The sequence below is a fragment of the Agelaius phoeniceus genome, chromosome 2 (assembly GCF_051311805.1).
Source record: "Agelaius phoeniceus isolate bAgePho1 chromosome 2, bAgePho1.hap1, whole genome shotgun sequence".
In the NCBI taxonomy this organism is placed as follows: Eukaryota; Metazoa; Chordata; class Aves; order Passeriformes; family Icteridae; genus Agelaius; species Agelaius phoeniceus.
The window spans coordinates 64775593-64919771 of NC_135266.1; the positions used below are offsets into that span (position 1 = coordinate 64775593).

At 40.5% G+C, this 144179-nt stretch overlaps 3 protein-coding genes across 4 annotated transcripts in view; 2 read left to right on the forward strand and 1 right to left on the reverse strand.

The window, feature by feature from the left end:
* The first annotated feature begins 22840 nt into the window (after positions 1-22840).
* SERPINE3 (serpin family E member 3) lies at positions 22841-38890 on the forward strand. Its single transcript, XM_054628297.2, has 8 exons — positions 22841-23099; positions 25786-26013; positions 26659-26856; positions 31247-31445; positions 32499-32599; positions 34625-34711; positions 36689-36772; positions 38788-38890. The coding sequence occupies exons 1-8, from the start codon at positions 22841-22843 to the stop codon at positions 38829-38831; spliced, it is 1200 nt and encodes a 399-aa protein (XP_054484272.2). The 3' UTR covers positions 38832-38890.
* Positions 38891-40338: 1448 nt separating this feature from the next.
* Positions 40339-79547, reverse strand: INTS6 (integrator complex subunit 6). 2 transcript variants are annotated; one of them, XM_054651591.2, is made up of 19 exons: positions 79442-79547; positions 78967-79126; positions 78645-78722; positions 77773-77922; positions 62627-62716; positions 55288-55471; positions 54209-54334; positions 53210-53364; positions 50289-50441; positions 50021-50153; positions 49435-49529; positions 48934-49044; positions 47148-47363; positions 46913-47039; positions 45546-45688; positions 44742-44976; positions 43622-43993; positions 43081-43174; positions 40339-40920 (listed from the first exon to the last, which is right to left on the reverse strand). In XM_054651591.2, exons 2-19 carry the CDS (start codon positions 79075-79077, stop codon positions 40827-40829), a joined length of 2667 nt encoding a protein of 888 aa, XP_054507566.2. In that variant the 5' UTR covers positions 79078-79126; positions 79442-79547; the 3' UTR covers positions 40339-40826. The 2 variants fall into 2 exon arrangements, with proteins under 2 accessions (XP_054507566.2, XP_077029830.1); XM_077173715.1 differs by lacking the exon at positions 47148-47363.
* An 18302-nt stretch (positions 79548-97849) lies between these two features.
* Positions 97850-144179, forward strand: part of WDFY2 (WD repeat and FYVE domain containing 2) — a 59498-nt gene continuing 13168 nt past the window's right edge. Inside the window, exons 1-4 of the mRNA XM_054655149.2 lie at positions 97850-98143; positions 128429-128496; positions 133542-133615; positions 140442-140496. Coding sequence (XP_054511124.1) covers positions 98007-98143; positions 128429-128496; positions 133542-133615; positions 140442-140496 — 334 coding nt within the window. The 5' untranslated portion in view covers positions 97850-98006. The remainder of the gene's footprint in view (positions 98144-128428; positions 128497-133541; positions 133616-140441; positions 140497-144179) is intronic.

The window sequence follows — 144179 nt, forward strand, 5'->3', positions numbered from 1 at the left end:
GCCCTCCAGCAGATCAACACTCCCACCCAACTTGGTGTCATCTGTGAACTTACTGAGGATGCACTCAATCCACTCATCCAAATCATCAGTGAAGATGTGAAACAGAGCTGGCACCGGCAACCAACTGGATTTAATTCCATTCCCCACACTCTCTGGGCCTGGCCATCCAGCCAGTTTTATTCAGTTAAGAATCCACCCATCCAAGCCATGAGCAACCAGTTTCTCCAGGACAGTGCTGTGGGAGACATTTCAAATGCTTTCCTAAAGTCTGGATAGACAACATCCACAGACTTTCCCTCACCTTCTGAGTGGATCCCATTGTCATAGAAGGAGATCAGGTTGGTCAAGCAGGACCTGCTTTTCATAAACCCGTGCTGGCTGGGCCTAAGCCCTTGGTTGTCCTGTACATGCCACATGATGGCACTCAGGATGGTCTGCTCCACAACTTTTCCCAGTGCCAAGGTCAGGCTGATAGGCCTGTAGTTCCCCAGATCATCCTTCCAACCCTTCTTTTAGATGGGCATCACATTTGCTAATTTCCTGTCAACTGGGACTTCTCCAGGAAACCAAAACTCCTGGAAAAGGGTTGAAAGGGGTTTGGCAAGATCTTTTGCCAGTTCCCTCAATACTCTCAGGTGCATCACATCAGGGCACATGGATGTGTGTCTAACTGGGACAGAAGGTCGTTAACCTTTTCGTCACAGATTATGGGGACTTCACTCAGCTCCTTGTCCCTAACTTCCAGCTGTCATTGCTGGGTATGCTGGGGGCAGCTGGCTTTGGTATTAAATACTGAGACAAAAAAGGCACTAGGTACCTCAACATTTTCCTCATCCCTTACACTGTGCTACCCTGTGCTTCCAGCAAAGAATGGAGACTCCTTAGCCCTCCTTTTGCTGCCAATGTTTTTATAGAAACTTCTTCAGAAGAAGTGTCACTCCTTCCCCAGGGAAGAGGAAATTCCACTGTATCTTTTAATTTGACAGACCAGGATGCAGAAAGTGCCAAAAGAGAAACCTTAGAGAACATTTTCAGTCCCCTCACCCAGAAAGCCCATCCTGTTCAGCTAGAAGGGAGCCCTCTGGGCTGTGGTCTGAACCACTTGTACAGATAGTGATAACCTGAGTAAACCATGTTTGCTATTCCTGACTCAGGCAATACAGCTTACCTTTTTGGAATACAAACCAAGAGAGATAACCCAGCATTTTTATATATTGCTACACCATTAGACCCAAATAAAAGACAGCTCCGTGTTTTTTAAGGAGTTGATATTTTTCTGTTAGAAATAATCAAGGCAGAAACTTTTTCTTCATATTTCCAGTGCAAGCATACTTCTTTCTGGATGAAACTCGTTTCTTCTTGAATACCTCTCCCCTAAGGGAAAACATGTAAAACTTTCTGTCTTTTAGAAGATGTTTTTAAAATACGCATTTTTTGATAACCAGTTTTGCTCTAATTAAACTGGTGTTAAAAAAAAAAAAAAAAAAAACCACAAGTGAAAAGCTGCTAATATGACAACTAAGTACCTTCACCAGGATTTGAGTCATATAAACAAATTTTATTATGCGTGTTCTGAAAAGTTACATTTTTGGCTGACAAGTGTCACTGATCACAGCTCTGGTCAAGCCACTGGGGAAATGACCATGTTAAAAGGTGTGTGCATAATGCTGGATGTAGCCTATATACAGGTGTAAATGCTGAAGACCTACCATGATGGCATTGTGGTGTGTGAAATAAAAACTCATTTTCAGAGAAAGATATTTGCTGTATTACCAGGTAATTTTAATCAAAAGAATTTCTGCTTTGACCTGGGAAAAAAATGTGGAGAAGCACACACATACTGTAAATAATAGTCACAAAAAGTGGAACAGCTCCCCTGGCCCATTTAGGTAAGTGCATGGTTTTTACAAGCTATTCTGGAAGAATGTCTAGAGGAAAATGAGTGCAGGTTTTTAGGGGAGGAACCTGCAGCCCAAGTCCAGAAGAGGCCGGAGGGATAGTCAAGGCTTTTTCCTTTCGCTGTTGTTTTCTTCACACAGGAAGAAAAGCAACAGACTGAAGTCCAAGTCTCCTCTCTGTGAGATGCTGTCATAGCATTTACCAGGAGTAGACTTTGTCTTTTGTGCTAAACACAGTAAATAAACAGGGAAATCTATTCAAAGTAAAGGGCACAGAAGATTATCAGCCTTCTCCTGCCCTCTAAAACTGTTTAGGCTTACTGCAGTTTTGGGTAAACTATTCTCTTCCTGGGACCAAAAATAACACTAATGAAGAATTTGTCATGGTGTGCAGTGTGTTTACCTGCTCTGTGCTCCTTCAGACCCCACACAGTCTTTCCTCTGACTGTCGTGACCTTTAGATCAAATCCCTCCCCGGAACACGTGAACCTGATTTATCTAAAGTTGTATTCCCATGTTACTGTTTGTACCCTGACAAAATATATATAAAAAATCACTATGAAGTCAGACTAGCCACTTTTTCCATCAGCTTGCATTTCACCATACAAACAGTGATGCCTAGGACAGTCAGCATCCACAGGTTTAAATTTATGCTTCATCATTTTCTGTCCATAATCATGGTATTTTTACAGTATTTTAATAATACAGAAAACATTTGATCTGGACATGAAATAAAAAACTCGTTTGAGCTGATGTAGCTGTCTGATCATGGCATCACACCAACACTCCTGACAAAAAGCTGATTGGGGTTTTTAATGAAGAGGAGGCTCTGAACCATTTTTCTGCTAAGGCATGCCACTAGAAGGAGTCCATCACATCTGGGGCTGTCGTCTGCTGCAGCAGGAAGCAGTGGTACTGGAGATCCACAGGGAAGCACAGGATAGCTCAAGTGTCAGTCATGAAGTTCGTGTGTGTTATTAACCAGCAGCTCCTCAAGCATCTCAGCTCCAGACTTTGCCACATTAATCCTGATGGGAAGAGGGCCAAATGAGTGTCCACCAACTCTGCATTTGTACTGTCCCCACTGGTTCTGTCTCTGTTCTGTTTACTGATACCTAACTAGAGATTAAACTTTTAATTGTTTACATTGATGGTGCTTGTAACCAAACCTTGTAAAAAAATTAGTGTCCTACTGTCAGGAAGAACAGAGGTGATAGTTTACAGAAAATTTTCTTTCTATAAAAAGAAAACCAGATTATGAAGTGTGTTTCAATGAAGGTAGGCTTCATTAATTCTCTTCCCATTATTTAAGAAGGGGCTCATCTCTTCAGAGACTTGAATATGCACAAGTTTCATGGCATTTACTTATTGATTTGGTTAAATTATCAACAGTGTCTTTTGAGAACTGCAGGTTTTTCCTGAACTTTTTCTCCTTCTCACCCCAGAATGCACTGCTTCTGTGAAATAAAATAGAGATGAAAAGTCTGTTGTACATAACCTTCTGCGTGTTCATTTATAAAGTATTGCAGACTTATCGAGTATTTTAACTAGGCTTCCAAAATGACTGCAGTGCCACAAGCTCTACAGCTTGTGGTTGTGTGTGTTGTTGGGATAATTACAAAATAAACACAGCAAAAATATTTTTTGTTGGACTCAGTTTTGCCTCTGCAGACTGGGTTTTTTGATTCTCGCTGTGGTGTTGTGAATCATTTTCTCTAGTAAAGGTGAATGATAAAATAGAAGTTGGGACACATATTGGTAATCTTGCATGCTCAAATCCCTTCTGGGTTTGTTTGATGTACATTGGTCTTCATAATCATCCTTGCCTCTTACTTTCATCAGTGTGTGGTGTTATCTATTATGTATTTCTTTATTCTCCCCATGGGACACAGCTCCATGTCAGCATTACATTGCATATGCAAAGCTGTGTAGATTTGGCTTTGTTTGGTTTTTATGGTTTAACATTGTGGGGTTTATATATGTTTTTGTGGCACTTATAGAGCTGTAGAAACATCTACAGCTAAAGGTGCTGGGCTTGCATTTGCTTTTATTGAACTTGTGAGGTTCTCACTGTCACCTTTCTCCAGCCAGTGAAGGTCTCTGTCAGTGGTAGCCCTGCCCTTCAGTGTATCAGTCATGGCCATCACATTGGCCAGTTTCTGTTGCACTGTCAGTGGGTAGCCCATCCAGCCCCATGGAGTTGTGCATGTGCAGCTTTCTGCATCCGTGACTCAGTCTTCAAGTGTGATTCGTAATTTTCTCCTCAGAACTTTGCTAGATACAGACACATGGCAGGCCTAATAGAACATCTTGTGAGTGATGACCTTGTGACTGAAGGCAGAGGGTTTTCCAGTTGGCAGATTTCTCCAGTTACAGAAGGCAGGAGATTTTCTAGTCTGTCCTGAATAACTCCTGAGTTGTTTAAGGAAGGTTCTATCTGTCTTTCCTTCTTGATTGATTGGGTTGTGGGAGATGTCCACAGCAATATCCCTTTTGTTAGCTTCTCCTCACCCATGAGCTCTTGAGTGTCTCACCTTCTGCTCCCCCACAAACATACATGAATTTGTGCCACTCAATTGCTTAGAGCACAAACCTCATCGCCATCTTCCATCCTTCCATAAAGAACCTGTATCCAGCCATGAAAGTTCTGGACCCAACTGCCTCATCATATCTCTAAATCATCTGGTTTTACATCCTGAGAGTGCTGAGGTCTTCCAGGAGTGATTTTCAGGTTCAGCAGCCTGAGCTTTGGCACTGGCCATCCCATCTGCCCAACAGAATGGAGCTGCCCAGGTGTTGGAAAGAGAGTTCCACTTCACCAAGGGCTTAGGAAGCAGTTTCAAACAGTGCATGTGTTAACTTCTGCAGAAATCAGATTATTGTTTTTCCTATCAAGCTGAGAAGTCTTAAGCCAGTAACTCATGTTTAACAGGAGAAACATTCCTTGCTTTTGTTCTTTCTTGTTACCCCTCTGTTACCTTTCTGTGCTGTGTGCTTTTTGAACTAGAGGGTCCATAAACACCTATAGTTTTTGGAGATTTAGATGCACTGTACAAATGTACAGCTTGAAGGTATTTTCCATTATATTCTCTGATCCTATCCTAGTAATGGAACTTGCTACTTTGCTCCTTTGGCTGCAGCTGAGCACTGAGCTACCCTTTTCATAGATATTTACATAGCCCTAAAGTCTAATTCCCAAGCAGAAAAAGTCAGTTGAGACCCTACTATCATGTATGTAAAATTAGATATTTTTGAAATGTAATTAATTTTAGAATAAGCTACATTGAATTTCATTTGCCTTTTTATTGCCCAATTGCTGTCTATTGTGAGGTTTTTCTGTAGCTTCCCCAGTTGTTCATCATCTTTACTGTCTTGGATGCTTAATAACCTCAACAAACTCCCATCTCACAGAGCCCCCCCTTTTCCAGGTTTAAGTCATGCTGAGCAATGCAAGCTTGAGTACAAATCCCTGCATGACTCCACTGCCAACCTCCTTCCACTGTCAGAGCTGGCTATTTATTTCTACCTTCTGTTTCCTGCCTTTTAATCAGCCCTGTATTCACATAACCTTACCTTTTAAACCATCACAGCAGGATTTCTTGTGAAGGCTTTGATGAAGGGCTTTGGAAAACTGCTGTTAGCTCTACACCTCTTTTTTGATGCCTTCTGAAGCTCCAAATGGATTTAAGAGGTGTGATTTCCTTGTATAAAACCATGTTGACTCCTCCCCAAAAAAAAATCCTCAAACTTATCTCTGTTTGAATAGTGACTTGTCTCTGATCTGAGCCCAGGTGTCATTTGAGTACAGAGCAGTCCTCCCTGTGGCATTCCATCCCAGCTTCCAGGATTCGGCATAGTGCAAATTGCTAAATTTACACAGAGTCCAGACCTCCTGAGCCAAAAACTGCTCAGATCACTGTGTGACCAACTGCTACATTGTGCTACCAATGGATTTATCCTCCCTCAATTTGTCAGATTTCTTGTTGAATCTCTCTTAATTCCTCGGGTTTCCACAGCAGCTTAGGGCAACGAGCAGCACTGAATTCATTCCCTGCATGAGAAGAGAGACACATTTATTTGCAGCCTTCACCCAGACAGTTTCACTGAGCACTTTCTGTTCCAGAAGTCAGTGCAGGCTCCTGGGCCATGTTGCCTCAGTAGCTGGGAAGGATTGTGTCTCCATGAGCTCAGGAACCAGTGGGTTGGGAGATAGCTGTGGAGGAATCTGACTGCTTGCTTTGGAAAGCCTTGCAGCCTTCCAAGGCATAAATCCTGTAGAGGAATATGTCTTCAGTGGTAAAGGGAAGTGGGACAGGGAGCAGGTTCAGACACTGGATTGTTTGATTGCTTATTGTCTCTGTTTTGGACCACTTCAAGCAGCTTTCCCCAAGACACTTCCTGGTGGTGCCCTTCAGTCCTAGGACTGTTCCCACTATGGAAGAGGCTACATCAAGCTTTGGCCTCTCTGTCTCCAACACTCTCCCACCAGGCTTTTTGCATCTTCCTGTCATCCCATGTTCCCTTGGACATCCCACAGCATGAAACTCAGCCTCTCGGGGTCATGCTGTAAAAAACACCTCTCAGTGGGCTGCAGTGCAGTCCTCACTTGAGTTCAGATAGCAGCCCCCGTGCACAGTGGGCTGGCTGTGTCTGAGAGCTGAACAGATCCTGGGGCAGTCCAGGAGGGAAGCCAGGCCAGCTGCAGCGTGGTGTGTCTAGTGACCTGTGGAGCATCTCTGGAGCCTGTGGACCCAACTCAGTGCTGGGCTGGCCTTGGAGCTCAAGAACAGTATTCAAATTGCTGCTAGGTTTTTTGTTTGTTTTTTTTTTTAGCAGTTTACAGATAGGCAGTATTGATTCAATTTGTCCACAGAAAGGGAGTCTTAGAGGGCCTTCACAGCTGTGCAGGTGCATCCTGCCCCTGCTGCGGCTCAGCCTCCTGCATCAAGGCATGGCTGCCGTTTTAATCAGGTGCCCTTTTCAATCCCTTTCCTCCTGAATATATGGTGCATAAAATGGAAAAACAGCTTGGTAGGTGGAGGCCATTCATCCAATCTGCCCGTCATAAATGAAAACTGCCGAGTTAACGGCGCACAATGGAACGGCGATGGAAATGGATATCGCCGAAGCTGATGGCTCGGTAGGAGAATGCCGGCGTTCCCAGCTGCGGGACCGGGAGTGCCGGTGCCGTGTGACGGGATGGCAGCGATGCCGGGAAGCCACCGGCCCGCACAGGTGCCTGGTGCCATCTCGTGGTCCTGGCACGGAGCTGCCATGCCAGGGGCACCGGGGACCCTCCGGCTCTGGCTCGGTGCCTGCTGCCCCCCATCTCCGTGCCCCAGGGCTCGGTGCCTGCTGCCCCCCATCTCCGTGCCCCAGGGCTCGGTGCCTGCTGCCCCCCATCTCCGTGCCCCGTAGCTCAGCCCGAGCTGCTCGCAGTGCCCGTGCTGCGCTCCCAGCCCGCTGCTCTGCCTCTCTGCCCTCCCTCCCTCCCTTCCTCTCTGCCCTCCTTCCCTCCCTTCCAGCGCCAAGCTGGGCAGCAGAACCACCCAGTGACCCGAAGGGCTCTGCCGTGTGCCAAAGGCGAGGAAGCGGCCGCAGCGCACGGGGCTGCTCTTGGGATGGAGCCGAGCATCCGCTAGGAAGGAGCCCCTGAGCACGGCACGGTAAGCCGGCTGCCTGTCACGAATTCCTCTGTTTACTTTGATGAAAATTTCAGCCCTCCTGGTACGGAGATAATCTGCTAAGTATGACTCAAGTCCTGCCAAGACAATGCTTCTTGTGAGGTTAGCAGTGCTACTGGAGAGCTCCTGCTCCTTAGGTGTAATGAACCTGGGGACAGGGCTGCCCGGGACAGATACTCCTTAAGAATGCAACACATAATACCAACTTTATAATTCCTCTTTCTTCCATGAATTAACAGCCATTTTTTGCAGCTCACATGTACTGCAGCATGGACATGTTTGTTGTTTTTTTTTTTTTTAATTGGGCTGTGATTAGGAGGAAGAGAGTTTTTTCACATGGTTTACCATTACATGGTTATGACTCCTATTTTTTCCTACTTTTGAGGGGTATTTTTGTCACAAGAAAGCAAAGCTATAACTAATTACTCTGTTCCCCTGCGTTTGGAATTTGACCAGATGCCCTGTTATGCCATATAAAGCCACAGAAATGCAGCCTCTGCCCTTCAAGTCCCTCTCCCTGCCACTTTGCTGCCTTGCTCTCTTTCAAGAGCTGATTGCCCCGGGGTTCTCCCAGGATGGGTGAGGATGCCGCTTGCCACCCTGCCACGTGTGTAAAGACTCTGCAGAAGTTTTGAAGCAAGGACTTCTGGGGCTGCCTGAGGCAGCAGCAGATGCAACCACTGCCAGGAATGCTGCTGCCAGACAGCTGGCCAGGAGGGCAGGGTAGTGCTGGGACAAGCCACAGGAGAGGAGAGGAGAGGAGAGGAGAGGAGAGGAGAGGAGAGGAGAGGAGAGGAGAGGAGAGGAGAGGAGAGGAGAGGAGAGGAGAGGAGAGGAGAGGAGAGGAGAGGAGAGGAGAGGAGAGGAGAGGAGAGGAGAGGAGAGGAGAGGAGAGGAGAGGAGAGGAGAGGAGAGGAGAGGAGAGGAGAGGAGAGGAGAGGAGAGGAGAGGAGAGGAGAGGAGAGGAGAGGAGAGGAGAGGAGAGGAGAGGAGAGGAGAGGAGAGGAGAGGAGAGGAGAGGAGAGGAGAGGAGAGGAGAGGAGAGGAGAGGAGAGGAGAGGAGAGGAGAGGAGAGGAGAGGAGAGGAGAGGAGAGGAGAGGAGAGGAGAGGAGAGGAGAGGAGAGGAGAGGAGAGGAGAGGAGAGGAGAGGAGAGGAGAGGAGAGGAGAGGAGAGGAGAGGAGAGGAGAGGAGAGGAGAGGAGAGGAGAGGAGAGGAGAGGAGAGGAGAGGAGAGGAGAGGAGAGGAGAGGAGAGGAGAGGAGAGGAGCAGAAAGATGGGAACCATCTGTGACCCTCTTCCCACTTTCTAGCCCCAGATGGTGAACTAGCTTCAGGCATGTGGGGCTGGGCAATATCCTCTTTGAGGATGGGATAGGGAATGTGGAGGGAAGCCATCAGCCCTGGGGGCTAAGGATGCTGAAGCTGTCAGGTTGCCAGGACGGCCCAAGGACACAGTGTTTTCCAGGTTTCCAGGATAATCTTTGCTCCAGGTTGGTTTGCTTTTCCAACCACTTTCTTTGCAGATGGGTTCTTTTGGATTCATGCTGCCAGTCCCCACAGATGACCGACCTTCCTTCCTTCCTTCCTTCCTTCCTTCCTTCCTTCCTTCCTTCCTTCCTTCCTTCCTTCCTTCCTTCCTTCCTTCCTTCCTTCCTTCCTTCCTTCCTTCCTTCCTTCCTTCCTTCCTTCCTTCCTTCCTTCCTTCCTTCCTTCCTTCCTTCCTTCCTTCCTTCCTTCCTTCCTTCCTTCCTTCCTTCCTTCCTTCCTTCCTTCCTTCCTTCCTTCCTTCCTTCCTTCCTTCCTTCCTTCTCACCAGAACATTTTCTGATGATGCCATTTTTGGTAGATGGCCCAAAGAAAAATTGGCTGCTCTCTGGAGTGACAGCTAGATTGCAGCCTGACATGAATGAAGAGCATAGCAAGATGGAACAGATTTTTGCTCCAAGCCTTCTCTGCTGATGTGTTAACTTTGGCAGCATCATTTGGAGAAAAAAAAAAAGTGAATTAATCTCATTGGAGTTGTGTACAAAAGAGACTGGGAGAAGTAACAGGGGGAAAAAAGGATGTGTGAATCTATGTTGACTATTTTGAAGCCATAAACAAGTGGCATCAGAAAAGATTTTGACAACCATATGGACTTTCAGAAGTGTGAAATCTTCTGAAAATTATGTGCAATCATGTAAGGGCTGGCATAAAAAAAAAGTAAAGAAGACAAGATATGGATTGATGAGACATACAGACAGCAGACTGCAATCTGTGATACAGGAGTTAAGATTCTGGGTACATGAAAAAATGTTACCTAGAAAAAAAATTATATAAATTAAATCAAATCAAATTAAATTAAATTACATAAGAGAATGCTCCCAAAGGTAATAGAAATAACAGTCAATCCTATTTCTTATTTCTTATTGCTGGTTTTCAGAACTAGACTCTGGGGAACAGCAGTCTCAGGGACTGAGCAACAGCTTTCCACTGAAATAATAATTGTTTTTCTGGGAAGCTTCACTGGAGATGCCACATGCAATCTGGATTTTCCATGGAGCAGAACCACAGGTAGGAGAGTGCAGGTCCTGCTGAAGGGCATCAGCTGCACTGGCTGAGGTCAGGAGCTGCCGTGGTACTGCAAGGTGTCTCCCCTGATGTTCTCCAAGGGGACACTTTTATCCCAGAGCTTCAGAAGTGCTGCCTGAGAGGCAAGTAGGACGACAAGAAAGCAGATTTGCAAATTGTGTAGTTTTGGTGTAGCACATTTCCACAGAAGCTGTATGTGTGTGTGCGGCAGGGACATGCCCGGGGGCCACACGAGGGTGTGTGGTGTGACACAACCCGAGGAGTGAAGTGCTGCTCTGCTGCCCTGGGGAAGCAGGGCTATTGGCAGGGGCAGCCCATCACATCTGGGCAAGGCCACCACGCTGCCTGAGGTCTTACCTGCTAGGAGAAGAGAAATTTGAGAGATCTGGGCTCTCTCTGAGGACTAAGTTTAAATGCAGACACTGAGTCTTTTCACAACCTGACTGTTTGATGCCTTTCCTCTTTAAGTTATCACAGTGCACAATAATGTGAGACATAAATTGCAGCAAAATACTTTTCAGGTTTGATTTATAAATGGCTCTGATTTGCTTCTGATTTCAGCTTCCCCTGTGACAGCATTCCAGGTCCTGATTCTGGTTTGCATTTCTTTTCCTGTCGCATCACGAGAGAATGGGAAAAGGAGATGAAAGGTGAAAAACTGAAAATGGAAAACAAACCAGGTATGCCATCTTAAAGAAGCAGGAAGAAAAGTAGGCTGAACTCTCAGATGATAAATGATTTTTCATGGGAAAACACAGATCAGGGAAAGAGTTGGCTTTTATGTATCAATAGGGGTGTATGATGGGATGAAATAGATGATGCATATGAAATGAACCTGTTTGCATAATTTGAACATTGAAAAAGTCCAGCATCTGTGCACTGTATATAATATACACTATCCCATAGTCCGATGCTTTGAGTCCTCTTCCCATTCTGCAATATTTCCATTAGACCTCAATCCTTAAGAAGTCAGTACACACCCAAAAATGTTCACACACATCTTAAATTTTTCTATATATGTCTTCTAAGTATACCCTTCCTTTCCTTCCTTTCCTTCCCTTTGCCTTTCACCCTACAGCCCTTTGTTGCTTGGTGACATTAGCACAGTCACCAGTAAATTTAATGTCTCAGAGTCTCTTTCCACCACTGAAGGTGGTACTTGGCGTTAGTCCTAAGAGGTCCCAGCAAGAAAGTGCCACTGAAGAAAATGTGATGAACTGTATAGAGAAACTTTTTTTTGCTATTTGAAAAGAAAACTGAGAATACTTTAAGATTCCATGATCTGTATTTTCAGACTCTGGAGTGACAGGCCAGAAGAAAAGCATATCAAGACCCCCTCCTTATTTCTTTATTTAATGAGGTATGGGGTTTAACTGAGGAATTTAAATGATTGACTGGGAAGTATTTGAAATTCTTGAGGGTCATAAAGATCAAGGCAAATGGATCAATCAAAAATAATTACTTTTGACACTGTGACAACGGCTAGCGCTTTCTTTTTTCCCTCAAACAATCTAAGAATATTTTTTCTCTTCTTGAAATGCTGAGGTAAAGAGTCTTATTTTCCAAGGAACTGCAACATTAAATGTCCCCATATTTGACAAAAGGACTTACAGAAGGCTGTAGCTATTCTACTTCTAAAAGAAAGGAAACATTGAAAAAGAAAAATTTCTTAATTCAGGATCCATCCATTTATTCATTCATTCATCAGCTGGTCCTTTGACACTTTTTCCTAATTAATAGAGTTGTTATGAGACCAAGCAGCAACAAATAGACATTAAGCTTGAGGGGAGAAGCATTGAGAAGTGAATGTTTTACATTTAATTACAACAGCCATGCAGAAATCACATGTGCTGTGCCACATCTCAAGCAGAGTCAGTGCATTGTCGTGCCCTTGAAGAAGCAACCTTCACCAGACCAGTTAGGTTTCTAACACTTTTTCTTCTCTGTTACTAGTAGTGTGTCAGATAAAACAAGATATTTTAACAGTTTAATTTTGTTTTATTCCAGAAAACAGATTTACTGTTTCCAAACATACAACCTCAGGGGCTGGGAATACAACAGTGCTGAGGGTCCCAGCATGAAAGGCATCTCTGGACAAAAGTGCACAGGGAACAGCTCTAGATGAAAGAACAGCAGCCATCCTGTAGTGAATGGCACATGCCTCCTGAGTGGCTTCACACAAGACCCTCAACCATGCAGTGTTCCAGTCTTCCCAAGGAAAAATTGAGAATAACCTTGTGTCACCAAGCAGAGCTCTAATATAATCCCACTTACTACAAACATAAACAAAATAATCTTATTTTATTAGATACCTATTCCAGCAGACTTCTGTTTAAAGGAGGAGAAGGCTTTGCTTTTTTTCTGTAGGAATTGGCTCTGCATTACAACCGTGAGAGCTCAGCTTGGAGTCAGCTCTCTTTTCCTGCCTGTGTGCAGCTGTGTCAGAACGAGCTAATGGCTGGACACCAGGCAGACTGCACACTGATACAAGACAGGTCAGCTTCCCAAAATTACTGCCTCTCTGGGGATTATTTTAACTCTCTTGATCTCCAAGAACTATCATGCCTCAGAGAGGAATGCTTCAGAATTGAGGTGAAAAAGAGAAGAATGAGCTTGGAAAGCAAACAAACCGCCCTGGAAACCAACACTTGTTCACGAGAGTACGTGCTTGCCTACTCCCATGGCCCGAGTTGGCCTTTGGCTCTACTCTTTGGAGCAGTCTGAAAAAATGTAAACCCTAAGCAGTGAATCCCACTATGCTCAGAGGACTGCAGGTGCCTTGATCACTACTTTAACTGAAGAAATTCTATGTAGCTTCTTTGTGAATTTGCCTTGTGTTAGCTAAGTCAGGATCAGCAAGTTAACTTTTCAGGATCCCATTCCTGGGACATTCTTCTCCCCTGACTTTTGATCTCCTATTTCCTTGTCCTTGACATCTGTATGAGCATTTGCAACAATACGGAATAAAAAATTCAATTTTAGAAGTTGTTTCCCTGAGCTATAAGAGTGATCATGTCAGCCTGCCTTGATCTAATGCATAAGGCCTGGGTGACCACACAGAGCTGAGCGTCTGTGCAGAGCCTGTAGACAGCAAGTTCTATTCTGTCCTGCCCAAAAAAATTTATTCTAGTATCTTGGATCCCTATTCAAGTGCTGGGCTGGCCATACCACTCTTAGGGAGATCAAGAGACAGAGCTGTTAGCACCCAGCATTAACACTGGGTAGGAATTATTTTGGCTCTGCAGCAAGGTTTCCCTGCCACCTCATGTCCCCAGTTTTTTCTGGTTCCTTAGCAGAGGATGGATCGACCCCAGCAGAGTGGAGCACCATCACCTCTCAACACCAGCCACTCAGAGGGGGCAACTGTTCCCATGGGACTGAAATCCCACTTTTTAATGGCAGACACATCTAATATATCCCTTCTAGGAGTGTGTGTGGAGACTCCTCCCTTGGCTGGGGACTCCCCCAAGGCTGAGCAGAATAGATTTGCCCAAAGTAGTTGGTATGGGTGAGTAACATCAATCTCTACTTAATTGTTTTGCTAGCTTCAATATTGCTGTTTCAATATTGCTTCAATAAATAGTGCACTGCACTAGTAGCTATGACGATCTGTACTGTGTAATAAATCATTCTGATTAAGGTCTTTTAGTCTAATCATTCTGATTATCACCACCAATAAAATAAATAATTTATTTTATTCATATAAATATATTTGGTTTTCCTTTCTTAATCTCGCGGTTCAAATTCGCACAAGGATTCAATTACACCTCTATAATCCTGTAAACATAAAGTCTGGGGCAAAGACTGGATCCATCTGCACCTCAATTCCTCACTGAGGAGGAGTTTAGAAAGCAAGGAATTCTTTATGCACCTCGTGACTCAATGAGAGCACTTCTCTAACAAACTTTGTCTGGAGCTTCTGTTCTGCTTACGATACCTGCATCAGGGGAGGGTGGAGGCAGGGATCTGGTCTGGGAGGGTGCCACACCCACAAATGCCATCTCTGAGAACAGAATCTTGCTAGAAAGCCATTAGGAAGGGCCTTCTCATGAGTGCTTTCCCCTTTGCTTGCAGCTGCAGCGTTGCACAGCAGCCTGCCCGCTGCATTGGAGCTGTGTCTGCCCGTGGCTCCCCCAGGACACGGAGCACAGACCTCCCTCCGTGGAGCACATACACCGGCAGATAATCCAGATCAGTTTACCTCTGTGTACCTGGCAGCACGCTACTGTGCACTGACCAAATATCAGAAGAGTTTGTGGCTAATTAGGATCAGATTAATCCCTGCTGACTGCCTGTCTCTGTGTAAAAAGGGCACTAGAGGTTAGAAAGTATTAAGTACCTTAAATGTCTACTTGCATAATGTAAAAACTTACTGAAGATCCAGACTTTGCGTTTGAAAGTGTTGATGTGAAATAATTTACCCCTAGAGGCATTTAAATGGGCTTCTTATTCTATCAAAGCAAAAGAATCCATTAAAAATTTTCCAGGATAAAATGTAATAAATACTTGACCATGGAAAATAATAAACCTGCAGAACAGCAGAGACAAGACATCTACAAAAAAGTGCCTTAGAGATTCTGAACATTATTTCCAACTTCAAAGAATTTATCTTAGCGTATCAAGTATCATTTTTATAGCTGCAATAAAGCTTTTCTATGATACAATTGTACATAGCTTTCAATTTTATTAGTTCCTATTTATCATAAGAAAACAGCAGGTAATAATTAGATAGGTTCAGATATACCCCCATTCTCTGCTCCCCAAGGGCTTCACAGGAAAGACATATTTCCATGTTTTTATATGCTCAAATTACTTAACAAATTAGTTCGTGACACTAAAATGTAGATTATATTTGGTTGTGCCTCTATATTTTTAGAGACAAGACACACTAATTTAGTTGGGATGCTTTGCTATGCCTAAGCATGTATGTGATTATAGAACATGTCAAAATATGGAGAACTTTTGTTGCTTTTCTCTTTAAACAAGGAAAGATCCGGCAGTTGATTTAAAAACTGAGCTGATGGAAAGAAGATTTTTATAGGCAAGACACACTAATAAAGGATCTGTGGGTCTGTGAGAAGTGTCAACTTTACACACATCTTCACATATCCTGACAGGTCATTGGGCCTTTTTCCTTTCTTATTTTTTGTTACTGGCACCTTTATATAAGTATTGGGAACACTTATATAATAACAGGATATTAGCTTAATTTGAGGTCATCTGTTCTTGTGACTTACTTCCCATTTACAGTCATAAGCTTCTCATTGTGACATCACCCTGGCGGCCTCAGCAGTACCTGTGATGTCACCAAAAGAGATTATAACCTGAAGCTGTGAGAGCAGATCAGCTTCCCAAGAATAAAGGTTTTTCCAAAGAATAAAGGTTTTTTGTTTTGCCCTGCTAGCAGAGGGACATGGGAACACCCCCACCCTTTCTCCCCTGCCTGTCATGGTGGAGCAGGACCATTTCACCACACAGGGAATGCAAGACTGGGGCTGCCTGGGTAGGAGGGTTTACTTAGTTTGGGTGAACTTGTGTGCAGGGAAGTGCATGCAGGAGGAAATATGTGCAACATGTGCAAACACACACAACTCTGCTTCTCTGCCCAGCTTGGAGACACATCACAAGCTGGGGTGGCCTATGCAAAGCCATGTTCTTCCACGTTATTCACTCCATAAATTCTCATTTCAACTCAACTATCTTGCCTACTCAAACACACTGCTCTTTCTGAAAACCAGACTTCTTATAAGTCAGCACTGCAACTTCATAAACATCTTTATGTTTTCATCTTCTGTTTGGTTCCCTGTAATTTCAGTCAGATCAGCAGCAGAAACTTCAGCTAGCAATGTACTCATATGAAGACCTCTTCCTGTGTCATTTATTTGGCATCTTTCATTTGGCACTGTAAGAGCCTGTGATAGACAGTTAGACAAGCATTTGGGGGTATCAGTTTTTAACTTACTTTGTATTCTGTGTCAACAGCAAATGCATTTAATTTGCTGGTTCATGGAGTTGTCTGGGAGGAAAATATGCTGCTGCAGTGCTGCTCCCCACTCCTGCTTTGGCTCACTGTCATCTCTTGTCTGAGTGTCAATCTCCACCAGGCCCCATGCAGGGTACTGACTCTATCTCAGGAGAATTTTAAGTCTGCAGATACCAAAAGGGTGATGTCTGGGGGCAGAGGTGGCATCTCACAGACTGGCAAGTCAGCTCTGAACATGCTGATGCAGCACCTGTGAGCCACTGCAGTCAGCTAAGCAGCTGATGTGTGACAGCAGCCCCCACAGGTCAGCTGTGCACAGAGACAGGCTCTTATCATACACTCAGAGTCCACAGGGAGAAACTTTACTGCTAAGATCTTCATATAACACTGCAGAAAATATGTACACAGTGAGATTATCTCTTTGGACCTCACGCATCATTTTCCTGCTGTTCCTTAAGCTGTCTTCCCTATGACACATGCATAGGACAACTATTGCATTACAACAAGGATGTACAAAATCTGTAGTCTTCCCTCAACCAGATTTTCTTCCTTTTTTCTTTTTATTTTATTTTTCTTTTAATTCAAAAAAATTTCATCAACCTGAAAAAAGAAGAAGTGGTATTATTCTTGTAGTTTCTAAGGCCTCTTGAATTTTTTCTATTAAAAAATACATAATGGGAACAGTCACTGTCAGTTAGAAAACTGCTTGACTCGGGCTCTTATTCAGCCTAAACTTCTGTGTATGGAAACAGCTGTCGTTTCATCAGTGTTATGGCATTAACCTCATCCAATGGAAGTGGAACTCCTGTTTGCTTTGCTTTGCTTCACACCAGAGAAAGGCACTGTTCTTCCCACGGCAGAAGACATCACACAACAGGTTAGAAACACCTACCCTGCAAACTTGAACTTAACCTCAGCAGCAATTTCTCACACCCCTTATTAACTTACTGCCTGGCACAGTTTTTGGCTGCTGTCACTAGCTGTCTTCAGAACTGCCCCCAGGAAAAGTCCAGGTCTTGTTTATTCCCATACTCAACCCAAAAGCTCCCGTGGCATAGCCTGGCCCAAGCCTGGATCCCACACAGTCCTCTGTCACCAAACTGTCCTCCAGGTGTGCCCTTGGGGCATCTCTCAGGGCAGGAAACTCTGATTCCCAGGGTGATGCTGTGAAACCACTACTCTGTTATTCCACTTGGGGTACTAGAGATAGAGGAAAATGAACCCACCAAAATGTCACATTTATGTTTTAGATCCACAGGGGTTGAAGAGGACAGGGAACCAAGTGCTGCACAATTTGGTCATAGCCAGCCTGTGCCACTGCTCCTCTGCTACCCAGCCTGCAGCCAAGGGCAGGGAGATCACCTCCTCCTGTGGAGCTGCCAAAAAACTTCATTGCTGATAACAGCACTTCTTTTCACCTGGAGCAGGCCAGGAGGGAAGTGATCTGGGGGCTCCAGCAGAATGGAGTTCCACTGTGGGATTCTATACTGCATGACCTCCCCAGAAGGTCCAGACTGGCACCAGTTCATCTGCTCAGACCAAGACACATTGCTGAGCAGATGGATTTCTCCTTTGGAAGCAACCCTCTGAAGTGGTCACCCTTTGAAGAACCAGATTTTGTCCTCACACCCCAGTGGGAGGCAGAGGCAGTGTTGGTTTTTACACGGCATGAGGACAGCAGTAAACAAATTCACTTGCATTTGCTCATCTGGGTGTTTTGTGGCTCCACAGCCATCTGCCTCCCCACAGAATAAGCTCTGTATGAAATGATGATGCCAGTTTTTCTTATCCTGAGATTCAGCAGAACCACCTTCCTGACTGAGCAAATGTGCTGGCATCTTGCAGTGCAGGCTCACTCCTGGAGGAGAGATGTAAGCAGGAAGGAAGCTGGTTTGGATCCAGTTTAATTTCCCTAGGGTTATTCTATGTGTTAAGGAGAGCTAGCACACAAAAATCAGATGCATTTGTGAAGAGGTAATGCACAGTAGTCCTGCTGATAACGGGGTTGTGCTAGAGTGGAAGGAAGACTGCAGGAGACTGACCTGACACAGAAAAACTAACAGGAGAGTTCTGAAGAGGAAAACCTGCTTCTTACTGGTTCTCTCATATTTTTCTCTTCCAGCCTTTCCCTTGGCCAAATTCTGCTCCAGATCACTGTGTAAAGTGCATGCAACAGAAGCACAAACTGGCCAGAACCCAAAGCAGAACAGCTCTCTCTTTTCTCTCAGCAGCCACACCAAACTAGGGCTCAGTTTTCTCAGAACACTGATAAATCAGAGAAAACTCCAGTCTGCTGTGAGAAAAAACTGGTTGTGGGGAAAGGTTTCCAAAGAAATCTTTCTTTGCCCATAGTGCCCGTGCAGGCTGTGCCTTTCCCTCTGGTTTCTCATTTCAGTCCTGTTTCTTCTGGCTGCTTCCAGGGCTAATAAGTTCCTGATCTTCCTCCCTGTTGCTGCCACCACCAGTACAGAGGCTCCACCCTGAGCTGTTTTCCAGAGTCATGGAGCACCCTATCTCCCAGAGGAGTCTCCCAGCCCACAGTTCCCCAGCAACTCTTCATTTGCTCAAGGACCCCAAGTTTGTGTCAATGGTTTGCATTTACACTCCTGTACCTGAGAGCAGAATCTGGCCCATGAAGACTTTGAAGATGTAATTTTGGAGGACAGCTCTCTCAGTTTCTTTTCCCCTCATCTTTCTTTTCCACTTCTGGACATTTTTCACACCAGACATTGCAGAGCTGCCTGAGATGGCCCTGTCAGTGCTGAGCAGCAGGGGATGGTCAGCAGTCTGTCCCCTTGCCCACCACCATGGTCACACAGGGGGACACCGAGGGGCTGTGCAGGAACAGCAGTGGCACACTGCAGGCACAGACATGATCTAATCCATCGTGGAATGCAGCCACCACCTGTGGCTTCTTTCCTGTGCTTTCCACCAGTCTGGCTACCTGTGTGGGGAGGTGTTCACATGCCAGGAAGCTCTTTGCTGTCTTCCCTCTCAAAGAGTGCTGGTTTTCTCTGCTTAGTGGGGGAACAGAGAGGTTGGGCTCCCTGTGAAGCTCTCACAGCTGCTCCTGTGGAAGCTCAGAGGAGCTGCACAGAGACACAGTGCTCCAGAATGCTACCCACACACTCCTGTGCTGTGTTTTTTCCAGTCATCCTCAGTTTGTGTCTTTCCTCACTTCCCTCACAGTCAGTCGAAGTTATTGCAATGTGAAGAAGCACTTCTCAAAATACAGATGCTACCTCTGCCCTTCCTGACTTTGAAGTCTTATCTTTGGGACCAGTCAATTGCACACCTTTTAAAATGCATTTTCAGCATCTTAAAAACAAAAATATTGCCAGAAAGTTTATCAGTACTTTCTCAGTACCTTGTGATGCAAAACCAGATTAAGACTCAAAGAAGGCTGTGATGCCCAAACTAGGACAAAGGCAGGTGTGAAGGCTCTAAACAAATGTCCTTAAAGGAGAGAGAAACTCCCTTTCTCCACAGCAGCCCAACTCTAACACCTCTGTAGGTCCAAGGCTCCTCTACTTCTGATAGGGAATTTCTGTAATTGGCCTATTTAATTTGCAGCCCCCCCCCAAACTACCCTAACTTGAAGAACTCAGTTTCTGGCTGCCTGGGCTCACTTGGCAACCTCAGTTTTCAGACTCACCCTGATGTGGCACTGGCTTCTCCTTGGACATCCAGTTCTCTATTGTGGATCCCAGTCTGGCACAGAGAAACTTTGAACTTAGGCTGCTAAACTGAACAGGCATGAGAATTTTGGTTCTGACCTTGACTATGATAAATATTCATAACCTTCTACACTTATTTTTTAGCCACAGCTAATTTCACTGACTCTTACTTCTTTCTTACTCCACTGCCTCCAAACTTTCTCATCATTCACCAGCGGATTTCTTTTCTATTTGTTATATTTAAAGCACATTTCTTATTCCCCATGGTTGCTTTGAACAATGTTGATCCAGTTTTAGTTTTCTGAAGTCCTCTCTGCTTGTCTGTAAACACTGTTCTTGCTGCAAAGATCCTCCACAGCTTTCCTTTCCCAAAACAGTTGCAGGGAGGGAAGATTTGAAACAAACACTCACATTTCTAAGTCTCCTTTGTGATGAGACAAGACCCAGAATATTTTTTCCCTTTCCAACTGAAACTATGCTGTCTTACACAACATTTTTACCAGGTCTAATTTTCAATTATGCCTTCCATAGATACATACCCCAAATTGGAATAGCAACATTTTTGCAAAGTGGGATTTGAATGTTATTTTTGGGCAGTAATGCCTAAAACCTTCAGGGGTTCCCCAGCTTTCATTTAAATCTTAATAAATCCACAGAGGAGTATCGAGAAGGGCAAAGAAATGTCTTTTCAGGTCCAGAGCCTCTGGGAACACCACATCAAATCCAGTGTACAGTCCTCACCAGTGACCAGAACTAATTTATCTATTGACAGCTCTGAGCCCTTTGAGAAATCACTTGGTGGCCTCTGTTTCATTCCCTCTGAATACATCTCCACTCCAGTGGAAATTGTTAATGATAGCTTCAGCAGAGAGGTCCTCATTCAGCCAAACCCCTAAGTCCAAATGTAATTTTCAGCCTGAAGATACTGCCATTGAAATCTGTGGCAAAATTACATTTCTGCCTGTTGTATTAAACTGTGACTGATCAAGCTGTTGCAACTCACCAGTCCTTGCAGGAATGTGCTCTAAATCCCAGGATCCTGAAACAGACCCCAGTGTCTGCATCAATTCTGGCATATTCTCCAAACAGCAGAGAGAGAGAGGAACAGCACAAGAACAGAATAAGAGAGGCCCACTGCTTCATTCTCACTTGGGCTCTAATTCCATTGTGTGGCTGCTCCTTCCCTGCTAAGAGTGAAGCAGTAGCACCTGAATTATTGCTTGATTGCAATGCCCTTTTCCCCAGTGTCTTCTCTCCCACTTGCAACAAGAATGTATATTGTGAACTGGCCAAGTGTACAACACCAAACTCTAAAGATCAATAAGCTGCAGTTGCTCATTAATTTTTAAGCCAAATCTTGCTTGTCTTAGGTGGCATTGTGAAGCTGTGAGGCTGAACCTGTGAATATGAGGAGCAGGATTTGATCTCATCACACAAAGGAAGCCATGAACAACTGCAACTGCTTTTAAAGCAGTCACAACCACAGCTCTTCTGCTTCTGGTCCATTCAAAGTGGTCCCTTCCTCATTTGCTCTCCTTCAAGTGCAGCACTTTGTTGTTTCTTTCCTTCTGGAAACTAAAGAGTGAAAGAAAATCTTGCTATTTCGGATAGCATTAATTTAAAAAAAAAGGGAAATAAACACATTTTAATTGCACGGGATTTCTGAATAAGGTTTCAAAGTGGGGGTAAAAAAATTAGCTGTGTGCCTGGTACACAGAGAGCCCTTTCTCTTCCCCTTTGTGGCAGAGGAATCAATGGAATTCATATAAAAGGAGGAGGGGGGTGGGAAGAGAGATAGGAGATGCCTTGCTCGGTACCAGCAGGTCACAAGCCTCATGAGGCTCGAGCAGGGCTTGCAAGGAAGTTGCTGACTCTATGTCCATGTGTACCTTTTTGTTCCTTGCCTTGGATTTGCTGGTCAGTGGCATGCTGCTTTGCCTGGCTCTCCATAGAGCTTGTAGCCTACAGGAATTTGGACAGAGTGGTACAGACATCGCCGACAGAGACTCTGATCACTGACTATCCCTTTAAATGCAGTCTCATGACTTAGTCTTTGCTCCACTACCTATTAAAGAAGGAGACAAGACCTTCATAGGCAGCTTCCATTCAGGCACCCAGAAGGACACAGAAAGGCAAGACAATTTAACAGAGCTAACTGTGAGTAAATACAAAGCATTAGAGGTGCTCTCTGGAGCAAAGGGCATGGAGAAAGATTTGTAGGAAATCCTGAGGTGAAAGAAGGTGCAGTAATTTTTAAAATATACTTGCATACAATCTTCAAATGTGGAATTCTGTAAGGAAAGCTATTCTCTCATTTTAAGATTATTCCTTTAAATATGAATCTAAGTGTCTCTTAGTAGAACGTTGACCAGTGCTTGATTTCCCATAAAAATCTGATGTGGTGATTTTGTGCTGTAAGCACTGGAGCCTTTTGCAAATACCACCTTTTCTTTCACTGGCATAAATTTCACAGAAGGAATATCTGGGGGGGAAATTTGAAGCCAGCCTTTTGCAAACTTGGATCCAAAGCCCAGCCTGGAGTCTCCAATTAGATTTCTGCACTTCACAAGGGGTGGCCTTCCTTCTGGGAGTGCTGGGTGTGACCCCCTTTCTGCTGGGGACAGGAAGGAGCTGTGGGTGCTCAGCAGCATGGAGATTGCACTGAGGTGTCCCATCATGCGTGCATGTAGCTAATTTTTAACCAAGAGACTGTGTGTCTCCATGCTCTGTAATGGAATACCATCTTACATGCTACAGCATTCTGGAAAATTCAGTTCTCGTTAGTCAACAGAGTCATCAGCATGTCCATACATACCTATTTTCTTTTCTTTTTCTTTTTTTTTTTTAATGTCAGTAGCTACTGAGTAGACCTGGACAAGTATTTTAACAGTTATCATTACTATTGCAAGTGACATCTCAACACTGATGGAAAGTTCCTCTGCCAACTCAGCCTATTGCTTTTCTAAATATATCCATGTCATTAATTGCAGGTATTAGCTGGTGGAGACTGTTCCCAGCTCATCTTCATGTTGCCCATTTTATTCTCTGCATTCATCCTGTCTGCTTGCTGCACAGCCAAAGGAAACTGCATCTCCTATGATGAGTTGAGAGAGCTGAAGACTGAATTTGCCATCAGTCTCTACCGGCAGGTGTCTGAAGCAGAGAACAGGACCAATCTGGTAGTCTCACCAGCAAGTGTGGCTGTTTCTTTGGAGCTGTTGCAGTTTGGAGCTCAAGGAAATACCTTTACAGAGCTGCAAGATGTCCTAGGATACAGCATTCATGGTAATGTACTTTAAAAAATCCTTATTGTCTTACTTTTTCTAATAAAGTTACAGCTTTACAAAGGTGACGGAATTGCACACATCATACTAAACCTCTGCTTTCTCTCTCACTGCAAGATGGTTATCTCTGTCTTTACAGAGATACCTGTCTATACAGCCAGGTATCAGATGGACAAAGGAAAACTCAAGGGAGTAGTTGACAAACAGGTTATTATTATTCCTCTTTTTTCTGAATCAGTACTTACTCTCTTATGACACAAAATACAGCTACATCTAGAAAAGCTAGCTCCCTGAGCAGCAGAATTACTCCAGGCTTGCCAGAGGTCCATTGTGTCCACTCTGTCCTGGTCTCCTTTGTGTGCTCTGCAAAGAACTGCCAGGCAGAGAACAGTGGTTTTCTCTCCTATCCCACTAAAAAAATTTTATGAAACCTGTAGAAGCTGAATTATATTTAAGTCTTTTCTAATGCTATTACAACTGGCCAAAAAGATGAAAAGTTATCAGAAGAAGACTGGCAGACAGAGATAAATGTTGACAGATGGATGGTGCAATTGCATCTTTCCCTGAAAGCAGGCTAAAATATAAAACTCACTGGGAATTTGGAAGGGATATGGGAAAGACAGATGTCTTTAAATCCAGCATTAAGTCAGCTGAATTTAAGGATGCTGTTTTCATTTTAGCTCTGGATTATCCTACCATCTCAAATCACATGTCAAAAACTATTTTACATTATGGGCAGAATGTTTATGAAAAGCAGATGACTGCCTCATCTTCAAAATTTGCAGCTTACATACAATACTTATGTATAGAGATAACACTGCTATTTCTCAGCATAAAATTTACCTTCAGGGTATGAAGACTAAAACGCACAGCAATTTCATTGTCCTGTGCTGTAACCAGCTCAGTCACCACCACCATTCTGTGCAGCATTGATATTCAACCCCAGCACAGCAGTAAGAGCTAACTCTGGCTGATCCATACAGATACAGCTGCATGCACTGACACAGGAACAGTGCATCTAAATTATGAGCAGCTGATTTAACAAAGTCTTGCCTACAGGACTGCTATTTCTGTAAATTCAATTCCTAAACAACATAAATGCATACAAGGATTATACCTTGCTTGACACTTCTGGTCATTAGGGGCTCACTTATTATGAAAGGACCTTACAGAATAACATTTAGAAGTTAAATTCAAGCACAGATCTTCACAGAAAATTTAACAGAGAAGTGCAGGGGTTGTTAATGACCTGCTAGCTCTTTTATGCTCTCTTCTTCTCATGTGGCACATCATGGCAAGCAGACATTTTATCTCCATTTGAGCTGTCTGTGGCATAAACCACATGAGCTTTGGCTTTCAGCAATATTAATGCATGAATGTGAAAACAAAGTAGGATGGGATCTATTGTTATTGGTATACAGCGTATTTCCAATAACGGGGAAGGAAACCACTTCCTCAAATGGTCTAAATCAAACAAATAAATTAAATGCTTAGATGAAATTTCCTATAAGATGAATGAACCCAAATTGTGTATGTAGGCATATATGAAAAAATTCTTGTCTTCCAGTAGATGTTTGCATTAATGTTTATGTTGGTCTGCCCTAACCAATTATGGTTAGACCCTTAGCAGGCTGAAAACATCGAAAACATCGATGTTTTATTCACTGCTCACAGAGAATCTGCTCCTAGATGCACTTGTAAACATCTTTCAATGTTTGGGAAATTTGTTCACCTTTATTCCAGTACTAACAAAAACAATGTATAATGGGATGTATCTCTAGGTAACACAGACAAAATGACATGCTTTAAAATGATTTCTCCTTGCTGTTTAATTAAAGCAATTTTGAGCTGTTGTCAAAGTAAGAATTTGGACTTTGGTTAGCTAAGTACTTTGGTGAAGTCATAAGTTTGGGATACCACTCCTCACATTCATCTCTGCTTCTAATTTACCATCCTTGACTTCTCACATCTTCCAGAGAGCTCACCAAGTGCTCCCATACCAATGCAAGACACACAAGAACAATACTTTACACTTCAGACCATGTTTTCTTTAAAAAAGTTTTCTTAAGAAAAAAGCCCACTGTTGTAGACTGTATAAATAAAGGATTCACTTGTCACACATGAAGGAATTTATCAGCTCAGTTTAGCCAGGCCTCATCAGCAATACTGGGCAGTTTGGGACACAATCCTCCAAGAAATTAAACAACACCTAAGGGCCAAGGGTGGCAGAAGGGCCATCAGAGAAATGCCTTTCCTCAGATAGGTGAATAACGTCAGGAGAAGGAGATAGCAGAGTTGTGGCATTGGAAGCTCAGCCAGTCATGGCCAGAGGCACTAGATCTCACTGGTGGGAACTCAGAGAGTGACCAAGAAAGAATAACTACCTTAAGAACTGTGTCTGCATAGAACTGTGAGCCTGGCATGAGACTGGCCACTTGACACATCTGCACTGGAGGGATTTCTACAGACACATGAAGGGAGCTTTCCAACCCCCAGTGCATCACTGCCCGTGGTAGCAGTGCTTGACAGGAATAATCCACAAAGTCAAGGGTGCTCCAGTTGTTATGGGGCTTTAACAGTCAGAGGACACCGGTGTCAGCACTGGAGCTGAAAGCTGCAGAGACCTGGGGCAATCCTTGCTGTCCTTAGCCTCAGCACAATTGCAGTTTCTCTCTCTTGCCTGGCAGATCAAAGCGTGCAGGATTTCATGCACACGGTGGATGAAGCAGTGACTGACTCCAGCCAAGGCACAGTGGTCCAGCTGGGATGTTCCCTCCTTGTGGATGCAGGCGTGCAGCTCTCGCCCGACTTTGCCAAGCGTGCCGCGCGCTGGGCCAACAGCAGCCTGCTCCAAACCAACCTCACCGACCCCAACACCACCCACACACAGGAGTGGATCACCACTGACCTTGCAGGTACCATAGGGACCCACAGGAATGGTTGCATATGAATGAAATGTAAAAAAAGAGTAATGGGAGGAATTGCATTTAACCAAGCATAAAGATTTTTGCCACGCTCTGTGTTGCCCAAATCAAGGCAGGAAACCTAATTCTTGTGCTAACACTCATCTGTAATGTGAAGAAAGAGCTGGAATAGGTCTGAATCTGTAAGCAGTGTCAAGCTGCTAACCACTTTTTCTTGTTCCCTTAATTTTTAAGAAGGCAATCATTTGCAGTGTTCTCAGTTTTTATTAGGAACTGCCAAATTCCCCTTGGACCATATTCATGGCACTGAATGCTTTCATGGTGCTACAGGGGACACACAGAGGTGTAAGCTCAGCAGCCAGACTCTGAGTTTAACAAGTCACAATGGGGAATAAAAGCACTGCCAGCTCAATCTCAACCATGGAGAGAGCATGGACCAACAGGCAGCCCCAGTGAGGTGTAGGTGTAACTGGGGAGGGGAAGGTAGAGGGTGAGCAGTGCCTTGTGAGCTGTGCCTCTTGGCCTTAGGGAAGGACAGTGGTCTCAGCTTGCTTTATTTAGTCACATGGACCTGGCCTTTAGGCCTGGGCATGTAGGACTGCATGTGTCCCCCTGCCTTGTCTCTTTTCCTTGCAGATGGGGATATGCACGGGATGACACCAGAGAGCGCTGGGTCATCGCTCAGCCAGCTCACCCTGGTGAGCACCCTGTACTTCAGAAGCACGTGGCAAAAGAAGTTTTCCTTCATGGATTCTCAGATGTTGCCTTTTACCACGCCAGAGGGCTTGACCCTGAAAGTGCCAACCATGCACCACACAGCTGAAGTTAACTATGGTAACTGTTCTTGATCCATATTTGATCTACTGTGCAATATGGAACAGATTTATTTCATGTCCCCAGATACCACACTAAGATGAGTTGTTTTCCCAGCTTGGAGAGTCTCAGAAGAAGTCCCATCAAGTGAAAAGACCACCCAGGTGACCAAATTGACTCCTCATAATTCCAGGCAATCATAAAACAGATCCTGGGTTGAAAATGGTTTCTAAAATATCTACAGTCCCTGTCCCATCCCTCATAGACCAACACCTCCCACTACTCCATTACAAACTTGTCAGCTGTAGGAAACAGTCAAAAGGCACCAATACATTGTCCCAGGAGAAAGAAAGATGAGAGACTGAGGGATGACTGACGGATACACTGCAATATACAAAGTCCTTTACAATTGCATGGAGCTGGTTAAATAAAGCTGGCTAGAAAGGGGCTACAGTAGGAATCACATCTGACCCCATGACAGAGGGGCAATTAAGGCTAAAATTATATCAAGCCCCTACCAATTTGATTTGCTGGATAAGAAATTTCCTGGCCCCTCAGCCAAATCACTGGCCCTTGAATGTGTGAGCATCAGAGGGAGCAGAGCATAACCAGGAGCACCAGCACTGCAGACCTGCAGATGTGGTCACAGCCGGCCTCCAAGTCTTTAGGGAAAAACTGCAGATCTTGAGGGACAAATTCTAGAAAAAGAAAATAAATTCTTATGTCATGTATACCAAATCAGCGGATGATCTCAGCATGAGCTTAAAACAGTATAAATATAGGTCAGACTTTTATTTGTATAATATATGAATACAGTGTAGGCTACTTTCAAAGATTTGATGTATGTAGGTTGCTGACAGAAGGACTCATGCTGCAGGCATAATTTTCTGCCACCAGGAATTGTGCCAGTTAGCTACACAATCTCTTTCAAAATATAAAAAGCTCTTTTCTCTCCTACTCTAAATTTCAGAACTGCACTTGGGTAAAAACTGTCCAAATTCCAAATCTAATTTTTTTCAAGACAGATTTGTATCTCTTAACGTCCTGACTGATTTATCCTTTAAGTTAAATAGCTTCTCCTCAGCTTTGATATTTACTCCCAAATGCAATTGCAAGTCACCAAATTTTCTCTCAATTTCCTAATAGCTAAGATGAAGATGCCAGGCTCTTCTAAACTATTCAAAAACCAAATGCTCCAAATTCTCTACTGGTTCTATTTTTGAACTTTTCCAATTTAAATTAATTTTTCTTGAAAATGACCAGAAATGTACACAAAACTGTCAATGAGGGCATACACACGCTTGATAAAATGCTTTCACAGTTTCTATGTCTTGATAAAAATATCTCTTGTAGTGTATTGCAGAACTAGCTCAGGGTGGTTACACAAGGTTGGCCCCACTAGGGCCTTTTTCCTTTTGGCATTTTTTCCCTAGGTAAATCAGGAGGAGGGAAATCTCCAGAGGTATATAAATTCTTTGTGTGTTTTTGACCCACCATTTTGTTTTCATCACTCCAGTTGTCATGGCAAACATGACAAACATCTCACTATTTGATAAAAGTCTTGAGCATTGGCAATACTTTAGAAAACTACTAGTGACCCTTTTCAGCCTCTTGTACCTTTGCTCATTATAGTTTCCCCTTCAAGAGGCTGCTTGCTGCCTTGCCTTTCTGGTTCTAAGTGCCACCATTTCTACCTGTAAATAGTGGCACAGTGAAACCATATTTAATGTTTTACCTAAAATTAGATGGCTGAATCTATGCTTTTTTATCAAATTAGTTAACAAGTCAAAAAAGTTTATAACTTTGTTTGCCAGTCTACATGATATTGCAATTTATTTCACTTTCTATTTCTCTCTGTGACCTGATTATTCTTTTCTCCAGAGTGTCCTAAAACTTCTCAAAGACAGACCTAAAGTTTCTGAGATTGCCTTCTTTTTCTTACAAATGTACTCCTGCTCCCTAGTAATGGGAAAAAACTGAATCATCAGGCTATTAAAAAACTTTGCTGACTCATTTGCAATTCCACATCCAAGTTCTTCTCATATTCTGGGGTGGTCATTAAGGCCCCAGATTATTAAATGACAGAAGGCAGGATGCTGCTGTTGCTTGTACAAGTAGAGATCTCAGGTAAAGCCAATTACCAGGAGTTCCACAGCTGAGCTGCATTCTCTGACAATATATTTGCTCCAAAGTCCTTGCAAAGTTGATGTGAAATAATTTGTTGTGCACTTTTGACCGCTTGCCAAAACACAAGGTACTCCATCCTATCATCCTTAAGTAGGTAGCTAGAGCACTACATTTTTGCACAGAAAAGGATAGACAAAATATTTGGATTACCTTTCATCCAGGCTGAAATGTGTGAGCTCTTTGCAGCTGGAGAGATTTTTGAGCAAAGCCAAAATAGAAGGGATCATTTGAAATTTGCTGGTTGTCAGATTTGATTGGGCCAATTCAATCTTTGTCACTAAAAAATCCAGAAACATTTCTAACAAATCAGTTTAAAATTAATGCAAAAGACTGGCTCAGTACAACTGTAGAGAGGATTGAGATGACTGTCCTTCATTATCAAATGATAGCAGCTGTGTCCCACAAGGATCTGAAACACAGAGTGAGAAAGATAAGCTGTGGCCTGATATCAGTTGCAGCATTTACGACATTGTTTATCCTTTTAACATTGCCACACAGAACAAACCAGCCTGGGGACAAGTAAGACTGCTCTAAGAAAATGTCAACATTACTGTTCACACACACTTCTTAAACACCACAACCATTTTACATATTCATTTTTGCAAGCAATTTGTTAACAACGTTTGAATTCTAATTTAGCATATGTGTAATCCTTATGGGATGCTCAAAATTACTTCAAGCAACAAACACTAAATGTTCTAACTCAATAATCTAAAGTCTTGAATTTCTTTCTAATTAATAAATAAGGATTGTATAACCTTTGTGCAGAATGTGCTGACTTCAAAATACCAGCATGCCAACAAATTATACCACTCATGTCCAGTGCAGTGCAAATATAAATCTTCCGTGCCTGCCCATTAGAAAGCAGAACATATTTTCCCAGCAAATTATCCACATGCTGGGAGTTGGTTTTAACAGAGCAATTCTCTCTCCAGATTGCAAGGCAGGAGGGCTAAGAGCCTAAAATTTAATCTAGCAGAACAATCAACACTTAATGAATCCTATCTAATCCATATCTGCAAAACTAACAAACACCGTACACAAAATATTTGAGACATCCTATAGCTATGTATTTATTGACAAATATTTAGGTATTATGACCATGAGCTATCCATACACAGTTATTTACAGCCACTGACTCAAGTAGTGTGAGCATCTACTCTTGAAGATACAACAGCTACAACTGGGTGAAGGAGGTGTACATTCAATATTTTGGATGGCCTGCAGTAAAGGCAGTAAGGCTTTCACTTGTGCCCTGTACTTAAGTTGTACTTAACTCCTGGCCCACTAACGATTGCTGAGTGTTCCTGAAATGCTACTTACTGGATTCTCAGATGAAAAAATAAGGAAGCCAAATTGTGACAGCCAAATCTGTTCTATTGTATAACAGAATCCATTAGGAATGTCTGGATTAATTGGTTTTTTGGAATATGGGATGAAAATAGTACTTTTAAATGGCTGTTACAAATTGCTGTAAAACAAATTGCAAGTTTGGAAGCTTTCCAGCTTTTCTCTCTCTTTTACTTTTGAGACTACTTATTATGACCTTCATCTGACTGTGATAAGTCTCTGTACCTAGATTTTAAAAAACTATAAATTTGGTACTTAAATAAAAATAGTCAATGCTTAAATAAGCATATATTAGCTCTTGTTTAATATAACTATTTTTTATTGAAATAAGATTAAAATTGATTTTTAAAAGTAGTAAAGATGAAAACATGAGTCAAAGTAGGTTTCAATTAATCAGCTAGGACACTCTACATTTTCTTTTTGTAATTCCTATCTGTTGTAGTAAAATTTTAGTGAAAAATACGATAAAATTGTAAGTTCATTCAAAGAACATACATTGTGGGAAGAGTCATCATAGTTGCTGTCATTGCCTTGGTAGTTCTGGGGTTTTTGTCCCCAAACCGAGCAAGCAGGACAGCTGTTATATGGAACAGTAGTAAAATACCCATGCTCTGTTGAAGTGTTTCTTCAGGTGCTGACACTGCTTGGCACTGACACTGCTCTGCCAAGGTGTCTGTGTCTCTGGCACACTCAGCTCTGTTCAGGTGAGTTCACAGCAGCCTGAGCTGGCTTCAGGAGCCCAGGAGCTGGAGACCACTCCTTACATCCCACCACAGCTGCTCGGAACTGCCTGCTGATCCCAGCATGGGTTGTGGGTTCGGGGTTTTCTTCCCACTTGAATGATGAAATAAGATCTCTCTTTGCCCACCCACAGGCCAGTTCCAGACTGCAGCTCTGGAGGCTTTCAGCGTGGTCGAGTTACCCTACCTGGGAGAGAAACTCAGTATGTTCCTTGTGCTTCCCAGCCACAAAAGAACACCTCTGTCCCAGATTGAGTCTCACCTTTCTGCCAAAACCATAACCCTCTGGGCCAACAGCTTGAAGAGAACAAAGATGGACATTTTTCTGCCTAGGTAAGCAATGTTAGCACAATGGATTCACTACTTTAGCTGTCAGAATTCCATGTGACCAGCGTTGACACAAGCAGAGTGTGAGCAAAATCAAATTACATGCTTTTGGTTTCATTATTCATCACATGATCAGAGATGCTCTAACCCTTTCTTAAACCACAAAGAGGTGAGCCAGGAATGACAAGACTTTATGGTTACACTCTGTACTGTTTAAAAAAAAACCACAGTATTTCAGTTGATGCTACAGCTTTTACTTACAATTTGTTTGGGGTATAAATCCTTTAAGGATCTAAACCAGAGATATGTTGCTAGACCTTTCCCACACTCACTTTTCTCTTTGTTTAAGGAAGAACAACCATATAACCTCCTAAAGACGCACTATTTTGTTTTTCTTAAACTTGCCAGAGTACTAAAAATGCATGGGACAAAGAGCTTGGCCCCCCTCCAGCAGCCATAACCATCTTTCCATGCACAAAGCAGGTTTCACTCATCCATTTTCCACTTTAGTCAGCTGTTGTTTTAGCAAACACCTATGCTGGAGGTATTTTCTATCATCTACTCCAGTGAAATTGCATAGCAGGAGGAATTAGGCACAGAAGGCTTTATGTGGCTGTATCCATTGTATGGACTAGTATGGAAGGGCTTCATTATACACGTCCCCTACAACATATTCATCACATTAACAGAGCACTGAAAACCAGTGTGGAGGTTAATATTTGTTTTCTTCAAGCTAATTTTTGGGAAATATTTCCAAGGGCCATTTGCTGTAGTCAAAAATAACATTAGAAAGAGAACACTTCATGCAAATGCAGAATTCACATGTCAAGAAGACTTAGTAGTAATCTGATTGCAACAGAGGGATTCCTTCTTTTAATGGCTTCAGGTGAAAGTGAGCTACTTTTCTGCAAATACACCATCAGACAATGCACCAGGCTCATACAGGAAGAGATGGATGAAATGCAAAGGCTTGAAATAAATTGTATCTGTTAATGGCGTTTAATTCTACAAAACTCTACAAATCCTGCATTTAAATAAATTCTATCATATTCATTTCAGGTTCAGTATTCAAAGCCTTTTTGACCTAAAGACAGTTCTTTCTGCCTTGGGAATTAGAGATGCATTTGATCTCATCACTGCTAATTTTAAAGGCATTTCAGGTAAGAGGCTTGACTGAATACAAAATGATCCTTGACCCAATAGTTGCAGATTCTTACATTTGAATGATTTGTTAGACCTGCCTGACTCTTCTGAATTGATTGTACTTCTTTAGCTGTGAAACTCTAAAGCACAATTCACACTCAACTGCAACTGTATTTTGAGCTGTTTTCTAGGAAAGAGGAACCTGAAAAGGACAGGTTTGGTTTTGGTCTTGAACTTACTTTTTTCTTGTCTATAAGATTAAAACTGTCACGACAGTGTAGGCCTGGGAAAACGGTTATTTATTCAGAAATTTAGGATGCTTTAGTAAAACTTACATTCCTGTTTGTGTTTTCAAATAGTTATTTAACAGTGAGAGGGATGCTGGACCAACAAGTGTATATTCCAACTCCTGACACTGCAAACAATACTGGTTTATGCCCAGGCTATATTATCTTGCTAATCCAGTAATCAGTATACAAAGTTATACTTTCCCTTTGCTAAAATACTGTTGTTATGGTTAAATTCCTCTGCTCCTTGGAAAATTTGTCCCCATTTAATATTGAATGAAAAATAAAGAATCCACATTATTTATTCTTTTTGACTCCTTCCAGCAACAATGCTCACAGTAAAGACTTGGGAGTGGTAGCTGCCCAGCAAGCAGCTCACATTCTTGTGCATGTGAGTGAATAAATGAAATTGCTCCAATTTAGACAAACCTGCTTTTACAGAAAAGTTGCTTTCTGGGGATGAACCTCAGAAGGCACATTACTCATGGAGTTTTTATGCTGCTCTTAAAATTGAACATAGCAATGTTCCATTGCAATATAGATCTCAGACTGCACAGCGATGAACATTAAAATAATTTGTTACTGCTCACTGCTGTTTTGCTTATTGCAAACAAATGTTAATATACTGATAAATTACACAAGGATGTATTTTATAAAGGTAATATCTATTTAAATAAGATAAACACTTTGGGGAAATTAATTCCATAAACAATATAATTTAGCAGCTTCCCTTTGGCTTTTGGCATACAGGATAAGGCTTGTAGAAGTATTTGATCCTGCCCTGGCAGGGTTATGGAACAAAGGATATGTTGAGACCCTATTTAGTTCTAGCCTTACAGCACCATGTCATAGCAGTAGGGCTCTATGTGGTCTAAGAGTTATGTAAGGCAGAGTTCACAAGGAAAATGTATCTTTTACTTAACCAATAGTTAAGTAAAAGATGGGGGGGAAAAATAGGTAAATTTTCATAGGTAAGTTTTCATTTCCTCTTGTGTATGAAGCAGAAGGATAAGCTTCGAAATATTTACTCTCAGATCACATTTAGCAAACAAATGTGTTACTTCATTTCAGACCTGAAATAGCTTTTTTAGACTTGAAAGCTTGTTTTTTTCCCCCTCAACAATGTGTAAGATTTATCTACTTTTTAAAATTCTTCCTCTCTTTAGTTTTGTCCTGCTTGATTCCCTCCCAGTTTTTCTGATGAGACAAAATTAATACAGAAATAGATAAAATTCTCTTTTAGCATTTCTTTGATTTTACCTACATGTTGGACTTGATCCTTGAATTCAGACAAGAAAAAAAACTTCTCTACCTTTCCTGCTTTCTGCCTTGTACAGGCAGCTGGAGAAAAAGAGACTTGTAACACTCTCTTCAGTGTCTTTCAGAAATTAATTCTTTTCCAAGATTCGTTTTCTGTCACTTCCATTATTTCTTCCTGAAGAACATTTTTTCTATATTTTCCTTTCCAAGGGTTCTTCAGTTCTTTCATTGCCCTCACTCTGTTAAAGTTTCTATTTTCACTCTGTAACCTTGCCTTCCGCCACAAAGCTGAGACCTCTCAAACTAGTAACTCCCATTCAGCATTCAATCCATTCTAACCATATAGTGGGAGAACAGTCAAAGGCTGAAATATATAACAGTTATGTGATCCTTAGATTCTGCACAAAAAAAAGGTAGAAGCATTCTGATTATTTTTTAAAAATATGTTTGTGATGAAATGGAGAAAATAACTTATTAATTTTGGGGGTTTTGCAGAGCAAGATAGTCTTTATATTTCAGAAGCTATCCACAAAGCAGAGATTGAAGTAACAGAAGATGGTACAAAGGCATCAGGAGCTACAGGTAAATCAAATACTCAGACAAACTTCTCACTTCTGGAGCTTACCACTATAAAACCAACTACTAGTCTTTTATTTAAAACAAAACAGACAAGCATGGTAGAATTCACATGTATGCCTAACAAACTTTTGTATTTAACACATTTCTATTTTATCTTTGCAATTGCTCATAAGAAACTAATTTTTGATGTCCGACTAAGGTGTAATGGCTGAAATGAAAAAAACAACATTGCCAGTTCAGGGAAAATTCAGTTGGAGAAAATATACCACTTATTTTTCTGCTGGTTAAATATCTATTTGTTCAGATCATAAGAACAAAAAATGAAAAAAGGTTAGTAATATTTTGTCTATAGCCCCTGAACTATTATAGGATTTGAGGATGATTTCTTTGATAGCATTAATGGTAATGATGGACAAGTCTTATGCAGACAAGCTTGATTCTTATATACTTTGAAGTGTGACCTTCATGTGCAGTAGCTCCTGCTAACAGAGACCACTTCCACATGAGCAGATGGGTCTGGGTGAGTGGGAGACTCAGAGCAAAATCTCAGCCACAGACTACCCAGTCAGTACATGACTCATTCACCATTAACCACATCTCACCTTCCTGCTTCCCTGGGCTGTACCCAGGATAAATGTGCTCCACATCACATGTGCTGGTGGGTCCTTGGCTGGGGACCAGGGCACTCTATCACTTCTCCTCCTTGCTCCCAGGGAGGAATTCAAGAGGCATGTAGAGAGCATGGCAGTGCATCTCACTGTGGTGCCCAAACTGTTGCACATCCCCTCGCTCCAACATCCCACAGCTGCAATGCCAAAAAGGAACCTGGGCACACCTGAATTGATGTATTCAGTATTCCTCTAGAAACAACCCTGAATAAGACACACGTGTACATACCGGGGTACGCAGAGCACATCTGGCATAACTAAGTTAAAACTGTACAGCTCTGCAGAAAGGTTAAGTTTTGTAACAGTTTTAACCTCTATCAGAGCAGTAATATTTTTAATAACTTTGTGGTAAGGCCCATACAAAAGAAACACTTTAAGGTGACTTCAGTTACACTTGAAAAACTAAGAGAAAAATACCTTTATCCCCTTGAAACCAATACAAAAACATCCCTTAACTCCAGTCAGACCAAGCTGACAAGCAGATTTTAAAAATTGCAATTACAGTTATTGTTTACTTTAAAAGCTTTGGATCTAGTCACATGATGACTTGAAGCTAGGCACTTTCTTTTTTCAAGCACCAAAATAGTGCCTTCTTAAACTAGTTTTCTTGTGTCTTACTATTACTTGAATTTTCAAACTAATTCAATAGTTTTAACTGTTCAAAAATAATCCAGATCTGGTGGGTTTAGTGGTGGTTTTTTTTACAATATATTCTTAATACTATATAGCTAAAAGGAAGAATTTATTTAAACAAGATGTATTTTAATAATAGCTGAGCCATCATAATTCTTAAAAACTCTTTATTTAATTGAGTAATTAACCCACAACAGAGAGGAAAGACAGTCATGAACTGAGTTGAAGATACTTTGTTGAGAGTTCTGACAAGAGAAATTCTAGGATGATGTAGGTATTTCTCTGCTGCTTGTGTCCCAACTGGATAAGGAACTATATTTGCCCCTTGCTTATCTTTTTCACCAGAACAGCATAGCTAGGAACTGGCTAACAGGTGAGACAATAGGTAGGACTTCAGCAGAGTTAGGAATGTGATGACAACACCAATTACCTTTGAGATACAATGCCAGGCAGACATCCTTCAGCACTGAAATACGCATGAATCACCTGCATGTAGTCTCACAACTCCTGACATGTTAATTTTGCCAGACTGATCTCACTTGGATAAAATTGTTGTTTTAGTCTTAAAGTAAAGAAGCAATTCAAAAGTCAAGGTAATAGCCAGAGCTTGAGGGTACTGTATGGAAGATGGAAAGAAAAGAAGATGCATTTTACTGATGTTTTCTTTGTTGCATTACAGCAATGGTCTTACTGAAAAGATCTCGAACACCTATTTTCAAAGCAGACCGACCTTTCACATTTTTCCTGAGACAAGCTAATACAGGTATGCATGCTCTGCCTTCCAGGAGCAGAATCCCACACAGGTAGCACTGAAATCAATACAAATAGCATGCCACTCCTCAGTCCAGGAAACTTCAAACAACCACAGAAACAGTGAGGACTGGGGTTTTAAAGCACAGATTTTCATTTCCTAAAAAAGAATGTATAATAGTCATAGAAGTCTAAGAAGCCAGATTAGCCTCTTCTTTGGACATGCAATATGTGCTCAAAAAATTTCTATCAAAATTATAAGCACTAGAGAGATCTTACAGATGCTGAACATTCCAGCATCAGAAACTGATCTCTACAGAGCAATTCAACTTACAAACAGGCTGGACCAGCTGGATTAACATCTGAAGTAGTTAAAATAGAACCCTTTCCCTATAAAGGAAACTTATACTGATAGCAAACAGACTTCTGCCAAAAATGTCTTTGCAACTGTTAACTCTTTTCTTGCAAATGACGTCCCCTAGCCACCAAACAAAAACCACCCAAAAAATCCAAACAGAACTGCGGAGCACATCTTAGAGTGAAGCATCACAGTGCTCCTTTAGCTTCAGTAGTGGATTATAAGTCTCATTTCAGACATCCAATCACATTAAGTTACTCCAGAATGTCTGCCAAAATAAAACACCCTTTAGCTTGTTGGCAATAATAAAGAACTGCATTATTCACCATTTAGCAGTTATTTGCTACTCTGAAGCATCAGGCCAATATCCAACAACTCTTATCATTCCTAACAATGCAGTAATTTTGCACCTGAAGTATTTTCCTACAAATCGTTCAAACCACCACATTTCTCTCATAACTGGGGCCACAGCCATTTAGACCTTCAAGGAACATACAGATATTTATAGGGTTCAGTAAAACACTGGGGCCTTGCACAAAGACAGAAATAATTCCCCTTATCTGCTTCCAAGCAACAGACACTGTTCTCTTAGTCAGTGAATACCTGTGTATATAACATTTTGTTTTAAAAACCCCTATCATGAATTTTGACCACAGTGCAAGCATACAAAGAGAAAATTACTGCCTTGGTTGGAATTTTGTTTTAAATATGCTTTGGCAATCATTACCAGTCAATGAATAAAAGTATTTTACTTGGCAAATACAGAATTTTAAAATGAAAAGGCATTAATAAGCTCACCTGTGAAACATGAGCCACAGACTCTTCAGGATTAAGAACAAACTTACTTTGGTGAATAAAATTGTCAGTTTACAATATATATAAATTATATAAAGAGGAAGGAAATCAGACTGTAAAACAGGATTTTTATGTGAAGCATAAACTACATACCTTCCAATCAACTCAAAATCAAAAATAATTTCTGTAATTCAAGCTTTTTAATGCAAAAAGTGAAAACATTCAGACATTTCATTTGCTCAGACTTAGTGATTCAAGTTTTTGAGGTATGGAAAACTTGAACAGGTAAACAAGATCTATTTTTCATCCACCTGTCTAAAAGTGCTTAAAACTTCTATGCCCATAAAGTTCTTAATGAATCTTTATGTAGACCAAAAGTATTCATTGCATCAATTTTCTAGTAATAGCAGAAATATGTTTTCCAATACTTAAAATAGCATAGTTCTGCTCAAAATAATTGAAAAATTTTGGAGTTTTTTAATCTGAATTTCAGGTTTAAGCATATTCTCTTTGAAGGACAAGCAAGGTAACATTACAAATAACCAAAAAAATCCAGTCAACCTGAGGCAGTAATTTCATTCTCTTCTGTAACAAAAATATGAACACAAAGAACTTAGGTTCTGTTGTGCTCAGTTTAGGTTTCAGATTTTAGCAGGTTCCTGGTTTGGGTTACCAATTATTTAGAAAGGTGATTTTAATACAGAAATGTTTAGATTATTTTAAGACAAACATACAATTGCAGTCAGTTTTTCCATACAGTGAACAATTCTATGATCTGCTAGCTCCATGCCTAACTTATGTATTTAAACTGTACTGCACCTAGAAAATGCAGCCCCAAACTGAAATAATGTTAAAACTGTTTTTTTCATTTACAGGTTCAGTACTTTTTATAGGAAGAGTTACAAATCCTTCATCATAAGCACTAAATGCATATACTGACTTCTGCTCCTCCTGTGATGAACTTTCCTCCAATGAAATTAAAGGCTACATTGTATGTATTTATTAAAACACAGTTTTAAGCATATCACTGTTCCAAGAATCACCACTACCTTATTGCATTGTAGACACTGTTGAAACTTAGAGCTGTCTAGGAATCATCAGTACCACAACTACAGCAAAGACAGTGTCCAAATAAACATTTGCAAAAAAATGGAACAGGTTTAGCCTCCTAAATGTTTAACAATGAGCCCACAGCTTCTCTTTAACTTTATCATGGCTAAAGTCAGCTTGACTGTTGCTGATTATGTACGTGATTTGAGTGAAAACAACCCACAAGAAAGCTTTGTCATGTTATTTTTCAAGCACAATTTCATTTCCTTGTCCTGAAGTCCAAAGCTTAGGAATAAAACTGAAATTCAGCCTGACCTCAGACAGTTATAACCCAGCTGATATAGAAGGTAACAAGCAAGCAGTGAAATGCTGTGAAAAGAAAATGAAATTGAAAGGCATTTTCAAAACTGACACAGAATCATAGAATCATTAAGGTTGGAAAACACCTCTTAGATCATAGTCTGTTCATTAACTCAGCACTGCCATGTCCCCCACTAAACCAAGTCCCTAAACACCACACCCGCACACTTTGAACGCTTCCAGGGATGGTGATTCTACCATGTGCCAGGGGCAGCCTGATCTTGACAAAGCAGGTAAGAAGCAGAAATACCCACTCAGTGACCAAACAAATAGTGCTAAAAGAGGCAGCAGCACTACCTCTACTGTCTTTGAGGCATACACAACATAGAACAGACATGCCAGAAAAACACTGAATGTGACTCCTGGCATCATGAAAAATGGGGGCTGGTTTTCAGCATCCTGACAAAAGTTGGGATATGGCAAGTGTTCAGCAACTCATGGCACAAGCATCAGAAACCCAGGCCCATAAAGATTTTGGGTGGAGACAGCAAACCACTACTCCCAAGAAAAGCACCGGAGGACTGTTTTAATCAGCTCCCATTGAATCAAACAAAGCCTTGCAGATAACCCAGAGCATCCAGGACAGCTGAAAGATGTGGCCAGTAAAGCAATCAATGATATTTTGTGTCCAGGCAGCAGCACTCTGTGGCTGTTCCCACACTTGTAAACCCGTAAAATCTTCTGACACAGAAAACCTCTGTGCAGCCTTCCTCAAAGGCTACTTTTCCCCTGCTTTACTGCACTGTATCCCTGAATAAAACCACAGGGTTTGTCATGGCTACAGATGTGCTTATAAAACATCACTTTGTTATGCTGGCCATCAAAAGTGCAAAGTACACAAGATATACTGCAGCTGCAATTCAGCATTATCTCTCTTTCACTCATTCTGATTAAGAGCAGAACATCCAGTGATACAAACCCACTGTTCAGTCTTTAACACTGACAACAGAACACAAGCTCTGGAAAGGGAAGGCAAAACAAATAATTTCGATAAAAACTATACTCAAACCTACACAAAGATTAAAATAGAGATTTTATTGATGGAATAACAAAAGTGCTTTTCTTAAATATTTTTCAAAATACATTTATACAACTTACAATAATATATCCAAAATAACTGTATATACAAAATATTACCTTGTTTAATGTATGTGCTTTTTACTTTTTGAAAATTACAAAGCAACTTTTTGGCAAAGTTCAACCTTAAGAGGTGATAGTTTTGAAGGTTAGATTAAGAAAAATAGAACCCGAGGGCAAGTGACACTTATGTCCATGACAAGCAAGAAGTTCTCAATTTAGTTAAATAAAAATGTTTTTGTGGTATTTTTCACATTACAAAAATAACAGAAGTGAAGAAAAAAAAAGGATGATTGATACTTCTCATCATTTTATTGAGCAGCTTCTCATTCTTTCAGGTACAGGAACTTGAGATAAGAGTGCATGTCAAAAATGAATGCAAGTAAGAACAGCAGTGCCCTGCTGTGGTTCTCCCATGTGCAGTTTCTTAGCTGCTCTTGATATGGTTGACCTGATTGGATCTGCGATGGATTTCTTCCAGAAAACTCTCAAGCTGTTCTATCAGCATTCGTTTTTTAAACCTGGATTTAAAAGAAAGCATTACAACGGATACACAGAGTAATACATGAAACATCACTGACAAAACTTTAACTGAACTCTGGAAACTTCAGTTATTACTTCAGGAGCAGGGCATGATGAGGTATACACATACCTTATTTGTATACATACACCGTCTCCTAACATTCTCCTAAACCACTAACTTGCTTTTCCATTTGCTGAATACAAAACTACATTTACAAGAGTTTATTGTAGCTGAACATCACTCAGCTACCTCAGAAATCCAGGAAAAAGACAGTTAAAGAGTTTGTTGCTTCCAGAAGTGAAGTTCTGAAGTACAGAAATAAAATATACATCAAAAGAACTATAATCCTAAAGTTGGCAAACAGCTTTTAGGGATTATTTGCATGCCTTCATGATGCATTCACCCAAGTTAACAAAGCTGGTACTGGTGGAGGAACAGCCATTACACAGTGCAAAGCAGATTTCCTGACAAACAACACAAGTTAAAACTTTGAGAAAGAAATTAAAGGAAAATACAGGCATCCAAACTCCATACCTCTGGAGTCTCTGCAGCTCTATTCCAATCAGTTGTATAAATTTGATCAGTAGGCCATTCTGTCACCTCTGTTTACACCCCTATCTCAGGAAGTACAACTCCTAGCTGTTTCCAGCCAAACCCTCCCCCTTGCAACATTTCTGCACTTCTGAGAAGCCACTTCTGACCAATGCTTTGGTAGCCATATGTGTGTTCAAAGACAAGCAGCAATGAAAATATTTTGAACTATATCCCAAGTTCAGTCCTGTGACTTCACTACACCCCAGCAGAAGCCTCTAGTTCCAGTCAGGCATCCTGGTCCATGCCCTTGGCTCACAGAGACATGATACCTCTCCTGATTTCCAGATCACAAGCCTCTCACAATCCCTGATGCATCCAAGAGCAACACTCAACCACTGCCAAATTTTGTAGAATTGTCAACTAAAGATAGCTGGAATAAAGAGACTGTGTAAGAGAAATTAGAGTTACAGGTCATCTTAAAAGCCTAATTTTACAGCACAAAAATTCCAACCCCACTAAGGGCTGCCACAAACTCCAAGAGTAACAGTATTGTTATGGTGAGTATTGTTATGGTGTGCTGTGACAGTGAGGAAGAACATTTGGACCATACAGAACAACTCTGACAGGCAATGTAAAAATCAAGCAAAAGCACAATACAGCAATGGTTGCTATAGGAAAAGTACATTCTACATAAATTTACATGCCCCACTGAGCTGGCAATAGAAGGCTGGAGGATCTGTATCAATGTCCAACAAGCAGCATACCTTGAGAGGCATGGTTTTCTTCTAAAATTATTTTGGTTTTAATAATGAAATTTGCTTACTGCCACAGGAAAAGAGCTGACCACTACAAAACATATTAGAGAATAAGAAGCAGCTACTCTTTGAGGTTTCCAAAGTAAGCCTCAAAGTTCTGGTTATATTTACAATCCCTGCAAGATCCTGGAATTGCTCATTCCCTGCAACTCAAACACTATTGGTTCTAATACATTTTTCCTTTTTTCCCTCTCAGTAAGCATGTAGAAAGCTAAGTATGGACAGTCTAAAGATACTGTAAGGAACAGTTTCTACCTGGATGAAAAACACAGGGTTTAAATCCTTATCAAGTCACTCTTCTTCAGAGAAAAGCCACCTCCATTTCCAAAGTCTCAGACAGGACTACGCTATCTCTGAATGAAGTATGCTGAAGAGTAGAGACATATCTTTATGAGCATACCTGAACTTAAAAACTATTTTTAGGACAAGATTTTGAGCTGATGCTGTTTCTGAAAACCTAATTCCAAGTAACTGGCAGCTCCATTACATTTTCAAATTAGCAGCACACTCACCTGAACTTTAACTGGAATTATTTTTTTAAAGTTACCTTCTCTTTCTATACCATTGTCCATCTACATTTACAGGGATTTGGCAGTTACAGTTGCCAACATCTTTAAGCCAAAATCCAAGGGAAAAAGGTAAGCTTTTACAAACAACACCTCAAAAAGCTTATGCTTTTCTGCTCTTTCATGGGGAATTATTTACTTGCAGTGCAAAGCATTGTTTCAAACAATTGCATGATTGTCCAGCAATTATACATGGCACAACATGATGCAGTTTTGTAAGAATAATACAATCCTGTTACCTACCTTGAAGCTTCTTTTATAACATTCTGTAAAAATATCAGTCGGGTTTGTAAGCTTCCTTGCACATGCTTCAGCAAAAAGAAGATTCTTTCATATTCTTAAATGTCAAGAGAACAGAAACACCAGTTATTTAAAAGATGCCTACACAGATATCTGTTTTAATAGATCTGAGTGAAATGCAACATTCAATGTTTGTAAACTTTTAAGCTGTACCTCCTATCAAGTGGAGCAAGAACATCTTATTTAATGAGAAAAAATATTAAAAAGTACATGATATTGTACCTTAGGATATTACTAACACCTATCAAGTTAATTCCAGTATTGATATAAAAAACATTACTTTCATGAACACTGATAAGTATAGCAATGTTTTAATAGACTCCTACAGTAAGTTTTTAGCAGAGGTTTTAAAACAAATCTTTTCAGCTTTAAATTTAATTTTGCTTCAGTCTCATGGTCCAGTACACTTCTAAAATAGTGATCTAACATGAATTCTTTGTTTAACTTTCATGCCAATTATCTGAAAGAAATTCAGTATACTTACTCCTTCCTGGTTTTCGGATCTCTTTCATAATTTGTGCTCTTAGCTCTATATTAATCTCTCTGGAACTCCTGCAGTGCACTGTTTTTTTCCCTTTGCTAGGTGAAGACATTGTCAAGTTCTCTTCTGGACTTTGCTCTTTACTACCTGATTCCTCGTGATTCTCCAAAAACCCATCAACATTCAAATTATTCCCTAAATGTTCATGGCCTACATCCTCTGTAGGAGCTGTTGGTCGATCCAAGGAATTGAATGGTGAAGAGGACAGTGAAAACTCTGAATCCACAGCATTTGGGAAAACATCTGATGAAAGGGGATCTGTACTGTGATTCTCAATGACATCATCAACTCCAACTTCATTATTTGTTTCCAATGCTGAAAAAAACAAAAATTACACTTGCTAGGTTTAAATTCCTTATCATTTCATACAAGTGAATGAGCCAGATCAGCATTAGACTCTTAAAACTATGCTCCAGCTCACAGAGTGCACCGTACATGCCAGTCATAAGAAAGCTTGTTTGTGGATTATAACATTGAGCCTGTCACTATCTCCTGGCAATTAATGACTTTCAAAAAAAAAAAATCACAGGTATATTATTTGTATAAAAAAGGAAATTACTATGTGGACTACCAACAAAAGAAAAACTACCTGTAAAGAATGATTTTATGACATGGTGTCTTTCTCCCTTTAAATCAAACTAACCAAATTTACCTAACCAGTGAATAAGAGTTATACAGCCCCTCAGCTTCACACTCAGGAAGTGATTTCACTGCTCAAGAGCAAAATTCAAACTAACTTCATGCTGTGATAACTTCATGCTGTGATACTTCTAGAGTATCTAAATTTCCAGGCAAAGGAAGAAAACTCTTCTCATTGTCTACACTGTCTCCTCAGGAGAGAGGAAATGCATTGTTTACACTTAGAAGTTAATATGGAAGACTTCCATCCAAAGGACTATATGAACTCTGTAATTAGCCCCAGACACACATTTAAGTACTTTATTTTCAAGAGGGGGGGATAAAATTGCCATATTTCACAAATTAACCAGCAGGTTTTTTTACACAAATAAGCTTTTTCAGATAAATTAAAAACAAACTTTAAAGACTTCGAAGATTCACTTACTTTTGTGAATAGCAATGGGTTTAATAAGGTCAGGCTGTGCTTGTGCAATTGGTGTTGGGGGCCCTTTTCCTCCAATGTGGTTATTGACAACTGGAAGAGTTGGTGGTCGCCCTCTGAGCAGGGGGGACATACAACGTCGTCTTTTTGGAATCCCTTGCATATTTGGTTCTCCAGGTCTTTTATGTTTATTCTGAGGTCCTGATACAAATTCATCTGCTTCATCTATCATCATTCCCTGAAATTAATTTAACAGGAAGAATTCTTAAGCTTCACACCAAAACCACGTAACATAAGGTACAATAAATGCTCTGACATTACACTAATGTTTAGCATGTGTAAGAGTTACATACAACATGCCATTATGTTTGGAATTCCAAATTGTCAACCAAGACCAGATAAATGTGCTTAAGGCCCTTATCCAGCAGTCTGCCAGGTAAGGTAGGGGAGTGGGCCACCAAACTGCCTTTTCAGTAGTTGCAAAAGACTCACATATTTAATACAAGGCCTCTAAATGTTACTGGCAGTTTGGTCAATTCTAAGAGATTTGGATAAAAGAGACAGCCAAGACACTCAACTTTGAGACAAATATTTCAGTTATAATACAATTTAGAGACATAATACTGATTTCCCAATAAAGGATGCCCTCCATAAGATACTACTGATCAAAGAACAACTGAGGCAGTTTGCAGCCATTTCTTTTACAAGTATTTGAAAGGGTGTCTCCCACAGACCACTCAAAGAACAACATAGGCAGTAACAGACACACAAAAGCACATGTTTTAAAAAGCTTTACAGAAAAGTCACCTTTTTGTCCAATTTGAATGGATTGCCAAATGTATGAAGCCTTCGTGGTTGATCAGGATCAAGTTCTCGGAGTGGAGAAGGAATTTGTTTTAGATACTCCTGGTAGTTTCCCATTTGTGCTATAGGTACACTGTGAACTTGATCTGTTATAACAGAGGAGTTAATTAATACACAGTACTGCTCACATTATGAGAATTTAGTCTATACCCATTTCATATCTCCAGTGTTCAGACTTATGATATGCATTAACAAAACAGGTGTACAAAGCTCACCATTTTTCTTGCCTAACTGGTATTTATAACACTTCAGGGGACTTGCTCAAAAGAATCAGTACATGTCTTGAGGATTTATCATTTTGACAACAAATAAGCCAAAGGTGTCATGCACAGACGTTAGTTTTCCAATGTGTCCCAACTTTACAACAGAGCAATGGATGGAAAAACAGACTAGGAATAAATTAGAACTAAAACGTTACTACAAACAAAAGATATTTTAAAGCAAAGGAGGAATACCATGCTGCACACAGCTTTTACATAATTTTGTCCAATTTTAGCAATCCAAAACTTAATTGTCAAGGCCAGCATTTCCCCAGAGCAAGGGTGACTTTTGATCACTGTAAATCAACAAACTCTTAAAAAACCATAGGAGCTGACTTTAAACTTGTTCTAGTTTTAGAATTGCCAAGCCTTGATCTGGAAAAAAATACAAAAAAAAATCCTAAGATGAGTTAATCCTCCTCCCTGAAGAACAACTACTCTGACAAAGTGATAATGTAATGTGGAATGTACAGATGTTAATCTGACCTAAGTAGTGGCACCACTAACGCAGCACAAGCTTTCACTTGCATTGCCCTTCTCAATCTGTTTATTTCAACATCTTTGGTTAAATGCCACAAAGCAGTTCCAGAAGACACAGGAAAAAAGGTAAAGGAATAAATTAGTGACTACTGAACCATTTGCTGTTGGCTCAACAGGCAAAAACAATCACAGTGGCAGCATCCAGTGAGCTAGCTTACTTTCCCACTGCTCATAATCCACTTCTACCGAGAGAGATCATAATGTTCAGAACTGGCCTTTGATTTTATCAGATACATCCATGAAAGTCAGGAAAAACAGTGAACAAAGAACCTTCTGTAAACGCCCAAGTCCCCTCACATGGTCCTAAGGATAAAGCAGTGAATCAGCAATCTTCTGTTCTCACCGTTTTTTCTTCCAATAAGGTAAGGATAAAGCATATTAAAAAAAAATCCATGCAGTTTAATGCCAAGAGCAGACATCCACCAAGTTTTAAAGAACTACATTATTTGTTACATTGTTTTTTAGCAATGATCACACCACAGGCAGACAAAATATAAATTGTTATCTAACCTTCATCTTGTCCTTTGAGGAACTTGCAAGTACTCTTCAATAAATTAGATCTCATTCGTGTTAACTGATCCAAAAGATTTCTTCTGGGTATGTCATAAGCATTTCTAAATGTCTGAGGTTTCAAATCCTATGGTTCCAGTAAATGAAATTCCAATTAATGCCACGTAAGAAACAATATCTAGCATTTCAATGGAAGTATATTGAAAATAACAACATTACACACAGTGGTGCTTACCTTATTCAGCAAAGCTATTTGGAACCCAGCATACTCCTTCATATTGAGGTCTAGAGGTCTATGAGGAATTTCCCCAGTAATCCCCTGTAGCAGATGTTGAAAATCGTTCCTATGTGCCATAGACAGGTTGTGTGATCTGCTTCTGACCTTAATTCCAGTCTCTTGCGCTACCTTTTTGCCTACAGAGCCAATGACTCTATCGGACTCTATTTTGGCCTTAATTTGAAATAAATAAATAAATAAAATTGACAATATGCTCTTAAAAGGATTAGTCAGACTTATTCATTTTAAATTCCTACCTACAAGATTCAACAAAGTGCTAACACACTATGATGACCATAACCAGGCTGAGTGCTTAAGGAGTGCTTAATACATAACCACTTAATGCCTACTACAGTTTTAAATATAGTGAACAGTTTTCTGCATATTTCTCCTCTGCTGCCCATTAGAGTATCTAAGCACCAATATGCATGCAATGCTTTTATTTTCATAAAATGCCATCATTTGACCAGTAATTCTCTGCAGATCTATCTGTACTCGTATGCTGTTCAGCTGTTCCTGTAGAGAACAGTCACAACTCACAAGACTGATTTTCCCACAACAGTAGTTGCAATCAGTCACTCAATCGTATCAACTTTTTTAAAGCTCAATTCAAATGGTCACAACATTTAAAAATCTGAAATATATGAAAATAACCAACTGGTTGACCAGACAGACCTAGCCCCCAATATTATGTTAGATTTGTACCAAAATTAAACGTGTTCATAAATGCCAGCGTTTTGACAGAATACAGTGAAAAGAGCCAAAAAGAATTTAGTAATACAACTGCCAATTTTGGTTTTGCAATTCCACATAAATTTATAGACTACTCAAAAATTTGAGTATGTATTGAGAATACTGAGTCTTTACTGGCAGGGCCTGTCAGAAGTTACAAAAGCTTTAACTACAATTTGCAGTGCATGTCATTTAATCTTAGAGGAGTCCAAGATGTCTAGGCTGAGACATCAGTTCACAGATTAGTGAGCAATATGACTACAATTTAACAGGATATGCTCTAGACTTTAAGACATTTGCTTCTTCAAATAATCATTTATGTTTTAAGAAAAAGCAGGTCCATAAAACTCATTACCTAAGTTACAAGTACTTGGCACTACTGTTCCTTGAAGTTTCAAGTTTACTTTTTTTTATCTTGAACGCAAAGCTAAACATGCACAGTTCAAAAGTGGAGGTAGCAGGGCAGAAATGCTTTAGCTGGTGCAGGAGCCTAGTCAAAGATTCAGGCACTATTCTGAACAGTCAGCAATTTCAAGCAGTCACTTGACATTTCTACATCTGTATCATTATTAGATATTCTGTTATGCCAGTTATCTTATTTACTGAACACTTTCCACTTCATACCACAAGTCAAAGAAAGAACACTTTGATTCTGATGCATCAAGCACAAATCCCTATTTCCTGAAAAACACTAACACATCTTCAAAGACAACATTGTTTTTTTGGACAAAAGTATGTTAACACTCTGCTAAGTGAAAATGCTCCTTAAATAGGAAAAAACCTCAACTTGTACTTCCTATCTGTCTCTATGTAGTTCAGTTTATAAAGGCTGTATTTAAATGTTGCATTTTCCTTCAGTTGAAAAACCAAAATTATTTTTTGGTAATTGCTTATGGCAAAGTATTAACTTGATATTTCTGCTCTTTTTTCCTACAAAGCCACTGAACTTGAGTATTTTAAGATTATCCTGCTATTAGAGAAAGTTTTTACTGGTCTTTTGCTTCAACATTACCTGCTGACTCAACTTTTTGAGATATGAAATGACACTGTAACTAAGTCCATATTCCACATTGTCAGCTATAAGGTTTGGTGCTCCCATCATTCTCACAGCTTTCTTCAAAGGCTGAAACATGGAATATATTGCATGGTCATATTTAACTTTATACATACTTCAATTAACTGTACCCATTTCAAATAGAACCTGAGGTTCTGAAAGTTCAAAAAGAACAACAACAAAAAAAGACACTCAGGGCATCATTTTTTGTTGTTTTAAAATAGTTCAATTAATACACAATCAGTTAACAAAAATATCATTTATATGCCCAGTCCCAGTGTATTATTAAATTAAGAAAATTCATGTCTCAAGCCTCCCACAGGACTCCAGTGAAAACACTCACTATGTATGAAGTTTAACTATTCTCTCTTAAATTAATACTGATTCTACTTAAAATAGAGACTACATCCATAGTGGAAAGACAACTATAATCCAGAAATTTTAACACAGTCATCTTACCCCAAGATAATAAGGAGGCATTGTCTTCAAATAGCTTTCAAATGACTGACGCCATTTCAGCGTAGGCTTTGCCTTGTGTACTTTAAACAAGTCATCTAATGGTTATAAAAAAAGCAAAGCAAAACAAAATGAAAGGCATGTCTAGATAGCATTGCATCTTTTTTTTCCCTAAAAAATAAAATTCTAGTTAAAGAAACTCTTGAAGAAATGCAAATTCCTCCATGATTAAATTACTATCTACAAATCAACATATATACAACTAAGCCAAGCACATACAAGATTAACGCTGCAGCCAAAAATAGAACCTGATAAATTATCAAATTTAATTGGTATTGAGACAACAGATTAAGAAAAATATCTCTTAATGAAAGTGAGATCAAAACATATATGCAAATGATGATTGAGAAATCATCTTACACACTGAGTCTGAGTCATGAAGACCAGACAATTGGAGACAAGTGAAGCTACTGATTGTACCTTTCTCCAGGTATTATTAATACTGGCATTAACTGCAGTAATCTATTTAGATTATATCAATGTTTCAATTACCTACCACATAAGCAAATTTGTATGAAGTGGTATTTACCTAGCAGTGGAAGCAGGACTGGGTAATTGTAAGGCATCACAAATAAATTCACACAATTCAGCGCTGTACTAGCTTTCAAGTAACCAAAAGGATGACCAAGTTCACTGTATTTTGCACTATTGCTCACATACACCTGCAATAAAACACATTACATTGGATTTACGTTCCAAGTATTGTGTTCTGAGACTTTACATTCTATTTGATTATAGAATAAGATATATGAAAAACAGCGTTCCATAGACTTCAATTCAGCATGCATTCCACTTGCCTGCCAGCAGGTCTGAGGGGATTTTCTTTCCAGGATAAACTGGGTCAGTGGTGAAGGTTCTAATTCATATTTATCAAAAGGCAGTTTGTCAATGACCATCGGTTCACAGTCAGTACAGGAAAATTTCACCACAGGATGAGACGTGCGAGGTGGCTAAACAAAGTATTCCACTGTTAATAAGGCTGCACAACAATTAAAATACATTTGTGCTATGACAACTGAAGCAATACAGATTCTTTGAAAACACATGTATTTAGGGAACCTACTCAATACAGGATTCATTTACTGTTAATGAGTCCTAAGCAATTTATGATGTTAGCACTGTCTTATTCTGAAGGAATCTTGTTTTCTAAATAAACAACAATTACTTCACATAGTAAGTCTAGAGCAATACGCAACTAAGACTTCTTGCATTTACCCAAAAGCTGAACAAATGGGAGTAAGTCCTAGTGGGGACAAAAAACATCCTCAGTGCTACTCGAGGACATGTCCATTTTCATTCCCTACAGAAGCAAGTGCTGTACTTCTGCATTTGCTGACTTTGCCAGGAGCTTTTCCTTCTTGGCAAATTTAACAGCTACAAAATTCAAACAATTATAAAGATCAAGAGTAGAGTGAATTCAGAAAAAAACAAACCTTAAAAACTCACATTTTAACTAGGCCTGAGAAAAAAAAATATTTCAATTCCAGAAATTTCAGTGTTTGGATTTTTTAAATCTTTTTACTAATCACAGGAAAAAGGCCTTTGTGTTTCAAGTTTCAACTGTAAGTTAACAACTTGAAATTTCTTTTGCCAAAAGGGTGAGCGGATTTTCAATGTGATGAAAATTGGAGCTGTACACTTTCCATTGAAGGGAGGAATATAAGCTGTTGTACTTAATCTGAGCCTTTCCCCAAGGCCACTAGAATCTGAGTAAGAGCTCAATTGGGAAGCCTCCTTCCATTTACTCTATTTCCAAAAAAGCAACTCACAAATACACAAGATGAAGCAGAGAAACAAAAGGTCTCTCGGACCATCATACCACTTCACATTGAAAGCAATTCTTTTATGTCTAAGCTCTAGACTCTCCATTTTAAGATAAGCCACCCAAACAAGTTATCTGCCAAGAGAGCTGGTCTTGCTTTGAGTGTCTCTACCCTGAGGAAGGTGGGCTCTCCAACTGGACACCAAACAGGAGGCCCAACCAAATGGACAAAGAACAGCTCTTCAAAGAATATGACTAATAAATAGTTGTGGTGGAGTTTCTGACCAAGCCACCAAGGTCAGACTATGAAAAAAAAGGCTGCAAAAGAAATTGACTACTCAGACTTGAGAAGTTCAATAATCCTTTGCTGGACAGCAGACCTATTTTTACCTCTGAGCAGCTGAAGCAGCCATTTACATGTTGATCTGCCAGCATAATTATTAGCAGACTTTCATATACATTTAAGAAAGCCTTAATGGTGTCATTAGCCACAGTTCTCATGATAGCACTGTTTGAGACCACTCCACTGTAGATCAGGTAACAGGCAGGCAAAGTCAAGTATTCAACTATGAACTCTTAGGCAGACAAGATATGCTACATACACACACACTGATTACAACATATGCTGTGTTTGAACACTACTGTTAGAACAGTACTGAAATACAAGTCTTGAAATGCTATCAGCAACTTAGCTCCCCAACACTGCATGAGAAAGGTACAACTCAGAACTTCAATTGATGTCAGCAAGAATTCAGCTGTACATGACAGTACTTTATAGTTATGAGAGTTATACACACTACAACAGAAAAAAATCTCATCTTTTTGCCATTTGAGTAAGTCAACTTCAGGCTTTTCATAGATTTCATTCAACAACTCTTCACTTGGCAAGATCTATTTTATCAATCTTGATTAAGATCTGGAATAGCAAACTGTACAGACTCTACACAGCAAATGGAGGCAGATATGCTACTGACAGCGATGATAAAGAATACACAGGATCAGCTTTCCTACAAAACAGCCTTCAAATATTCACTACATAATGACATCTTGGTTTTTTAAATGACTACAGAAAATCTACTTTTATTAATATATGCTTTCAGTTCAGAAGGACATCCATAGCCTTTAATCAATGTGGTCACAGCTGCCAAATACATCCAAACCTGTAAATATGACTAAAATTTCATAATCACTCCTCAAAAAACTGGATTTCAAACAACTTCATCTGTTTTATAACCAAGAGATAAAATTTATAAGAAGTTCAGTGAGTATTAGTCAGCACATCCATTTCATATCAAAAACCCAGAAGAATTCATCAGAAGTCATCATGAAATGTAGGTAACCATTACACAACTGCAGTATTTCTACTTTAATGATTTCAAGTATAAACAGAAACACAAAAATGCATTATACTATACTAATGACTAGTTCTCAGACAAAAAAGCAGTGGCATATATTCTTTTGTGAAAAAGAAACAAATTAATCCTTAATAATTTAAAAGCTGAGGTTTTCTCAGTTTGGATAAATTGAAGTTGTGGCTATACTGCACAATAGCAGACAAAATTATATTCACTTGGTAGAATGAAAGTAGAACTACCACAGCGATTCAAGTTGTCAAGATCATACTATCTTTTATTAATAACCTCTACAAGGCAATAGAATTTGATAGGCTTTTACCAAGTGCCACCATTTGATATTTAACAGGATTCAAACAAACACTTACATGTTCTGAGTCAAAAATCTGTTACAAGCAGTTTCCTAATGCTTCAAAGTTACTAAAAAGAAAACCCCATGTTATTTGCTCATCAGTAGTTTATAGGCTTGTATGCATCACTCCTTGGGTCACACTGCTTCCACATTTGCTACAATGCAATACATACGTCAAGATTTGAAAAAAAATCAGAATAGGAAATACTGGAATATTCCTGCATGCACAAACCCTTTATCTTCAGTACATACCAGTGTTGGAGAATTTTGATCTGGCCAAAAAGATTCAGGAACAGGCCAATGACCTATAGGAACCCCAGTTTTAGGGTTTGGTCTGACATAGATAAGTTTGTGACAGCTGTGCCAAGGTTGGGGTCCAAAGGGTCTGGATATCTCCATCTGCCCATCTACAGAAGAAAAAGGCTTTGCGTCAAAATAGTGTTAAAACTCAAGAACAATAGTTAATAACTTCTGTGAAGAGTTAAAGATTTATAAACCCAGGGAATTAATTAATTATTAATTAATTATTAATCCTGCAGTTAATATTATTTCTAAGAATAGCAGATAGTTGTCAGTAAGCATGCCTGCAAAAACACAAACTGAGAAACCAAATAAGCATTGGATGTTTACAGGATGAAAGCCTAGAAAGACAATTATCTAGAACCCTTCATTATGTTTCTTTTCCCTCCATTGTCATTAACAGAACCTTCAAATCCAAGCATTAAAGTCATACATGACTAATACTGCCAGAATTTTTATTGCAGCAAGGTAAAATTTAAAAAAACTCACAAACTTCTCAGTAACATCCAAAGACAGACCTAGCTAAGCCATTTAGAACGAGAAATTAATGCCACACAGGTGTAATTGCTATTTTAACTCTTACCACAGGCATTTTAATACACTGAAGAAAAAAGGGTAAGCCCAGGTCTTTCCATATCATGTTATTTACATTCCTAGCTGGTTGAAAACTGCTTAAAACATATAAATCCCGTTAACTATGCCTGACATGAATAAATGCATTTAAGATTACCTGAGTGGTTTGACCAAATGCAGAATGTCTGGCAGCTACAGCCAGTATTTTGAGACACTACAAAGTTTCAGACTTAACAGGTAAGTCCTTTTTGTACTTAAGTGTTGCAAATTGCAATCGGTTCCCTTTTGACTTGACATCCACTATATTAAGTTCACTAAGTTGCATTGATGACAGTCATCCCTGTTATTTGATACCACAGCGTAAAAAGTTTCAAGTACCATCAATTGGTGAGGGATCTGGTCCAGCTTTTTCAAAATTTATTACCACTCCACTTTGCACTTTTTGCACCAATGACTCAAGACATTGATTCAGCATTCTTGGAGAGCACACACAATATGATCGACCTAGAACGAAACAGTCAGTTAAACCTCTTCAGTGTTTCTGCCTTTATTTTAACTAGGATCATAGAAAACTGTTCAACCACCACACACATTGATTTATGTATGGATCACTGATTTAGAGCTTCTCCTGAACACTCCCTCTTTTTTAAGCAGCAAGGCAGACTAGTGAAGCACTGACAAGTGCCTCATTGGAAATGTTTGTATTTTAGACCCTTAATGACTATCCCAAATTCTTGGTTTCATTCGTGGAAAATGGGCTCCCCCTTGTGACAGACATCAACACTTAAAGTGTCCACAAATTTCAGTCAAAGCACTTGCCAGTACAGCCTACATACAGTCAGAAAGCAGCAAATCCTTTCGGAATACTTTTCAAAGCTCTTCATTTCCTCTCTATCACACCCTCTCTGATGCACTAGAAGAATACTTTTAAAACGTAATAAACTCAATGCCTGAATTTGATATGGAATATAATTGCTAAGATATTAACAATATGATCTGTAACTGGGAAAGGTACCAATTCTGCAGAATAATTATGCATTCTGAAAGGCACTCTGTGTGCTCTGGAGGGAAAAAACCTAAAACAACCCACTTCCTTCACTCTGGCTTTTTTAGACCATGGTGTGACAGGAATTAACCAAAACTGTACTGCAGAACAGACTCAATTACTACAATTTCTAATTGCAATACCAAGGTGTAGTAGAAAAAATAAGTTCCCTCACAAAACATTTCTGAAGAAAGCAGATTCACTCTTCCAAGGTAGGCTACACTTAATTGTCTGTAGCTTTATTGCTGTCAGTCCCTTTAGTTTTATTATAACAGTCTTGAGAGTTTCTAAAAGTACTGCAAGAACTTAGAAATCCTTATTCCATGGCATGGAATCACAATTAATTGAACCAAACTGAATTAATTTACACTTTGGAAAGTAATGACTTGTCAAAGGAAACAAGAGCACTCACCTCCTGTGACTTCACACATAGGTGTGATAGCAGAGTCATCCACAGGCACCCCTGTCATCTGTTCTGATTCTGGTGCTGTAATACCAGGCAAACGAAGAACCAAAGCAAATAACCTCTGATCCCATCGAAAGGGTTCCTTAGTCAACTCACTTCCAGGTAAAGGGGAATTGAGAGGTAAATGGAGCTGGAAAGGGATTTAAATCTGTGAATACACAGCTCTTAAATGAAACAAAAATTTAGGTTTCATAGCAATGGCAATTCACTCTATATAGGCACATTTCTCTCTCCACACACATTTAATACCTCGTTAACAAAACTGAGACAAGCTCCTAAAGGACAGCACAAGGCATTCAGAAGATCCTAGATGCTCTTTTTGCATCCGGATACTTCACACAGATTAGTGAGAAAAAGAAAGCTTATCCAAATATTTAACTACAGAAGCCCTGAACATATAGATTTGCAACAAGTAATTCAAGTTCCAGAAATTTTGATACATCCCCGGCTGATGACAGCACTGTCAGCACAAGCAAAATTCTCGTTTCACCTGGAGCACTGCAGCAACAAAAAGGGGAAAAACATCCCCAAAGCAATGACTCAAGTGGTGCAAACAGTTCCATTAGCACACCAAATACAAGGGAGTTAAGTCCACATGCTGAAGCAAACTCAACATGTCCTCATTTTCTCTCATGCAGCGTGTTCAAAGAAATCTCGACTCCAGTGCTAGCAAGAAAGTACTAGTCTGTTCCAAAACTTGATGCAAATCCCACAAGCACTCATTACATATTGCCTTCATTTCTAGTTAATAGTGCTTAGAGAATTTACAGAAAGTTGTTTAAAAAGGCTTTTTGTTTGCTTATTTTTAAGAGATAGCTTGAAAGCATTAAAGCCTGATTTCCAAAACCAGATCCTGCAGCTATTTCTATTTACAATTGCAGTATCTCATACGGGGAAAAACACATAACTTATTGTTTGAAAAGCAGTCAATTTATTGATACAATCTTGAAACTAAGAACAAATTACTCAAAATGTGGCCAAGAATCAGAATATTTCGCACTTTTCAGCACACCTGATGATTCCTCTAGAATTTCTCTTTTTGCTTATGCAAGCACAGAGTACATTTAAGAACAGAACTATTTTCTCCAAATGCTTCATGTTTTACACGAAACTGGTCAAAAGGAAGGAACTCAGTGGTTTATAACTAACTGCTTGACATGCATGTCTTTCCCCTCTACACAAAGACCCACAACGACTGCCTGACAATGGAAACTCAGTTAAAAGAAGATAAAAGCATAGCCACATTCTTAGTTAACAGCCTGGAATCCTGACTGTAAGAAGACTGATTTGCAAGCACTCCACCATCCTCACTTGTGGGTATTAAGGAATGCCAGTCAAGCTTTCCTACTTAGATCTGACTGAAGATATACAATTTCCAAACAGTACATTGGATCTGCAAACAGACGTGTTACACCTATGTAACAGCATTGCTTTCCTTCGGGCAGCATATATACATTTTTTTACTATGAATATTTATACATATAAAGTATCCCATTAGATCCTACACCAACAGTACCCTGAGTTCAGTTAACCTCAAGCTACAAAATATTTCATTGGCTCAGCTAGTTATATGGAGAGAACTCCAAAACGAAAGAGTAGTCAGAAGCTGGCCATTGCATTATGCACATACTACTATCAGAAGTTTTCAAACTGTAAGACAAAATGCAAAGCAATCATCATCAAGTCAAATGTCCTCACCTTCCTTCCAACAATTTAATTCCAGTTAAGTTTAACATCCTTTAACATATATACTGGCGAAGTTATAGATTCAAATCACCCCATTCACAGACATTAGTAACTTGGTCTTGTCATCTCCAGTTACCTTTTTTTAAACTGGTATTGTATTACCATAGCAACTGCATACCTAGCAGAAACTAAGATGAGCCTAGAATTCTACATCTTGCATTTCATTTCTTTCCCCACGCATATTTTAACATGAAGGCATGCACACATTTTCCTTTCTCAACAACCAGTATCAAAGATAAAGGTAGACTGAACTAACTAAGGGAAGGTTATTTACCAGCTGTGGTCTTCAACATGTGACTGCATATAGACAACACGTGTCCTCCCAGCTCAGTACTAGCAACCAGCTGTCTTGTCGGAGCACACAGAAGCCCAACCATTCCCAAATGTCACAATGATAATGCTATTATACAATCAGTGCATGCCTTATGCCACTCTTCCTGCCTTTAAAACAACTGAAATATTCCAGAACTACGAGGGGGCGGAAGATAAGAGTGTTCTAGAAGATCTCTTCAGTACAAAGTTACTGGTGAGCAGGTTCGTTTCTTCTCAGTCCTTGTTTCTACCTACATTTATGCAACCATGAGAAGCAACACAGTCTAAAATCGTGGGATGGGAAAGAGGATCCTAGAGACCCTAGGATGAAAAAAGCTAGATAAGCATTAGAACTCTCTGCACTGGCAGGGCAGTCTGAGAAAGACAGTAATGATCTTCTGGCAGTGGCTGCACATACAGGCTCATCCACTAGAAAGGGCACCAACAGAACTGCTGAAGCTTTAGTAACCAGGTAATAACAGGCAGCTCCATCTTGGGACATCTCATAAAAGGGTGTTAGAAGACTAGGCACTACACAAAAATATGTCTACAGTCAACTTCTATTCTTGTACCAAAAAAATATAAAAAAAATCTATCGGCAAGTAACCTTCCTTGCATGCTTTTCTGGTACCCAAAAAAAGGACAAGACATCTGACATTCTGCCAAGCAAATACAGCCTTTCATCCTTGAAGGACTAAGGACAGGTAACCATTCAAGCCCAGCTGAGAACATCAGCTCTTGACAGACTGAGAAACTCTACTTACAGTTATCAACAGCATTATGTTTTCTCATCTTTTTCCATCCAATCCTATGCAGTTATAACATATAGAAAGACAAATTGTTCTTCCATGAGAGACAACTCAAGGAGATCCCAAAGACATCAAGGTCAACTGACACACCATGTCAATACATGATATACTTGGCCATTCCAAAGCCAGCATTAGCCATCACCAAGTATTCATTAAGCTGATAGTTATACATTAAGAATTTACACACCAAGAGCTTTGGAGCTCAGTGTCAAGTGCTGTGAACCCAAAAACTGCTGCTAACAAGAATAATAAAGAAAAGAATGGGGACATACATTTAATTATATTTGCCATATATTTTTTGCAGAATTTGTTTAGAAATCAAAACTGAAGGAACTATGATAAAAACCATAATAGAGCATTTCAAGTTCCTGATTAATCTTGACAGTAAGCAGAACCTTGTTGTGACACTTGTCACAACTGCTACAAGTGCAATGCAAGGTGATCAGCTCTGGGAAGGATCAATGTGACAATGCTGAACAGCTGTGGGATGAAGTCACATGAAAATCACAGATTCTTCCTGTAAGAGTTTCTCATAACTGGAAGATCAGAGGAATGGCAACATACAGAAACCAAGCAGCATTGCTCATGCTTTTTGCTTGTATATTTGTACATTTATCAGAATGTATCAATACACTAATAACTCCATTTCAGTCTTGCAGACAAGTTTAATGCTACTTAGAGAGTATGTTGAGGGAGGACAAAAGAACATAGCTCAGCAATTGTAAGACTCGAAAAATATGTTATTTCATAATATGAAGAGAAATAAGAAATCCCTTCAAGCATTTAAACATTTGCTTAACGAAAGATGAAGAAAGGGCTAAGACTGAATTTGAGGGATCAGGCCAGAATCAAAAGCCACTCCATAAGGAATCCATAACATGAGGCCAACTAATTAATGATGGCTTGCCAACAGTATGAGCCCATTCCCTCCTCAAGTTCTGACTCAAACTAGTGAGTCCAGGGAAGGGTCTGGTCAACAAGTCATGCAGAACATAGAATTGATGCTGGCACTTTTCACTGGCACTGATGCATTAAAAAGCAGCACCAGAAGGGATAGAACTGAAAGTGTTACTGACTTGTGCAGGTGGAGAAAACTGCATAGACAATATAAATTCTGTTTTCAGTCTGAAAGACCACACCCATGAGGGACAAAGCAGCACTCACTGAAGCTCAAGGCTCTATCTGCAACAGCCGTTTTAAAATCCACATAGGAACAGGACATCTGAAGAATTCAGCAAGAGCTCTGAAACAGGGTTTAAGCTTGACTGCTTCACACTAAGGCAAATGACAGTGTTCCCATAGTGATAAACTGATTTCATTGGTAAGAATGCAAATGTTCATCTGAATGACAAAGCATTGAGAAAACTTGCCTCCAGGTCCCATGCTGGCTTCACAGGCTTTCTAAAAAAAACCCCAACAAAACACCAAAGCCCAACACTGTTGGTTATCTTGTATATATGCCTTAAAAGAACTAAAAATACGCTGCCTCAGTCGATGCTAGGAGTAAAAACATAGCCAGTGGGATATGATCACTTCCAACACCAACTCTGAAAAGCCTCCCCGAAGTCAAACCCAAAGAACAGGACAGACATTTCAAAGTGATTGAAAAAGCTTTGTTACTGAACCAAAGAGAGGCAATCAACTTCCGTATCTCCAGGGTGGTGTTCCTGTACTAATTCTAGCTCATTTCTGTATGTCCAACTTGAGATGAAACTGTAAAGGACACTCAAGGTAGACTGAGAAAAATTCTGATCAATAGAACACACACTGACAAAAACAAAAGATCATCCCTTAAAGACAGTAATAGGACCCTTCGATACTTTGTTCCTCTTCTCTGCCATAGTGTTAAGACTGTTTCTACCAGTACACCTATGGCCAAAAAAAGGAAAAAAAATCATATCCCTTGCTGGGTATGAAACACATACCCAGTACACACACATGGAAAAGCATTCAAACCTGCTTGCATTCACATTTTGTCTTGCAAGAACAACAGTGGTCACTTCACCTTCTGGAGGAATGGAACACCTTTACATTGGCTTATTTTTAACAAAAAAACCCACGTTAATTCACTATTATTAGAGCAAATTCTGCATTTCTGGAATGCAATTAACAATCACAAAATTGTAACATTGGGCCTGATTTGACATCATCACAACACAAACTCTGGTTGTAGCACACACTTATCACACACGCTTATCAGTCAGCACTGCTCATGAACCAAGTCTAAACTTAGTAGATTTATGCAGGCACCAGGAAACCCCTTGTCTCAACCTAAGTTACAACAGTTTAAGGATGTGAATGTACGACCAAATGGTTGCCTCGCTCCAGGAAAATGTCTTCTTGTGAAGACTAAGATGTAGTTGTACTCACATTAAAAGGAAAAGGAACAAAAAAAAAAAAACTGGATGGCTATGAAAGTCCTGATTCTTGTTATAAAATGAAGAGCTTAACTACTAATGCACCTTTCTTACCTAATCATTTTGAATAACAAAGATGAAAGGAAATGTAACACAGAATCATAGCACTGCATACACCAGAAGGAACACATGACGCTTACACAGTCCAGAGGCTTTTGACTGCTCAGGGTCTTGTCCAATGTAGCTTTTACCATCTCCACAACCACTGGTGTGGTTGGATCACACACAACTGTGGTGGATCACACCACACAATTAAAGATTTTCTTGATATCTCATCAGAATTTGATCACACCACATAGCTAAAGATTTTCTTGATATCTCATCAGAATTTGATCACACCACACAGCTAAGGATTTTCTTGATATATCATCAGATCACACCAAGTTATGGTTGGATCACACACAACTGTGTGATCACCCACACAGTTAAAGATTTTCTTGGTATCTCATCAGAATTTCCCATGGGGACAACTTGCAGCTGTTGCCTCCCATCTCAGCCCTGGGTACCTCCAGGAAAAGACAAGCTCCCAGTCCCACTCAGCTGTTGCAGAGGGTGGTAAAGCACTCCCCAGTCTTCTCTTCTGAAGACTGAACAAACCCAGTTCTCAGCCTCTACCCAGAGACTGAGTTTCTCTCTGAGCACCTTGGTGCTCCTCACTCCAGTATGTCAGTGCCAGATTTTACAAGTCATCTGACAACAGAGATTCTTCTCAAGAAAGGACTTACACAGCTAAAAGATTACCCAAAACGGTATTCTGCTGCTAACAGCACTGTATGTTGCAGAAGACTCTGAAATCAGTGTCACATTACTCAGTAATTTGGACTGCACACATTCAATCACAAAATTCATCTGAAAATAAGTTAATGGGTAAAAAAAGTATGATGGAAGTAAGATTTCATACAGATAACCTACTTGTTACCATGGATCCAGGAATTCCATTTCAGTTACTAGCTATGCTTGTTAGGAGTCCACACAGAATTACACAATTATTTAACTCTCTTCAAGTTATATATATTACAAAAACCACTCAAATACCACTTTTCATACAGACAAATTCTGTAAGTGCTGTAACAATGCAATATAATACATTATTAGGAGAAATCTGAGTAACTAATGAACAGCAAAGTACAAGTTAATCTGTACAGTCAAATGTGGTGCAGCACAGGCAAAAGTCTGAATTGTCCTCTTAAGTTTTAAATGGACCGTCAGATATTAACCTTTTCCCTGAAAAGGGAATGAACTTAGGGATTTGTTACAGTTTGTTTTGGTTGGTTTTTTTTTTTTTTTTCACTACTGCATGGAATGGGCACTGAGCTGGCCTGACCAATCCTACCACTTCCATCTTTTTAAGGAAAGAATTCAAAAGGGCCAGTAAGTTAAAATAGTTCAGTGCCTCAGCATTTGCCATACCTCTGAGTTAGCCAGATGTCTGACTGGCTACTCCATATATCAAGATCTTGATTTTAAACTGCTCTACAGATTTAACTTGGAATATATTTCTTCAGTTCTTACCTGGAATTATAAAGACTACTCATTTGATTATAATCTTTTTAAGAACTCAGTGTGAGAGTAGTACATGTTTCACACATTCCCTAGTGGCAACATCCTTTGGGAAATCATTACTTTAACTTGGGTCTATACAAAAAAAAACCTCTATCAAGACCAATTAAGGACACATATGCTTTATAGAAATCAATTTATTCTGCTAACATATTTTAAAAGCCATGAACTCCTTAGGGCAACTCATTCTATTTAACAGACCAACAATTGCACCACAGGTTTCTGTTACATGAAGGAAAAAGAGTTATTTGGTTTTTCATAGTACTATTGCATAAAATTACTTGAAATTAAAATAAATTACTTGAAATTAATCAAGACACAAGCAAATTTAAGCTATTAATGAGCATTCTTCTGAGGAGCCACTTATGCTCCTACTGTAAACAGTATCAATGTTTAAACAATATTTAGTACACATTACTGTAAGCAGAGGTTAGATCTTACCTCTTCCTGTATCCCACTGGTAGTAGTTAATTTACTTCCATCAGTTACTGTTATAATTATTGCTGGCTCCAGAAAAAAAGGGTTTCGTCCCTAAGAGGAAAAAAAAGCAGTTTCTTAAAATGATGTAACAAACTCTGTTCAGTCATTAAATAGCCACTGATATTGACTAACAAAACAACAAAGCTTGAGGTATTTATTCTCATGTACCACATATTGCAGCAAAGGAGTTTTTTAGCCTTTTTACACTCATACCATGGAATGCCAGACATTTAGCATGTCTGTATTCAATGTATGCATACAGAAACAGCAAAAATGGTTAACAGAGGACTTCAAGAATAAGGCTTGCAATGAATTCTGACAAACAAGCAGCTGTTTAGAGAAGCAACCATCTCCTCCAAAGGTACTTCCAATTCTCCCTACTCCAGGGCCAATTTTGTGTGATTTAATTACTTTGTGTCCAAGTAAAGTATTCACATAGTATCTTGTGATCATGGCACCCGGGTTAAGAACTACTACTCTATGTATTAAGACTGATATAATTAGCACCCATCCCATTCTGATCAAACTGGTTCAACATGCATACACAAAATCTGCTTCAGAAACAAATACTTATAAAATAGATAAACTTTCTGTATGTATCATTTAAGACAAACATATACAAGGCAAGATATTCTAGGATCCCAGCAAGACAGGCAGCTAGCCTAGCTGTAGCAAAAACTTGAGGCCAGTTATTGGCATTCCTTTATCTAGTGCCAGCTCTAGGAGCTCTCTAAAAAAACTCCAAAATATTCCACAGATATATCAACTCCAGCTTTGGTAACACATTTCACTCTACCTAGGGTTAATAATGGACTGAATAAAAGTCACCACAAGATTTTGTTTAGTATGTCCTGTTCTTCTCTTGCTAATATCAAGGCCTTATTTTTCTTCCTCAGGAAACAAAGAAAAATGTAACTAAACCTGCAGCCTAGTTCTGCTTATAAAGACAAACTATCTCATGAACGGTTGCAATTTACTCTAAAAACATGGAGAGAGAACTAACAGGTTTTAAAAGACCTTTTAAACCCATTTTTAGAACCCATTAAATATAAAAGATCATCTACTGATTTTGTGCTTCAAACAGATCTATTATTTAACAATCTCATATATTTGGTGAAGGGCATCCAGTTTGACTACTGTGGCAGCATCACATTTATAGTGGTCAATATTTTCTCAAACCTTTGTAAAAAAAAGATTAAAGATTTCTTTTTTAATAGCATACCATTACTACAAAAAATAAGCAAAAATCAAATTAAAACAAAGATCAATCTCTCCCATGAAAGCAAAGCTACTTCATAACTTAATTTAAACAATTACTCAAAAGGATTTAAGGACCCTCAAAACACCCCATTTTAATTAAAATAATTTCCTAAGAATATTTAGCCTTATTCAATTCTTAACAGTTACAGTATGTTATTTTGCCAATAGTTTACCACAACTGCAAAACATCAGCTGGAAGCCAATTACGTTGCACTGAAATAATACAGAAAGCAGAGTTTGTAACTATGATATTTCTCATGAATACTAACCATAAAAATACTTGAATTCTATTGCTATTAAATTACTGTAAAAATGAATTGACAACTGACAAAAATAACATATTTATAATGTCATAACCAATGCTAAATTAATATTCTGGTGCAATTTCAAATGCAAGTATTAAAATTTCCATCTCTGACAACACCTTTTATCTGGATATCCTCATCATCTTGAAAAACTTTTTTATTCCTTAACTATACTTTATCTCAATTTTTCCTATCCAAAGTTTAAGCCTTAAACAGCTGGTGTTAGAATGATCATGAAATTATAAGGAAGGAAACAAGAGTTGCTACACTTGAGCTCCATATGAAACATGTCTGAGGAAGGAATGTCTTCATTCTCAGGCTACTCTCTGTAATTTCACAAGCATTTTACATATACAAAGGATAGTCACTCACACACTAAGAATCAATTGTTTTCAGAAAGATAATTAAAATGTATCATGGAAGAATTACAGTAAAAAAGCCTATTACTGAGATTTACTACTTTTTGACTAAAAATTTCCATGTCATTACTTTTTAAAGACCACCACTGACTCTGCTGACCCTGCTCCCCTACCTTAGTTATACAAAGGCATTTGAAACCAGTTGCTCCAACAAAACCCCATCTTATTTATCTAAGCTCTCAACAGTCAGACATCATAAAATTGAATTCCAAAAGACTTACCAATTCTTTTAACTAAACTGCAGCACTTCTGTCAACAATTGGTTGAGAAGTTTATTTCTACCTAATTAATGTAATTCTACAGCAATCAAATTACTTTCTATTTCTCTTCCCATAGAAATACGCTTAAAAAAAACAAACAGCATTTACAAATTTTGGAAATATCATTTTTCAAAATACATAGCAACATCATTGACTGTAAATGCATAGGTAATTAATTCCAGCCCAATTATTTTGGCTATGCAGAGGAACTGTGAGTGACAGTGTACACTACCATCTCTTTGGCAGCTTACAGGTATGCTGCAATGCACTGGGGAAAGCATCTCAGGGTTACAAGGTATAAATAATAAGCCTGCTTACAACTTACTCTGATAACTAGCTAGCCAGCATGAGGTTTTATTTATTTCAGAAGCAACACACTGCTTTTCCTTCTGAAAGTTTGTAGCAGTGGTGAAAAAAGGAAGAACCACCTATGGTTTTAATGGCTGATCACCCTCTAAAAAGGTACAAGGAGGATTTTTTCATTCACAATCTACATTTTCAAGGACAGATGTGCACCAAGACAACAAAAAGCCCTACAGACCTCTTTTGGAAACAAAGTTACTTAAAACAGCATGAATACCAGGGAAATTTTGCTTGATTAAAAAGGAAGCAAGAGATTCAAAGCCTTAAAACGAATTTATATTACACAACACCTCCATTTGAACAATTTGACAGCTTCATGACTGCTCCCAAACACAAAGAAACTCAGCTGCATTGGTTGCCTTTCCCTTGGTCTCCAGCTGAAGCAGTTCTGTGCTCAGATAAGACAAATACAGAGCACCACTGAGCTCCACACCACTCACAATGGGTCACGGAAAGAGGCATCCCATGCCACACCAGCTTGCATGATGCTCTCAGAGAGAACCTCACATCAAGCCAGAAAGTGTATCAAATTATCAAGACACATTATTGCCTGGTTAAGGCTCCCACAATTAAGAATTCACTCCCACTGGCAAGTAAGCTTAGCATCAAATTTCAGTGTGACTAATTAATACACAGATGATTTTCTTTCCTTCTTCCAAGTGTAGAGGTAAAGCAGTTCAAGACCTATTGTGACCTTTACATATCCAAGTATACAATATTATACATGCAGGAAGAGAAGATAAAGACTACTGTTATCTCAAAGCACACATTTAAATATTAATTTCAGAGTCAGAAGTGTTGCAGAACAGAAGAAATGGATGAGGTAGAAATGTGACCAAATCACACCAAATCAGAGACTAGAAATGACACAATAAGCAACTACTACAAAAATAAGTTTTTAGTAGTACAGAAACTTGAAGCTCAAGAAAGGTTGGAAGCTGAAAATAGACATGAACAGAACTTAAGTGCATATTTTTTAATAGAACATATCACTAGGAACTGGAAAAAATGCATTTTGAGATCACGACAAGTGTCTAAAAGGTACACTTCCACTTCAGTAAATCACAAAACTCTGCAAGCTGTATTGTTATCTATCTCCCATTACATTATCTCAGCAGAGCCTTTCCATTTTCAAAAGTATCAGCCCTAACTCTCAGTAAATTTAGACATCTGACCAGGAAATACAAAATTGCAGTATCAATTTTTGAATTCAGTCTTAGTTTTTTATAATTTAGAAGGTCAAGAGTCTCAAATGCTCTCGAGAATCTGTGAGCAACCATTGTTCAAAAGCAACAGCTTAAAATGAAATGTAAAAGTCAGAATGACAAAAATTATTAGTTTTAAAGCTATTTTTTAACTGATAAACAGCTTAAAAATATCAAAACACTGAGCTTGAATTTCAAACTAAAACAGATGGTCCAAATCCACCATGGTTTTCACTTTTTTTGTTTCCTAGAAACTTCAGTTACGCTTTAGCAAAATCATGAAATGTCTAAGACATTAACATTTATTGGAGACTTTCGCCTTCATTGCTCAAGGCAGAACACTATCAGTCAAGTACACAGAGGTATTAACAACTGTTCTGATCATCAGTTACACAAGAACTGCAGCATCTTGTGCAACTTCTTACTTGTCCCTCTCACGCTTTCAGCAGCTTTGGCTATTTTCCATTATCCCCACAGAATTCATCTCTGTAGTTGGCAAGTTCTAAGAACCAAGTGTATTTTAAGCTTTTGCACAATTGTTTCCCAAGTCACAAGTTGAATACACTGGCATCACAACAGTATTTCAGTCAATTTATAGCTGGCAATTAAACTCTACAAAAATTACTTTGCCTTTAAGGATTTTTAAATGTATGTAGACACACAGCACAACCATGCATATACAAGCAATGAGCTACAGTACTAGGGAAAGAATATGCTTTCAACTTTGGTAGACCAGTAAATTCTTTCCTAGTACTTGGTAAGAAGCAAAATGTCTTTAAATTGAAGTTTTCGCAGATGAAGCTAATCTATCACCTAATATTTAACACAAACACACTGTGAAACTTTGATCTATCAGAACACAAGAAGAATATGCTGCAGGTGAGGGAGTGCAAAAAGGGCAGTCCAATTCTACTACAACATTTGCATCGATAAATCTGACATCTCACATGATATGCCACCATAACAGCACCATAATTCTGTGGTCAGACTGAAAAATATAGCAGCTCTAAATTCTGTCACAGTGTTATCTAATTGACTGAACCTGCATGATAAAAATAACTTTGTAATTGTATTTATTTACTATGTCTGTTTTAGAACTGAAATTGATTCTTTGAAGTGGAAGCACCTCAGTGTCAGAGAAACTTCTGTGCTTTCAGCCTGAGTAAGAGCTGAAGAACATACAAATTCTGTACAGGCTTAAGATCTGACAAAGATGGACTTCACGCACAAAAGAAAGTTGCTAACTCATCTATCTTGCTGTCCATAAAGATTTCAATATGTTCCCTTGATGCTGTTGATTATTCAAAATATAATACAGTTTTGCAGTGGTAGCAGTTCTGTTTTAGTAGAAGACCACATATTGGTAGAGCAAATGTATTTCAAGATCACTTTCAGAAGTCACAGAAGTAAGTTCAACGAGAGCTACACCAACCAGTTTGAGTTTTACACAGGATGGGTGTTTTGAAACATGTTAAGATTTCAAGCCATAAAAGAAATTTTAATACAAACTAGAAATCTCCCTTAATGCCTAATTAATGACAAAGGCAACAACACCAGTCACAAAGAGGAATCTTATGAAGTAACCTAATGAAAGCCCCATTCCAGAAATTACACTATCTCCAAGAAAAAATGGCCAGTGTTTTTCTGAAATGGCTGCTGGACAGCAGGATGACTCTTTCTATTAGACCTAGTCCACACACACACACCCCCCCCTGCAGTATGGACAAGCATCCTCTGTCATAATACTGACATCTTTAGCTCTCCCTGCAGTACCCAAGATGGGAGGACTTGTGCTCTGCCTTTTGTTCACACTAGGCAGCTGGGAATCCTACCTCACCCACAGACAGGTTTCAGAAAGAACACAGGAAAATTCATCACCTAATAAAGATAATTTGAGAGATCACCTCACTACAAGCAAAAGAAGAGACCTCTAAATCTTAAGGGGAAAACAACTGCTATCAGAAAAGCAGGTGATAGTAGCAGGTTTTAGAAGACCAAAGTGTGGTCCCAAAAACCACAAAGATCTAGCTCCTCTGTATATATAACAATATGCACACCCAGGGTGAATTAAAAGATCACACCTCTTCAACTCAGGGATGAGGGAAAGAAATAGGTTTGACAAATGCTTAAGGAGTCTGGACTGAGGCCAAAACAGTAACTGTACTAGAAAACACCAACTCTCGCCAATACCATGGATTCTCCCAAAATCTCCCACGGGTTTTGCTGTAGTTTCAGCTGCATAAAAGCAACATTTACAAACTGCTATTTGGCCAAAATAGCCTATCAGAGAGTACCTCACCTATGTAAACTTGTATTTTACTTTGTAATTGGAACACCAGCCAGCAGAGGGGGCACAAGTTAATAAAATCTATCCTCATAGGAGGTGTTTTGAGTAACAAGATAAACCTGAGGCATGCTCTATTTGCATACTACCTCAAAACACACAGGAACAAGTTAATACCTCCTGTCTAAATCCATGTATCTAAAGCCCCTAAATATTCTTGTACAAGTACAAACAAGAAGTAATCCCTCACTGAACTCTAATTTCTCAACATATGTTTAATCCAACAGCTGGTTCATGGTTTAGACACCATGGAAGCACATACTATCATTCCACTTCTTCCTTTTTTTGCTGCAGACTGCCCATCTTTGGAAGGCTCAGCCACGAACATTGAACTGTATTATGGACGCATTCCCTTTGCTTTTGAAGCTAACCTTCCCCCTCCCTCAGTATTCTATCTCAAATTATTTTGTCTTTTGGAGAAAACCTTAAAAATAGAGTTTTAAGGAGGCACAGTAGAATTTATCAAGGTCTGAACCCATGCTTCCATTAACATACCATCTCCCTCCTCCCCAAAAAAATGGAAAATGCTTTTCAAGCAGTAATGATTTCTCCTGCACTCATACTCCGAAAGCCAACAAAACTGCAACAATTTTACAGTAAGGATGGCTACCAAAAAATATCTTTCCTCCATGAGGCAAGACTACAAAACCTAAATTCAGCTGTCCTCCTCCATAGACTACAGCAAAGTTACTGAAGGCAAATTAATTTCCCACGCTGTAGACAATTATTTAGTTAACTACATAACAAATACCTAAGAGTTACTACAATGTCCAAGACATGGGCTAGTCACAATTTCTTAACTGGAATACTTATGTAGGATTACAGGGCAGTTACATGGTTTCAGTTTCATTTCTTACTAGCACTACAGATTAGGAGCAAATGAAATAATTTTTGCTCACACAGTGTTTGTACATACCACTGTTTGGTGGCATGAAGCTTTCTGCATCAGGCAACCAGGAACAAATTAAGTTATAGACTTAAATAAAAAAATTTAAAGAAAAATCAGTTAGCAAAAGACTTTCAAAGCCAAACACAATTGTAACAGCAGACTTTTCCTAAGGCTGAGCCAGAGATCAAACTCCTCAGCACATCAGTTACAGAACTAAGGAAGAATTCTTGAAACAACCATTATGTCCATAACACAGGCTACCTAAGTTCCATTTAAGAAAAGGAAATTTAAAATATTGAGAAAAATAAATGGAACAAAAACAAGTCATTTGCTCCTTGTTATTTTGGACCTAGGCATTATCTCCAAAAAATCTTTTTTAAAATAGCCATTTATGACTTCAATTAACTACTGAACCTCCAAACACATCACCTTAAACTAGCCATGTCCAATGAAAGCTAAACAGCAAAAACCAAAGATCCAGTCAGATATCACTGCTGTAATTTGAAATGCTAGAGACAAAACACCTATCTGAATTCCACAAGAGACAACAAACTCATTTTCAAAAACGAAGTCACAGAATTTTACATCAACTGCTTGCTCTGCTAAAGATTGCAAGTTTGTGTTCTATAGGTAATTATTTCATTGCATATCCATCCTGAAACATGCCACAAGAAAATTCACTGTGCTTAGTATCATTTTTATAGATGCTCATAACTTTACACATTGAGTTTCCAAGTCTGGCACCGAATGAACTGCTTAAAGACTATTTAATTGCACAACTTCAGTCATTTTGGAACTCCCTCAGAAAGTCTGTGCCAAGAACAAAACCAAAACTAACAGCAAGAAAACAAAAGAGGCAACTCAAAGCAGCCTGAAAATGAGTTTCAATGCAATTTTGGAATACACAATCTCCATACTGAATAATACACATGTGAAAACAGAAGGCATGTGTTAAGGAAGCAGTTTAAGACTCTGTTCATGTTGAACAAGAAAGGAATGATGAATACATAGTAGATTTACTAAGACCTCAAACTTAAAACCTCAAGATACTTTCATGCGCCTAAATCAGAGAGGTCCCAACATTAGTAAGTCACAGTTTCAAAAATCACAGGTTAATACATAGGTTTGTCCTCTTTCTTTAAGAACAGATCTAATTGAGTTTTAAATATCACATTATATAAGTGATAATTTCTTGATTAACTAGTAAGTGTTCCAATTTAGATTAGCTCCTTGGTAAGTTTCAAAAACAATTCAGTCCTTCAATCTTTCACAGTTACATCACAGTTAAAAAAAAACAAAACATGCATAGAACAGGGATTTTATACATAATGAATTCCAGCACGTAACTAAACAGTGAAAAACCTCATTAAAATGAAGCGCAAAATGCCACTAACATTTGAAACACTTAAGTACTGATGTGACAGATGTATAATGCCAGAAGGTGAAGAATTTTAACTTTTTCTTAAATGAAATTAAATGATTTACCTAAGCAGCAAAATCAACTGCAATCACAACTTTTATCTTATTTTTAAGGCAACTTAGAGAAAAAGATGCACCTTATCAGTTAGTTACAGATTAATAAATGCATCACTACTGGAATCATCTGAAATTGGATAATCAGCCAATAAATTACAGGAGTTTTTGAAGTTATTTGAGTGAGCATAGCAATGAGCTGCTAAAAATAGGTTCTATTTGAGCCTTTATAAACTTTTTCTAAGAAAAATTAACACAATCCATACCAAACATAACCTTAAAGTCAGCTCCAATTACTCTGAGTTTAAGACGATTTTGGTTTTATTTCCTAAAAATATTTCTGAATGTTTTATTCCAAAAAAAACCTGACCTTGCCAAGCCCTGGATCAAGTCCCTAATTAGAGAAGCCTTTCTGCTTCACAGCAATGACCTTACACAGCTGGTTCTGGCTCAGTCAGTGCAATTCAGACTAAGTCAGGCCTCTATTCTCCATATGCTGGAGAAGGGTAACAAATCCTACAGTTGCCCACACACTAATTAGAGGGAAAAAACATAACCAAAATACACACCACCAAGAAGAAGAGACAGACTTGTTTACAAAAATCTCCCCACAAATTAGGGGGTTAATAATCCAGAGTACTGATAAACTGACTAAAAGTAGCTTATTGACCTATGAACACAGAGCAATTCTTCAGAATAACTTCCCAAAGACTCCCCCACAATTCCTTCCTGGAGCTTACCACCACAACAGCAGGAGCAACTTGGCTGTTCTAAACCATTTTTGAACCACCAGAGTTCAGTCCAGTTTATTAATCTCACTATCAAACACTGATTTATTTTACTACATGAAGTCACACAACTTGAAGCAAGGCTAGTGCAACTATGAACCCATGAGAGGCCACAAGTTCCAGAGCAGAGATCTAGGCTGAGTATGCCTTACAGAAGATGTACACAATCAAGATGGCATTCAGGGATTCAAAGCTGGGAGGGCAGAACTGTTGCAATAGAGATGTCCACTTTTCACTCATTCTGTATTTACTGAGCATCAGAAAACACCATCAGTGCTCTATGTGAGTCCAGTGACATATCCTGTATTTGTTCAATGTAGCTGGACAAAATGCACAGTGTATGCAAATAAATTATGAATGAACGTGTTATGGCACTGCCCCTTCCAAATCACATTTGTTTGAAGTATCCTCTTTCTGCTACTGGAACAGATTGATGAAAATGTTTTCACTGGAAAAAATGAAGTACTTCATGAAAGGTTCAAATTCTTTAAAAACATACTGGATTGGAACTAGACGAGTGATTTTAAAAACATTTAAGTCTTTTGCTGAACATTGCTGTGCTGGGAGTGCTAAGGGCAAGCAGTTCCACATCACAATGTGAAAAAGCCACCCTAACAGTGCCTGCTGTAGCTCTCACTAGAGGGTGTTCTAAAACAAGGACAGCATGTTTAAAGGTTATGGTCTAAGGTGTAAGTTCAAACCACTATGCTTCATTTCATCACACAGCAGATGAGAAGGATTCATTTTTACCAGCACTTCGCATACAGGTATTTGACATCAGCAGGCACACAGGTTCATGTTAAATCCATTGCCATTCCACAGAAAACATGAGACTGTGAGAAAGCCTCTCATATTTCTGCCATTATTACACTTACGATGTTTACTACTGTCTGAAATTCTCCTATTTGGTTTTCTTGGGTGAGGGGGGAAAAAAAAAGAGACCAGGAGAGCTACTCTGGAAGTGTAAATCTCTGCCTCTACCAACATGAGAAGCAAACTGCATGTGCAACTGTGCCAGCATGACAAAGCAGGAAACGCTAACCTAAACTTTGGTTCCAAATTTGGAGGCACATGCAGCATAGGCCATTTCAGTGCAGTGCATTATGATCTCAAAATACCAAGACAAAAGACATACTTCAAAGTATTTTGACTTTTGAGAGTAACAAAATCCAGTAACAATCCTCAAAAGTCTCGGGAAAATAAAACTGTTCTACAATTTAAAGAAAACAGAACATATCACTGCAGAAGCATAATGTAGTCCATGTTAGGGAGCAGTATTTCTTTCCCTTTTTTTGTGGTTTTATAAGCTCAGGAGATTCTAGACAAGCATATAAGCAAGCAGTCAGCCTAGAATATGTGACTTAAAGTTGTCTTGTGTCTACAAGTATGATTAGACATTACCTCCTAGGTACACTGTTTACTGTAGTTGGAGTACTACAGTATTTATGCCATTGTGGCAAACCACCCTGAACTCTACAGACCAATGCCATTTTACTGTGGGAACACATCAGCAATTCAGCACTGTAGCTATAAATGGATCTAAACCTATACTAAGAACTATAAAGTGGCAGTTAACCTAAGATTGTGTTGTTTGATGGTCATACCTGGCATGACCACAACACTTCGAAAAAACTTATTTAAAAACAATGCCATCATATGCACGATACCTTCCAACTTCCAGCTCTAAGTATATTCTTAAGTTCCCAAAATATGCTTTATCAGTTGAATTTTATTTGGATTTTAGTTTTTTCCTCAGAAGATTCTAGTTATGCTTCTGCTCATATGTGATATACACTACAGAATAAAAGGCTTTCACCAGGACTGTACACAGCCTAGTAAGCCACCCGGTGTTTCTTGTGCTAATCTAAATCCAGGCAGCATCTTATTCATCACTGTGAATGAAAAATGCCTAGTCTAAATCCATTTGTATTAGATACATTGACTTTTCTGTTTCAGAGCAACTAAGTTAGCATGTGCTTTTGTTACATTAGATTCATTTAAAAGTTAAACTCATCTCATAGCAGTAGTAATCCTGCTGAAAAATGTGCAAGATGCTCTAGTGAGATTTTAAAAACTCATTAAAACCTTATATTATTGAAAAGCACTTCCTATATGCAGTATTAAAGCAATCTCACCCTGAAAAAATATTAAAAATACTTTGAAATCCATTCAGTTAAGTGTATTTTATCCTCTCAAACCTTATTCTATGCTATACTGCCAAAAAAACAGTAAGAGACTTTCAGCATTTCACAAATAACAGGCAACATGAAACACACAGGGTATCAATAAATCAGAGTTTGGACAATTTCAAACATCCATCAGATTCCAGCTTTGGTAGAGCTATGTTGGTCTTTGGCAGGTGAGTATCAAAACACCATTGATACGTATTTTACCTACCTCAGATTCAGTGCTTAGGCTTAAAAACCTCACTACAAACTGCAAGTAACTGAAGCTGATGGTTTATTTCAACCATTTGTTTACATTTTCACTCTACCATAACGGCAGCTACATTTTGAATGCTTTCTGTTTCCACAGAAACATCTATCAGTATTTAACCTTTCTATGAACTATAACAAGCTGCCCATTTGCTATACTCAAAATTATTTGGTTAAATCGTGACTACTCATGTCCTGCTGAACAAGCCACAGTTAAAAGAGCTGAGAGTGTACTTCAAGAGGACAAAAAACCTGCCAGTAAAAGGCTGGGTATTGCAGACTACCTGAAATAATGGAAAAGCTGAACTGGAGAAAATAAGGAGTCAATTATCTAAGTGTAAACTGGGCTAATGAAGTACAATATTTTGTGTGATGTGACAAACTCTTACTGAATTTAGTGTGTTTAAACTGACTTCTTCCTGGAGACATCCAAATGCTGTATTTTTTTCCCTAAGCTCTCCATAAAAATGCAGAAAGTGAAAAGGATCACTATTTTTAGTGAATGCTAAAAGCTGACACCCTATTTGAAGGTTTATTCTTCTGCTATAATCACCACAAAGCATACCAAAGGGGAAAAAAGCTATTGGATCCAAGGAGTAAAATACTGAAATTACCAATCTGAACTTGCTGCAAAAGGAACAGCCACCTTAAAATGTGTACTTTTCAAAATCATTTTTTCTTAACAAAAGCCTCCAAAACAATTGGATCTAGCAACTCCTCAGTAAGACAAAATATTTATAAAGCCCCTATCATAGCATTTATATCAGAACTAGCTTATGAAAAAAATCTTCCAGGCTTTTGACAATTTAAGTGTGTTGACAGTGTCCTTAAAGATCCAAATGTGAATCCTGTGATCAGCTGATCACATGGTAACTCAGTCATTGCATATGCAGTATGATAAAGACTCATAATAAAAATCCAAACATTTAAGTAGCAAGGAAATATGAAGCAGATTTTCCCCAACTCCAGAATGACCCTTCAGCCATCATTCTTGTTCAGAAGGTCAGCTGATGGAGAACTCTGGTCAACTCTGAAAGAAATGGAGCATACTGAGTCACTCTGCCATTTAAAACAACAGTTTGCACTCAGCAGGGGTACAAGATGTCACTGGTGGAGACATAACCAGACAATCCCATCAGGCTTGTATCATGTCTTGTCATTAGCATGTGTAAGAAAGTCTGGTTTACAATTCACTTTTGTGTAACAAGTGGATCTTGGCCAAGTATCTTAGAAGTTTGTCAATACAGCAAAATACAAGCATGACATTTGAAAGATGTTTAGCCAGAGAAATTTCCCACAGAAGATTAATAAGTTTGGATTTTATTATGTCACATAATACCACACCTAAGATGGTCTGAATGTTGCTAATTTTTGTAAAGTTATCTTCTCTTATTCTAATATACTCAGTCTTCAAATATCTGCCTGCTAAATTTCAGCTAACTACTCTTTTATAGTGTTAATATTTGTAGCTGCTTTAGAAAAAAGTTAATCAGCAGTTTATGTTCTGAGTGAAAACTATTTAAAATGCAACTGACCATTCTGACCACTTTTATTTTCCTGGATTCTTAAGTTTCTCATATTATGTATGGTTAAACACTGATTTGTCTGGACTAAATTTTAGGTGTTAGACAAGAATAACAGGATGATGACAGGCTACCAAGCCATAGTTTTAAAGACCAATGTGAAGATGAAGACAATTAGCTGTCCTAGAGCTCATCCTGCAAATGCTGAAGGATCAGTTAAATGTTGCAGAATTTGATTTATTTTTTTAAAAAGTGCTATTTTGGTTAGAATAGCCAAAATGGGAACCTTTGACTTCAGCAGCAATGACCAGCCACTTGCAGTAGTCATCTATTTTTGCAGATGCTAAAAAGAGTTAGAATTTGTTTAGTCACCTGACTGCACATTGTGAATACCTCTTCAACAGCCAGCTCCACATGTGGAATAGAGCAAAAATGTGCTTAAGTGACAGGGGGTTCAAGCCCAGAGAGACAAACAACCCAAACAGATCAGACAAAGAAAAAGAGCTGCTCTTTTGCTTCACAGTCAAAAGAGCAGCTCTTGCAGTAATGAACACTACTAGTGAGTCAAAAAAATAATGGCAACTCAACTGCCCACTTGAGTAGTTGAGCACAGCTGGCTCACTTAGAGCAAATTATTTGACATAGGTTTAATTAGAATAATTATCACTAGCCATGGGAAAGAGCAATATTTTGTGTATGGGCCTACAGGGGTTAAGTGTTCAAGAATATAGCTCCTATAACTAAACAAAAACACCAGAAAAATGGGAAAATTACACACAGATGTATGAGGACATCAGATGACCATAGGAAAAAAACCTCATGTGTGGAACTAGCCCTTTTTTGAAGTTTCATCACTAAACAGGCATTTTTAAAATGTTTAGGCTGACTTGATCATGTCACAGTAAAGCCATACCATGCAGCATGACACATTTCCTTCATAAACACATGTGGCATGTTATCACAAACTCTGCTTAGACTGGGAAATAGTGAGGGAAGAAGGGGGACTTTTGTTCACAATCACATTCCCATGTTAAATACGGAGAGCAGTAATAAGTACTAATCCTCAGATAGAGGACAGAGAATTACATGAGAATAACAAACAATAAGGGGAGATTCAAGTTGGCATGCCCCACATGAAAAGTACTAGTAGCATCCTTCATGTGAAACAAATCCAGGCTTTGATCCAGCAGCAGAAAGAACTCTGAGTCCTAAGGCACACATTTAACCTACAATGTCTGTATTTTAGCAGCTCATACTAATGAGCATGACAATGCTGGCCCACACCAAAAAACTCCTGTTTTAAAGGGATAGCTGAAATAGAGAAATTAAAAAAGCACAGCTTCTCAAGGCTCTGATACAACAGACAGGTGCATAAAAATACGTGTATGCAGAGAAATGTTGTGGTAAACTCACTGGAAAGAATGCATTTTGAAAAAGCGCTCCTTCCAGTACTTTTGGACATGCAGTGTTGTTAGAAAAATGGCTCATCTCCTAAACTGTTCAGCACTGTATGGAGAAAGCTGTTTTCAAAACCCTATCAGTCTCACCAGCTATGGTACCGAACACAGACTCGACAAAAAAAGGAAAAACTTGAACTGAAAAGGTCAACTTGGAGGCTGTATCGCAGCTTCAAAACTGAGCAATGACTGAAATTAAAGAACAAAAAAAGTTGGGTACCAAACTCACTAGCTGTATTTCTTCAAGCTAGCCGAGCTCTGCTTACTTTTTAAAGAAGCCCCCATATTGAATATTCCATGAAGATGCCACTTTGGACAACTAGCTAATTGCTGTTTCTAGGAAGTTTGTGTTTTAAGATTTTTCCACCTAGTAACAGTCAACCTACCTGCCCATAGTTGTCTATGCCAGTTACTAATCTATTTAAATTTAATAAATCAAAAGCTGTCCTTAGGGACTGGCCAAGAGTCGTAAGTCCTTCAGCTTGAAGGTTTTTCAGTTCATTCATAAACGTTGCATGGTTTTCCTTCCAGCCAGCCTGCAAAGGGAAACGTGAAAAGATTTATTCTGCAGATATGAGTTTTGCTTTCCTGTTAGGCTACAAAGAGCCTTCCCTGCTGCATGCAGCTCACTACAAATAATAATAAAACACCTCAGAAGTTAGTATTTGATGTTGCTCCAAAAAGCCTGAAATTATGAACTTGTCTTAATCCTTAGAACTCCCCATTTACCAAATGAGCATTTTGCTTTGTTCCACGGGACAAATTTCTTCGAGGACACGGGTGCCCAAACCTTAAGAGTTATTTACATCACCGTCCCAGAGCCCTGCCCAGATGGGAGCCAACTGCGCTGTGCAGCGACCTCCAACAGGTTCACCGTCCGGTGTCATGTGGACCCACCGCCCCCTTCCCCCGCGCGGCGCGTCCCCCCCCGCCGCGGCGGGGCCAGGGAAGTGCCGTCCCCTTCCGAGTCCGGGACTCTCCGGGCTCAAGTCGGTCCTTCCCCCGGCTCGCCCCTTCCCAGCCGAACTCTCCTTGGAGTTGCTGTCACTTCTCCCAAGTTGAATAAATATCCCCCACAGTTCATTGCTGCTCGCACACACCGCACAGGGGAAAAGCGTCGGCCATGTTGATGTCAGCGCCGCCGCCGGAGCCCGTGTGTGCCGCGCTCCCCGGACCGCCGGCAGCCGGGGCGAGGCGGGCGGGGGGCGGACGGGCCGGAAGGAGGCCGGGGAGGACGGGGGGGGTGAGCGGGGGTTACCTTGATAGCGTAGGGCGGCTCCTCGAAAGTGACCAGCATGTACCTGTCTCCCCTGCTGGCCGGGTCCCGGGCTCGGAGCTGCAGCGCGGGGGACAAAGCAGAGGGTGAGCCGAGAGGCGGCGCCGCCGCCGGAGCCCCCCGGCTCGGCCCGGCCCTCCCCTCCCCTCCCTCCCCGCACACACACGCACTCTCTCGCTCGCTCCCGCCCGCCCTCACCCCGCGCCCCCAGCCCAGGCAGCCCCCCGCTCCCTGCCGCCCCCTCCCCGCGCAGCCACTCTCGCTCGCTTTCTCTCGCCTCCTCTCGCAAGGCAGAGCCCGGTACCTTCATGAAAGTCTCTACAGCGCCTTTGGCTATGTCCAGATAGGTGGTGCCCAGATGGGTGCGCTGGTTCATGGAGGCGGACGTGTCTATCAGGAAGAGTAAGATGGGCATAGTGCGGAGGGGCCGGCGGCCGGACGCTACATGGACAGCGGGCGGGGGGCTGAGGGGAGAACCGTGGGGGGAGGTGAGGGGAAGGGGGAGAGAGAGAAGAAGACGGGGGACGGGAGAGGAGTAAGTGGCTGTGAGTGCTGTGCACGGGGAAGGGCGCCTCCCCGCTGCCCCTCTGCCGAGGCGGGGGGGAAGGGGGGGCAGCCCTGCCTGCCCTGCCCTCCTTTGTGTGAGGGGCCTGCTCAGCCCAACACAGGCTGGTTTATGAGGGAGAGGCGGATAGGGCTGCGCTGCTGGCTAACCTTCCCCCCACCACCACCTTCCTCCTCCACCGCCGCCCGCCCTCCCCTCCCCCTGTTGATGTTACTCAGAAGTTTCAGGCGGAGCAGCCGCAGCCCCGCTACCCCGGCACTTTCTCGCTCTGACTGAGGCGCTTCCTCGCTCGCCTCCCGTTTTTAAGGCAGCCTGGGTAGGTCGGCCCCGCCCCTCAAGGACACGTCCCCGTCCCATGTGACCGCCTCCCGGCTCCACCATAGGGCCCCGATAACCGCTTCTTAGCATATTCAAATCAGTAGGGCGGGGCGGCCGCAGCGGGCGCGGGCGGCGAGGGCGCGCAGGCGCAGCCCGGGGCGGGGGGGGGGCCGGCCGGGGGACACGGGGCAGGGCGGGGAGCGCCTGTGCTCGCAGGGACGCGCCCCGGGGGTGCGCTCCGGGCGTCGGGGGTGCGGAGGGGCAGCGCGGGCGGGACGGGAGGACGGACGGGGAGAGATCTGTCGCCGCCGCCCCTCCTGCTGAGCTATTTCGAGGGCTGCGGGGTGACGCGTCCCTCAGAGGCAGCGCCCTGCCCGACCCGCCCGCTCGGGGAGGGTGGGGGGCGGCCCCTGGGGAGCGCCGGGCCGGGGCGGTAACTCCGGCGCTGGCGGCTTGTCGCCGCCGGGAGCGGCGGGTGAGTCACGGGGGTGGGAAGGAAGGAAAGAGGGAGGGAAGAGGGCGGGCGCTACCCCCCGCCCCGTCCCCGGGCACCGCAGCTCTCCTTGAGGCTCCGGGCAGATCCCCAGCTGCCCCCGCAGCGGGTCCTGTCCCCTGGCCGGGACGAGGGCAGTGCTTAGCGGCTCCGGGTGACCTGGGCAGCAGCCAGATGCCAGCGGAGCCCCGCCGGCCCCGGTGCCGAGGGAGCGGGGAGATCGCTCCTCCAGGGAACTTTGGCTCCTGGCAGGCAGCTCAGGGGTCGCCTGTCTTGCCCACTGGGTTTAGGATGGAGAAGACGGTCCGGTACCGTTTTGATGATGAATTCCCAGAGACATGGTCTGGCCTTTCATTCGACCCTTAGGGGGAAGAAAAACTGGCTAGCCTTAGCTGTGACCTTTTCCCTTCCATACGAGCAGTGATTAATACTAAGGTTTCTGTCATCCATGCAAAGGCATTCCAAATTTACTTCTTATAAATCTTATAATTATGCACTGTTCCTAACCGATTAATGACAAAGATCTCTGTTCTCAGTTTTTTGGCAATTTGTTAGGGTTTGGTTTTTGGTTTTGGTTTTTGGTTTTGTTTTTTCCCAGCAATTGAGTCTGCTGTTTCTGCTCACAGCCTTGGAGCAGTAACTCCAGAGCAATTTCTTAGCATAATCTGTTCAGGAGAATGCTCTGTTTCCTATCTGACTGATTTTTTTTTTCTCCCTGATCCAGCTACTGATCTAGAAGGTTTAAAACCACTGTACTCCTTCCTCCTCCCAAGATAAAATTGGCAATGTTCTGACTTGATTCATCTTGGTCTTGCAGGCAAGATTTGTGTCTTGTTAGGCAAGAGCTTGATTTGGCTTTTTTATTATCTTTTTTTTTTTTTTTAAGACTAATGGAAGATTAGCATTTCTAGGAAGAGAGAGGGATAGAATCACATTTCCATTGCAAATTGGTATGCATTCTTATGCCTTCAAGCAGCTTATTTTGGCTTTCCTGTTGGTGCTGCACCTGTAATCTGTGCTGTCCTTTCTTAGGCTTTGGGGTGAAATCAAGGACACTTCCTTTCAGCCCAATTTACCATTCAAGGCTATTAAAATATTTTCAGTCATAAGGACTCTGGGAGAGCTGGGAAGGAATCTTTGGAATTGATGCTGATCAAAATACAGCAACTTTGGCAGTAACTTCTTTTACTATGATTATTTCTCACTGTGGATCGTGCTGCTGTTGGTGAGAGTGGCCAAGCTCATGTGTACCCAGTGGCTCCTGAGCTGCATGTATCTTTCCAGCAGTTCAGTATTAGAGCTCTAGCAGTGGTGCTGCGTCTCATGACCTGCAGCAAGGCTGTTCTGGTACAGGTTCTACTGTTTAATCTGAATCCCTGCTGTCAGAGGGAGATAACCAGCAGGTCCCACAGAGGCCACATTGCTGGGTTACCCTGGAATCCAGCTGCATGCCAGTCCCTGTTATGCAGTAAAACATTTGGACAATCAGAGAGGCTTGGATCACAGTCATTTTCTCTCCACAGAGGTATTTTGGGACACCTTCTGTCCCCTCAGGTCCCCAAAGAAAGTTAAAAGTACTTTCTGCAACTCCTAAGGTAAGCAAGAATGGCTGCTGGAAGAGTAGTAATCGTCTCCCTAAGGTGGTGGGATTCAAGTTGTAGGCTGCAGTGCTGCTTAAGCAAATCACACTTTAGGATTAGTAATTTCATTTGGGAGTAATGTTGACTGAGTGTATGATGATGGCCTTTAATTGGCTTCCTTTAAATTTCTGAGATAGGCACATTGTTCTGACATGCCATATTCTCTCTGTTTATATATTGCTGATATTTCATTGATCATCCTAATAAAATCATCATCACTTTTATGTGTAAAACATCATGCATCTTCTTGGGGAACGTCTGAAAAATGGGAAACTTCTGGAGTGGTTCCTTCTCCAAAGTGCTGGAAAAGAGGCATTTTAGAGTCCTTGTCATACCAAGAAAATGTCATGGTGAGAGGCAGCTGGAACCATGAAGACGTTGCATAAATCCTGAAAGGCCATTTGGAATTTTTATGTTTTATTCCCAGCAAATGAAGAGAGATTAGCAAAAAAGCCATGTTCATTCATGGTGGTAGAGTCAGTTATAAACCAGCATGGATTCTGAGTCAACTTTGAAAATTGCAATATGTAGGCATGCTGTTAACTGTCTTGCCAGCACAAGAGGAAAGTGAGACCAAAGCAGCTGGCCGCACTCAACCTCTAGTTCCCTCAGCCCTGGTAATTATCACCGGTGAAAGAATCACACAGAAAAAAACTTACACACATTTCCACTGGTATTTATACAAAGAAACTAATTTACTGTACTTTTCTATATGCTTAATGCTGTTATCTTTGAGGCCATTTGGAGCATTGAGTCCTTCCCATTCCTATGCATCTTACATTAGATCCATATTAAATCTGCTATAGGGCAGAGTCATGGCTGGGTGTGTGTTGTCTGTGGTAGGCATTGCTACTTTGCTGCTGGGAGCAGGCCAATTTGATTAATACAGAGAAAGATTCTTTCAAAGACAGGTAATCAACCCAAGCCTTAAGTGTGCATCAGTCTCTTGATGTGAGAGTTATAATGGCTGACACTGCCATCAGAGTCACATTTATAAATCTGTGTGGGAGAATGGCTGCAAAGGAACAAACCCCAGTGATATTAGTGCTTGTGCTCATTACTGCCAGAACTGACACAGCTGAGCAGAAAGAGACAGTGAGGCTGCCACTGAAAATAGATGCATCTTTCTTTAACTTTTTTAATATGTTGGGCAGAGTGACACCCCATGCACAATTCCAAATGAGCCAGTTCTACCTTTCCTCCCAAATCAAGATGAATGATTTCAGCAAGCTTCTGGCTGGTAGAATTCTCTTGCTGTCCTCATGATGCAAAAGATTCCACCTGCTTCCATACAGGTTTGTATTTCTTGTACATCCACAAGGAAGCATGAATATGTATGTCTAAGAATATTTGTTGTCTCATCTCCAGAGAATAGGTGTTGTCCATTTGGGGACAAATAAGGTAGTATTGAAGGTGCAGATTTACTTTACATTTGAATGCTAAGTCAATAAACCAAAAATCAAATATAAGTGTAAAAATATACCTAAAAACCTCCATCATATGAAAAAAGCTGAAGAGCATTTTTCTATCATTTGCTGTTACTGTTTTTCCTTAAGTAGCTTCTTCTCCAAGTTGATGTTTTTGAGATTTTTTGTTGAATTATCACATGGTGTTGGCCTTATTTTGTCCTAAACTTCAGGCTTGAATGGAAGGTGCTGTGTTAATCACCTTCAAAGAGGTCTGAGAACTAAAACTGATAATTTAACTTTTTTTCCTAATCAGCCCAAGTCCTAATGATACAGGGAAATTTTTTGGAGCTTCCTTAAGAATACAGTTCTGTAGCTTTTTAGATTGTCATTATAATGGGGCTTCCCCCCATATTTAGCAGTTACGTTTTCCATTTCCTAATTTAATTCTACTGCATATCATTAAAACATATCTCTTTATACAGCATTCTGAGTTTTAATTTATCTTTTAATACTTGTGTCCTCTTTTTTTTAAGTCTTTTTTTGGCCATGTTCTGTGCATTCAACTCACTTGCTTTATGCTACAAATAAAATTTTATTACTTACTTGTTTAGCATACATAGCAGCATATATTGTTGGGGGGTTTTGTTTTATCCTGTTGGGGTTTTTTAGTGGTTTCAATGCAGGGGAGTTCGACCCAATTTTTTTTTCCTCTTCCTGAAATCCTTACCAAAGATAAACTGATTTAATGTTATAATTCAGGTAGCCTAGGTAAACAGAAAACTTTTTTAATGTATATTTTAAGACTTGAATCAGGATGCCTATTCTTCCAAGATTTGCAGAGGCAGCTGCCTTCCTTTGAATCTAGCACCTTTTAGAAGCCTGTACTTTGGGTTCCTTAACACCAGAACACAGTGAAACTACATCTCTCTGCAGAACAATGACCTCTAAAAGAAGTGGCATTCTGGCTTCTCTTGGCCCATCTTCAAAGACAGCCTCTTTTTCATTGTCCATCCGTTGGGAAACCCAGAGGATAGCCTTTGAAGCTTCCTAGGGATTTTTGTATTCCCCACCACCCCTCCAGTCATCCAAATCCCTTGCTGCTTCCTGGCTTGGGAGTGGGAACCACAGTGAAGACTTCCAGGGGAAGAACAGTTAATGTGGAAATGCAAAGAAATGGGTACAACAGGAGTTTGATAGAGCTTGTTTTCTACCTGTGCTGACTGAGTGTAGGTACTGGGAGAGTTAACTTCATGAGTATTTCTGAAGTATTTAGGTACTTGCAAATAAAGTTATGATGGAAGTGCACAGTATGATTATTTTCAGAGAAAAAACCTGATCTCTTTGAGGCCATCTTACAGTGGCAGCAGAATTCTGTCAGCTAATGATGGAGAGGTTGCAAGGCACCTGAATAGAAGACAAGGAGGCTTTTGTCATTAAATAAACTGTGTTTGATACTTGCTTTTTCTTTACTATTACTCGTCATGGATTGAAAGGTTTTCTAGACTATGCACTGTCTTCATATGAATTTAACAGTGTTTAACAGAGCAAGGCCTCTCCTATTTTGTACCATGGAGGAATATTAAATATAATATGGAAAAAGCTACTTAAACTTTTCAAAATACAGTTGCAATAAGGTAGCACACATGAGAATTCAAATAGATTTTCAGTTCTTATCTATCCTTCCTGATATGTTACATTGTTCCTCCTTTCATTTAAGTTAGGGTTCTGGTCAAGAACAAAACCCTGTCTCAGCTCTGAGCCTTTAAATTTATTCTGTGTCCCGAGTATCTAAGGTGGTACATCAAGATCCAAAGGGAACAGAAAACACCCTCTAGCACAAGCACCCTCTAGCATACAATAAGGTCTCCCTTCCCTTCCCTTCCCTTCCCTTCCCTTCCCTTCCCTTCCCTTCCCTTCCCTTCCCTTCCCTTCCCTTCCCTTCCCTTCCCTTCCCTTCCCTTCCCTTCCCTTCCCTTCCCTCCCATCTCATTTTCCATCCTTGAGATGCTGGTGGCAGCAGCCTATTTGATGACTGATACCAGTAGAATGCCCAGGAAAATACCAGTACAGACTTCTCAGCTTCCCACCAGTTCCCCAGGTCATAAACACAGGAGGGGTTCTCTGCATTCGCTGGACCAACATCTTTGAGGAGACTTTTGGTTGTTAAGCCAGGGCAAAAAAAATCTTCTCTTGCCAGAGTGGCCAAAGATAATCGTTAGGTCTATTGAAAGCTTGACAAAGATAATTTGTAGCAATCTGCTCTGGTTTTGGGGTTAATGAATCCTCCACACAAACACCTGTAAAAATGTTGCCGTGCGGGCTTCCCTCAGGATGACAGAAACAGGACTATGATACTTTTCCTCCACAGCACCACTTTTAAATGATCGTTGGGGTGGTTGTTACAGCCCTCGCAGGAAAACCTTCCTGGGGCATGGACGCCTTGCCTGTACCCACTGACCTGAGCGATCCCCTGTCACTGTTGCCATGATTGCTTTTGTTCATTCCTCCAAGCATTCCTCCTTTCTTCACTACCAAGTTTCATTAGCCCTGGAAATCATATCCTTCCTGAAGTGCTGGACCTTCCTGCACATTTCATAGCATAGCAACGTAACTCCATTACCATGGATCCCAGACACAAGCGTGCAGAATTTATCTAACTAATCAAGCAGCTAAGGGACACCAATTTCAGCTACAGTCAGCTTGGATTATAAAGCACTTACAGCTAAAACGTTGCCTACAAGCACTTCCCAGGGAGGCAAAGCAATGAGCTGGGTTTTTGTTTTTTGTGGTTTGTTTGGTTTGGGGTTTTCTAATGGCATATGTAATGTGTATAGTCTTGGTAAACAGACAGAAATATTCATTCATCCATAAGCTGTTTTCCACTGAGATATCACACCTGCATGTGGTATTTGAGAGCTGGGAGTTCTTTCTTTAAAATATTGCCTCACTGTAGGGGTTTTTTGTCCAACTTTTACTCTGAATGTGACCATTATGCATTGCCATCTTTTGCCCAGAATCAAAATACACTCTAAAATAAAGATGTGCTCAGTTGCTCCCTGCAAAGCAGCTGGCTGATGACTGATGCTGAATGGAATATGGACCAGTTGATCTTTTTCCACTTAGCAGTTAATGAAAACTTAATCAAATCTCAACTAGTAGCTAATCGGAAATCTCTACAAAAGCCATTTATAAAGCACAGACATAGGTCTGCTGGAATACAATTAACCAGATAAAGCCTCTCATCCAGAGAGGAAATCTGTCATCAGTATTTCATGCCTTCAAGGACCTATGTCAAGGTGTTTGGGACTGTTGATGAGCATGTACTTCAAAAGATGCAATTAAAATGAAGTGAGGGGATTTTTTTCCCATTTCTACTTTTATGTGCCCATTTAAGCCCTGATATAAGGCCTATTTGTCATAGAAAACTTTAGTGGGTTTGTCCTGCACCAATTTGCAGAAAAATCGTGTCTTGTTTTATATATATTTCAAATGAGAAGGAAGGACACTTAAAACACAGCTTTGAAAATTGCAAAAGGATAATTCTTACTGAGTTAGAGACTACAAAAGCATTTCTTATTAAGAAAAGTTTAACATTCACTTGAGACCAGCTGACAGCAAACCCTGAATAACAAGTGTAACCTTTTTTCATAAGTCTTCACCAAGCAGTGCTATTTTTGTCAGTGATGAGTTTTTTTGTTGTTGGAGATGGCTTTCAATTTCATGATGTTGCAATCGGAAAGCCTTGAACATTTCAGGATCAGTTCTAATATTTTCCTGTTGGTAAGATCTTTTTAAGGCAACATACCATTTATGGTTATTTTCCAAATATGGGGCCAAAATAAAAAGTCCAAGAAAGCCCATCCCATAATTCATATTGACAGTAAGTGTATGCTTCTCCAGGGTTGGCAGAGTGTGTGTGTACACCAGTTGTGTGATAAGTGTAACATTTTCTCTGAGTTTCTCCTGGTCTTTTCTCTTTTAAGGTATTTCTGTTTTCTGTTAGCCTGTTTTTTTAGAAATTTGACACTGATATATGCACTTCTGTTTTCTGGTTTGTGTGACTTGTGAATAAAGCTAGCAGGGATTTATATAACTGGGGTCTCCAAGAATGAAACTTAACAATACAAAGGTGACAAAAACCAGGCTTTTAACTATTATGTCCATTCCATTACCATTCAGGGTTTGCAGGTTAGTTTTTTAAAGTTTTATTTTCCTTGATCAATTCTTAGTTTTCTTTGTGTCTTCCATTTCTGGTCCTTTGTATCTTCTCTTTCAGAAAAAGTTACAATATGTTCTTCTGGACATTTCTGCTTAGTTATGGCTTATCTACTTAGATATGGCTCTCCTCAGCTGGCCAAGGGAAAAAAAGCCAAAACTACTAATTTGCCCTGATGAGTGTTTTCACTCTTTGTTTTTTCCAACGACTGGTTGTCCTGGACTTCTGCAGCAGCTAATAAGTAACTCCTGATGCCAGAATAACTCCTGATTCCAAAGGTTGACAGATATCATTTGAGCTCTCATTTCAGAGGTAAATGACAGTCCTTTAACCCAATTATAGTCCAGTGTGGCATAATTGGACTCATTTGTGATCCTTTACCAACTGGCTACTGCAGTTAATTTATGAAAAATGGGACAGTATTCATTTTTCAAGGGGAATTAGAGTATATTATGCTTTAATTTATAAATTGTTTAGAATGCTCCAGACTGTTTCTACCTTAGCACAAATTTCTCCTTTTCTGCATCTGTTCATTGTTTCCTAATTCCCTTTTATTATACTCAAATCTAGTATGTTTGTGTTAATATGCTTTGCAGTAGTTTTCACTGAGACATTTGGAGTTTTTGCTTTTGTCGCAGTGTCCCTCAAATTAATACAGCCAATTTTACCATAATGTCAATTACTTTGTGGAGTATATAACTGTAATTATGACCATCATCTAAATCTGTTCCTTATTGCACTGCTAGCAATGCAGCAGACCACTGCCACTAGCATCAAACTTTCCTGTAATTCTGACACTGTAGTGAATTCTTTCCCAACTGGCAATAAGAAAGTCTTACACAGCTCTTTCTCTGCTTGAGTTCTGTTTTCTGGATTGTGAAATTATCCTCTGTGTAATTCAAGAACCACTTCATGATCTATGTTTGGCAGAATTTGTTACCCAACAGATGTCTGGACAGTTAATGACCTCTGTAAGTACAGCCCTGTGATTTCTTGCTACTGATGGTCCAAGAATTTTTAATCTATTCTGCTACAAGTCAGCACTTGAGCAGCATGTCACCTCTTATTATAAAACAAAGCATAAAATGTGTATAAATTTTCTTTTCAGAATTGTTATGCCTAGTCAGAAGTGGTATTTTCCAGTCATTTTCTTCTGAGTCTTTGTTCACGTATGTGTACATGCAATGCACAGATGCACATAGCTCCATATTTTTCCTAGGCAAAAATCAAAGGACGTGAATGAAACCCCCTGAAATTAATCAATATATAATTTCAGAGAAAAAGTACTCCCATAAATACAAGTCATAACTCACACTGCACACCTTTAAGTTGGGGAAAGGGCAGATATCTAAAAAGGTTTATAGTAGCAAAGCCTTTTTGACTGTCACTTTTACACATATGGCAAATGTAGTCTTACAATGGGATTTGAAGGCACTGGAGTGATGTGTTCACAGTATGAAATCATGCTGCAGCTGCACAACCATTCCTTCTTTCCTCTTCCCCATTCAGATCAGGTTCTAGCCCATCCCTGCATAGGAAAGTTGTCCTAGTTTCTCTTCCAGATTGGTTTTTTTTCTGTTCAGTTATCGGCACTTGTGAGAGGAAAATTGTCAGGCAGAATTGTGTCAAAGAGGAGGTAAGAGAGTCCCTAACATCTGGCACTCATCTCCCAGAGGAGAGAGTCAAGGAATTGAATGCTGATTGATACAGGTCCAGTCAGACTTCCCCGTGGAGATATTCTGCAAGGCAGAAGTCCCTAGAACATAAATCTGCACAGTGAAGTAAGTGCTTGAGAGGATGGCTTGTGCTTCAATGTGTGCCACTGTGAGGGAGAGAAATTAGGCTGCCTGCATACAAGTGCTCCTCTAGCAGTCAAGGTCCTGGCAGCTGCCTGGGACTCTCCCCATATAGCTCCTGAAGTGCCAGGAGGTTTGCTAGATGCCTCACTGGTACCTGCTTCTGCAGTGGGAGAGTTGAGGTGTCCAAACTGCTGGATTGGAAGGTACCAAAACCCTGGAGAAAGGTTCATCAGCTGGAACTACACTGGTAAAGGTTCAGAAGCCAATGCTCTTGTATTCCATGCAAAGCTCTTGGAATTAATGTATGGGCAGATTACTTGGCAATTTTGGCATGAAGCTCCTGGCAGCCTCTCAGATGGTACATGGATCTGGCTTGGAGAACAGCATGGAGCAGGAGTCATTTCCTCAAAAGCGACTTTATATCATCACTTTTGGGTGAAGAAGAAAATGTAGTTCTGCAATGCAAGCTGGGACACACAGTTTGGCCTCAGAACCCAAAGAACAATGTCTGGTCTGTTTTGTGAGCTAGAGAGCTGGAGCAGGTACCTGAATTTCTTGCTACAGTTTTGGTGTTGGTCTCTCTAGCTTTGGTAAAAAGTTTCTTTTCCAGTTTGGTGAAGTTTTTTTTTTTTTTTTTTTGGTTGGTTGGTTGGTTGTTTTTTTGTTTGTTTGCTTGTTTTGTTGGTGATTTTTGGGTTGTTTTTTTTTTTTTTGGTGGGGGGCAGTTTGAGGATTTTTGTTTGTTTGCTTTTTTAATTTAAGTATGTGCCTACAGGCATATCTACTTCTGGTTTTCTTTAGATGGATAAACCTGTTTCCAACACTCATTCAGTGTAGTTGAAAGGATCTTTACATGTTCTTACTACTTGTCCTCTTCTCCAGTGTCTTCTCACTTGAACACTTTGGGAGACATGGCCAATTCTTATTGTTTCTTGTCATGGTCACTGGCAAATAACCATTGCCCTAGTCCCCTCCTGTTACTGGGAACTGATCTAACATGCAGACAAGTTGTTTTAATTTCAAGAGCATCTCTTGGCCTCCTATGGAATCTTTAGAGCACCTTTATCTTTTGATACTGATACCTGGTTTAGAGCCTCTGTATGAAAATTGTCCAGTGCCCATATTAAGCATAAAATACAGAGGCTATTCTGGGGCTAGTTAGTCTGAATTTTGGGGGCTGTGAAAACTACTGAGAGTGTAACTTTTCCTCCTCTCTCCCAGCTGGACTGACTCACAGGTTTTCTTTGTTTTCCCATTTGGAGTTTCCTTGTGCACTTTCAGATGTACAAGCTGTACACTCATCAGTTCCTCAGTCTTCACAGTATTTCTACTATCTTGTCAGATGATATTTTTATACAAGGAGGTCACTGAGTTACAGATGAGGACATGACTGAATAATTGGTTTTGTCCTCCAAACACATGTGGCCTCTTGTCTCTAGAGCATTTCCTCTTTTACAAGAAAGAGTATTTCTCCCACTTTCATGAATTTTAACATTTGGTGGATGTCCTACAGTGGGCCAGTGCTTTTACACCCACTCTTGTCCCAGAGGAAGTCTCCCTAAAGCAGTTAAACCTGACTCAGATATGGTTCTCTCTTCAAAATCAAAGGGCACTCTGTAGATAGTGACGATAAACATATGGGCCTACTACAGTGCAAGATGTTCAAAGCAATCAGACATTCTGGCTGCAATCTATCTAAAGTAAAAATGATCAGGAGTGGCCAGGAAGTAATCAGAACCAAATGCTCTACAACACCATCCGTGATAAAGCCCATCTAAATATGGCATTACTGAGATGCCTATATGTACTCACAGGCTGAGGAAGCTCTTACCACAGTGATGGCCAGAAATGGTGACTTGCCTGCTAAAGAGAAGGTGGCACATAATGTTGGCACCGAGTAAGACATGCAAAAGTTTGATTAGACAGTCTGGGATTCTTTTTTACCTCCAAGCAGCCCTGCAGCAGTGAGTCATAAGTCCCTGTATACATTGAAATTTCTGCAGTTTTGTTCACAACCTGCTTTGTGGGACTTCTTTGCAGAAATCATTTTCCACAGGAGGGATGAGTTCAGCTGCCCTGTTTTAGGAACCACAAGCTTTTAAAACAATCTTCTGCCACAGGTTTGACTTGACAAAACTGGCAGCTTAGTGAGGGTTCCACCTATTTTTTAAGGATTCAGATGCTTCATTTGTACAATATGGAGCTTTCCATGTAATTGCAGTAAGGGTTAAAAATGGCTTGACTGCAAGAAAACTGCCCAGCTCCAAAAACTTTCTATTGAAAAGTTTGTATTAAAATGATGACAGAGCTTTGTTAGCAGTAGCATTGCTAAGATCTTTTGGCTATAACTTGTATCAATTTTTTAATAATTCCTTCATTCCTTCTTCAAAGGTACTTTCAATATTAACAAATAACAAACATTTTTATATTTTAATAGTAGTTTTCTTGTTTTTCTCTTTGTACACTCAGATAATAGAAGCACAGAATGGTTTGGATTTGAAGAGGCCTTAAAGATCACTGAGTTCCAAACCCCTGCCATGGGCAGGGACACCTTCCACTACACCAGGTTGCTCAGAGCCCCATCCAACCTGACCTTGAACACTTCCAGGGATGGAGCAACATGTTAGTGCCTGAAAAACGTGTTAGTGCCTCACCACCTTCCTTGCAAAAAATTTCTTATAATGCCTAATCTAGACTTGCTTTCCTTCATTTTAAAACCCTTGCCACTTGTCCTGCCACCACAAGCCTTGGTAAAAAGTCTCCCTGTGTTTCTAACAGGCTCCCTTTATATATTGAAAGACTGCAATAGTGTTCCCCTGGCACCTTCTCCAGGCTGAACAGCTCCCAACTCTCTGTGCCTTTCCTCATAGGAGTGGTGTTCAAGCCCTCTGGCCATTTTTGTGGTTCTCCTCTGGACCAGCTTTAAGAGGTCCATGTCCTTCCTGTGCTGGGGAGGCAAAGCTGGATGCAACACTCCAGGTGGGATCTCACAAGGGCAGAGCAGAGGGGCAGAATCACCTCCCTGCACCTGCTGGCCACACTGCTCTTGTTGCAGCCCAGGGTGTGACTGGTTTTCTGGGCACATTGCTGAGTCATATAAAATTTTTCACTCACCAGTATTCCCAAGATCTTCTCTGCAGGGCTGCTTTCCATTCATCCCCCTGGCTAGTATAGGTAATACACTGATCTGGGTGCTGCACCTTGCACTTGGCTTTGTTGAACTTTGTGAGGTTTCAGATGGTTGAAAGCATTTTATCAATCCAACAACATCTAGACCCATGTGCTATAAAAGTGAGAAAAATTAAAAAAAAAAAAAGCCAAATATACAAAAGTTCTTATAAGAAGATGTTCCTTGATATTTCCTGGATAGGTTCTTAATTGCACACTTTAGATGAAAGAAAAGGAAATTATTTAAAGCTTTTATATAGTTCATGCATTATGTAAGACAAATTTATTTACCTTTCATGCAGGTTACATAGGTGATTTTAATGATTTTCCAGATACACAATTGTGTTTGCTGATGATACTTTATCATTCTTCAATACCACAGAGAGAAGATTTAGGGAAGAAAAAAAAGAAAGGTCTTTAGTCCTTAGGACTAGAAAAATATGAGAATAATGAGCTTAGAAGAATTAGTGGTCAGAATGTTCTACCAAAAAGACAGTGAATTAAATTACAGAGGTTTTTTTACAGAAAGTTGGGTGCCCAAAATGTGAGTAACATTATAGCAGGATCAATGAGGACAAAGGAAACAGCAATAAGACTGCATACAATGCCAGAACTGCTTATGGGGCAAAATGTATGAGCCAGGAGTTCTCATTTGCAGCCCACACACTGACACAGCATCACTTTTTTTGTTCTCACATGTTCACAGTCAGTTACAAAGCCAACAGCACTTGCATGGCAGCTAAAATGAGTATATATTTTCTCGAGAAGGTGCTACACAGTGGTACTGCCATGTTTATTTTTTAATGCTAATCTTTCTCTCCATAACTTTGACCCAGAGCAGATTCAGGCTCTGTTTCTCATAGGTCCTCATTTTCTCAGTGGGCACATAAATCAAAACTAATAAAATACAGAAGAAAACTGTCCCAGTGAGCATGTAGGGCTTATTAATAGAAGTGTGATAGGTGGTAAACTATTAATTGTGTGACTGATAAATATCTGGAGCAAAATAAAGAGCAGTGATTAAATTTGAGGGTGCATTTTTGCAACAAGTTTCATATTTGATACAATTTAAGCAAGATGGACAAGCACATTTTCCACAGAACATTTTGGTACTTCATGAAGTTTGCCTTCCTATATAAAGAGCTCATCTATATTTGTTTTCCACAGTCTTCTAAGAATGATGTAGCATCTGAAATTAAAAATACTTTTCAGTAACTATCTTATGAAGGCTGTCACTGATGACAAAACAGTAGAAGGAGAGAATTTTAAGCGTGCATTTTTGCAGTTGCATAGAAGTGCAGGTATAGAGGAAATTGTAAATCCCATATATTGTAAAGCTGGAAAACATTTAGTTTACAAACTAGCAGAGAAGAAAAGCATGAGAGAGAGTAAAACACTGTATTCAATGACTATTGAGAAGAAACTGCTTGTTGCCAAATGGTTTTTAGCTTTTTTATGTGGTTATCTGTTGTGTATGTAAGTTCTTTGATTTTGCATGGGTGACCAAGAGGCCTCAGAAGCCAAAATCTGGCTTGCTGTCAACAGAGCAATTATAATTTCAGCACTGAATCAGTCAAAGAGCAGTTTTGCTCCCACACTAGTTCCCTTCTGGCAGGGTGAGAGCAACTGGATCAGATTACTTAATGCCTCAAAAGGGCATGAATAGTTTGGGCCTAAAAATTATTCACCATAAACCAGTTTTTCTTTATTAGAGGCCTCTTTTCATGACTTTTACTATTACTCTTATTATTGTTGAGGACTTTGTAAAAGGTCTGTTTTTCAAAACACCCACAAAAGGACCAATCTGTCCATTAAATTGTCCTATGCCTACTCAGTGGCCCCAGTGTTTGACAGTTTTAGCTGAAATGTATGAGATGTCACTTACATTGCCAGATCATGTAATGGTCATAATTATGCAGAAAAGTACAATTACACCAAAACAGAACATGTTGCTATGCTTTTTGGTCAAAGGATTTTACCTCATCTTGTAACCAGAGGAACAGCTTTGCAGAACAGGAGAATTTGTAAATACAGGGCTGACAGGAACCTTCAGCTCCCTCCTCTCTGGGCCGCTCTTTCCATCTGCAGGTCGGGGTTCTCTCTGCTTGTCTAAACTGTCACACAAGATGTGATTACCTACTTTTAAAAACAACTTCAGTATGTAAAACTTAGAAGAATCTCACCCTTTTATGGCAAAATAAATAGTCATAAAAAACCAATCCCAAACCCAAGCAACCAAACAGAAGATGGAGCCAGAGAGAAGCTTTTAAAGCAAATTGCCAGAGAAGATGGGGAACTCGGTTTGCTCCAACTCCTGAACTCCAAACAAGACTGCAGATAATGAATTGGAGAAAGTCCTTCAAGACTCTGGTGCAGTATAAGGGCATGGAAAGAGGCTCCACTGTGTGTGAATGCATCACAGCTGCTCCCCCAGGGTGTTCTGTCCTCACCCTGCTGCTTAGAGGCAGGGAGCCTAATTCTGCTCTACCCCAATCAAAAGAGGGAAAATCAGCCTGCCTCAAGAACAGAAAGGCCAAAACTAACAGAGGGATGGATGTTTCATTTACTGTGGTGTCATGCCAGAACACCAGAGTAAGGGAAATGACACTAAGAACCAAAGATGAGGTAATATTACTTTGATATAAAGTAAGCTGCATTTTTCAGCTTGATTTTCATTCTGTCTTACTAGTGGATACACTCTTCCAAGAAAGTTTACATAAACCAAGCATACCTACTAGGCAAGAAATGATGTCAACATCATCTTTAAATGATGTCATAATGTAATTTTTGCAATTTCCTGCAAAAAGCAAATACCAGAGAAGCATCTTATAATTCTTAATCCTACAACATTTTTTTTAATGCAGAAAAATAACTGAATAAGCTTGCTTTTCTTGGCTTCAGATTCAAAGTTTTCCTGCTTTCAGTCCTAGCAATATTTTTAATCCATTCAATTTGACCTGAAAACTATGACAGAAAATGAAAAAAAGTTATTATAGGAATAACTTTTAAAAACTTTTTTAAAAAGTTATTATGATATTTATTTGCTTGATTTTTCTTTTCAGTTATATGGGGAAACACTTTTCTAAACTACCCTAGTTTTGCTTCTCTATGTTCTAAGTTCTCATTAAACTTGATGTCTACAGCAATACTAACTTTCTCTGAACTGCCCCACAAGACATGCTACCAACTTTCTGTCATTATAGGAAAGTTGTTTTTTAAAGGTGTTTTATTGTTTTGTGTGACAGTGGTAGACCTGAGAGAACACTCAGGTCTTGCTGATAATTGCCATGCCTTTTCCACCATCACAATACTCTTTAAGCCTGTCAGGGAGAATGCAAGAGGAAGCTCCAGGTTCTCACTTTGAAATCTTTCTATTTCTTCTCTGTCTCCCATTCTTCTTTCCCCAGGTTTCCATACATTACTTTTTCTTCCATCAGTCATAGAAAAATTGCTTTTGTGTGCCATAATTTTTCAACCTTATCTCCCTATCTCATCAGGGAGAGTAGAGCACTGACCTCAAGTTTGCACACCTGGTAAAATGATGTACTAAACCTCGGGACACCTTTCTATTATTCAAGTACTTTCCTGGTCTTGCAGAGGAAATCACCATTACAGATAAGCTTTAAAAAAATGCCCTCAAGAATTTTATCTTGAATAGCCACTGGAATTCTGGAATCTCTCTTGCATTGTGTTGTCTTTTTTTTTTTTTTTTTCTCCTTCCTTTCTCCCCAAAGGTTAATTTATTTCCAAAGACCAACCATTTACATAAAGCATATATTTGATTTTATCATATTACTATTTCACTTCAGTCCAAAATATATGCCTGCCTTTTAGTGGTTTCCTCTAAACAGTGTCTTAAAAACCTTGAAGGAATAGTGGAACCTGGGACTGTTTAAGGATATAAGAGAGACAAGGGAAGATGACTGGGAAGAATTATGTTTCAGTAGGCAACTGAAACAACTCCTTCCAGTCCCATGACCCACACCTTTGCCTATCAAGACACTCATTTTCTCAACTAGATTCATCCTTAAAAGCCTTTTTGGAAAATGAATTCTGGGTCTGCAGCCTGCTGTCTCCAGCACACACTCAGTCCCTGTTTATCTGGTGGTGATTCAAAATGCCTAATCTTGAGAGCAAAGTACTGCAAGGTCAGTAGACCTTCCCAGACTTCAGTTTAAAATACATTTTTAGATATATTCTGAAAACTAACAAGTATATAAATTTTCAGAGAGTACCTCATACCTCACCAAGCAGCGAGACAAGCATCTCTATCTGTAGGTCTAGCCTAGGATTGCAGGATCATCTACAGCAGAAAGAGGGTGGGTCTTTGACTCTTCAACAGTAGCTCCCTTCTAAGAATGATGAGGAAGAGATATTATCTAGTCCAATCACACATCCTCAGGGAAACAGTTGAGACTGCAGATTCATTTCCTGTAATCCAGCTGTTGCTGATCAGACCTTTCCCTCTACAGTACACTTGTGGACCTGGCATGTTTAGTTGAGAAAGCTTAAAAGTCTTGCTGTGGTCCTGCAGACACTGCTGGTTTGTTTAAGAGATTACTAAATATGGTGAAATTTCATTTCTGTCACAAGGAATTGACTTTATCTTTCCTCTGTTGCCTCTGTCTAGTACATAGGCAACAGAAGTGTGAGTGGGCAATCAAGATTTGTCCTATTGCAGACGCTGCTGTGTTCTGCTCCTGGAAAAAATTAATAATCTCCCGATCTTGGATTTTTTTCATACCTGACTTTTCTTTTTCAGGAAAACCACTGCTCGTTTGGCTTAGTGTGGGTAAATGTGAAGTTGCAGCTGAAATAGCGCTTTCCAATCTGCTGACAACTTCTGCAATGTAGGACAGCAGCTCAGACATTGAGCATGATTTTCCAGAATCTTTCGAGACAGATTATGAAAGTTGGGCATATGCCTCGGGAGGAAGTTGCCTTTTCACTGATTTCAGCACAGAGCTTTGGGCAAGTGATCTGACTTTCCTGGAGCTCAATGAATCTGTCAGGAAAAGCGAGTGAAAAGAAGGCGCTTGATGAAAACGAGCTGCTGGAAGTCTGCTGCGTTTCCCTTAGGAATAAGCTTTCTGAAAGGGATTTTCTGCTGGCGCCGCGGTGCAGCCCTGCCTGCCAGCGTCCCTGTCTAATGCAGCAGAAAAAATCCCATGTTTACCTTCAGTCCCAGGAAAAACTAAGATAGGAGAATGTAAACACAGGGATGCAGCTACTTTTACGCAACATTCCGTTTAATCTTTACTCGCGTTGGGGTTTTATTTTCGCCCGGGCGACCACAGCAGTGTGGGACGGACCGCACGGAGACGTACGGTGCCGACAGTCCATAACCAGGCACGGCTCAGAGAGGGGCGCGCTCCCCGGGCTGCTCCTGGGGCAGGCCCGCGGTGCTGGGAGGGCAGCCCTGGCAGGAGAGGAGCGTTCCCACCTCTCCCGGACCACAGCTTTCCCTTCGCGAAGGCGCCGCTCCACAGCCCTGCTCTGCGAGATGGCGGCAGGGGCCGCCATTTCCCGCCCCTCCGGGCACCGCGCCCCGCCCAGCCCGGCCCGGCCCGGCCCTGCCCGCTCGGGGGCGGTGCCGCCGCGCTGTCCCCGCTTCCCAGGGAGCGCCCGGCTCCTGCAAGTCCCTCCTCCGCCTCGGCACTGCGGGCCGCCTCCCTCCCTCCATCCCTCCCCCGGCCGTAGCCTCCTCCGGCGGCAGCGGCGGTGCCCGCCGGCCCCATGGCGGCGGAGCCCCAGCCCAAGGCGCTGACTCGCAAGCCCCTCCTGCTCAACAAAGTGGAGGGCTCGCAAGAGGTGGTGAACATGGCAGCGATAGTGCCCAAGGAGGACGGGGTCATCAGCGTCTCGGAAGACAGGTACCGGGAGCGGGAGTTCGGCGGGGCCGCGGCGGGGGTCTGTCAGCTCCCAGCACTGCTGCCGGTGATGGTGGCAGTGCTGGGCCCGCGGCGCGGGGTCCGGACGGTGATGCCCCGTCCCCGGCGGGAGGTGGTGGGTCCCGCCGCGAAGGGATGGGGGAGGCAGACGACCAGCATCCTTGTGCCACTGTAGACTCCACTGCTCGGAGCCCGAGCTAGCGTCAAGGTGGCGGTGGTCCAGCATGGGGACATTCCTTCAGGCAGACATCACGTCCCGGAGGGGAAGGAGCCTGGAGCAGGGGTCTTCAGCGAAGTGTCGCGCTCCTCCTCCGCCGCTGTGTGGGTCAGGACAGCGACCGGGCTGGGGCGCCGCTGAAACTTGCAGGACTTGAGTGACTTTTCTTAGCGTGGGAAAAATGGGATTTGAGATCCCCTTCATCACGAGGATTACCGTAGAGTCTGTGGAGATCTTTGACCTTGCCTGAAGACTGTGGTGGCATTGGCTGAAACAGTAGTTTTGGTTCCCGTTTCCCCTCTCCAAACGTTTCTTGGTAGTTGTTTAAAAATACCATGTATCGGCGATAAGATCTTGGAGTTAAATCCCGTCTTGAAAAGCTGCCAAGGAGGAGAATGCTTTCAGGCCCTTTAGCAGGGCTTTGAAGGGACTGAGGCTGCCCAGGGGCAACTCTGTCTCTTCTGAAAGAGCTCAAACTTAATTCAGCTCTGCAGCTTCAAAATTCTATCTTGGAAATCTTTTATTTCAAAATAAGTGCTTATTTTTCTTGCAGCATCTATAAGTAGTTATTTTAGGCGGGGTTTCTTTGCAGCTCAGGTGTACTGTGTAACCTGTGTCCTAAGATTGAAAGACACATGTAGTTGACCAGCATGTCAATATGTTTTGGTACTCACGGGTATTTGGATGGACTGTTTCTCATGGATGCGTGTTCTGTTGAGTGTCTGCTTTCATGTTTCTGCAGGCTTTCTGAAAAACTGACAATATTTTCTTTCATCTTTGTCCTCACTGTGACTTAGTTTTCAGCTGTCAAATATGTGCAAATTTAGGATCATTTAAGTTCACCTAAGATGAGGTCTCCAAGTGAACTCTCATATGCCTGCTTGCAGGAGGAGCTGAGCTACTTAAAACAAGTATAAGGTCAAAGGAACCTTCAAGTAGAGTTTTACATTGTTATGTGATCACAATTTTATTGTCTTCACATTTTTTATGTATTTAAAGTGACGTTGAATAAAGCTTGAGCTTGTTTTCGTTCATTGTAGCTTGTTAGGCTTACTTAGCCAATTCTTTTTACCTGTAAGAAGGTTTCCCGAACTTTATTTCCTCTCATATAGATGTCTCAATCTCTGCATCTTCCTTCACCTTAGCAAAAATATGTAACTTTAGTTGTTGATGACAGATTGATGCTCCAGGTTGATATTTCTATGTAGGGAAGGGGATTGATGAGACATCTTTATTTCCACTGAGATGTCAGCTTCAAGAAACAAGCAGTGACGAAGTCAGGAGTTTCACACTAGGAAAGTCTGGAGGTTCCCAGGCTATTTTCTGTTTAAAGAAATTAACCAGGTAATGTGCCTGCTTTCGGGACTTGTTTGCAGCATCCTTGACGTGCTGCAAGCTATGATCCTGCCTTTTATTTATTCAGACATGAAGATGTTGTTTGATGGGTCTCTCACTTCCTGCTTGCATTAGCATTTCTATTGTAATTAAAAGATTAAGAGTCTAAAACTGACTTGGAAGAGGAGGAGGTTGGGAGTCTAACTTGCAGGTTTTAGGCTACCTGGGGTGAAAGCATAATTTGTCAGACTTTCAATACCCGTGTATTATGATTAGGCTTGTGCAGATCCTTATGGCACCTTTTCCTGTTTGGACCTGCCTTCTCCTGTCAGTGTTGACGTGGTTGTTTAATGGCCACGGAATGTGGAGGGCTTTTAGAGCTTCCTGGAAACTGTTAAAGATCCTTATGGAGATGTTATCTGTCCTTTTACTTGTTAACCAAATAAGTGAGTTTTGTCCACATTTCCCAGCCTGTGATATGCACTGCTTATATGAGGAAAATGTTCTGAAACCTCTGCAGAGAACTTCAGCTGGAATGACTTGACATCTCCAGCAATTGCTTCAAGCTGGGAATCTTCTGTACCTGAAGGAGGAATTGTTTTGCTGGTGAATGGCTGAACACATCATTATTGAAGTTGCTGGTAGTCTTTGCATACCCAACAGCTAGGTGCCACTTTAAAGGTTTTCTTTGCTGCATGATGTGGCCCTGTGCACCTAAACCTTTAAAAGCAGGAGCTAGCTTGGTCTCTGGACCCAATTTTGTATGGCACCAGTGGTGTTATCTGGTTTTAAAAGACACAAAAGTGGTTTTAGCTTTGTCTTGCAGACATAGTCATGGATTTTATAGCCGTGCATGTTTGTAGCACATACATGCATATATTTTAAGAAATAAAATTAAAACTATGTAATAATAGAGAGTGTGGTTATTCCTCATAAAGAAAGACAAAGTAGGGGGAAAAGAAGGAATAGGGGGGAGCGGGGGGCGAAGCAGGTTTACATATTTAACTAGATTCTCAAAACTTTGTATACCCAACAGGGTTGGAGTTTCTTTTTAGTATGTGTCATTTGTACAGGTGATGCACATAGATTTTCTCTTCTGAAATCTGGTCACTTGTGATAATTGAGTGATGTTCATGGTGTCCTAATCTTAGTGGGTTTTCTAATTCTACATCTGGGCAAAATAGACTGAGCCTGTATCTACAGGACAGCTGGTATGCTTTGGAGGGACAAGGTATTTTGTGTTTTTCTTCTAAGAAAAAGGATGCACCTGTCTAGACAGGTGAGAGTTAAAATAGTGGCAAAATTTGATATCCAGGAATGTATAAATCTAATGCAGGATGACTCTAAGAAGTTACTAGCTTTCATCCATGCTCTTTCCCTGCCATGGAATCAACAGACATATATGTAGAGTCTTGAGTGATCCATAGCAGTGTATGCTCATGTGGAGCTAGAGTGGGATTTTCCTAATGTGCACAGCTGATCCTAAGCTGTCATCGTCTTCCTCAGTGTTAAAAGCATGCACTTGTGTTTCAAAATTGCACAGCATCCTTGTCTTTTGTTGCCTTCAGAGGGAGACGTGGGTGTTGGGCATGTCTGAAAAGTAGGTCACTGGCATGTCAAGTTCAGACATATCTAACTCCATGCTCCAGAGAAGATTTAGTGTCATTAATCTTACCTAAGCATGGGATACGGTGGGACAAGTGCACTGACTCACCCAGCTCTCAGTGCAAGCAGTTCTCCCGGGTGCTGGCACACTCGTGTGTTTCTCAAGAGCCTGAAGAGCCTGCCAGTGCTGTGAGTGCCAGTTCAGCTGGGCCTCTGATGTGCTGATCATGTGTCACCCCTGTGCTGATCGTGTGTCACTGTGCGAGACTGGCAGGAAGGGCTGGGTGTCATCGTGGTAAACCTGCACTTTGCCAATAGCTCTCTTTTTACCCCTAGCTGGATTGTAAGCGAGGAAAAGTTTCACAGAGGCTGGTGTAAACAGCCTTCCTGGTAATTATGAACTCTGCTCTGTGCCCTCTTGTGGGTGGGAGTTCTGTGCTCACTTCCATGCCACACACCTTCTAAATGTATGTGTTGCAGTCAAGAGCTGTTCTCCTTGAACTGTTAACAAGAAGTAAAAGTTTTCACAGTCAACTGAGAATTGTCAAAATCCTTTTATTTTAAAAATGGGCATTCTAGTCTCTTGGTGAGAAGATATAGGAGAAAAATATTTATCCCTTATCACATAGCTTTTTTTTTTTTTATTTTTATTAAGGGAGTAGAGACCTTTGTATTCTCTATTACCTTGTATTATCTTAAGTTCTTTTTGAACTCAGTTGTCTCAGCTTCTTCATATGGATCACTGTATAAACAGTGAGCCCAGACTGCTTATCTTATTAGTGTCTTCATGTCACATAGAGAAAACTGTGCAGAGCTTGTATTGCTAGGTTTGGTTTACAGTTTGAGGATTTTAAATACAGATGTGCACTTCACCTGTTGTCCAAGGCTTGTGTTCTGGGTGTGCTAACGAGCAGGTTTTTTAGGGGGCACGACAACTTAGTGTCCATCTTGTGTAAATGAAAATCTCTTTGCTAAACTAACAGTGGACTGGGAATGGGAATATGTGTATGTGACAAGAAATGTGGGAGTTGTCTTTGGCCTTGTGCTGACATGACTTCTAACATGGAGAACTGTGATCTTTCCACCCTCAAGTATATCAAAAGCAATCTTTTTCTCCTTGTGGTTTTCCTGTCCAGATCGAGAACATTGAGCATACAGTGTCATAGTTCATGCCTGTGAAAAAGCTCTGATGGAAAGGTAGGATTCTTCACACAGTGCTGTATTCAAGCAGGGTGCAAGGGACCACAGACCCTTGGTAAACTGAGTTTCCTTTCTCCTGTGGTGGAAAGTGATTGCTTTGTGGTAGAAAGTGATTGCTTTGCCCAGCAGTGTGGTTGCTGTACAGGTCTGTAATTCTTATCTAAGCACAGGGTTACATCACTGATTTCTGCTCTGCCTTGTGTGTGGCTGTTGGTTCACAGCAGAAGTGCAGGTGCTGTGAGAACTGATTTTGATGCTGTCTGTGTGTATTTATCAGCCTAAGCCTGTAGGTTTCACACCCAGGTGATTGCAGTATGAGCAGTAGCTCAAGCAAGGCAGAAGGTGTGGATGCTCTTTACAAGTGTAAAAGGACTTGTTCCAGCCTGGAGGTTCTTTAAATTTTGGTAAAAACATCAGTCACCAATAAAATTGTTGATAGGAATTGAAGAGACCTAGTGCTGTAGATGGAATTTGGTTGCTCTCTTATTTTGTGTGTGTTTTTAAACTAAGTTTTTTGGATATGTCGTAATTAGATGAGTATGTGTTTGGAATAAAGGTCAGGGTGGAGGTTAGTGCTGGCTGTTTGCAAGGAAGAAGCGGATGCTGGCAAGAGGCTTAAGAGAGAAGATAGGAGGTCCAAAAGTGCTTGGAAACAGACATTGTTGCAGATGTTGAAAAGTACTTGTTCCGGATTTGACTAACATGTATCCTGTTGAGATGCCAAAATCTGAGACTAGCACATAAAATGTCTTGCTGAGTGCTTGTTGGGAGTGATAAACTCCACTTATTAATTCGTGGGAGACCTTGCAATGTTCTGCTTTTTTAACTCTCTGCGCCACTTTCTGCCACCACCTCTTGAAGTTTGTCCGAGCTTGTGGAACCCTTGCCTTAAAGATGCTCTCCTCCTGTGTGTCAGTTAAAGATTTAAAGCACAAGCATTTAGTATCATCTCTCTGATCTGAGCTGTCCTGAAACTACTAGCTCATGTAGGTCAATGCACAGATTGATGAAACTTCTTCAGTTGCGTTGTTCTGAGCTAAGGGCCCCTGTGATGAAGTTCATGTCTTAATTTCAAGACAACAGCTGCAAAAATGTGTTCTGATGTGACTTGGACCCAGCTTCAGCAGCAGAGTTGGGCAGCATGATAGAGTGGAACCTTAGGTGCTTGAGCCTTTTGAGTTAGAGGTGCAATGGCTTTTAGTCCCCTCTCTGTTTTAGAGATTATTCCTTCTATAAAAGATGTGGGTGAATTTATCTTATCTTACAAGCTTTATTTGAAATAAGAAGAGCTACTTAATACACCTTCTTTTTACCTCCTGATAGCCTCTTTTTCTGCCTGTTGCTGAACAGTGTTCTTGATTCAGCAAGTTTTGGGATGATGCAAATAATCTGGGATGATGATAATACTGCTTCCCGTATTAACCAGTTCTCATTTTTCTGCTTGTCTTCCCTGACCCCATCTTAATTTCCCTGGCATCTGTTTACACAGAGACTGGATCTCTCATCAGTGTCTCACATCTCTCAGGCCTGGTGACCTTCCCCTGCAGTCTCTCCAGTTCTGCAGCTGAACAGTGCTTCTCGCCAAGAGGGGACTGACTGCTCAATGCCACCTCTGTGTGTGGCCTGTGGACCCTGAAAGAAGAACAAATGCCAGTTATGGAGTCCATGCAGTACAGAGATGGCATATAACTAAAAATGCACTGTTGCAGGAAACTTGTTGGTTTTTCTCCTCAAGATAAGGATGTCTAGAGGAGGCAGTGATGCTGCAACACAGAATGGCTACAATATCTTAAACTAAAGGAATTGCAATGGTTTTGAAGCTACTGAGCTATTTAAGTAAGGCTGACCTTTCATTGTGGGTCACTTAGCAGACTGAAGGTCTCAAATAGCATGTGACCATTGTAGCACAATAGAAATATGTCAGTAGCTTGTTTGAGCTACTTTACACTATTTTGTTTACTGAGACAGACTCTTTTCTTTCCCTCTCTCCAGCTGCCCTGGTGCCTGCATGGTATCTGCCAACACTGATCTATGCATAGATTTCCCAGCAAGATCTTTTAGCTGTGTGATACTACGTGGAAGAGAATTGCTCAAAAGTGGCACAAGTTTTGTAAAATGGTGTTTGTAACAGCCCTGAGAGAAGTCAGAAAATACTTGGCAGCTCATAGATCAAATGGAAAGGAGAGAGTAGGGGGGCACTGCGTTGGTGCTTGCTGGTGCTTCCATGGTCAGGAGCTCTAAAAGCTTCTTAAATGATGAGCAATGCCCTAAGGGGAGCAACTGGCTTTTGTACAAGTGTCTTCTGTGCATCACTGTGTTCTGTGCACTGTAACCTCTCAGACACTGAAGGATTATTTACCTAAAAACACTGCTTTGCTCTTTTTGCTTCATCACACTCTGCCCAAATATGAGTGGGTTTGCATAAAGCTTCTGGTATCTGCATGTATTTGCCCAGGGATTTGATAAGAATTGCAGCAGTCCATAATGCAGTCTGTTGCAAGACCAGAAGCAAGAAAAAACCCAGCTGTTTCCCTTTTGCATACCCTGTGAGGAGTGATGGATGCAGCCATGCACTGCTGGATGTGACAGGATGGGATGGGGCACCATGGGAGGGAATAGGAGCAGCAGGCATGGAGTATTGAGGATGCATAGCAGGGTGCATCCTGTTCAGCAGAGCCTTGTCCTAAATGGAGCATTTTAGGAAAGAGAAAACAAAGCTTCCTTCTTTATACTTTTGTGAGGTAAAGAAATTATGTGAATGGGAAAACTGTAAAACAAACGTCCACACAGGAATTAAAGGTACCCTTGCAAGCAGTTTGGGTGAGTGGCTGGAGCAATCCTGGAGAAGGAAAGGGACAGTTTTGTGAAAGAAGAAGCAGGAGAGGGCAAGTTTACCAGACAACCCTCCAAGCAGGAACCTTTACATAATAACGAAGCCATATGCATCTCTTGGGGTTCTTCATATGTCACAATCTGCATGCCTGATGGCTTGAAACAGCGCATAAATAATGGCCAAAATTGATATTGGACTGTCAGAAAACAAATAATACATTTTACAAATTAGACTGTGCCAAAATTTGAGATGGACAAAATACTGCCTTCATCCTCATGAGAGGGAGAGCAGTTGTGGAGGCTGGGCTAAAAAATGTGTTGTTTCAATTTTTCTCTTAGTCAGGCTGCAGGAAATAGCATTGTGTAACTAACCTTGGCCAGACTTTGAACATATGGGCTTTGCTTGTCACATCATGTGTATTCACCACTTAAATTAAGTTTTTCAGGGAACTCTTAAGGTTTGGAGCACTGAATCGAAGACGATGCCAAAGCACAGTTCTGGGTAAAAGCACTGCTGTTCTGCTGCCAGGTTTACTGCAAAGTTTTGTCTAATGTTGTCTTTTATTCTCCAAGTCCTGTACCATACCCTCCTATTGTGAGGTGAAAGATCAAAATACTTAGCGGGTTTTTGCAATAACAGTAGTGATCGATCAGCCCCAGAAAGCAATGCTTTTGACCTTTAAAGGAATGTAATCATGGTTTCATTAGGAGTGGAGTCCTGTGGCGAGAAATCTGAGAAAAGGCTGTCCTAATGTGAAATGGCCTATTTTGCCATCAGGTTGAATTATCTGGATTCAGGTGACAGAACAAGTACAGTGCTTTGTCTTGAAGGGATATGGAGAGAAAATCCTTGCCCATGTTGAGAACATGAGAGATAATGAGATTTTGCACCTCTAGCAGTGAGTGCAAATGTGGTAAATTTACCTTTGGCTTCAAATTCACTTATAATAGCAAATAAAGCTTTAATTATATTCTTAAGCAGGAGGTGCATCTGCTTTGTGGAACACTTTGTGGGGCCTTAAAGTTTGCACTCATTTTGCTTATGTGCCAAATTATCCTCACTTTATAATTTTCTTCTTGATCCTAAGTGTTATTAATCAATATCTTCTCATTCCCATACCCCATTCATTTTTCCCATCCGATACAGAGGAAAACTCAGCCTCTCCTCTCAGCTCTGTGTTCTGCAAGAGCAAATGTGGGCTGTGGAGTCATCCAATGACCGGTTCAAATTGACATTTCAAAGGCTTCATGTTTTGCAGCACCATGTGCATTGAGTTGTATAGAATAAAAGTAGGATTTCCAAGGAGATGCTTTCAGCTTTATGGCAAATGGCCTGTGGTCCAGCCTAGCTTTTGCTGCATGCAGGGTTGGCTAAAGGCAGCTGCAGCATTTTGATGGCAGTGGAGGTCCTGTGCACGTCTTGTTTGGATTTAGGAATCATTCCTTGGCTTCATTCGCTCTTTCAGCAGCTCCACCAACAATAAGCAGTTGTCAAAGGATGATTGTCCTTCTGCAGTTACTGCTAGTCCAGCAGGAAAGGTCATGCCTGTGCTATTCTCCAGCATCAGGCATACAGCCCTTGTGCCTGTACTTGTCATGTTGGTCCCATTGCTTCAGACTCCTGTGGCACTTGATCAGGCTTCACCATAACCTGCTTTCTCCTGGCCAGGAGCTTAATGGGAGGTGAAAGGGTCTTTGCTGAATAGTCCTGTGTTTTTCTGATAGAGATAAATGTTCTCTATGCTTTTAATCTGCCATGGGAACAATTTACTTTAGCATAGGCAGAAACAAATACTGATAAAAACTAGAGATCTAAGTAGGGCAATGTGGTAGTACTAACATGGGGAAAAGAGGACTAGAGCAGTGTCAACATTAATTGTGCTGAGGGCAGAGGGTGAAGAGGTGATGTATCTGTCAAATCAAAATTGACACCTGTGACTTTATTGGCCCCTGATACAATTTAATTACTGAAATTAAGAAGTTAATACTTTTTGCAGCAGTCAAGTGACGTATTTTATTCTGCTCCATTGAGACCTATGTCCCATTCTGTCAGAACAATTACAATTCAGCCCAAAAAGAGTATTTTGGGTCTACCAAAGCCTTGCCTGGGCTGTCATGTGTGTTGCCTTAGCAGCTGGGAGTTTTAGTGCTGTCTGATATTACCTCAAGTTTTCTAAGTTCTGTTACATCTGAAGTATCTGAGACTGCATGAGCTGGCATTGGCAGCTAAGAATGGACCTATGCTGGATTGCCTCAGGCAGGAGCAAGCAGGGAAAGCAGCTCATGTAAGAGTATCAGCTGCAGTGGGTGGTAGACCACTAAACTTGGCATTATCTGTTACATACAGAGGTTGGTTACACAATGTATAGGCGCTAATCCATTTCCAACGAAGAATTCAGTCTCTTCTCTTCAGGAAATGAATCAGACTTCATAAACTGATCTCTTCTTGGTAACTTCTGTAACTGCCAGTAAATGAATGTGAATAAATTAATCCATCATCATGCTTTGAAAATATCAACTGATAAATGATCCTGCCAGATTTCCAGCAGGGACAGACCCATACAAACACTGAACTTCCAGCCTGAAACTCTGATCTCTGTTGTTGCCAAGTTAATTTGTAGCCAAAAGGCCAAAGCACATAAAATTACAGTGACCTTGCTGTGGTGCTTGGAGCACCATGGCAGTCTGAGCTGTGAAGCACCAGCAGGTGAGGAGCCATGTTGGGATGGGCTGTTGCAGAGATCTTCTCTCAGCTGTTCTGCAGGCAGGATTTCTACAGGCTGCCTAGCTGCAGACTGCTCTTGGGGAGTATTTGAGACCTCTGTGTTTGGCATTTCATCTTCCCCTTTGCACAATCTTTATGTTTGCTAATATGGTTGGGGAGCACAAGACCAGGGGAAGGGAGGAAATCCCTTGGTAGCTTGTACTACTAAGTGTTGATTTTGGAGTGGAAGATGAAAAGTAAGGGTAGGGGTTTTTTTGTTAAATAAGAAATGCTGTGAATGCAGTTGGTCAAGGTCCTTCGGTTTCCAGCAATAAACTTTTTCACAAATACTTTTGCTAACCCATATTATATACCAGAGAAAGGAGTAGGAAAAGGGAGCTATGAATGTACTGATTGTTTAAAAAAAATTACATGCTGTAGTGGCTGAAAAATGCATGACTTTCATCTGAATTCTGAAAGCTCCTCTGTGATTTCAGATGCTTTTGCTCCTTCTTTTCCTTCTTTCTTTGTTCTTTAGTAGATGAGAGAGAAGCCTGGTGAGGATTTCCTTAGTAAGTTTTTGTGACCAGGAAACCAAGCCAAGAAGTTGTCATCCCCAACTAGTTTCATCCACAGAACCCTTTTGATCACAGCTTATAGTCATTCTTCTAAAAACCTGATGACCTAAAACCTCCTCTTCAAGGAAGCAGGCATGAACATTGTTGTCTGGTTTTTATGAGGTGTGAACAAACCTGAATGGATGGCCCAAGGACTGCAATTATTGCGGATACCAGCAGGAAGCATGGCTAAACCTAACCAGCAGCTTGGTCTGCCTTGGTTGTTGTTTCCTGTGGTCTTTCCTGTGCTCTAAAATCAAACTTGTGTTCACATGCCCTTTTTGACACGAGCAGACATTTTTACATGGTTTTAAGAGTCAAATTCTTTTAGAAAAAAGTGTTATACAGGTGTTAACTGTTAAACAGGTGTTAAGCACAAAACCTGTATTAAATGAGTAGGCAAGTGTTTTGTATGCAAAATTATATGGGAGAAGTAGTTAAACAACCACTGACAACAATTCTGGAGACAGGAAAAGCAAAGGGCATGGGTAATTGCTTAGTGATCTGTGTTTGTGTTTAGCATGTGGATTAGAAAGTGCAAACAGTGGTTTCAAAAAGTGGTGTTTGTGCATGTATTTACACCTCAGACTCAATGGTATTTTTCCAGAAATAAATGATACTGCCTGTGTTTGAAGGCACACTCCTGATTTGCAAGCTGGTTGTTGTGATATTCTGAAGCATTATCCTGGCAATGGTTATCTTTTTGTTTTGAGTTTCATTTCCTTTTATTGCTGTGTATGATAACTTCAAGCTGAAAAATGGTGTTTATTCAATTATTGACCAATGCCATTATACTGACACCAGACTAATAAAAATGGAGGGAAAGTGGGAAAATATGGACCACCTTGAGATAATATTGTGGTGTACAATGTAACAAGAAAGAAGAGTTCTTGTGAGGGTAAGCACCAAACCCCTTGTTCTCACTTCCCTGTTCTTTTACACAAGCCCAGTATTGAATAAGATGCTTGGTGTACACAGAAATCAATACTGTTTCCTTTTTTTAATGGCTCTGTGAACCAGCTGGGAGAAATGGGCTGCTGAACTCATGGCCAGCAGCTATAGTGACTGTATTTCTAATCAATTAAATAGTGCAGGAGTCTATTTCAAGCATGGGGGTCTGGCTGGCTGTGGTGCCTCCTTGTTGGTATCAAGCACTGTTCTTGCCACGAGCCAATTTGCACAGCATCAAACAGTGCCCATACAGGGTTTGGAAACCAGCTTGTACCAGGGACTGTTCCCGGGACGTAGCTCGCATGCAGCTGCTGTTTCCCTGCCAGGTGGCCTCACTGCTGGAGGCTGGTCCCAGGCCTGTGTCACTTATTAATGTAGGTGTGTTTCACATCTCCCGGAGCACCCAGGTCATGCGGCTGTTCCTCCCGGTAGGGTATCAGATTGCCTACAGGAAATTCATTCTGTGATTTAAAAAAAACAACCCCAAACCAGCTAAGCCACTGGTTTAAACAAGACTCAGCCCTTGAAGCTGTCATGCCTATAAATGTTTCTGGTGGTTGGAGATCTGTAACAGTAAGTTTAAAAAAACCCTGAATTTGAGACCAAAGTATTTTGAGCTTCTCAAGATAACTTCAACCAGACATCCAGAGGAGGACAGGTGTCCCATGGCCCCTGTGCTGAGCAGAAGTGCATGTGCTTGCCAAATTCCTGTGTGTGACATTAGCCAGTGACCTGCAGGGCTGCAGCCAGGGCTGGAACCCAGCTGGAGCACTGAAGTGGCATTCATGGCCTCTGTGGCCAAGTTCTCTAGTCAGACGTCCATGCTCACTTCCTGCACCACAGGAGGCCCAAGCATTGGACCTGTAACCAATGTGGATACATCTTCTGGCATTCCCCAATAGCTGGCAAGACATGTTTTCTCCATGAGTCTTTGTTTCTGACACCCAGGGATGTATCTTTGGCCAGTTTGAGAAGAGCATTGCATGTCCCGTAGGTCTTGGAGATGGGACATGAATGCTTCCTTATATGCCAGTTCCTTCCCTGCTTACACCATCCCAGGGTGGCATCCTTCCAGTGGGCTTGGTGTCATTGCAGCTGCATTGTGCCTGCCAGTAAAAGTTACCCAGGTTTGTTCTAATAAATGTGACAGTCCCTTCACTGTTTCAGGCCATGTGGAAGCTTTGGTCCTGTATTTTTGAAGTCATAGAACAGTGCTAAGCTGAAGTAATGACCAATTTTGAAATACAAGTCACCAGTCATGTGCATCTGAAACACAGACAGTGGGCGTTAGGTGCTGAAGAGAGAATTTTTCATCAGGGCCATCCAAATCTAGAGCATAGCTTGAAGAAGATCAAGGAAATCCAGAGACCCTCTGCTGGGAAGTTTTACCTAAGCATTACCTCTTTGAAAAGACCTTCAGTCATAAAAATTACATTTGTGCTCCTTTCAATTCTTAAAATACTTGAAATAAGACAGATGTACAGTGGTCACAGACCTTACCCCAAGCAGTTTTCTGCCCATACATTTGGTATTGCTGCCAAATTATTGTAGAAAACTCAGATTGGTTTTGCAGGTTGTATTAAAACTTCAAGGAGAACAGAAAATAAGAAACTTCCGTTTCCTAATAAAACTGGTGATGCCACAAAGAAACTATGAAGAATAGTTTCCTCTTCATAGCTTGTGAGCTCCTCTAATAGCCTCAATAGCTTGTGAGCTCCTCTAACTAAAAAAAGCAAGGAAACTTCAGACACAATAATTAAATTAGTCTTCAAAGCACGTTTTCAGTAGAAAGTACTTTATAGCTAGAGATGCTTGTTCTATAACTATCAAGGTCTCTCTTGTCCAAGCCTTGTCTAGTTTAACTGACACTGATAATGTAATAGAAGTTAAAGGTGTTGTTGAGGCGAAGTGTTGTGGGGAGTCTCTTCCATAATCTTACAGTTTTTGTACAAGCTGTTTCCATTTGAGTATCTGGTGAATGATTCACACAGTATTTCAGTCCTCTTTTTTCTTCTCCTTTACCCACTGATTTGGGGAGAGGGATGTGTCTCCTATTAGAAAGAAATCGTAATTTCCTTTTGCTTCAATATGTAAACAAACATCAAAATTGTTGTGGCTGGTTTCATCCTGCTCCAGTGTCACTTGAGAGTTTTGCTGCTGACCTTGGGAGTGGGATCAGCTGAGCGTTTCAAGAGGACAGGTGATACTTGGATTCCTGGAGGAGTGAGTGCATGTACTTCTGCACAAGGATGATAGATTTCCCTTAGCTGTCATGGCCACAGTAACTGGATGGGGCAGCAGCAGAGTCAGAAAATATGGGTTGGATGCAGCATCATTGTTCTGACATGACACTCTTTGGCATGGTGCTATCCTGTGGCAGCAGTGTTCTTATCTTCCTGAACTTGACCCAAGTTGCTAAGCTGGGTTTTGTCTTGGAGCCAGGCTTTCCAGTGGCAAGGATTATTGGACTTGCCTTGTCTTCCACAGTCTGTTGCTGTTCCCGCTGGGATTGTGAAGGAATTTATATATTCTCGTTTTTTTTTCTTGTGTGGCATATTTTGTTGTAGGAGCCTTTTGTATTTTCCAGGAAAAGTTTCTTGTTTCATTTTTAATATTACTTTACTCTTCTCAAGATTGTTGATCTGAAATTCTCTGGTACAGGTCCTCTGATACTAAGGAAATGGTGTCAGAGTATTGTAGCCCAGCCTTGAGTTGTTATAAGATTGTGATTGCTTTTTTAAGGCATCAGAGTATCAAGGAAACAGCAAAATTTCCTTTAAATCATGTATGTCTGGAATACCCAGGACATAAGAGTTGTACAATAATCTTTATAGTATTTTTCTACAAACTCTGCTGCTTTTACTGTACTACAACATTGCACTGTCTTACTTTGGACACAAATAGAAATTCTACTTGGCCTCCATTGCATAAAATCTTGTAGAAACAATAATTTTAACCATAGACTGAGAGAAGCATATTTTGAGTCAAATAAAATTAAGTTACAAATAGCTATCAATTTTGTAGACATAACAAAAAGTAGCAGAACAAAATATCTAACTTAGCTCTCTCCTTCCTGAGAAACTGATATTCTTTTCTGAAATCAAATCATAATGACAGTGGTGTTGCTATTTGGCAACATGATCTGTTTACATATTATCTGAAAAAATTAGGAAAAATCATCTGCTAAAGCTGGAAGTTGAAATGGAAAGACTTCCTTGTAGAGAGAAAGAATGGCATGAATGTGTGATTATCCATCCTGCCTTGCAGAGAAGTTTACGTCTTGTTCAGTCAGTGCGTATTCAGTCTTGATGCTATGAAAAAATGTAACTGCTATGAAAAAAATCTAACTGCTACATCTTTGATAAGCTTGTACAGTGTGGATTGGCTTGCACTGGGGTGTTTCATGGGAATCTCACTTTTCACTACCTACCTCTATAGTGGAAGCAGAACTCCCACAGCTGTGCTCTTACCATAGACCTCTTGGACTTTGGTATCATTGTCTGAGGTTCTCTTGTGGTCCTGCTTTCTCTAGATGTCCAGGACTGATTTAGAAGCATCCCAAACATGGTTTTTATCTTTCACTAATAGTTATTTTTGTAAATATTTCCTAAACAGGACATTGATTCTCTGTGTTTGTTTAGTCAAAAGATAAGCTGCTTTGAACAGAAAAATATTTTATTCATGGGACCCAGTAATAACTTGACTCAAGTTGAGGAAGAAAAGAGAGTAGGAGTTTAAGAGCCAGGGTTGAGACTTGAAACTTTCCATGAACACTGCAGAGGAAGGCAACAGAGGTGGAGCTTTTTCTCTTCCTTAAAATATGTATACATTTTGCAGTATGCAGTTGGGGAAAAAAATGCTTGACATTGAATTCAGATAGCCTGCAATAGTCATAACTTCCTTTTTCAAACTGTTGTTTCTTTTTCTCTATGCATATTTCACAGCAATAGATAATGAACCTTTATTTGTCTTAAATGCAAAATCCAGTTCCTGTCTGTTGAAAGTAAACAGAGCCTAAAGGATTTAGTGTCCCAAGTAACAGAGCAAGAACTTTGTATTTGTGAGGTATCAAGGTAAGTGCAACTGCACTTTGGGGAAAAGCCTTAATGTGAGAAATACTTTCCAATTTACAAATTTGGAGGGTAGCTGTTGAGTGCAGCTGTTAGGTTTTCATTGCCCTGTATGTCACCATGCTGCTTTGTAAATGCATCATGTGGAGCTGGACTTCTCCCCTTTCTTCTGTGAAAGACAATCAACATGCACAAAGCTGCCCTGCTGCCACACTATTTGGGGGTGGTGGGAGAGTCTTGAGCTCTGAAGGGTTTGTCTTCAGCCCATTACCTCCATTTGGATAGACCTGTTATTACCAAAACTCTGTGCTCTTTCAGTTTCTTTGTCTGAGTGTTATGAGCCAGATGTTTGCTGCCATCCTTGCTGCAGGCTTTGTGTTGTTTGTACTTTATATCCTGTTCCCTACTGCTGTCCTGTTCCATTTGTGTTCTATCTCTAACTCTTCTCAACTCACTTTCTCATTTCCTCACCTTCCTGCTGATTAATTCTCTCAGTGACTCTTCTCTTATCAATTTGGAATTCAAAAAAGGCAGGCTGTCTCCTTCCTGCATGAACTTGGAGCAGCTGTACATCCTTGCTAATGCTGCTAAATATCAATATCCAAGTCAGCTGATATGAAAGTGAAATGGGGCAGCTTGGCTCAGGAAAATCATTGACATCAGAAATTGGTAAAAACCACCTTGTATGTTGGTCATGTGAAGAGGCATTTAGTGTGTTTAGCAGGTTTCATCTGCCAAGTGCTGCCTTCTGAAAACCTGAAGTACCTCCTCTATGCTTCTGCGGTCCAGCAGAGTCCACAGTAATTCCCAGTTTATTGCTAGGTTTTTTTAAAACCTGTTTAAATGTTATTAAAATGCATTGAATTGTTATGAGTAATTGAGAGTTGGTGGATGTGTGATGCCTCCCAGACATGAGGGAGTGGGATGGGATGCTACAAGCAGGAGAGAAATGGAAATCAAATGGGAAGAGTTTCTTTCATTTGCATTGGGTGGGGGGAATGGCTATATTTGCCTTTGCCCTGCTGCTTCAAAGCTGACTTGGTGAGGAAGGGAACATCAGCTACTTGAGGAGGAACATGTGCTACCTCTGCAGTTGCTTGTGGGGGTGCAAATGCTGAAGGCTTGCTGCTGCCAGGAGAGGTGACCTTGGTAGCCTCATACCTGCTGGTTAATGGGTGTTCCTGAAAACAGAAAAACAGGGATGCAGAGGAAGTATCTTCACCTTTCCCACAAACACATGCACATCTGAAGCTTAAATTCTTGCCAATAGCATGAGTAATTTTAAAAGGCTAAGTCTAGCAAGACTTGTAAATCGCTGTCAGCTGTTGTTGAACCAGATGCTGGAGGCAAAACTCTGGGGAGAGAAATAGCATGGTTGAAATGTGTGTTAAAATGAAAGGTGCCAGAGGAAGAGACAGTGTGGGAGAACTGATGGCAGTACAGAAAAATAAACTCTAAGCTTTTAAGAGCATGGCTTGGAAGTAACTGGCTATTGGACTGTCTTCTTTGGTTCCTATGTTCTAAATAGAGTTAATGGTTGACCACTGGAAAAGGTAGGACACAGATCTTCAGCATTCACTGGCTTTTTAATTAGCATGATGTAGCTGCCATACCATGAATCTTTGTTTCCTTCTACAGAAATATTTTCCTTTCAAAAACGGATCAAACAAAACCCTTAAATGCTTGAAAAAAAGAAAAAGTGAGTAGGAGAAGCAAAGACAAACCTTGATCTTTCAGACTTAAGAATGTGAAGCAAGTATTTTATGGTGCAGTGCCAGGGGGAAAGGTGCATTTGTGGAATGATATGGTTGTGCATTTCTAACAACCTTTGTTAGCTTGTATTTCCACTGCGCTGTGTAGATGATGAATATGTGTGTGCTTCCAAAGCAACCCATTTGTTCACTGCAGTGTTCGAGGTAATAACTGCTCTCAGTCTTCCCTGTAAACTTGTTGTTCCTGTCTGTTGGTGTTATTTACAGCTAACTGTCCATCTGATCTGTTTTAGGGGCCAGATCCTGTCCACAGAAGAGCTCTGTCTAATAATTTGTCTCCTCCCCTCCAAGTGGAATGAAAATTGATTCTAAATACTGGCCTCCATGTGCCCTTCCTCCCTCTGATGCTCAGTAGTTAGGCCATCTCTCAATTAAGTAAACTGCTTAACCTGCTGCAGATTGTTAATAATTTACATTTCTTGATAACTGCTCAGAAATTGCAAACATCCTTCCAAAGCTCACCGTGTGTGCCTGATAAGACACAGTTTACTTCTATTAGATATGACATGTGGAAGAGACTCACTGGACTGTCAGGTCATTCCTGGGTGTTTTCAACATGTCCCAGATACCAGGACAGGAGAAAGAGAGGAGGAACTGCTTGACACAGCAGAACGTGCATCGATTTTGAAACTAACAGAGGGGGTTTTTGTCTGTGAGATGGGTATCTCATGGCTTGAGGTGACTGGGCAGGTTGTCTCTTTGCATAGTAATTTAACTGTCGGTAAGGAAGGCTGTTCCCCCCTCCCTGCCTTCTATGCAATCCTGTCTGACCTGCAAAAAAGTCAAGCCAGAGTTACAAACATGATTTCATTTTTCAGGTGGTGCTGAGCCTGCAAGGCCACAGGATCAAAAGGGACCCTTCTCTTATTTACTGTCTTTACCCCATCTCAGCTCATCTTTTTCCCCAGCAGATGCTCTGAGCTGATTTTATGCTTTACCTAATAGTACAAAGATTTACTAGCCCAGTGTGTTGTCTCTCGCTGTCTTCTACCTTGTATTACCATCTAAAATCCGGTGTCCTCTGCCAAGGTCAGCATAGATTGGGTCTGCTTCAATCTGCTGCTGCTCTCTGCTTCCAATGGCCCTGGAAAAGGCCAAGTCATTACTTCAGACACCTTTCTTTGCACTGCCTAGGCTAACTGGTAGCCTTCCACTGGAAGGCAACATCCATAGATGCAAATGCCCCATCCCTGAAAGTGTTCTAGACCAGGTTGGATGGACCCTGAGCAGCCTGAACTAGTGGAAAGTGTCCCTGCCCATGGCAGGGGGGTTGGAAGTAGGTGGTCTTTAGCTCTCTGGCAAGGAACTTCATCTTTATTCAGGATGGGTAAAGTTGGTCAGGTTTTTCCAGTGATCATGTAGAGTTGCCCACTGTTTAACTCAGCAATAACTTTGAAAATCCTTGCTTTGAAATTATTTTGTCTTGAATCCCTGATTCCTGTAAATATATAAATATTGACGCCTTGTAATTACCATGCCCAGTAGCATGTAGTAAGTGCTTACTACTTCTGAACCTGAAGATGTTATGTTTGGTATTAGCTTGTAATAAGATTTGAAAGTGAGAGGCTGCCAAGCAGAGAAGCATGTCTTTAGAGATGACTTTGTCTCACAACCTCAAATCTATTTCTTCCAAGATAATACTGGTATTTCCCCTATGATTGGCAGCAGTAAAAATCTGGAGGATGCAAGCTGAGACAGCATCAGGACAGGAATTGCAACCCTCTAAAAATTGCCAGAAAAGTAAGGTAGTAATAAGGTGCCAGCAAAGAGGTTTTTATAATATTTGATGCTTTTGCCATCAACCAGAATCTGTCCCTTATAGCAAAGAGGAAGTCACCCTTGAGACAGTGACCAGGTAATTGAACTGAAGTTGCTGCAGGCTTTGTTGGCTTGGTCAATCACCTGAGCAGTGGTGTCCTATCAGGGCACAGTTCCACCAGGCATCTTTTCAAGACTGCACTGCAATATGTTGCACCATTTCACATATTTGAAAAACGTATTTTTTGTACATGAGGAGAGATAGTCTTGTGTCTTCCCTACGCTGCTGCAATAGACAAGGCTTTCCTGTCCTGTTTTCACAAGGGGAAAGCTTGATGCAAAGGGTCAAGGTTTTTCTTGGTATTTGGTAGTCTCTGCCTATTGCTCTCCTTTATAATTTTCTTTCCACCTCTCTTGCCAGAAACATGTGGTTCTGGGATTGCCCTTGAGAGCTGTGGCTGACAAATCCTCTGTTCCCTTCCCTAACAGTCTGGACTAGTTGTCTAACCCAAATTAGCAGATAAGCTGATTGGGTCTGGTGAGATGTGGAGTGCAGAAGAAATTACTAAGTGGATAGCAGTGTATTGCAGAGAGAATCTAATAGTGATAAATATATTTTTTCTCTTTCATCCATAGTTTGTAAATTTCTAAATCCTGCCAGCATGAAGAAAAAAACATGTACAACTGCTGCAAATAAACACTGCTAGGGTGCATACAGGAAGAAGATCCGTAAAGAAAAGAATGATAATGCTCTTATAATTTAGCAGGTTTGTTTGTGTCTGGATTGCTGCATTTAGTACAAAAGACGATAGTTCAGACAGGATATTGTCTCATTAAAGGGATTGGAAAGCAGGTAAGGGGAACAGAACACAAGAACAGCCTTTCCAAGAGACTGGAAAGATTGATTACCTTAAAGAGGAGGCATGTAAGAAATTATATGAGTATACACAGTAACTAACCAGTGGAGAAGGTGGAGACAACAGAACTTCTAGTCTCATAGGAGGAGACCAAGAAGATGTTTATTGAAATTTGCTGTTTCAAAATTGAAAATTACTATTTTAAAGATAATAGAATAAAATTAATACAGTATGGACTACAATGCTGGAAAATAGAAAAGCTGCAACTAGGCCATATGAAAGATGTAGCTGAATATAAAGAGGCCCTGCATGTTTGAGAGAGATTTTTTAAATAATAAAACCTAAAGTTTAGGATGGAATAATCAGTCTCATAATACAGGTTTGAAGATGGTTTCCGTTCAACTCTGTTGATTTCCATCTCCCCATGCAACCCCCATGGGAATGCAGAGATGACAAACTGACTGGCTTTTAAGCCCTTGAAATGCCAGATCGCCTCTAAATTACAGAGTCAGAAGTTTGGGTTTTGCTGGGCTTTGCTGGCACCTCACAACACAGTGCAGTATGCATGGTAAGAAGAAATCTGAGAGCCCTCGGTAAAGCACTTCAGGGCTACAGTTCCTTTGCAGCTATTGTACAAACCTTTCAGGGCGGGGTTTGGTTTGCATAGCTTTGCCCTGCTTTTTTGATCCCTTTTTGCTGGTGCTAATTCTGTTGACCTTGCTGGTTTCCTGCCCAGAGTACTGAGACTCCCCAGCCAAAGTTGTCCAGCTGGGTCAGAGCAGCAGAGCGGCTTCTTATCTCCTCTAGAAGAGCAAAGCCTGTAGGAGCTGAGGACAGTAAAAATATCTCTGAGTCGGGCTGCCCCGATGGAGGGGAAAATGGCAATGAGCAGAAAAGCTGAGGGAACATTTTATCACCCATGAATCATTGTTCAAGTTCAGCTGGAGGAACTGGAAATGTGATTTCTCCGCAGAAAGTCCTTGATGCCTCAAGAAGAGCATTAGCAGAGGCACCTTGGCATGGCACAGAGCACACAAATACATTCCAAGTAGATATGTTTGTTGTCTCTGAAAAAACAGTGCTGTAATTGTTCAGCAGTATTTAAAAACCAAAAGCCTCTCTCTTCTTATAGAGAGTGTTTCAATGAATGATGCAGATGACTTAGGTCCAGAAATTAAAATGCTGAGAGAGGGCACCACCTATACATGTGGAAATGTGGCTTCCTTCCTCTGCAGTAAAGGCATAAGTTATTAGATGTTACACTGGATAATTAACCAAACATTTATTGAAAAATAAGTTGAGGCCTAAGGGTATGACTTAATTTAGAGCTTGGGATCAAATATCCATCTTCTCCTGTAAATTAACCTTTATGTGACTGTAATTTATTACAAAGTGCCATACTGGTGGTATGTATATTAAAAATTAGTATGTTCAGCTTTCACTTCACAGATCCACTTTTTTATCAATTGTATAATGCATTCATTTTTGAGCAGAGTGAAGCATGCAAGACTTAAAAATTATTGATAAGTTGATAGCCCGTAGAATTTTTGGAGAAAAAGTGTTGTTTTGCTGGACAGATGTTCCAACCAGGCAGCTGGAAGGAGGACAGTGACCTGGTGGGTTCTATTTCTTCGCCTTTGCTACATGGGCAATTTAGAGGGGTGTAGCAGAGTTTCTTTCTTGCAAGTTCTCGATCCACTGGGTATTTTTAGCATGGTTCCACTGAGTCACTTACTGCATAGCAGGTCTGTATTTTAATCTAATGAGGATCTTTCTAATAACTTCCATTACTGAAACATTTGAATGTGGGAAGGAGGTGAAAGTAATTGGATTGCAATAATTAAATCATCCAATGCAATTACCTTCAAAAGGTTGTGTGTTTATGCTTCCTGAATGCAAACAGGAATTGATCCGTACAGGCAGCTCCAAAGCTGCATCTGTTCTGGGAGGGAAATCATTTGGTGGAGTATGGGTGAAGGAGGTCTGTGGGTAAGAGAGAGATGAAGAGCATTTTGTTACCCCAAAGATCTGCAAGGAAGACTGGTCCACAATTTTTAATGAGGAGGTAATTCTGGAACTTTGCTTGAAAGAAGTCCCAATGTGATGTAACGCTTGTTTAATTCTTTCCAAAGCTGTAGATTCATGCTCACTGGGAACTCCAGCCCTGCATTTACCTGCATTTTCAGAAAAAATTAGCTTCCCTACAGCTGGGATGTGGTGTAGTCACTACACTGTTTCTTATGATTCATGATGAGAACTGATTTTGTGGAGCTGCTGAAGACTTGAGGCAGCTTGGCTCTCTGAACCTCGTTCTAGTAACCTCAATGTAAGGGAGCATTTTTCTGTGGTTGTGACTTTTGGTTCATTTTTTGGGTCTCTATTAACCAAAGTTTCCAAAGTGGAAACTGGTCAGAATGTGATTTTTGTCCCAGGCCTGAAGAGCAGAGCTTGCACTGCTCCCAGGCATGTGTACTCAGCTAACTGGAAAAATCACTGAACTGCATTGCTTATTGTCCAGAAAACTGAAAAATGGGTAGAAACTGTTTCACAGCTGAGTACTAAAGCTGTCATGTTGCTATCTCTTTTTTTTTTTTTAGGTCATAAAAATTAATTTCCCCTGATACTGTCTCCTATAAATCTTTGGTTTTTAGTAACTTCCCACAAAATACCCAAAAAACCTTCTATGTAAACCATAACTGTGTTAAATAAAATTGTCTCGATTTCTCTGAGGTCTAAGTACAACTGATGGGTATAACACCCTGAGAAACCCATGCAATCCTCTAGCTGCATATAACCTACCTAAACTTTGACATTTTCCCTATTATGCAATGTGCATCTGCATTTAGTTACAGCAGCATGAATTAAATAGGGAAACATCTTATTAAGCATGGTTTGACTGCTTAGTATGCTTTGTGTGAAAAAAACCCTGCCTTTCAGTCCATCTGCCTGTTTGCTTGGCACTCTGTTCTGTGCAATGTTTTTTTTATATCACTGGGTGGGATCAACAGTGCACTTGAATGTTCAAGTGCTCATGAGACTCCTTCCTTCCTCACAGCTGGTGGCTGAGCTACTGCTCAGAGATCCAGCTGCCTCCAGCACACGGGTTTTGATGTGCTCCCTGTGCTGTTCACATCCAGGGCTGTGTGAAGTCCTTGCGTGGTTCACCCTCCTTGCTGTGATCCTGTTTCTCTGATGCTTCTGAGCTTTGTGTATGAGGGTTCCTGGATTGGTGACAATGGCAGCAGTGTTTTGGATACAACAGCAGGATGTCAAAGGTGCTGGCTGTTGGGAGCTGGCCCAGGTTCATCTTGAAGTCAGATCTTACTGCTTCTATGGCTTTGTTGCAGGGCTTGAGAGATACAGAGTATCTGTCATTATTCAAAATTATTCTCAGTTATTCAAAATACAGATACAGAGTATCTTATCATTATTCAAAACACTTCCATTTTATGGGAAGCCCAATGATGAGTTACAGACCAAGGTTACCATGAGGATATTTTATCTTCTAGAAATGCCTTTATGTAATCAGTGCTAAGAGAGAACCTCTGTAAAACAGTCCATCCTTCAGAACTCTTTAATCTTTTCCCCATACATTTTCCCCCTTTCCTGAACTTGTAGCTCTTACACTTTATTTCAGAACCTCAGCCTTCCCTTTTGTAATATAAAAGACCCTAGACCAGATCTACAGTGATCACAGAATCATAGGGTATCCTGGCTTGGAAGGGACTCACAAGGATCATCAAGTCCAACTCCTGGACCTGCACAGGACACTCCAAGAATCACACAACATGCCTGAGAGCTTTGTCCAAATGCTTTTTGAACTTCAGCAGGCTTGGTGCTGTGACCAGTTCCCTGGAGAGCCTGTTACAGTGAAGAACTTTTTCCTAATATCCAACCTCAACTTCCCCTCACTCTGCTTCATGTCATTCCCTCAGGTTCTGTTGCTGGCCACCTGAGAGAAGAGAACAGTACCTGCCCTTCCACTTTGTCTTGGCAGGAAGCTGTAGACTGCTATGGGGTCCCCCCGCAATCTCCTCCAGGCTGAGCAGACCAAGTGACCTCAGCCACTCCTCATGTGGCTTCCCCTCCAGGACCCTTCACCACCTTTATGGCCTCTGCTGCATGCTCTCTAAATAGCTTTATATCCTTCTTATAGTGTGGCTGCATAGCTGTACCCGGCCTCAGTCGCAGAATAAGTCCAGTCAATCTTTAGCTAGTTCAGCTGAAATCACACATTTGTTCATCAAAACCAGGGAAAACAAGGTGGCATCTGGAATGTACCCCAGCATTTCAGGGTTTATGCAGAACCCTCCATCACAGTTGTGTGATAGTTGTGTGGGAATTGGTATGGGTGAGTCTGAGTGGGAGACAGTCATGCACTTCCCTGGGCCTTTGGTGTTGGGTTTGGTGGGGGTGGTGTGGGACTACTGGGGTTTTGTCTTGATTTTTTTTGTTTTGTTTTGCTTTTCATTTAGGAGGACATAGGATAAGGACTGTTAGGAAAAAGTCCTCTTGTTGCCTGAGGCTTTGACACTCTGCTATTACATTTCTATTGTTTTCTCTGAAATGCAAGCTGGCCCAGAAACTACTTCTGGTTTTGATTTTTGCTTTCAAATACTTTCTATCAAAATTTATTGGAGAGATGGAACTCCTCATCAGTGGTTCCAGTACACTGGCAGTGGTTCCTGAGCTGCCACTAAGCATGAAAGATCCTTTATTCACAGTAGGGTTCCATGTCACTAAGCAGGGGAAGTCAGAATCTCTTCCCATCTCTGCAACAAGTCTCTGGACACGTTGAGGGATTTATAGTACTGTATAATTCAGTTTATGCAGTTGTTAAATAATTTTTCTCATCCTACTTCTAATGGCAGTGTGTCCCTGCTAAAGGTGATAAAGCCATCAGTGGTGTACTTGGACTTCAAAGGCTACTATTGTCATGTTTGTTTAATGACATCAGGTAGAGCTTTTGCTGTCACAAATGCAGATATTTAGTTTCTACAGAAACATGTCTTTTGAATACTTCTGAATTGTCTGTTATTGGATATTGAGGAATAGGTGGAGTTTCTTTTCAACACTAAAGAAGTCTTCAGTGTATTGATAGTAAGAACATGTGCTAATACTCTATTAGATATGCCTGAAACCTCACAGATTGCACTAATGCTTAAATAACATTATCATAATATTTTTTGTTTCTTCTATCAATGAATAGTTGGAGGAGTGTTTTAAAGGGCTTTCCACAATAGTTTAGTGTACTCCTTTTCCTTTTTCAAAGCTGTTCTGAAATGCTGTTAAATCAGTTCTGTAGTTAGAACAGTGGACAGTATTATTGCCCCGGAAAATGCCCATTGGGCATTTCTTTTTAACCATGTCATTTGCACTGTTGACATATCCCCCTTTCCCAAGGAGCTGTAATGTGCAAAGAGTCTCTGAATAAGCCTGATGACTTTAGAAAGTGACAGATTAAAGCTTCTGTACCTCTGTAATTTGTGTCCTCACTACAAATAAGAATAAAACTATAAAATAATAAAATAAAAAACTTTAAAATAATTTCACATTTCATTTGATGCTTAGTGGTTTTGGTCACTCAGCAAAACAAGAGATAAAACAATCCTGCAGTACATGGTCCAAGGTACAAACAATAAGGACTACATTAAAATGCCATTTAAAACAATTTCCCAAGAATACCTATGAAATAATGTAGTAAATTGTATGTGTTGAGGGTTACCTCTGCTGTGTTGTCCTCTGATGTATGTCTGGGGCATGAAGATGATAATAGTACAGAAGTGCATCTCATCAAAGAGAAACTTTTTAAAAGACAGAAGTGAAAAAGGAAAAAAAAATTAACAGGAGAGAAAGGATCTGTTATGGGAAACAGATATATTAGGTTTCCTCTCTCAAACTGTGAAACTAGAACTGGTGGGTTTATGGATATTCTGGAGAAGTGGAGTGTTATAGGGATCTTGTTTCTTGAGGTAATGGATCTCCCTACCACAGATTTCCCAGTATTGCAACATGCAAACATCTTGGGCCAGTGTTTTGACACATCAGTATGTCTGTACTGTGTGCAACACCAGTGTTTCATGCAAGGCACAAGGGAGGAAAGACAGGAGCCCTGCTGTGAGTCACTCACAGAAACTCAACTCCAGCACTCCAAGCAACACTGAGTTTTCCAGCAGTGAGGTGATTGCTCAGGCCAGAGTAGGGATTAGAGCAGAGAATCTTGCATCCAACCTGGCAGCATTGTGCACATTTTCACGAGGCACACTGCAGCCTAGATGAACAAAGTTGGGTTTGAATGAACAGATTGTTTTTATCAGAAATGAGATACCAGTGACTGAATAAGTTTCTGTAGATGGTGATGCACAGAGCTGCCACACGGAGGTGGATGTGCTGCTGTTGACATGGGCACCTGCATGAGTAGTAGGTGCCCAAGTGAGCTCACCTCCTACACAGCCTGGCAGTGTGCTTGAGACCTGCTGCTACATCCACAGCCACCTGGACCTTAGCACATTCTCTTCATTATAACAGAGTGAAGCAATTTTTCTTTTAAAATTGGCAATTTTCACATCCCCTTAATATATGAAGACATAGCCTGTCTTTTGTATGGCAGAATTATTTCTATATAGCCTGTCTCATTTAAAAATAAATCATCTCTGTTATGAAAAGACTAGAAGAATATCCATCGATTTGACAGCTTCTAAAAATCTTCCCAAGTCAATTTGCTGGCAACAAAATGAAGGGACAACTCATTTCCATGGTGATGCTGACTGAATCACTCTAGAGCAGCTGAAGAATGAATCCTCACCCAGGTGGGTGCATCTTTAAGTCCAGTAACCATGCAAACAGCAAGTACTCCATATGCTGGATATCCATAAAAAAAGCTTATTTTCATTCATTCTTGGGTTTTTTTCTTTGCATTCTTTAGAAGCTCTGAAAGCTCTGGGTTTCACATCTAGTAGGTAGTATTCTGTAAAAAAACGTATATAGAAATGTGTGGAACTTCAGCTGAAAAAGGATGTGCTCTTCCAAGAACATTTGGCTTCTCCCAAACTGAGTCGTTGGTATGGTTTATTCTTTAGCCCAATTCTTCTTTGGGAAAAAGTTACCTAGAAAAGGCTGCTGAACTGGGGTTGGTTTTCCTTCTTTCAATAAAATGCTTTTTCTACGTCAGTGATCTTTAAGAGAAGAAAATTCTGAGTCGTCATATCCCGACATAAGGAATAACTTTCATGCTTTTATATGAACTTATAGATAGATATTAGAAACCCACAATAATGCTTAATGTCAATTTTAAATGTTTGCTTTAAAGACATGCATAGTAATAATCCTTAATTTTAAAATAAATTGTTAACCAGATCTTTTATTTTCTTTTACTTCAGATCATTTACAGGGGAGATACTTATTTCTCTAAAGAGTTGCATGAACTGACTTGCTGGTTATGTTTCTTTTCACACACCTTACAGTTAGATGGCATCTTTTCATAGTATTTTTATTCTTATAATGCTTCATTTCTCATTTAGTTGTCATTTAGTCACATGATTTAGTCCTTGAATGGAAATATATTTGACTACACTAAGAAATGAGCATACTGTGTACCTATAGAAGAGGCCTATATTAGAAGAAGTAGCTTCACTCGTAACACAACCTCCAGCAGTTTTTTTCTTTGTTTGCTTTAAATTTTACTAGAAAATATGTTTTGCTTCATTATCATTCATCTAAAAGTCTTAAAATTGATGTAACTGTCAAATTGATTAGAAATTCTGCAGTGGGTACAGTTTAATAAACAATGACAAAACCAACCCAAAGCATTCAAAATATTGCCATTTTTGCACATAAAATTCATTTTTATTTCCTGCAGCTTTTGAAAGATCTGTTCTTCTTTCCTAGCAAGCTGAATTATTTGTAAGATGTTGTACTGGATTTATTATTTGCAGGAGTGTCAGAGTGGAGAGGAAGGGCAATGTTGTTGAAGCCTGGGGATTTTGAAACAGATAACACTTGAATACCTAGATTGGGATGGTCAAGAAAGGCAGGTCTCTCATAGGTGCATTTCCTCAGGGTAGTTTCATATTCAGTTATTTCAGCTCCCTGTGATTCATCCCATTATTTTTTTGTGCACACTCATTCGTTGCTACAATGACCTCACTTGTAAGGACAAACACATTTGTAAGAGCTCATCCATTTGGGAAACTGAGTGGTTGATGTGCATCTAGAGCTTCTGGTCAACAGCTATGGTCAGCTGTGGGGAGAAATGACAGAAGGGTTTGTCTGTCCCTCTCACCATCAAAGATACATCAGCCTTGTTATTTGCCAGTGAATTGTGCCTTACAAAATGTTTTGGCAGCTTTGCTTCAGAGCTGCTGCTGTGTTCAACACAAAAAGGCCATTAGACTTAGAATATAATTATAATGAATGTTACATGTTTCATATAATTTGTGAGAGCTTTCTAAACTTGGGACTTGTTAACGCAGCGAAGGGTTAGTTTTTAGAGCAACATACTCTGTTGAGATATTTCTACAATGATTCAGCTTGTGTAGCACCCAAATATACAAGGTCTCAGAATTATTTGCTGTAAAAGGAGTTTGAAAGCAGGTTAAGATGAGCAGATACTTGATTTTGGACATAAGCAACACAGGAAGACAAAGTGATACAGCCTTTAGTTTGAAGTTTGAAGGATAGATTACTAGTTCTTGAATTGCTTTATTATGCATGGCATCTCAATTCAGACTATACTTGTGTATGTAATGCCTTAGATCAATTTATATTTCTTTATGATGTATTTCTTGTATTATGACATTGCTCTGAATTTGTACTGACTAAAGAGGGCTGCAATCTTCTTTTTGAATGAAATGAGGTAACAATAGAAATGATCATGCAGTCTTTCCCGTAAGCTGTATTTCCATGTTTCATGTACTGGAAAGAGCCATTCTTGCTTTCTTTTTTCTTAATAGTATCAAGTGCAAGTTATAGAAACAATAGTTTTTTAGATCCCTCCTGCATTTGCTGTTGCATAATAATTTTGATGGAAAAGACTGAATAGAAGTGGATGCTGGGTCAAAATCTATGCTAACATGGTGCTGTCTTGGATAACTATGTTTTCTAGAGAAGGTTAATACATTCAATGTAAATCAATAAAGCATGAATACAGTATTATATGGAGAGTTTTCTGGTTAACACTAGATATAAGGATTAGAGGAACAGTAATTAGAGGAACAGGGGGCTGTAAGTGAGGTGACAGTGGGCTATGCAGAAACAAGAGGTTAATGCTGCTTTAACTGTTCACACTGTTACTAGACATGTTTTGATGAAATTAATTGATGAACTGAAGTTAAGAGAGAGCTTCAAGTATAAGGAGGCTTCAGAGACTGGACCAAAAGAAGCAAATGATAATAAGGGCTGAAATAATAAATATTTAATGACCTAGATGGTGCATCAGTTCAGATCCTCTGCTGTAGAAACAAGCAACAATTGTCTCAAATCTCTGAAGGTCATGGATTGAGTAAAAGGCATCTGACAGTATAATATGATTATGAGAAAGCAAAAGTAATCCTGAGATACATTGGGAAGCTCTTCTAGAAGAGAGGAAACTCCTGATGTGTTTGTAGGGAGCATTGTGTGATTCTAAGGGCCTCTATTCAAAGACACCAACTCCAAACTGATGAGGCAGAGGAGGCCTGCAAGACTGCTTGACAAATTTGTCATCCTCTTCAGAGAAGAATAAGTTTGGCTTCTTTGTGCTCAGTGGCTTCTTCTGATAGCACTCTGCATGCATGGAGGAGAGGAAAGGTCCTGAAGCTGAAGAGGTCGTTTTTGGCACAAATGGACATAACCTTAGTAATAAGCAGCTGAAAATTTCAGAACTTCCTTCTTTTTTTTAGGGGGTTTCCTGAAGCAGAACAATGAAACAACAGGCAGCAGATGGGCCAAGGCCTACCCTGAGAGCAGGGGGAAGGTTTCTGCAGAGACTGGAAGCACTGATACAGGAATGCTCTACTGGGCTACCTGTGCTGCCCCAAATTCTCACGTGGAGCCTTGAATGAACAGTCATGTTAAAGTCCTTGTAAAGCAAAGAACTAAAAGCCCTAGCAGTTTCCAAATATTGTTGAGATATGTTTAGCCAAGTTGTTGAATACTGAATGGAACCAAGGAGTCAACCCTTATCACCTTACAGGGGTTAATCTGAGGCTGATGTATCAGGCTGGTGTAGGAGTTCACAAGTTTACTTTCCCTCTCAGCAAAATAATTTAATTTTGAAGAACATGTTGTACATTCATCATGACCACTTTGCTTTCATTCAGTCATGATTATTTTTTAATTCTTCCTCATATGTAGTGCTTTTTCTTTTACAGAACAGTTCGTGTCTGGCTGAAGAGAGACAGTGGGCAGTACTGGCCCAGTATATACCATGCAATGCCATGTAAGTATAAGGAGATGTTCAATATCTACTGTGGATTTGCAAAGTAGTTTTGATGAAGCTTCATGCTTATGACTGTTTGCATGCTTACATCTCTGTATCAAATGTTATTCTTTAACAATCCTCTTGGTACTGGTGAAGCTTTACAAAGTTACATGCTAATGCTTCTGAGAGGCATCAGAGATTACAGCAGTAAAAGCTGACAGACATGTTAGCAAGGGATGAGCATTTAATGCAAACACAGGTTTTAAAATATGGCAACTCAAAATGTGGTCTTGCATTCTGCCCCTAATGGGGTCCATAAAGCTTTGTAAGTCTCCGGTATAAATCACTCTACCCTTCCTACTGTGTGTGCTCAGTCCATTAGAGTGCAATGGTAAATGGTTTTATTTGGTAAGAACTTAATATTCCATGGCACCTAATGTGATAGAGAGGATACTAGACAGGGAAGGCACCTCTTCCAATTTAGAAGCAGAATCATTTTACCTTTGCAATTGAACGTGGAAAACCAAATTTCCCTGATGGATCCCTCCATTATGTCTCCTCTCCCAAAGTGAGTGTTCATGCTTTGAGAAACTGCAGATCAATGTCCATTTTCCCAAGAGAGAGTTGAAGAAATGACAGCCCTTGCTGTTTGCTGTAACCCCTGTGTTGAGTGCAGGAATATAATTTTGTAGGTCATCGGAGGCAGGCATATGCTAATGCTCTTCAGTCAGCTTCAATTAGATGTGCTGGGTTAGCCTGTCTTTGGAAAGCTTGTAAAGCTGACCTTAAATCCAGATTGGGGAGCACATATCAGGTCTCATGGAGGTATTCATACTGTCTGGAGAAAGGATTAGTTTAAGCTAAGATAGGTAGATTTGTAAAAAACATCTGTCTCCATGATAGCTAAAATATTTAATAGGTGTAAGTTTTAGTAGAAAAACATCAATTTGGGATTCTAGGGCAGCCAAGGTATTTGCCTGTTTTAAGAAAACGATTTGGTAGAGAGGGGGACCCCTCATCCTCCTTTGTTGATGGACTAGCTCATAAGAACGTGTCAATCCTCAAAGGTACTTTCTGCTCAAGATTTTGCCAAGAAGGTATTGGGAACTAGCTAATGGTGTGGCAGTCTCTGGAGCTCTGTCTTGATCACTGGCAGTGGCCTGAGTTCCCTTGACTGGTCTTAAGTGGTTTGCTTTCCCCAGCCAAACTGTTATGAAATGGCCTTTCTAGCTATTTGGCATTGAGACTTCTCTTTTTCCATGTGATATTTTTGTATGCATTTGCATATTTGAATCTCATTAGATTCTCCTCTGGTCTTAGCAAAGCTGTGTTATTGCCAGTAATAACTGTTTCAGTGGAAATGATGGAGTAGATCCAGTTCCACTGAATGGGGACTATTTCAAAGCTCCTTCATAGATTTGAAGACCTGACAGTGCTCCTTCACTTCATAGGCTGGTAAGCATTTGAGGCATGAGATATTGAAATTATATTGTGTTATTCAACAATTTCAAGAATCATCAGGTATAATTAACAATTGAAGCAATTACAATCAGTCATGCCTCTAAGCTTGGAAATCATAGAAAGGGCTCTGAGTCAGAATCTGTACAAGTCTGCACTTGACTGGAAATGATGGTTTTGTCTGTTTCTGTGTTGATCACCTTTCTGATGGTGCTCTGCTTTAGGTTCATACTGGGTTTTGTTGTTTAAAGAACAATGACTGCTGAGAGTTTCTTTGTGTAAAAATGTAGTAGGCACAACGGTGCCTTTGTGCTGCTTAGCAAGCTGTGAGTGGCAGTCCTACCTCTAGGTACCCCATTAGCATGAGTTGTGACTGACTGTGGTGATGTGTGACCCAATCTATTTTATGATTTGAAATCAGGTAGCCTCAATAACTGAGTTTGCAGACTAGCTCCTCTGGGAAATGAGAAGGATGAAGAGTTTGGTTGAGTCAGTGATGTGCTTTGGTCAAGTTCTGCACCCAAACAGGGTCATCAATGCATTCTGAATGTCAAAATCATTAAATACCTAATGGTAAAAAAGGCCAAGACTATAGATCTCTTCTGAGCTTAGACGTAGAATTTCTCCTAATTGGGAAAGTTTTATGTCCTGCCTGTGGGTGATTCTGTGGTCAAAAAATTCTGGGCAGCACAGTGGCCATATTTTTGATCGTCATCTCCAGCTCATGAGAAAGAAAAGAGCTCCAGCTGAAACCTTGCTAATCCATTTCCTTTTCACCAGCGTTGTCTCAACAGCTGATTAACAACAGACCTCTGTAAACATGTAACCCTGGTTACTCTTGATTACAGGTGTAACCATGGTTAGATTTGTCACTTTGGGCAGAGGATTAAAAAAACAGCAGACACAGATTTATGAAAGGTAAAGAAATTGTAGTCAAGAGTCAAGTAAAATTTTCCAATAAAAAAACCAACAAAAGTAAAACACACAAAAAGACCTAAATGCAACCAAAAAACCCTATTACAGATGTGGAATGGAGTAAAAGATTTATTGTACTGGTGAACAATGGAGTATCCAGTCTTTGAGGCAGATAATGCGCTGCTTGTCTTATGATGGTTTTCGTAACTAACACTTTGCTTTGAACAGGAGGGTGAAACAACTGCAATGCAAAACATGCTCCTTTGGTCTCAAACTGTGTCATGTTTAGGCACTTCAGAGGGGAGTCCCAGAAATTGCAGGGACAAAGTCTCTATTTCTCTTCTGATTCTGTCAGCCTCTAACAAAGGTGCCATGCTTTTGAGAGCATGAAATATGTAATTGTGATTTCCCTCCATATTTCATTTTCTAAAGGCAAAAAATCAGTATGTATTTGCCCTGTATTAAGAAAAGACTGCAGCCAGACTTCTGCATCAGGAATATTCTGCTTGCCCTCCATAGCAGTTCAGATGAATCTTTTTCCAATCTGAAATCTAAATAATATATAAGTTCTTAAGTAGAGAGTCTTCAGAGTGCTATTATTTTTCCTGGATATGGTTTTTTAAGGGTCTTAAATATCCCAGAAGCTTAAGGTTTCAGGTTTTGTTTTGGTTTTTTTTCTTTTTTTTTTTTTCTTCCCCTCTTTTTAATGTGCCTACATGCTAAAGTACCTGAATATCGTCTTAATTTTACCAGAGTAAGCTGCAATCTTGTTACAAGTAGCATAACTGACTACATCATAGTTGGTATGGACATAATTTTAGTGCTGTCATAATGATTTTTCTAAGTGCACATGTTACCGAAGAGTTCCCTTGGGAAATATGATTATAGCAAAATAAGTATCTTGACGCTGCTATGACTGTGTACACACAGGTATGGAATTCAGAAGTTACTTCTTTTGCAATTGTGTCAAGCAATTGTTTGCATCATTTGCTTCTGAAGTGTTTGGGAAAAGCATACTTCAAATAATTATTTTACCTTTGGCAACTTCTCAGTGAGCTACTCATTGCCTTCATTGATATTGGTAGCTCTTGCAATGTATGCCCAGTGTCCAGCTGCTGTGTGATATACCTGTTCTGGCATTAAGTGCCTTTAAACTTATTTGATGTTTATTATGCTTAGAATTTGAGAGTTTTCTGTCCATTTTTTTCCTACAACTCTTATTCTGCTACAGGCATAGAAGCCTCAGTATAATAGTAATGCACCACTTCTGGACGGGGTGATTCCAGTTTGCCTTTTCTAAGGGAGAGGTACAGGAAGGAGCAATTTTGTCACTGTTACTAGGATTTAATTGTTTCCTTTGTGTTAGTTTCCTTGAACTGAAGCCTTTTAATTGATTCAGTTCAGTCAGCCCTTCCAGGAAAGGAATAAACTGAGGGGGCTGCCTGGATGTGGATCTGATGGGCTTTCTGTTTATGGTACTTGTCCTCCAGGAAACATTTCAAGAGGGAGTCAATACTGAAAGTGGAACAAGTTTTATTACACAGTCAACATTGACTCTTCTTCATATAGCTTTGCTGCCAATTAAACTATCAAGGAAGATTTGCTGAGCTATGGACTGTTTAGTCCTAAGAGAGACATTTCACAAATTGAGAAGATACTGGATCACAAAAGAGAGGACTCCAAGCTTGTTAGTAACACAAACATGCGAGCAATCACAATGGACAGTGGAAACCGAGAGGGGGGAGAAAAGCAGAACTAAAAGTGCATCTGACTGTACTCTGTATTTATCATAAGAATATGGTTTATAAAGCTTTATAACTCATACTGTTATCCTAGCTGCAGTTAGGAATTGCTCCTGAAAAATAATTCCTGAAGGTTTCTGTTGGGATAGCAGGATTCCCAGCTGCATGGTGCTGTGTTGGGTAGTAAAAGCAATTCCTGCTTTCTGAATGTAACTTCACAATTTTTCAATTAAACCAAGCACAGCTCTTGAATTCTTGCGAGGAAACCTGGTTTTATCCTGGATACAAATCCTGCCAGATCCTTGAGGGAGCATACTGTGACCATCTTGTGTGCAATTTCAGGATAAGTCTTGATATTTATTAGAGTAATATCAATGTAATCAAGCAATGGCTAGTTTTAGATAAATTATTTTGACCATAGTACATGATACTGTCATAGTGCTGTCTGTGATGGAATTGGAGTAGGGGACAGTTGAATTCTGTCCTTAAAATTAGTTGATATGTTGATTCCTACTGGGACATTTTTTTACTGCAGGTGTAGGATGCAAGCCTCTGACATAATGTAGTGTTTTGTTTTATTCTCAGCACAGTTCAGGCAAATGTAAAAAACTAAATTATTCAGCTAAGTAATCTCTGACTTATACTGAAATGTCAAGTGCCTGTTATATCAAAGCAGCACCATTCCTCTTAAATGAAAGGCTTGTTTACAGATAACTAGTAAGAAAAAAAATTAGGGAACTGGAGCAAGAAGTAGCTATTTTTCCATGTCCTAATAGGATAGGGTTGAATGAATTGCAAGAAAACATTTATTTTAATGCTTGTATATTGGTAAGCTCAAAATGCTGCGCAGCATCATAAAGCATGTTAGCTAATTTTAGGCTTTCCAGAACTTCAAGAAAATGAGAATCACAGTTTTGTTAACTTCATCAACATGTTCATTTTTTTCAGCTCCATGTTCATGCATGTCTTTTAACCCGGAAACCAGAAGGCTGTCCATAGGTCTAGACAATGGTACAATCTCAGTAAGTACATCCAAAGATTTCTAGTTGAAATGCTTCCTTTTTGAGAAGTATGTGTGTGATGATGTGGTGAGAATATTTTTGCCTAGTGTTTGGGCGACAGACTTTTTAATGATAGTGGAACTAAATCTGTAGTACAGAAAATGTTAGATAATTAAAAATTTTATTCCAGCTTCCACAAAGAGATTGAGTGGGGTTTACTGTATTTATTGGGCAAGTCAACAAACTGTCTTAATTTGCATAACTTTTAAAAAAATAACACAGAAAAACAGCTGTTGTTTTATTAAATTTAAGTGACTTGTTAATTACATGATACCAAAGTTTCTTAAAGCAGCAATTAAGAGGAGAAAAAATCATCTTCTTAGAGGCAGAAGGTGGATTTCTGCTCCATGTCTATCTGCTTTTCCAAACTTCAGAGTTCAAATTTTGTTTCCTCTCCCTTCAGAGGAGTTGCTTCTAACTGGCAGTGAGGTTGCTGAGAGATTTAGTTCATTAACATATGAGATAGAGATGTGTGGAAAGGAAGTAGGATATTAAAAGAGGAGTGTGTCTGTTAGATCTCTGATAGAGGGTAGCAGTTTACCTTATTAATTGGATTTTTCTTGTGGGATGATGAATAAAAAGCTGTATCACTTTGGAAGAGTCATGGGTCAGAGGTATTTTTCACATATGCCTCATCAATAGATTCCTCTTCCAGTTTAAAATCAGTTTACCATCACTTCAGATTTTTCTGCTTTTATCTCTGCCTTATGGGCCTTATAACTGAATGAGTGTTTTCAGGCTGATAGAAGGGCAGCTGTCTGCACTAAAGCCAGTATGGTGTTTGGGACAGGGGATGTGACCCTTTCAGCTGTTGTCTGTAGCTCCCTCCAAGATGTGAAGGTTTTGACCTATAAAGCTTTTAATGCCTAGTAGCAGAGTTTTGTGTGCCTGTAGGAGATTTTTCCTTTTGTATCTAGAAGATGGGACAGATTCCAGAGAATTCTCTGCACCTCTGAAATTCTCTCCTTCCCACTCTGAAATAGCTGAAATTTGCTGGTCCTACTAGGCACTTTTGTTTTCACCATGCCTTTGAGGAATGTGAGGGCAACTGTAAATAAGGTATTTAAATACTCTGGCATGATGGGGATGTGTCCTTCATCTTGGGGGTCATTTTGTTTTGAAGAGTCAGAGGATGCTTCAGAGTAATTGGGGTCAAATATTTTCCATTCTGAAGCTAAAAAAGGTAAATGAGATATGCAGGTGATAAACCTACACGTGACTTTGGATATTTATAGGTTTTCATTGCCACATCTAAGGCAGATTCTATTTGTTACAAAGCTGGGTTTTGCTTTTCCCAGTCTTCTGCATACGAGTATATAGGAAGGGGGAAGTGCTTGTCTGTGTTGCTTGATTTAGTCTTCTGTAAGCTGCAAGCACTTGTGTGGTAGGGAAAAAATGCACTCCAAAAATTTGTACAAAGGATGAAATGTTTTCATCTGTAGCAAACCTACGACTTTTTCATCTGTAGCAAACCTACAACCTAAGAGTAGCCACAACTGTAATGTGCTGCAAGAAGTGGTGGACATGGGAATGGATGAGCAAGGGGAGCCCTGTTTTCAAATCCCAGAAATACTGGGGCATAGAGAACACCCCCAGATACTTGAACAGGGGTTACAACCACCCTCTTGAGGAAAGGATAAATTTTTTTTCCTGGGCCCAGCTATGATGATTAGTTTAGCAGAAGAATACATAAGCAGGGCACATTGACCACAAAATAAGAGAACTTACTGCAGCAAGGTGACCTTAGTACCCTTATTTTAATTTCCTTAAATGGAAAGTACAGGCAATTTGCTTGAGCAGCTTGAAATATTTGGGAATTAGTCAGCTGCTCCACATTAGTACTTCTGTAATGCCCAGCACACTTGGCTGCTGGGTGCAGGGTCAAACAAAAACTCAAACAAGAAACCATCCAACCATACCAATAAAATCCTGACAATTATTCTGTACCTTCACTTTGGGTAGAATGAAAGGATTCCTGGTAAGGGCTGTGAGCTGATAGTCATGAGAGTGACACATAATCTTAAATGATTTTTTTTTAACAGTGCAAGGAAGTACTTTCTGGTGTAAATGGAGATAAGAAAGTGGAACTGCCTTTTTTATTCTATGTGGAATTTTTGTAAGCTGTATGGATTTTGGTTATAGGTGTGGCACCTCAGGAGTGCATATTCTGCATTTTGAGAAGGACGGGCAGCACTGTTGGCACAGAAAGAAGTTCCAGCAAAGCCACCTGCGGTGAGCTTGTATGGCTACCTCTTTTGTGAAACAAGGCAGCAAGTTCTGCTTCTACAGAGAAGAAGAGATTGTTTTTAACCTTTTGTCACTTCTCAGCATGGGGGCTGCACAAACGTTTGTGCAGCACAGCACACCATTATCTCAAGTAAAGATTGTCTAACATCTTGCTTGAAGAGTGGTGGCACCTAATGTGAAAAACCCAAACTTTCTGTGATCTGCTTTTTTTACAGTTGGCAAATCTTTTTTTTGAGAAGAAATGACATCTTAGGGACTGCTTGAAATCCCTTTTGGAAGCCAAACAACTTTATCCTGGTCATAAATTCCTTGCTCAGAACTGGAAAAAAACATACTTTAATGGCTGCAAGGTTCTTAAGATAGCACAAGAAACAGAAGAAGGGTCTTCTACTTGCAATAAACAGGAGACTTCCACTGCAAAGATGAGACTTCTCACCTCTTTCATCCATATGAAAACTCGTTTCCTAGATAAAGTTAAGCATTAGGTTCTGCAGCCAGTAGAGCAGAGATTAATCGTCTTTGGATGCACCCACGTTAGTTTTTCTAGAAACCATTATGAAATGGCATAAATTTCTTTCTTCATTTTTGGGGAGATTGAAATGAGGGATTTCGTTTTTAGGTAGCTGAAGATGAATAAATTCCTCTTTTTTTTGCTGACCATGCCTAAGTCTGTATGAAGCTGTTACATACTTTCAGCAGAGCCACAAGGACAACAGGGCACCAGAATAATCCCTTTAGAATTTGTCCTTGGAGATGGTACTTATTAAGATAAATTCATCTTCCACCTCATCTGATCTTGCAGCTGTCTACCAGTTTGACCATTAGCAGTATTTTGAATACCTGAAACTGAGTCAGGCTCTACCTGCTGATGTACAACCTTCCCTTCTGCTGTTGTAGGGAGTTTAGTAATTTTTACCTCAAGAAATGAAATGAAATTATATAATAAATAAAGTGAAAATGCTGTCATTGTTTATAGAGGCTTGGTTTTTTTTCCCCGTCTGACAGAAGATTTAGGAGTTTTCATTCTCTTCCATTTCTCAAGCAGGTTTTTTTTGTTCTCTGGAAGACCTGAGAGTGCAGTCAGTCACTTGTGTTAACAGGATAAAGTCAAGCCTATAAAGAGATCTGTAGTATGTTGTCAAAATGGCATCATCTATCAAAGAACAGACTGTAAATTCCCCAGGGTGGGAGCTAGCCTATGCATGGGTAACACATAACTAATATATAAAGATTATTAACTCAGAAATGGATTCAGTTGCTTAAGGAGAGTTCTCCATACATGGAGCTCTGGGAAAGCATGGATCTTCCTTAGCTCCTGGACCATGTTACTCAGCCCCATAGCCAAGGACTCTGAATTATTTAAACAAGATGCTGATACTATTTCTAGGATGAGGTTTTACAGAAGTCTTTTGCACAAGAGAAGTTTGTGGTGGGTGTATGTATTTCAGTATGAAGGAGGTGTGCTACACAAAGGAATAGTTGTGAGTCTTTGTACAAAGTGGACTGCTAGATTTTGACAGTCTTCAAGAATTCTCCTTTGTCTTTGTGAAGACTTTCATGGTACCAAGTTGCTGTTGTAATAATAAGCTCAACTGAAACAGGCAAGACTGAGCATTAACATTTTAATTATGACAAAAAGGGAGTAAAGTAGCTCCAAAACCACCTCTGAAGGATAAAGAGTGATCTTGCCAGAAAACTTGTTTTTAATCCCTGCAAGGAGGGTGTTTGGTTTTACCATCCTGAGTGCTCTTATGTGTCCCAGCTCCTCCTGTGCAAAAGGGTTTCACAGGACTCAGAAGTCTTTCTCTGTTCTGTTAACAAGCACTGAGTGAGCTGTGTAGGTGACCCCAGCTTTTCCAGCTCATTAAGAAGAGCCAGAAGCTGCCTAATGAGAACTGAGCGTCAGCAGCTCTGAGAGGAGCAAAACATCTACGTAGGCAAGGATAAAAAAAACCCAGCTTCTGCTGGTACAATGTTAAAGAGATGTAGTCGGTGTTTTTGTAGTGCAGATTACACATTTTATGTGCAATAGGGCATGAATTTCTTGAGCAAGGTGCCCTGTGCTAAATTACCTGCCTAGTGACACAACTAATGCATTTGGCCTGAAGAGGGAGAGGGCAATAAGTGCAATGGAAGAACACAAGAGATTGTAAAGGAGAGCGGGGAGACCTGCAGAAAGATTAAGAAATGCATCACAAATTATCATGTGATTTCAAAGAAGAAAATTATATGCAAGAAGTCTTTGAGGGGAAAAAAATTATATCCAGTATTTAGGTTAACTGTTTATCTTGTACTATATTTGTCCTTATTTTGGATGGAGTAGTGTATTGATAGTACATAGCTGTGGTTTATATTTAATAATACAGTGGTAATCAATACTTGGATACATCTTACAAACCACACATTTGATTTATTGTATTATAATGGAGATATTCAAAAGCCTTTTCAGTCTTCCAATGAAACTGTAGGGCTCTTTGGATCACAAAAGAGAATGGCAACATCAAATTTATTGAGAGAAAAATGCAAATAAAAGTGAGAATGCAATCCACTCTCTACATGCCACCTGAAGTCACCAGCATCTGTGTGCCACTGCAGTCAGAGACAAGGACAGCCAAACTGGTGGGAAAGGCAGACGTATCTTCCCATCACGTGCTGCAGCAATTAGAGCAATTTCTCTTTGGGTAACAACAGCAGAAAGTTGGCATTCTAGCACAGGGTCCTGCTTCAAACAGGCTTTGTAGTGAAGCATTTCATGTGGTGATACAGTATTCTTCAGGCTGTGGTTAAGGAAAACAAGTTCCCCTGTTAGTTGCTGGAAAGGTATAGCAGATTTTAAACTTTCTGTGGTTTGTAGAGCTAAGGTGACCCTGGTATAGAAATCTAGCTGACTTAATTTATTTGTTACTGCTGTTTAAGTAACACTCCCCGTTGTAGTCCTCAGCTGCCAGAGAAACCTACTGGGAGCTGGAGCAGATTAAGGAAAGGAAGATAAAGTAGAGAGAAATTTAAGAGAATGTATTTGTAAAAAATTTATGAACAGAAACATAGAGAGAGCAGAATACATAGCTGCCTCAAATCGCTCACAGTTGTTTTTCTGGAAGCTGGGATCTGTAGATGTTCCACGGATGTGTAACTGTAACCTCTCCGTCTTGGTGCCAAGCAGTAGATGTGATGTGTTTGAATAATTCTGGTGCTGAGGGCCGGGCAGATTACCTGCAGTGACCCAACAGAAAATCCAGAGTGACTTGTTTTTAAATTGTACTTTGGAAACTGGGGGGAAATACTGGCTTGTTGGGGGTTAGAATGTCTTTTGCTCTTTTGCATTAAACATTTGGTTTGCCTTAAACATAGTCTGTAGGCTTCTGAAGTCCAGTTTTCTCTAGTGCTTTTGGCATGTGCACAAGAACATTTCACAACTGTATGTTTATCAAATTCTCTTATCTTGTGTTCGTAATGTTTATTTTAGTTTTCCATCCTATTTCAAGTTAAATGAGTTAGGTTTTACTTCTTTTGTCCTCTAGGCAGATTAGCACAGGGAGTTTCTGTGTAGTTTGCTATAAATTATTAAAATGATATGGTTTTACACTCCTACATTTTTTACTTTGTGTTTCTCTAAATATATGATGTGTGTACATAGATACCTGACAGCTCTCTGAAAGCTACTTCATGTGGTGCTGCCACAAAGCCTACCCTTTGCCTGAGTGCTTCCTCCAGAGAGATCTTGCATGAGTTTGGTAGTGGCCATTCTGTTTCCCCAGTTTTGAGTAACTCCTCTTCAAAACAATCTGCAGGACCACACAGGGTGGTCAGTGAGTTTACCCACCCGGGACTTTTTTAGGAGCTGAGGCTGCCATGCAGACTCTTAGCTGCCATTTCCTCATGCAAAAGCCATATTGGAAATTGAACAGCAGTACCAAGACAACAGAGCCTGTCCCTATAGGTGTGCTCTTGCCTGGACACAGAGAAATTTGGGTTTCTGTTTGTCTGAAGCACAGAGAGGCTTTTTAACAGAAACCTGAAATGCATTCCATTCCTATCACGTATTGTTGGTACCTAGTCTGGATTGAGCAATTTGGAGGGTCTCTTAGATATTTATATTGCAATTCCTGAGTGTTCAGGTTGGGGTGTATTTAGTGTATGCACACACATGGATATATGTCTATACACAAATGTACATGTGGGCACACATAGCTGTGCACACGAGCAGGTTTCTGAGCAGCAGGTGTTCACCAGGTCTCAGGTTCCTTATTTTGTGGCACCTCAGCTCACAGCCAGTCATTTCTGCCAGCTTTTTTGATTTCTTTTTTAATGGTTCCTCTTTTGTCCATTCCATTCAGAAGCACTCATAATATTGCCTTAGGCAGCTTTAAAAAGTGAAATAATTCAGGGTTTTAGGTACTCAAAATTATTAAAAGTATAGATAGGGCTGTGGTTGTGAAGAAGGGAGAGCTTATGTAGGTAAAGTATTCTAATGTAAACAGTATCAAACACTTCACATCTCTAAGTCCTGTTTCTTTTGTTTTTTCTTTCCCTCCCTCAGGAATTCATTTTATCGGAGGATTACAACAAGATGACACTAGTCAAAAGTTACCAGGGTAAGAACCATGACCCATGTTAATTGGTTTGTATTGTCATTAATTTTGTTAATGTTTTCTTAAGGAGTATGAATGGAAAAGTTTCCCTTACAATGTTAGATTTTTTAAAAACTTACGTAAATGCTGTTTTTATCAATAGATCTATACCGTGTTTTGTTCTGAGATTACAAGGATTTTAAAAGAGCTGTTTCATGTTCTGTTTTTCTTTTTAAATGTTCCTTTGGAATGGAATATCACAGTAGACAGCAAACTGTCCACATTTGGGGGATAGGAGTTTTAATTTTCAATCTTCAGTAATCCATTGTATCTACTGAAACAACTTAGGAAACTAAACCATGTTTTAAGGCTGGAGCTTTTGGGGTTAGTCTGGTTATATTTCAGTAGCTATTGTTTCAAATAACCACAATAATTATCAGTGAATACCTCTCCTAGCAAAAGGTCAAGAAATGCCAGTCCATACCTTTTCTAATTAGAGTCTGGTGTTCACTAATGTGATGTTTTCAGAAACCTGTTTATCCTTTTCAAACCTCTAAAGGACACTGTTTTTGACAGGCATTCTTATAAAAGTAACAAATACATATGGCAATTTATTCTTATATACTTTTTTGCTGTTAGACTAAGAGGTGGTATGATATTATATGGTATCATATATTATGTACTAAGCATTATGTTTCTGTATAGAAGCCTCTGACATGTTAGGTTGACATTTCTCACATACATTTTAAAATATGTTCTTACTCATATATTTTGAGTTTTATACCTTGAAGGGTAATTTAAATCTCTAAATGGAGGCTCTGGGGATCACTTTGTAACATTTGAATTTTAAGGTATGAAAATCTTGATTTTTGCAGAGCATGGCTAACATGAATGTTTCATGAATGTCTGGTGTAAAATTGTAAAATTAAGCTAGAATGCCTGCATTTTTTCTTACCTTGTAAAAACTGAAGAAAAATATCCAATGATGATAAAACATTTATATGTGAATCTTAAATAAGATTCCTTCAGTCTGACTGTACAGGTGTTGATATCCAAATTTGTGATTCTTCTGCAGTCACCAAAGTTTTATGCAGCTAAGTTTCATATTTAAATGTTGTGGCACTAAAGAGAGTGAGCTGAGGTATTTTCTTCTGTATATGCAAAACAACATGGGCATGAGAACAACTTTCTTGATGAGTTCTTCCAGGAAAATGCTGAAAATTTTGTAAGAGGGGAATGCATTTCTTGGCAGTATTTCAGAAAAGCCTGTTGGCTGTGACAGCCCACTGAAGGTCTGGGCAAAAATGCTCATAAAGTTAAAAAAAAAAAAAGAAGGAAAATGGAAGCTGTTCTTTGTGGCTTTCTGCAATATGCCAGTTGTGTTGCAAAATTAGAGGAGGTCTTTGGATAGGAAGATGTCATGGAGAACCTCCATGGGTTGTCCTGGGGGAAACCCAAAATCTCAGATTCCCCAAATATTGGAAAGCAAAGGATTCCAGTGAGTGTCCACTTACATCAGTGGAGAGATGGTGCAGCTGACCACTCTCCTAACTAGAATCACCTTCTTCCTAGCCTGTCTGGGAAGGTTTTTCATAGGATCATAGAATGGTTTGGGTTGAAAGGGGCCATAAAGATCAGTAAGTTCCAACCATCCTGCCATGGGCAGGGACACCTTCCACTAGACCAGGTTCTCAAAGCCCCATCCAATCTGGCCTTGGACATTTCCAGAAATGGGCCATTCACAGCTTCTCTGGACAACTCGGGCCATTGTCTCACTGCACACACCTGCACAATTGCAGTGAACAGTTTTCTGACAGTGCAAGGCTGGAAAAAGAAAAAACCCAAAGAGATTCCCCACTGTTTTCAGGGCACCAATGACCTGGGGCTGCCTGCTGCTCCACAGCACAGTGCCTCCCACCACCCCCCTCCAAAAAAGACATGCTCCTGGATTCTGCACTCTCACACCAGGTGCTGGTGAAGGAGTGTAGCACCCTATCTGTCTGGTCCCTGGGCCTATGGTGGAGATCTGGAGTTCTGGGGAAACATTGCAAAAGTGAGGTGCTCTGTGAGCTGCTGTCAGTCACAGGATCCTGGAGTTCCATTGCTCCACACAGTGTTAGGCACTTTCATGCCCCTCTTGCTACATTTGCCTCCAACCAGAACACTGGATCTGGGCTTACCAGTGGCCTCACTGGGTCCAAAGTCCAGCTGGCACACACCACGTTTTCAACATGCTGTATGGGAGAATGTGCAGGGAAGAGCATTATAGTCCTTTGGGTAGGTATATCAAGATCCAACAGAGAGGCACCTTCCTCACATGGTCCAGCAGAACTCCCTCCACAATCCTATCCCTGCAGTACACCTTTCTCACAGGGCCATACTGAGTTTTGGGGTTGGCACAAGCATCTTGGTAAAACCCTGGGCAAGGAAAAACTAAAATTAAAAGGGAACAGGTGGTTTTGTTGGGTATGGTGGCCTTCTAGAGGTTCATTTGCTAAAAGTCTTACTTGGAAAAAATTTTGCTTAGAGTTTTCAAGTAAGACCTTAATGTTCTTCAAAAGTATTTTAGGGGGAGTAAGTACTTTTATTTAGCGTACAAAGTGGCTAAATAGTGATAGTAAGTAGCTTTAGCTGAATCATGCTGGCTGGTTTTGTGTTTGCTAGCTTTGTAAATGGTCAGCAGTGCCCTTGTTCAGTGACTGGTGGGCTGTTGATCATCTCCCACAACAAGGCATTATTATAAATAACTGAGGCTGCTGTAGTGATTAAAGAACATTTATTGTGTCTTGAAAGGCCATGAATATGTTGGCCAAATGATCTTCTGGTGACAGAGAGCAACAGCACATGGATAGGCTGTGCTTTGGTCTTGGTAGGGGTGTGCAGCCAGGTCTGGTGGCTTATGGAGCCTGGCCTTGGTGATGTACATGGCTGGACATGCACTGTGGAAGTTTTGCTGCAACACTGTGTCTGGAGTTGTGAAATATTATTTCTTTAAAGGAATCTGAATGCAGAGATGGGAGGTGTGACACAGGATTAGTCAGGACTCTGGGGTGGGTCTTGGGGCATTGGCCTCCTGCAGGCACTGACTCATTCCCTTGCATAAGGAGTAGTGCAAGCATTTGATCAGTGCCATTTGGGATGCCCTAGGAAATATTTTTTTTTCATTGTGTGTCTGTCTCCCATATCATCATTCCCATTCTTCAGTCACAATACCAGCTGAAGGTATAGACAACCTCTGCTCTCTCCCTAGGCAGCTCCTCCCACATTCTTCCAAGAAACCTTTCCCTCCCCTCAGCAGCCTTGGATTCCAGCCCCCTCCAACCCCTCACAGGCTGGTCCATATGGCTGTTGGTGCTTCCAGTTCTTTATGGCTTCTCCAGCCTGCTTCTTGTAGCTGGACCATTTTGCTGTGCTCCCTCTGAACGAGATAACAGCTCCTGGTTCAGTGTTTTGGTTTTTATTTATTTATTTGACACACCCTTTTTCTACCTAGCCAGATTTGCAGGCCTACTTCTGCCCCGTGTTTTGTGCAGCCTGCCTGGTTCAAGGGTGCCCCTCTGGCCCTCTGCTTTCAGGCTAGCTCATGACATGCCCTTATTTCTGCTTTCCTGTAAGCACAGCCTCTTCACTTGTGCTTTTCTTGCTCATGCTAAGCTTTTTTTTTTTCTTCCTGGCAATTTCCACCTCTGTTTTGGTGTTTGCTCATA

Excerpts from the sequence above, each read along its gene's own strand:
- SERPINE3 (XM_054628297.2), top strand. The coding sequence starts at position 22,841 with ATGTTGCCCATTTTATTCTCTGCATTCATCCTGTCTGCTTGCTGCACA. Across the intron at positions 26,857-31,246 it reads CACAGCTGAAGTTAACTATG|GCCAGTTCCAGACTGCAGCT; the intron begins GTAACTGTTCTT and ends GCCCACCCACAG. Across the intron at positions 34,712-36,688 it reads AAAGGCATCAGGAGCTACAG|CAATGGTCTTACTGAAAAGA; the intron begins GTAAATCAAATA and ends GTTGCATTACAG.
- INTS6 (XM_054651591.2), bottom strand. The coding sequence starts at position 79,077 with ATGCCCATCTTACTCTTCCTGATAGACACGTCCGCCTCCATGAACCAG. Across the intron at positions 47,364-48,933 it reads TCAAAAAGTTGAGTCAGCAG|GCCAAAATAGAGTCCGATAG; the intron begins GTAATGTTGAAG and ends TTTCAAATTAAG. Across the intron at positions 43,175-43,621 it reads GATCCGAAAACCAGGAAGGA|AATATGAAAGAATCTTCTTT; the intron begins GTAAGTATACTG and ends TTGACATTTAAG.